This window comes from Oncorhynchus masou, chromosome 16 (genome assembly GCF_036934945.1).
Source record: "Oncorhynchus masou masou isolate Uvic2021 chromosome 16, UVic_Omas_1.1, whole genome shotgun sequence".
Classification (NCBI taxonomy): domain Eukaryota; kingdom Metazoa; phylum Chordata; class Actinopteri; order Salmoniformes; family Salmonidae; genus Oncorhynchus; species Oncorhynchus masou.
In genome coordinates this window covers 42,924,831-43,043,339 of record NC_088227.1, presented here as the reverse complement: position 1 = coordinate 43,043,339, position 118,509 = coordinate 42,924,831, and the positions used below count along the sequence as shown (strand labels likewise).

Sequence of the window (118,509 nt, the reverse complement as noted above, 5' to 3'; positions counted from 1 at the left end):
TTACCACTATTGGGATACTGGTACCACTATTGGGATACTGGTACCACTATTGGGATACTGTTACCACTATTGGGATACTGGTACCACTATTGGGATACTGTTACCACTATTGGGATACTGTTACCACTATTGGGATACTGTTACCACTATTGGGATACTGGTACCACTATTGGGATACTGTTACCACTATTGGGATACTGTTACCACTATTGGGATACTATTATTGACATTATTGGTATTTTGACTCGCCTCAGTTTGGGATACTGTTACCACTATTGGGATACTGTTACCACTATTGGGATACTGTTACCACTATTGGGATACTGGTACCACTATTGGGATACTGTTACCACTATTGGGATACTGTTACCACTATTGGGATACTGTTACCTCTATTGGGATACTATTATTGACATTATTGGTATTTTGACTCGCCTCAGTTTGGGATACTGTTACCACTATTGGGATACTGTTACCGCTATTGGGATACTGTTACCGCTATTGGGATACTGTTACCACTATTGGGATACTGTTACCACTATTGGGATACTGTTACCACTATTGGGATACTGGTACCACTATTGGGATACTATTATTGACATTATTGGTATTTTGACTCGCCTCAGTTTGGGATACTGGTCCCACTATTGGGATACTGTTACCGCTATTGGGATACTGTTACCACTATTGGGATACTGTTACCACTATTGGGATACTGTTACCACTATTGGGATACTGTTACCACTATTGGGATACTGTTACCACTATTGGGATACTGTTACCGCTATTGGGATACTGGTACCACTATTGGGATACTGTTACCACTATTGGGATACTGTTACCACTATTGGGATACTGTTACCACTATTGGGATACTGTTACCACTATTGGGATACTGTTACCACTATTGGGATACTATTATTGACATTATGGGTATTTTGACTCGCCTCAGTTTGGGATACTGTTACCACTATTGGGATACTGTTACCACTATTGGGATACTGTTACCACTATTGGGATACTGTTACCACTATTGGGATACTGTTACCACTATTGGGATACTGTTACCACTATTGGGATACTGGTACCACTATTGGGATACTATTATTGACTTTATGGGTATTTTGACTCGCCTCAGTTTGGGATACTATTACCACTATTGGGATACTGTTACCACTATTGGGATACTGGTACCACTATTGGGATACTGTTACCACTATTGGGATACTATTATTGACTTTATGGGTATTTTGACTCGCCTCAGTTTGCGCCCTCCCTTGTAAAACATCTACATACGGCTGTTTGGACCATTTGGTTACTTTTGATGTCGACGTTCACAGTATAAGTCAGTACCTGTAGTTGAGGGTGAAGACTTGAGCGTAGACCAGGGTGATTTTGGGGTTGAGGTGTCCTGTGTATGTGTCATCGAGTCCCAGTGAAGCTGAGCAGCCCACCTCTGGTCCGTCTGTTGGATGCAACACAGTGTGTCAGTCTGCTGGAAGACTGATGAGAGTGATGTTGATAGATAATGATCTGTGTATCAATATTTTCTTTCATTTCATTATGCAATGCTTGTAAATGCACCAACTAGCATCAGTGAATGTCTATGGGCCAGTTTCCCGGATATAGCTTAAGTCTAATCCTGGACTAAGAAGGTAGTTCAATGGAGATTCTTAATTGAGAATGCTTTTTAGTCTGCATCTAGGCTTAATCTGTGGCTCTCTGCCTTAGTCATCAACCTGGCTCTCTGCCTTACTCATCAACCTGGCTCTCTGCCTTACTCATCAACCTGGCTCTCTGCCTTACTCATCAACCTGGCTCTCTGCCTTAGTCATCAGCCTGGCTCTCAACCTTAGTCAATATCCTGGCTCTCTGCCTTTGTCATCAGCCTGGCTCTCTGCCTTTGTCATCAGCCTGGCTCTCTGCCTTTGTCATCAGCCTGGCTCTCTGCCTTTGTCATCAGCCTGGCTCTCTGCCTTTGTCATCAGCCTGGCTTTCAGCCTTAGTCAATATCCTGGCTCTCAGCCTTTGTCATCAGCCTGGATCTCTGCCTATCTCATCAGCCTGGCTCTCAACCTTAGTCAATATCCTGGCTCTCAGCCTTAGTCATCAGCCTGGCTCTCAGCCTTAGTCAATATCCTGGCTCTCAGCCTTAGTCAATATCCTGGCTCTCAGCCTTAGTCAATATCCTGGCTCTCAGCCTTACTCATCAACCTGGCTCTCTGCCTTACTCATCAACCTGGCTCTCTGCCTTAGTCATCAGCCTGGCTCTCTGCCTTACTCATCAACCTGGCTCTCTGCCTTAGTCATCAGCCTGGCTCTCTGCCTTACTCATCAACCTGGCTCTCTGCCTTAGTCATCAACCTGGCTCCTCAACCTGGCTCTCTGCCTTAGTCATCAACCTGGCTCTCTGCCTTAGTCATCAGCCTGGCTCTCTGCCTTACTCATCAACCTGGCTCTCTGCCTTAGTCATCAGCCTGGCTCTCTGCCTTACTCATCAACCTGGCTCTCTGCCTTACTCATCAACCTGGCTCTCTGCCTTACTCCTCAACCTGGCTTTCTGCCTTACTCCTCAACCTGGCTCTCAGCCTTACTCCTCAACCTGGCTTTCTGCCTTACTCCTCAACCTGGCTTTCTGCCTTACTCCTCAACCTGGCTCTCAGCCTTACTCCTCAACCTGGCTCTCTGCCTTACTCCTCAACCTGGCTTTCTGCCTTACTCCTCAACCTGGCTCTCTGCCTAGTCATCAGCCTGGATCTCAGCCTAGTCATCAGCCTGGCTCCTATCTCTTCCTCCTGGGCCTCACTGGCATTCAGCTTGCCTTCAAGAGCAGGCTGAGCCGGAGCTAAAGTTTCTCATGTGAGATAACAGACTGTTATAATCATAACTGGCACAGGATGTGTCCCATCCTATTCACCACATGGTGTCTGACCTGGGGGAGCCGGTGACCACCAGGTCGTCTAAGGAGGGGTGCACCGGCCCAGGTCGGAAAGGGAGCAGGCCAAAGCCCCCGTGCCGCTCAGTAGTGGGATCGCGCCCGTGAATAGACGCTGTCGTCCAGCCTGAGAAATACTGTGAGCTCATGGGTCACTGGTCAAAAGTAGTGCACTATATATAGGGAACAGGGTGCCGTTTGGGACAAGTCTAGGGTGTGCCGTTTGGGACTACAGACTCTACCTCTACGGTGCTGAAGAGGTGTGTGACCCTGTAGGATGTAAAGCATTATGAGACATAATAAAAAGCTCTACTTAAATAAACACTCTCACTTTATTATGTCAAAGTGTACAACGTGCTACAATGTTACGTTACAAACAGAATGATAAAGTCCTTCAAGTTGGTGGATTTGATACAACTAGACCTGTTCAGGCAGACGTTAGAGGGCCTTTTTACTGAAGAATGGCTTGGTTTCATATGTTCAGCCCTTTATAGACTTTATAGTCTTGAAAACCTAGGAATTTTGGCAAAGTTAACGTAATTTTTCAACCCTATGTGGAACATTACGTAATGTTTACAGGAAAAGAAGGGGACATGTTCAGACAAAACACGGAACTCTCTGCAATTAGATTCTCAGCTAGTGGTGCTCTGTAGTAAGAGAATGTGTACACATTTGGTTCAGTTGAGTGTATGTCCTGTCCTTGTAGGCTTGATTCCAGATGGATGATTCACTGCTGGGTAGGTCATTCTTTCCAATTTATCTGAATATTGCCTGAAGTGCAAACATAACAGGAGCTGAGCAAGGACACTACAGTTGAAAACAATTTATACTGAAAACGTGTTTAATCATGTAAAAGTAAACTAAACTCATGGATTTAGTGTGAACCTGTGGGCATGAGATAAGGCTATAACCACCAGATTTAGTCAGAAATCCAACATGGTAGCTATTAAAAGTCTGTCTGGCTAGGGTTATAAATCTCTGTATCATAATTATTTATTCATTTGCAGTCCATGAAATAACCAGGACATTATTTATTGACTTTTCAAGTAGGAATACAATTCAAATAACCATGAAATAAGGCATATGTGCTGTAGTCGAAATGATTGCAAACAATTTTATAATCACAGGACGGCGCCAGAGACCACACAGGAAGTCATGTGACGAAATCTGTGACGTCACGAATTTAACTCGAAATGCCCTAAAAATCCTCTGTTCTCTCGCCGGGCGCAGTGGCGTGCGCCTGTAATCCAAGTTGCTGGGAGGCTTAGGCTGGCGGATCGTTTGAGCTCAGGAGTTCTGAGCTCCAGTGGACTATGCCGATCGGGTGTCCGCACTAAGTTCGGTATCGATATGGTGCTCCTGGGGGAGCCCGGGACCACCAGGTCGTCTAAGGAGGGGTGCACCGGCCCAGGTCGGAAACGGAGCAGGCCAAAGCCCCCGTGCCGCTCAGTAGTGGGATCGCGCCTGTGAATAGACGCTGTAGTGCAGCCTGAGCAATACAGCGGGACCCAGTCTTTTTGAGATGTTAAATAGGGGGCAAAATATGTATTATTTCTTTCAAACTCGAAGAAATAATTTACTTTACGTGTGTAAAGTAAATGGAGCTGTGTGTGAAACGCTCCGTTTCGTTTCAGACCTGGTCCGGTGCAGCCCTCCTTAGACGGCCTTACGAATGTGACTAGTATAACTGTCATTGTTTTCTGTTTTTCAGCTCATTAAACTACTGAAATAAACGTTTTTAAACTACTGAAATAACGTTTTTTTAATGGAAAGACAGCGTTCACACGGACCTTTTCTACCGTATCTATATTGACTCCTACTGGAATAAAGGTTTAATAATCAGAATTACTTAACATGTCCAAAAGGGGGCGCTATTTGACCGTTGACCAGGTAAAGACTTCTATTTGTTGGTGTGGTGGATGATCGTCTTTCCTTCAAGCTCAACTCTGGACCTCGAAGCCAATTTTGCTGCTTTTCTACCCAATTGTTCCCCTCTAATCAGGGCCTGATTTAAACCTGGGACACCAGGTGGGTGCAATTAAGTATCCAAACCTCGTAGGGAGTTAAATATCACAACATGTTTTTTGATTGGTTATTGAACCATCCAAAGGTGATTTATAGCCCCTCCCCATGTGGACATTCAGATGCCCGGATGAAAGCCAGTAATTTACCGTAACGCTTTGGCGTTTGTTTGTTCTGTTATTTAAATATTTGTACCGAAATGCAAAGTAAATAAAGGTTTATTAAATAATAAGTTCCTGCCGACATTTTGAAAGGGTATGTCCCACATTAATCCACATAGTTTTTAAACAATTATTATCTCTTTGTTTAATCTTTCCACATTTGTGTACTCTGTACAAATACATTCAACATCATCGTAGTCTACCATTCGAATTGTCATAACTTCCATAAGAGTTGGGCTTATAGCTCAATAGACCATTTAATGACTTGCCTAGTTAAATCATGGTTAAATAAATAAAAAAATAATGTATTTTTATCGAAGAAATATATCACAGTATTATTATAACTGCTTTACATTGTATGGATGATAAACTCACCAAAGCAACCACCAATTACTGTTTTCACTTATGTTGAAGCTAGAGTAAAACTCATCCATAGGCCAAGAAAGGCTTAATATGCCTTAGTTAATCCTTTAGTTCCACCTCCCACACATGCGGTGACCTCACCTGCTTTAAATGATGTGTCTAGAGACAATATTTCTCTCATCGTCACTCAATGCATAGGTTTACCTCCACTGTATTCACATCCTACCATACCTTGGTCTGTACATTATGCCTTGAATATATTCTACCGTGCCCAGAAATCTGCTCCTTTGACTTTCTGTTCCGAACGCGCTAGGCGACCAGTTCTTTTAGCCGTACCCTTATCCTACTCTTCCTCTGTTCCTCTGGTGATGTAGAGGTTAACCCAGGCCCTGCAGCTCTACTCCCATTCCCCAGGCGCTCTCATTTGTTGACTTCTGTAACCGTAAAAGCCTTGGTTTCATGCATGTTAACATTAGAAGCCTCCTCCCTAAGTTTGTTTTATCCACTGCTTTAGCACACTCTGCCAACCGAATGTCCTAGCCGTGTCTGAATCCTGGTTTAGGAAGACCACCAAAAACCCTGAAATTTCCATCCCTAACTATAACATTTTCCGACAAAATAGAACTGCCAAAGGGGGAGGAGTTGCAATCTACTGCAGAGATAGCCTGCAGAGTTCTGTCTTACTATCCAAAAATGAGTTATACTCTATCTTCATTAGGAAGTTGTGTAAATGGCAGTTGTTTGGTTAAAAAAAGGCATCAGAGATTAAACAATGCCAATATGGCGATTTACAGTTAGCTGGTGTTCATGGTCCATGCTATCCGGTATACTTGGGACGTCCATACCCCACTAAAGTTGAAATTGAAAATGGTTAATTAAGGTAAAAGGTTATGGTTAGGGTTAAGTTATGGTTAGGGTAAGTTATGGTTAGGCTAAGTTATGGTTAGGGTAAGTTATGGTTAGGGTTAAGTTATGGTTAGGGTAAGTTATATTTAGGGTTAAGTTATATTTAGGGTTAAGTTATGGTTAGGGTAAGTTATGGTTAGGCTAAGTTATGGTTAGGCTAAGTTATGGTTAGGGTTAAGTTATGGTTAGGGTAAGTTATGGTTAGGGTAAGTTATGGTTAGGGTAAGTTATGGTTAGGGTAAGTTATGGTTAGGGTTAAGTTATGGTTAGGGTAAGTTATGGTTAGGGTAAGTTATGGTTAGGGTAAGTTATGGTTATGGTTAAGTTATGGTTAGGGTTAAGTTATGGTTAGGGTAAGTTATGGTTAGGGTTAAGTTATGGTTAGGGTAAGTTATGGTTAGGGTTAAGTTATGGTTAGGGTAAGTTATGTTTAGGGTTCAGTTATGGGTTAGGGTTAGCGCATACTATAACTTCAAAATGGTGGACACATTATGAAGAGCAGGTTACATGTTGCCATGTGTACTAGACTAAAGGACAGTAGAACATACAGTATTTCATGGTGTAGCTTTCTGATGAAATACACAGTACCAGCAAGCTCAAAAAAGATGAAACACACACACACACACACACACACACACACACACACACACACACATTCCAGTATTTACCAATGTAGTCTGTACTCTGATCATAGAAACGGTACATTTTGAAATGTACAAATATCTGAAATTTGCCCCCAAAAATTTCCTGACTTAAGTATCTACATGGCTTCCAGTTGGTTACCTTACACATCGCCCATTACAGTAAAGCAGAGAGGAGTTTTTTTTTGGGGGGGAAGGGATGTGGGGAGCACCACTAATTCTTCTCATACATACCTGGATGGTTTACTGGGTCTCATCTCCAAAACTGGCAACCTATTCCCTACATAGTGCACTACTTTTGACCGAGGTTCATAGGGTCCATAGGGGCACTATAAATGGAAAATAGGGTGTTGTTTGTAATGCATGCTAGGTCTCACCCCCCTTGTGACTATTCCCCTACAGCTGGTGAAGTGGCTGCTGAGATAGGAGTTGTGTAGGCCTGTGGAAACTCCAAGGTTCACCACCTTGTGACTATCACCCTACAGCTGGTGAAGTGGCTGCTGAGCTAGGAGTCGAGTCGGCTGGAGGAAACCCCAAAGCTATGTGCAAATGTGTGAAGACCCAGTCATCCATGGTAAGTGTGTGTCTAAACTACACTGTGCTCGATGCTCTGACCCAGTCATTCATGGGGAGTGTGTGTCTAAACTACACTGTACTCGATGCTCTGACCCAGTCATTCATGGGGAGTGTGTGTCTAAACTACACTGTACTCGATGCTCTGACCCAGTCATTCATGGTAAGTGTGTGTCTAAACTACACTGTGCTCGATGCTCTGACCCAGTCATTCATGGGGAGTGTGTGTCTAAACTACACTGTGCTCGATGCTCTGACCCAGTCATTCATGGGGAGTGTGTGTCTAAACTACACTGTGCTCGATGCTCTGACCCAGTCATTCATGGGGAGTGTGTGTCTAAACTACACTGTGCTCGATGCTCTGACCCAGTCATTCATGGTAAGTGTGTGTCTAAACTACACTGTGCTCGATGCTCTGACCCAGTCATTCATGGGGAGTGTGTGTCTAAACTACACTGTACTCAATGCTCTGACCCAGTCATTCATGGGGAGTGTGTGTCTAAACTACACTGTGCTCGATGCTCTGACCCAGTCATTCATGGGGAGTGTATGTCTAAACTACACTGTGCTCGATGCTCTGACCCAGTCATTCATAGGGAGTGTGTGTCTAAACTACACTGTGCTCGATGCTCTGACCCAGTCATTCATGGGGAGTGTGTGTCTAAACTACACTGTGCTCGATGCTCTGACCCAGTCATTCATGGGGAGTGTGTGTCTAAACTACACTGTGCTCGATGCTCTGACCCAGTCATTCATGGTAAGTGTGTGTCTAAACTACACTGTGCTCGATGCTCTGACCCAGTCATTCATGGGGAGTGTGTGTTTAAACTACACTGTGCTCGATGCTCTGACCCAGTCATTCATGGGGAGTGTGTGTCTAAACTACACTGTGCTCAATGCTCTGACCCAGTCATTCATGGGGAGTGTGTGTCTAAACTACACTGTACTCAATGCTCTGACCCAGTCATTCATGGGGAGTGTGTGTCTAAACTACACTGTGCTCGATGCTCTGACCCAGTCATTCATGGGGAGTGTGTGTCTAAACTACACTGTGCTCGATGCTCTGACCCAGTCATTCATGGGGAGTGTGAGTCTAAACTACACTGTGCTCGATGCTCTGACCCAGTCATTCATGGGGAGTGTGTGTCTAAACTACACTGTGCTCGATGCTCTGACCCAGTCATTCATGGGGAGTGTGTGTCTAAACTACACTGTGCTCGATGCTCTAACCCAGTCATTCATGGGGAGTGTGTGTCTTAACTACACTGTGCTCGATGCTCTGACCCAGTCATTCATGGTAAGTGTGTGTCTAAACTACACTGTGCTCGATGCTCTGACCAAGTCATTCATGGGGAGTGTGTGTCTAAACTACACTGTGCTCGATGCTCTGACCCAGTCATTCATGGGGAGTGTGTGTCTAAACTACACTGTGCTCGATGCTCTGTTAGCAGGAAAACAAATGCCCATCCTCCTCCTTCTTAAAGCCAGTATGTGTTTGGCTGCTGTCAGATCTGTGTTTGGCTTGAAACGCCCACGGTGGAGTGTACAAAACAGATCTGGGACCAGGATAAATATTTGTATCTAATATGGAACAATTAGATTTCCTCAAATTCCTGGTCAATTTAATTGCTGTTATTGCCATTTCATATGAAACTGTGTTTGAATGTCACAGGAGGTTGGTGGCACCAATAATTGGGGAGGATGGGGCTCGTGGTAATGGCTGGAGTGGAATCTGTGGAATGGTATCAAACAACATGGTTTCCATGGTTTCCGTGTGTTTGATGCCGTTCCATTCGCTCCGTTCCAGCCATTATTATGAGCCGTCCTCCCCTCAGCAGCCTCCACTGGTAAGTGTCTCATTCTAGCGTTCTACCTTCTAATATTCCAGACAGGCTAATATCAGTCCATTTACTGATAATATGATGTATCCCCCTTGTAAACAGAAGAATGGACTTCCTGTGGTGGTTTGCTTGGTAGTAGATATGCCCCTATAGGTGCAAACTTTCCAAGGGTCATGTGACTTCCAGTCTGGCATCAATAACCCAGTTTATTTTTATATATATATATATATTTTTTTTTTTATACCAGAAACCACAACAGACGCTGGCTGATAATTAGGCAGACACAGTGTGTGTGTGTGTGTGTGTGTGTGTGTGTGTGTGTGTGTGTGTGTGTGTGTGTGTGTGTGTGTGTGTGTGTGTGTGTGTGTGTGAGAGACAGAGAGAGAGAGAGAGGAGGAAGGAAGGAAGGAAGGAAGAGAGAGAGAGAGGTATAGCGAGAGAGAGAGAGAGGTATAGCGAGAGAGAGGTATAGCGAGAGAGAGAGGTATAGCGAGAGAGAGAGAGAGAGAGGTATAGCGAGAGAGAGAGAGAGAGAGAAAGAGAGAGGTATAGCGAGAGAGAGAGAGAGGTGCATATATATATAGAGAGGTAGAGAGAGAGGTATATAGAGAGAGAGGTATATATATATAGAGAGAGAGGTAGAGTGAGAGAGAGAGAGAGAGGTATATATAGAGAGAGGTAGAGAGAGGGCGTGAGAATAGAGAGAGTGAGAGAGAGAAGTTCTTTCTCATTAAGCGACCAACCAGGTTCAGCTTAGCACACACTGTCTGAACGCACACACAGAGCGACAGCTTAGCACACTCTGTCTGAACACACACACACACACACAAATAAAAAGCAGAAGTGGTGAGAGGCACAGGGTTTGGGGCAACGTGGTTGGCTATGGCTCACGGCTCTGACAGCGATGACTCCAGTTACACCAAGTCTCCTTCGCCAGCGGGCAGCAGGCGGGTAAGGACATCTCTTTTGACTATTTATTACCTTCTCTCTCTCTCTTTCTAGCCTTTATTTAGTTATGAAGTGTTGTCATCGGGACGTGGGGTATTATAGTCAGGTATAGTCAGTAACGTATTGTTGAAGAGTAGTAAATCATCACAATCGTACTCTGTCGTTATGCTCTGTATGCGGTCATCACTCGTCTTGTCTTTACTCTGGCCACTTTCAACTGTCATCTCTCAATGGCTCGTTGAGTGACATGCTTCGCGGGTCTGGATGATCAGTTTACGACTGGGCATTCAGGACGTCTTTCTTCCGTTAGTATTTTGCTTTCGGTGGAAATGTAGAATTACACAGAAAATTTAGAATCATGTACAAACGTAGAATCATGCTGAAATGTAGATACGTGCATGACAACAATGAGGAGTTTCCTTGACGACAGTTGTTTGAAAATTCCGGTGTGTTCTGGGAATCAAGGCCGTTCGATGAAAGGATGAGCTGATAGACTTAACATTGCAATATTGCATCGTTGGGTTGGGTCGGGTCGGGGTGGTCTCAGATCACGCCTGGTTTCATGTCCTGAATACTTCAGTTGTCATGGTATCAGAATAACTCAGCTATGTAGAAATGCCGCGTCAGTCAAGTCATGCACCAAAGAGATGTCTCATCCTCGAACTGTCTAAACATTGTTATACATGTTCAATCTACAAGATCTACTGTATACTAGAATGAAACCTAATATTCCACCCATTAGTGTTAGTTAGTTAGTTAGTTAGTTAGTTAGTTAGTTAGTTAGTTAGGGTGAGCAACAGTTAGTGTTCTGTCAGGAAGATGACTTGCCCCGTGTCTCTCCCCAGGGCTCCTCAGACAACATAAAGAAAGTAATGAGAAGAGAGAAGAACCGTATCGCTGCCCAGAAGAGCAGGATGAGACAGACCCAGAAGGCAGACAGTCTACACCTGGTGAGGACGACTACCCACAATGCAATACACTGAGGCGTGCTCCATGTCTGGCTATGAGTTAGGACGACCACCCACAATGCAATACACTGAGGCGTGCACCATGTCTGGCTATGAGTTAGGACGACTACCCACAATGCAATACACTGAGGCGTGCACCATGTCTGGCTATGAGTTAGGACGACTACCCACAATGCAATACACTGAGGTGTGCACCATGTCTGGCTATGAGTTAGGACGACTACCCACAATGCAATACACTGAGGCGTGCACCATGTCTGGCTATGAGTTAGGACGACTACCCACAATGCAATACACTGAGGCGTGCACCATGTCTGGCTATGAGTTAGGACGACTACCCACAATGCAATACACTGAGGCGTGCACCATGTCTGGCTATGAGTTAGGACGACTACCCACAATGCAATACACTGAGGCGTGCACCATGTCTGGTTATGAGTTAGGACGACTACCCACAATGCAATACACTGAGGCGTGCACCATGTCTGGCTATGAGTTAGGATGATTATCCACAATGCAATCCACCAGGCCAAATGTGTGGCACCATATCCAAGTACGACTGGACTTGTCAAACTAGCAGTGAGTTGGTTTTGTGGCCTGAATGAAATAAATACAGACTCCACACATGCAGTGTTCCCAAATCCGGCATGGTGAAGTTGCAAACTTTGGCAGGTCACCCCAAAAGCCGATTTATAACCTCTAAAAGTCTAGCCTGGTCCCAGATCTGTTGTCTCCTCCTATAGCCTGGTCCCAGATCTGTTGTCTCATTCTATAGCCTGGTCCCAGATCTGTTGTCTCCTCCTATAGCCTGGTCCCAGATCTGTTGTCTCCTTCTATAGCCTGGTCCCAGATCTGTTGTCTCATTCTATAGCCTGGTCCCAGATCTGTTGTCTCCTCCTATAGCCTGGTCCCAGATCTGTTGTCTCCTTCTATAGCCTGGTCCCAGATCTGTTGTCTCCTTCTATAGCCTGGTCCCAGATCTGTTGTCTCCTCCTATAGCCTGGTCCCAGATCTGTTGTCTCATTCTATAGCCTGGTCCCAGATCTGTTGTCTCCTTCTATAGCCTGGTCCCAGATCTGTTGTCTCCTCCTATAGCCTGGTCCCAGATCTGTTGTCTCCTTCTATAGCCTGGTCCCAGATCTGTTGTCTCCTTCTATAGCCTGGTCCCAGATCTATTGTCTCCTTCTATAGCCTGGTCCCTGATCTGTTGTCTCCTTCTATAGCCTGGTCCCAGATCAGTTGTCTCCTCCTATAGCCTGGTCCCAGATCTGTTGTCTCCTTCTATAGCCTGGTCCCTGATCTGTTGTCTCCTTCTATAGCCTGGTCCCAGATCTGTTGTCTCCTTCTATAGCCTGGTCCCAGATCTGTTGCCAACTCCATTGCTCATTGTCAAGCCAAGCAAGGACTGGGCGTGATAGCACAAACAGACTGGCATTCAGGCTACTACGGGCCTTATAGCACAAACAGACTGGCACTCAGGCTACTACGGGCCTTATAGCACAAACAGACTGGCACTCAGGCTACTAAGGGCATGATAGCACAAACAGACTGGCACTCAGGCTACCACAAGTCAGTAACAGGCTGGTTATGTAGTAATCAGACACCCAGACTGATGATTGATTTACTGATGATTGATTTATTAGGTCAGGGGGAACTCAGCAAAGCTTTATTTTCAAGTCCTTCAAATCCCAGGGACCATTTCCCCAGTGATCCACTATGATAAGGTTATAAAGAAAAGGCTGTGTTGTTTCAAATCTGTGTTGGTCTGTGTTGGTCGGTGTTGGTCGGTGTTGGTCGGTGTTGGTCTGTGTTGGTTGGTGTTGGTCGGTGTTGGTCTGTGTTGGTCGGTGTTGGTCTGTGTTGGTCGGTGTTGGTCAGTGTTGGTCGGTGTTAGTCTGTGTTGGTCGATGCTGGTCTGTGTTGGTCAGTGTTGGTCGGTGTTGGTCGGTGTTGGTCAGTGTTGGTCTGTGTTGGTCTGTGTTGGTTGGTGTTGGTCGGTGTTGGTCTGTGTTGGTCGGTGTTGGTCTGTGTTGGTTGGTGTTGGTCTGTGTTGGTCGGTGTTGGTCTGTGTTGGTCGGTGTTGGTCTGTGTTGGTTGTTGTTGGTCAGTGTTGGTCGGTGTTGGTCTGTGTTGGTCGATGCTGGTCTGTGTTGGTTGATGTTGGTCGGTGTTGGTCTGTGTTTGTCAGTGTTGGTCGATGCTGGTCTGTATTGGTTGATGTTGGTCAGTGTTGGTCGATGCTGGTCTGTGTTGGTCAGTGTTGGTCTGTGTTGGTTGTTGTTGGTCAGTGTTGGTCGGTGTTGGTCTGTGTTGGTCGATGCTGGTCTGTGTTGGTTGATGTTGGTCGGTGTTGGTCTGTGTTTGTCAGTGTTGGTCGATGCTGGTCTGTATTGGTTGATGTTGGTCAGTGTTGGTCGGTGTTGGTCGGTGTTGGTCTGTGTTGGTTGGTGTTGGTCAGTGTTGGTCTGTGTTGGTTGATGTTGGTCTGTGTTGGTCTGTGTTGGTCGGTATTGGTCAGTGTTGGTCTGTGTTGGTTGATGTTGGTCGGTGTTGGTCTGTGTTTGTCAGTGTTGGTCGATGCTGGTCTGTATTGGTTGATGTTGGTCAGTGTTGGTCGGTGTTGGTCGGTGTTGGTCTGTGTTGGTTGGTGTTGGTCAGTGTTGGTCTGTGTTGGTTGATGTTGGTCTGTGTTGGTCTGTGTTGGTCGGTATTGGTCAGTGTTGGTCTGTGTTGGTTGGTGTTGGTCAGTGTTGGTCTGTGTTGGTTGATGTTGGTCTGTGCTGGTCTGTGTTGGTTGGTGTTGGTCAGTGTTGGTCTGTGTTGGTCAATGCTGGTCTGTGTTGGTTGATGTTGGTCGGTATTGGTCTGTGTTTGTCAGTGTTGGTCGATGCTGGTCTGTGTTGGTTGATGTTGGTCTGTGTTGGTCAGTGTTGGTCGATGCTGGTCTGTGTTGGTTGATGTTGGTCAGTGTTGGTCGGTGTTGGTCTGTGTTGGTTGGTGTTGGTCGGTGTTGGTCTGTGTTTGTCAGTGTTGGTCGATGCTGGTCTGTGTTGGTTGATGTTGGTCTGTGTTGGTCAGTGTTGGTCGATGCTGGTCTGTGTTGGTTGGTGTTGGTCAGTGTTGGTCTGTGTTGGTCAATGCTGGTCTGTGTTGGTTGATGTTGGTCGGTATTGGTCTGTGTTTGTCAGTGTTGGTCGATGCTGGTCTGTGTTGGTTGATGTTGGTCTGTGTTGGTCAGTGTTGGTCGGTGTTGGTCTGTGTTGGTTGGTGTTGGTCGGTGTTGGTCTGTGTTGGTCGGTGTTGGTCGGTGTTGGTCTGTGTTGGTTGGTGTTGGTCAGTGTTGGTCTGTGTTGGTTGATGTTGGTCTGTGTTGGTCGGTGTTGGTCTGTGTTGGTCGGTGTTGATCTGTGTTGGTCGGTGTTGGTCGCTGTTGGTCTGTGTTGGTCGGTGTTGGTCTGTATTGGTCTGTGTTGGTCGGTGTTGGTTGGTGTTGGTCTGTGTTGGTCGGTGTTGGTCTGTGTTGGTCGGTGTTGGTCTGTGTTGGTTGGTGTTGGTCTGTGTTGATCTGTGTTCGTTGGTGTTGGTTGATGTTGGTCTGTATTGGTTGGTGTTGTTTAATGTTGGTCTGTGTTGGTCGGTGTTGGTTGATGTTGGTCTGTGTTGATCTGTGTTGGTTGATGTTGATCTGTGTTGGTTGATGTTGATCTGCATTGGTTGGTGTTGGTCAGTGTTGGTCGGTGTTGGTTGGTGTTGGTCAGTGTTGGTCTGTGTTGGTTGGTGTTGGTCAGTGTTGGTTGATGTTAATCTGTGTTGGTCAATGTTGGTCAGTATGAGATGATATTGCCAAAGCGCTGATGGACCATGTGGTGATGTGTCATCATGGCTTCTGTTGGGCTCATCACTTAGGGTTCATCCCAAATGGCACCATATTCCCTATATAGTGACCTACTTCTAACTGTGATACCTATGAGCCCTGGTGCACTAAATAGAGAATAGGGTGCATTTGGGATACAAACGTGGCCATATCTCTGCCTGTGTGGGATTGCTGCTGTACTGAGTATTCATTATCACCCGTGGGCGTCAGAAACCCACTGACCAGCACTAATGATCATTACACTGAATGTTAATATCAGTTGGTAATAAATAGCACCCTATTCCCTACAGAGTGCACTACTTTATACCAGGGCTCTGGTCAAAAATAGTGCACTTCATAGAGGAATACTGTGTTATTTGGGATGCACGGTAGCAGCAGTAATACAGCAACACGTGACTGGAGATATTTCAGGTAATAGTCAAAGTGAAAAGCACACAATCACTTTCATTTCAACGTCTCTATCTGTTCATTGACTGGCGAGCTTTTAGTCATTGACTTTCACTTCTGTTGCTTGGCAGAGTCTAGTAAAGAACACCTATTTCCTGTTTGTAGAAGCTACAAATACATTTTAGTCTTAGCGGTTAGTGTTGCTGAAGAGAGTAGAGTTTATTAATGGGGACACCATGCAGTTCTGCTGAGGATGCTATCTTCATAAGGTCTGTGGTGTCAAAATGAAAATCAATGTATTTAGAGCTGCTAGAAGACATCTCAAACTCTAGAGAAAATATATTTATTTAAATATTTAATAGAATGCCGGTAGGACATTGTTTTTGTTTTTCTCCAGTTGTTTTAGAAAGACAATTTTGTTCATCTACAACAATGCAACATTGTATTTTTGTTCTCTGTTGTCTTTTTCCTCTGAGGTCCTCAGGTACATGTGGAGATGTTCCATTACAGTGTGGGCCTGCACAGGGCCAGATGATCAGGCTGTCAGACATGAGCTCTGCGTGTTCGTGGGATGATGATGGCCTTTTAGAGATGTCGGGAAACAAAACAAGTTAGACAGAAAAGGCCAGGGTTAGAGGAGGGAAGATAGAGAGTGTTGCGCAGTGTGGCCTTCCTGTCAGAGACAGGCCGGGGTAAACCCCAGAGCTCACGTCACTTAAGGCCAACAACCCACTGACACGGGTCCTTTACCAGAAATGACAGCCGTTCTCTCCCCTCCTACCCACGGTTTACTACTAAACCTCATTTACACAGGAGAGAGAGAGAGCGAGAGAGACTACTACTCAGGAAACAGGAAACGTGTCACAGTCAGGGAAAATTCAACTTCCTGTTTGTCAAACGAGTTGACAAAACCGATAAAACCACAAAATATGCTTAGCCTAACACGCTCTGCAAGGAGGCCTCTGCTGAGCCATCATTGGTCCATCCTCCCTAATATGCTCTGTGAGGAAGCCTGTGCTGAGCCATCATTGGTCCATCCTCCCTAATATGCTCTGTGAGGAAGCCTGTGCTGAGCCATCATTGGTCCATCCTCCCCAATATGCTCTGTGAGGAAGCCTGTGCTGAGCCATCATTGGTCCATCCTCCCTAATATGCTCTGTGAGGAAGCCTGTGCTGAGCCATCATTGGTCCATCCTCCCTAATATGCTCTGTGAGGAAGCCTGTGCTGAGCCATCATTCGTCCATCCTCCCTAATATGCTCTGTGAGGAAGACTGAGCTGAGCCATCATTGGTCCATCCTCCCCAATACGCTCTGTGAGGAAGCCTGTGCTGAGCCCTCATTGGTCCATCCTCCCTAATACGCTCTGTGAGGAAGCCTGTGCTGAGCCATCATTGGTCCATCTTCCCCAATACGCTCTGTGAGGAAGCCTGTGCTGAGCCATCATTGGTCCATCCTCCCTAATATGCTCTGTGAGGAAGCCTGTGCTGAGCCATTCATTGGTCCATCCTCCGTAATACGCTCTGTGAGGAAGCCTGAGCTGAGCCATCATTGGTCCATCCTCCCTAATACGCTTTGTGAGGAAGCCTGTGCTGAGCCATTCATTGGTCCATCCTCCGTAATACGCTCTGTGAGGAAGCCTGAGCTGAGCCATCATTGGTCCATCCTCTCTAATACGCTCTGTGAGGAAGCCTGTGCTGAGCCATCATTGGTCCATCCTCCCTAATACGCTCTGTGAGGAAGCCTGTGCTGAGCCATCATTGGTCCATCCTCCCCAATACGCTCTGTGAGGAAGCCTGTGCTGAGCCCTCATTGGTCCATCCTCCCCAATATGCTCTGTGAGGAAGCCTGAGCTGAGCCATCATTGGTCCATCCTCCCCAATACGCTCTGTGAGGAAGCCTGTGCTGAGCCATCATTGGTCCATCCTCCCCAATACGCTCTGTGAGGAAGCCTGTGCTGAGCCATCATTGGTCCATCCTCCCCAATACGCTCTGTGAGGAAGCCTGTGCTGAGCCCTCATTGGTCCATCCTCCCTAATACGCTCTGCGAGGAAGCCTGTGCTGAGCCATTCATTGGTCCATCCTCCCCAATACGCTCTGTGAGGAAGCCTGTGCTGAGCCCTCATTGGTCCATCCTCCCTAATACGCTCTGCGAGGAAGCCTGTGCTGAGCCATTCATTGGTCCATCCTCCCTAATACGCTTTGTGATGAAGCCTGTGCTGAGCCCTCATTGGTCCATCCTCCCCAATACGCTCTGTGAGGAAGCCTGTGCTGAGCCATCATTGGTCCATCCTCCCCAATACGCTCTGTGAGGAAGCCTGTGCTGAGCCATTCATTGGTCCATCCTCCCCAATACGCTCTGCGAGGAAGCCTGTGCTGAGCCATCATTGGTCCATCCTCCCCAATATGCTCTGTGAGGAAGCCTGAGCTGAGCCCTCATTGGTCCATCCTCCCCAATACGCTCTGTGAGGAAGCCTGTGCTGAGCCATTCATTGGTCCATCCTCCCCAATATGCTCTGTGAGGAAGCCTGTGCTGAGCCCTCATTGGTCCATCCTCCCCAATACGCTCTGTGAGGAAGCCTGTGCTGAGCCATCATTGGTCCATCCTCCCTAATACGCTCTGTGAGGAAGCCTGTGCTGAGCCCTCATTGGTCCATCCTCCCTAATACGCTCTGTGAGGAAGCCTGAGCTGGTGAATAAGCCGTCTCTCAGAACTAGACCAGGTGGTTTACATAGAATAATGACTGGATCTAACAGCCACCACCACAGCACCACCCACATACTGGGTTTTCACAAAGGTCATTGACTCTGAAACCTGATCTGATAATGGAGTTCAGAAGAACGTCTTTCTGCACAAAAAAAAAAAAAGATGTGAAGATTATTTGAACGAACAAATGAACGACAGCAGCAGGGGGGGGGGTGGATTTTTCTTTTGAATTATTTTTCCCACCAAAGCTGAAGTTAGAGAGACGGATGATGACTTGTTGGCCTGAGTTGTAACCCGGGTAACCCATGGTCGAACCATACAGGTCATTGGTATTCAGCATAGCAGAGCCACAAAACAGTTGCATTGTGTACTTTCACTGTACAGAGAAGTATTCATACTGCAATTTCAGTTGCGGCCATTTGATTATGAGGTCATTAGCTTCATTCATTTATTGATTCAAGTTTGACTGATTCCAAAGAAGAAATGGGCCTTCACTGAGTCTAGTTCCTGCTGCAGCTTGCTCTTTGGGGTCTAGGCTGGGTTACTGTAAAGCAGGCTGAGTTACTGTAAAGCAGGCTGTGTTACTGTAAATCAGGTGAGTTACTGTAAAGCAGGCTGAGTTACTGTAAAGCAGGCTGAGTTACTGTAAAGCAGGCTGTGTTACTGTAAATCAGGCTGAGTTACTGTAAAGCAAGCTGAGTTACTGTAAAACAGGCTGGGTTACTGTAAAGCAGGCTGAGTTACTGTAAAGCAAGCTGAGTTACTGTAAATCAGTCTGGGTTACTGTAAATCAGGCTGTGTTACTGTAAAACAGGCTGGGTTACTGTAAATCAGGCTGTGTTACTGTAAATCAGGCTGAGTTACTGTTAAGCAAGCTGAGTTACTGTAAAACAGGCTGGGTTACTGTAAAGCAGGCTGAGTTACTGTAAAGCAGGCTGTGTTACTGTAAATCAGGCTGAGTTACTGTAAAGCAAGCTGAGTTACTGTAAAGCAGGCTGTGTTACTGTAAATCAGGCTGAGTTACTGTAAAGCAAGCTGAGTTACTGTTAAGCAAGCTGAGTTACTGTAAAACAGGCTGGGTTACTGTAAAACAGGCTGGGTTACTGTAAAGCACTTTGTAATATCTAGTGATGTAAAAGGGCCTTTATTCATACATTTCATTGACTGATTGGTTCCTGTTGCTTCAGGAGAGTGAGAACCTGGAGAAGGAGAACGCGGCTCTGAGGAAGGAGGTGAAGAAACTCAAAGAAGAGGCCAAGTATCTCTCCTCTGTCCTGTCTACCCATGAGCCTCTCTGCACTGGCCTGCCCCCCCAGATGACCCCTGACCTCATCTACTCCCCCCATCATCACTCCGTCTCCCCCCACCATCACGGGAGCAATGTCTTCCACCACCAGCACAGCATCGCTGTGTCGCACTTCCAGCACTGATCACCACTAACCACCAGGGGGTGCTGAAGAGAAGCGGGAGAGGTTTACTGACCTTGGTATAGTGGGTGAAGAGAGCCACTTGAACTAGCCTCGCTAAACCAGGTCAGTCTGGTTTCAAGAGGCTACACTTGAACAGGATGAAGTTAATGAATGGTTTCTTTGTTTCAACGGGAACAAGCAGCACTCATGAATGATGTCTTTGCATCAGATCAACAATTTTCTGATATTAAAAGATGACAAAGGCTGCGTTTACACAGGCAGCCAAATTCTGATCTTTTGCCCAATTATTGGTCAAAATGTCTGATTGGTCAAAAAAAGAATAAATGACAAAAGATCAGAATTGTGTAAAGGCACATAGATGGTAATTTCAAATGTATGACTCGACCATAGAATCAATACCTTGACTATACCAATAGTCAACATCTACAGGACATAAAACCAGCATGATTGAATGATTTTTTATTGTACTATTGACATTTATACAACATTGAAATGATTCCGTGTTTACTTTTCAAGTAATTTATATAGGCCTATTACAACGCTTTGCCGCTAGGACTGGGATGATACTAGTATCGCGATACTTGTTAGAAGGTTTAGTACCAGGCTATATCACAACATATGTTCCATACAGAAAGTTTAGTACCAGGCTATATCACAACATATGTTCCATACAGCAGGTTTAATACCAGGCTATATCACAACATAAATTCCATACAGAAGGTTTAGTACCAGGCTATATCACAACATATATTCCATACAGAAGGTTTAGTACCAGGCTATATCACAACATATGTTCCATACAGAAGGTTTAGTACCAGGCTATATCACAACATATATTCCATACAGCAGGTTTAGGACCAGGCTATATCACAACATATATTCCATACAGCAGGTTTAGTACCAGGCTATATCACAACATATATTCCATACAGCAGGTTTAATACCAGGCTATATCACAACATATATTCCATACAGCAGGTTTAGGACCAGGCTATATCACAACATATATTCCATACAGCAGGTTTAGTACCAGGCTATATCACAACATATATTCCATACAGCAGGTTTAGTACCAGGCTATATCACAACATATATTCCATACAGCAGGTTTAGTACCAGGCTATATCACACAATATTTTACATACAGCAGATTTAGTACCAGGCTATATCACAACATATGTTCCATACAGAAGGTTTAGTACCAGGCTATATCACAACATATATTCCATACAGCAGGTTTAGGACCAGGCTATATCACAACATATATTCCATACAGCAGGTTTAGTACCAGGCTATATCACAACATATATTCCATACAGCAGGTTTAGTACCAGGCTATATCACAACATATATTCCATACAGCAGGTTTAGGACCAGGCTATATCACACAATATTTTACATACAGCAGATTTTCAAAGGACCAAAGAATCTGATCTGGTTCGTGTTTTCCTTTTTTTGCCATAGAAACAAATATCGCAATACTGGTATCATCCCAGCCTTTAGTTGTTTTGTGTGTATTTCTCATGTTCACGACTACCACTATTGCATATGACTGATTGGAGCATTGAAAAATAGCTTGGATTACTCAATATTGTGTACATTATTTTACTATTTTCTCACAAAACAGCTGCTTTTCTAGTCTGATTTGAATACATGTACATTCTGCCTAAAGTGAAACAGTTTGAAAATAACTTTGTTAACTCAAGAGTCTACGTTCGAATCATCTTGAATTTGTTTTTTTTTAAACTATTATTTAATGGTCACAAGGTGGAGTCATGTACCTATAAGTAATTAAGGGTAAGCCTTGTTACGGAACAGTATGCATTGTATGCTCTGATATAAGTGATTATCTTATAGACTGGTACTGAGACAGGACATAATAAAGGTGAAATAAATAAATCAAATACAGGTTTAGTTTACCATCAGTAGTATAGTGCTTGTACTTTTTAAATGAATTTCTTTGAATGTTGTATTGAATTTTTTTTTAATGCTGTCTTACTGTACATTTAAAAATAAAGATTGTTTTGAAATGCAAAATAGTGAATTTTTGGGTGGAAGCAGTTTTTTCCGACCCTGAGCAAACATCAGGTCTGCGAAGGGCAAACATGAACATTGTGAAAATTCTGTGCAACTTCCAGCGTGCCTTTATTGTGAACACTGAGGATGTACCTGCTTTAAGTTAGTTTTACTGTGAACACTGAGGCTGTACCTGCTTTAAGTTACAGTTTTACTGTGAACACTGAGGCTGTACCCGCTTTAAGTTACAGTTTTACTGTGAACACTGAGGCTGTACCTGCTTTAAGTTACAGTTTGACTGTGAACACTGAGGCTGTACCCGCTTTAAGTTACAGTTTTACTGTGAACACTGAGGCTGTACCTGCTTTAAGTTACAGTTTGACTGTGAACACTGAGGCTGTACCCGCTTTAAGTTACAGTTTTACTGTGAACACTGAGGCTGGACCTGCTTTAAGTTACAGTTTTACTGTGAACACTGAGGCTCTACCTGCTTTAAGTTACAGTTTTACTGTGAACACTGAGGCTGGACCTGCTTTAAGTTACAGTTTTACTGTGAACACTGAGGCTGTACCCACTTTAAGTTACAGTTTTACTGTGAACACTGAGGCTGTCCCCACTTTAAGTTACAGTTTTACTGTGAACACTGAGGCTGTACCCACTTTAAGTTACAGTTTTACTGTGAACACTGAGGCTGTACCTGCTTTAAGTTACAGTTTTACTGTGAACACTGAGGCTGTACCTGCTTTAAGTTACAGTTTGACTGTGAACACTGAGGCTGTACCTGCTTTAAGTTACAGTTTGACTGTGAACACTGAGGCTGTACCCGCTTTAAGTTACAGTTTTACTGTGAACACTGAGGCTGTACCTGCTTTAAGTTACAGTTTGACTGTGAACACTGAGGCTGTACCCGCTTTAAGTTACAGTTTTACTGTGAACACTGAGGCTGTACCTGCTTTAAGTTACAGTTTGACTGTGAACACTGAGGCTGTACCCACTTTAAGTTACAGTTTGACTGTGAACACTGAGGCTGTACCCACTTTAAGTTACAGTTTTACTGTGAACACTGAGGCTGTACCTGCTTTAAGCTACAGTTTTACTGTGAACACTGAGGCTGTACCTGCTTTAAGCTACAGTTTTACTGTGAACACTGAGGCTGTACCCGCTTTAAGTTACAGTTTTACTGTGAACACTGAGGCTGTACCTGCTTTAAGTTACAGTTTGACTGTGAACACTGAGGCTGTACCCGCTTTAAGTTACAGTTTTACTGTGAACACTGAGGCTGTACCTGCTTTAAGTTACAGTTTGACTGTGAACACTGAGGCTGTACCCACTTTAAGTTACAGTTTGACTGTGAACACTGAGGCTGTACCCACTTTAAGTTACAGTTTTACTGTGAACACTGAGGCTGTACCCGCTTTAAGTTACAGTTTTACTGTGAACACTGAGGCTGTACCCACTTTAAGTTACAGTTTTAACAGTGGCCAAGTAGGCTACTGTGTCTGTTTGATCCTAATGTAGTCCTATCAGAGTGGCCTACCATCAAAACCAATGGAGAAAATGCATCCCATAACATTTTAACATGGAAACAGCTGTTCTATCATTCAGACTATAGTAGCTGCCAATGTGTGGTGTTCAATGTAGGACTACATTCCATGAGACTTTTGAGGGGGAAAAAATCCATGCAGAGTTTGACATTAACCTGTTCATCCACTTGTCCTTCAGACAAGGAGGTGACCGAAAATGTTGTGTTGTTTGATGCAAGACACCTCTTTACAAAATAAAATGCATTATTTTTCCCATAGCATTATTACAGAGAATCAGACAAATTATACTACCCCTCTGCCTATTGGCTACTGAGCTTATTCAAGCCTGTCTTAAAATACAACACTGTCCCTTTAAGACAAAAAAAAAAAAGTCTGTTTATCTGACTTACTTTTCAAAGATGTCTAGAAATGTGCACGTAATGTACACGTAATGTGCTCTTGTAGGAAGCAATCCCTCTCCTATTGCTGACTACAAATGACATATTACCGGGCTAATAACTCACCAGCTAGCAAAGATTATGAACACAATGTGCACACGTAGCTGTATGCAGCTCTCACTTCGATCTCAAAACAAATGCATCATAAGGCTCCCGAGCGGCACAGTGGTAGAGGCATCACTACAGACCCTGGTTCGATCCCGGGCTGTGTCACAAACGGCTGTGATCGGGAGTCCCGTAGGGCGGTGTAGAATTGGCCCAGTGTCGTCCGAGTTAGGGGATGGTTCTGACCGGGGTAGACCGTCATTGTAAAATAAGAATTTGTTCTTAACTGACTTGCCTTAGTTAAATAAAGGTTAAATTAAAAATAAATAAAACAAATCTACTTATGACCACAGCTGTAAACACAATCCAGTTCAATGTATATGACACAGATCCATAAATGGCATTAGTTTATTTTCATATAGGACTACTGCAGCTCTGATTGGCTATGCCCAGTGGTGGAAAAATACCCCGATTGTCATATTTGAGTAAAAGTAAAGATACTGTAATAACAATGACTCAAGTAAAAGGGAAAGTCACCCAGTAAAATACTACTTGAGTAAAAATCCAAAAGTATTTGGTTTAAAATCTACTTAAGTACCAAAAGTAAATGTCATTGTTAAAATATACTTAAGTATCAAAAGTAAAAGTATAAATCATTTCAAATTCATAATCAAACCATATGGCACCATTTTCTAGTTTTTTATTTATTTACGGATAGCCTGGGGAACACTCCAACACTCATACATCATTTACAGACAGCCAGGGGAACACTCCAACACTCAGACATAATTTACAGATAGCCAGGGGAACACTCCAACACTCAGACATCATTTACAGACAGCCAGGGGAACACTCCAACACCCAGACATAATTTACAGATAGCTCGGGGAACACTCCAACACTCAGACATCATTTACAGATAGCTAGGGGCACACTCCAACACTCAGACATCATTACAGATAGCTAGGGGCACACTCCAACACTCAGATATCATTTACAGATAGCTAGGGGCACACTCCAACACTCAGATATCATTTACAGATAGCTCGGGGAACACTCCAACACTCAGACATCATTTACAGATAGCCAGGGGAACACTCCAACACTCAGACATAATTTACAGATAGCCAGGGGAACACTCCAACACTCAGACATCATTTACAGATAGCTAGGGGCACACTCCAACACTCAGACATCATTTACAGATAGCTAGGGGCACACTCCAACACTCAGACATCATTTACAGACAGCCAGGGGAACACTCCAACACTCAGACATCATTTACAGATAGCTAGGGGAACACTCCAACACTCAGACATAATTTACAGATAGCTAGGGGCACACTCCAACACTCAGACATCATTTACAGATAGGTAGGAGTACACTCCAACACTCCAACACTCAGACATCATTTACAGATAGCCAGGGGTACAATCCAACACTCAGACATTACTTACAGATAGCCAGGGGAACACTCCAACACTCAGACATCATTTACAGATAGCCAGGGGAACACTCAGACATCATTACAGATAGCTAGGGGCACACTCCAACACTCAGACATCATTACAGATAGCTAGGGGCACACTCCAACACTCAGACATCATTTACAGATAGCTAGGGGCACACTCCAACACTCAGACATCATTTACAGATAGCTAGGGGCATACTCCAACACTCAGACATAATTTACAGATAGCTAGGGGAACACTCCAACACTCAGACATCATTTACAGATAGCTAGGGGCATACTCCAACACCCAGACATCATTTACAGATAGCTAGGAGTACACTCCAACACTCCAACACTCAGACATCATTTACAGATAGCTAGGGGCACACTCCAACCCCTCAGACATAATTTACAAATGAGGCCAGTGTTTAGTGAGTCCGCCAGATCAGGGGTAGTAGGGTTGACTAGGAATGTTCTCTTGATAAGTGAGTGAATTAGACCATTTTCCTGTCCTGCTAAGCATTCAAAATATAACGAGTACATTTTTGTGTCAGGGAAAATGTAAAAAGTACATACATTTCTTTAGGAATGTAAAGTGAAGTAAAAGTACAATGAGTCAAAAAATATAAATAGTAAAGTACTTAAGTAGTACTTTCAAGTATTTTTACTTAAGTACTTTACACCACTGCCTATGCCTCACCGGTCTGGAGAATGTGGTGAGTCATTCACAATATAATTATATTCCTATGCATTCTGCTTACAACAAAATATCTTTCATGTTTCAGAATGTTGCATCGAAGTGGTTAATATTGGCGTTTGATTCGATCACAATTGCCACAGTAAAAGGAAAACGTTGATAGTGTTAATTAAAAGGGGAAAACTCAAGAACAGTTGAATGAAGTTCAATCTCCTGCTTCTCTTTGTGGGCAGATATTTCTTCAGCACTCTATATGGCAGTCTCGTGGGAGCTGTATGGCAGTCTCGTGGGAGCTGTGTGTCAGTCTCGTGGGAGCTGTGTGTCAGTCTCGTGGGAGCTGTGCAGCAGTCTCGTGGGAGCTGTGTATCAGTCTCGTGGGAGCTGTATGGCAGTCTCATGGGAGCTGTATGGCAGTCTCGTGGGAGCTGTGCATCAGTCTTGTGGGAGCTGTATGGCAGTCTCGTGGGAGCTGTGCAGCAGTCTCATGGGAGCTGTATGGCAGTCTCGTGGGAGCTGTATGTCAGTCTTGTGGGAGCTGTATGGCAGTCTTGTGGGAGCTGTATGGCAGTCTCGTGGGAGCTGTATGGCAGTCTCATGGTAGCTTTGCGGCAGTCTCGTGGGAGTTGTATGGCAGTCTCATGGTAGCTTTGCGGCAGTCTCGTGGGAGCTGTATAGCAGTCTCATGGGAGCTGTGCGGCAGTCTCATGGTAGCTTTGCGGCACTCTAGTGGGAGCTGTATGGCAGTCTCGTGGTAGCTTTGCGGCAGTCTCGTGGGAGCTGTATGGCAGTCTTGTGGGAGCTATGCGTCAGTCTCGTGGGAGCTGTGCGTCAGTCTCATGGTAGCTTTGCGTCAGTCTCGTGGGAGCTGTATGTCAGTCTCATGGGAGCTGTGTGTCAGTCTCGTGGGAGCTGTATGGCAGTCTCATGTGAGCTGTGTGTCAGTCTCGTGGGAGCTGTGCATCAGTCTCGTGGGAGCTGTGCATCAGTCTCGTGGGAGCTGTATGGCAGTCTCATGGGAGCTGTATGTCAGTCTCGTGGGAGCTGTATGTCAGTCTCGTGGGAGCTGTATGGCAGTCTCGTGGGAGCTGTGAAGTCAGTCTCGTGGGAGCTGTATGGCAGTCTCGTGGGAGCTGTATGGCAGTCTCGTGGGAGCTATGCGTCAGTCTCATGGGAGCTGTATGGCAGTCTCATGGGAGCTGTGTGTCAGTCTCATGGGAGCTGTGTGTCAGTCTCGTGGGAGCTGTATGGCAGTCTCATGGGAGCTGTATGGCAGTCTCGTGGGAGCTGTATGGCAGTCTCATGGTAGCTGTGTGTCAGTCTCGTGGGAGCTGTGCAGCAGTCTCGTGGGAGCTGTGTATCAGTCTCGTGGGAGGTGTATGGCAGTCTCATGGGAGCTGTATGGCAGTCTCGTGGGAGCTGTGCATCAGTCTTGTGGGAGCTGTATGGCAGTCTCGTGGGAGCTGTGCAGCAGTCTCATGGGAGCTGTATGGCAGTCTCGTGGGAGCTGTATGTCAGTCTTGTGGGAGCTGTATGGCAGTCTTGTGGGAGCTGTATGGCAGTCTCGTGGGAGTTGTATGGCAGTCTCATGGTAGCTTTGCGGCAGTCTCGTGGGAGCTGTATGGCAGTCTCATGGGAGCTGTATGGCAGTCTCGTGGGAGCTGTATGGCAGTCTCATGGTAGCTTTGCGGCATTCTCATGGGAGCTGTGTGTCAGTCTCATGGGAGCTGTGTGTCAGTCTCGTGGGAGCTGTATGGCAGTCTCATGGGAGCTGTATGGCAGTCTCGTGGGAGCTGTATGGCAGTCTCATGGTAGCTTTGCGGCATTCTCGTGGGAGCTGTATGGCAGTCTCATGGGAGCTGTGCGGCAGTCTCATGGTAGCTTTGCGGCAGTCTCGTGGGAGCTGTATGGCAGTCTCATGGGAGCTTTGCGGCAGTCTCATGGTAGCTTTGCGGCAGTCTCGTGGGAGCTGTATGGCAGTCTCATGGGAGCTTTGCGGCAGTCTCATGGTAGCTTTGCGGCAGTCTCGTGGGAGCTGTATGGCAGTCTCATGGGAGCTTTGCGGCAGTCTCATGGGAGCTGTGCGGCAGTCTCGGGGCTGCAGCACGTCTGCTAAAACATGCAAGTTTAGAGGGAACATTGGGTGGAAGCCTCATGTTTTCAGACCAATGGTCGCTTTACATTTTATGAACATGTAACATAACATGATCTATTCCAATTCCAGTGCCATTTTCAATGTTATTCTATTATATGCTATTATATTCCATTCTATTCTATTATATTCCAGCTCCATATTATATTATATTGTAATATACTCTATTGTATTGTATTCCATTTTATCTTGGGTCAGTGGATGGTGCTTTGTGGAAGTGTGTTGTATAGCCTATGTCACCAACAGCAGAAATAGCATTTTGTCATTGATAGTAGAATAATTTTAGTCGGCAACCAAAGTCGGATGTTCGGTTGCAAAATGTAGCTCCTCCTCCTCGGTCGTGCCCAATTTCAACACAGACGGCAGTGAGGGTTCATTGGGTAGTGGGTTGGTTGGCCCTACGTGGTGACGTAAACGGGCGTTTACATTGGAAAAGTTCGTTTTGCATGGCCCTGTGGCCCGTCTCAGCGGAGTTTAAATGTTTTAAAACAAAGGTGTCAAACTCATTCCACGGAGGGCCGAGTGTCGGTGGGTTTGCGTTCTTCCCTTGTACTTGAGTGATAAATTAAGTTCAGTAATTTGTAAGGAATTCCTCACACCTGGTGGTCTTGGGCTGGAATTGAAAGGGAAAAACAAAACCTTGCAGCCCACAGGCCATCCATGGAATGACTTTGTCACGCCTGTTTTAGACCATCCCATTATTGGTCCTTCAAGGAAATCTCCACCCACCCGAGACAGCTGGCCATGCAAAACGAACTGGCCCATTGATACTTCGCTCGACGCTGAACAGAATGACATCTCCCTACATTATTTAAAAACAAATGTTTGGCTATATTTGTTGAGTTTGAACTCCTTGTGAAAGTAGGCTACTGTTTTGTCAACTTCAGCACAACGGGAACAGGAAAAAGTGCGCCTATGCAGGCTACTTGTAATGTAGTCTATGCGTGACTTGTCGAGTTTACCCTTTGCAAAGCGAATTATTTAATGGTTGTTTAGCGAACCGAAACGTCACATTTTCATCTCGGGGAATGCCTTTACTTAAAACTACTTTATTTGCTAACGTGGCATCAAATAGAGAGTGGTGTCGGTTGTAGTTTCTGATTGGTGAGTGGTGGTGTAGCTGGTTTGGCTTGTGTCCCAAAACTAGAGAACTGTCAAAAGATCTGGGAGCTGTCGCATAGTTCAAGCTGGTCCGAACTCTCACTAAAATGTAAGAGCGAGGCATACGTGTCTGTATTGTATTCACTTGCCCGTCTTAATTAGTAAACTTCAACATGAGCGGCGAAAATGAAAAACCCTCCTTGGTTTATGGCGAAATCAAAGACAATCAAAATGTGTTAGATCTGGAAAAAAATACAATTATGAAGTCTGCCGTTGACAGCGAGGACGTGTGCATGGAGCACAAGATACGACTCAACCAGAACGGGGACGATACAAACCAAACCATCAAACTATACAAGCGGCGATGGTTCATCGTGTTGCTATTCAGCTCGTATTCTCTCTGCAACTCGTTCCAATGGATCCAGTACGGAATTATCAACAACATTTTCATGAAGTTCTACGGTGTAGAGTCTTTCACTATAGATTGGATGTCTATGATATACATGTTGACTTACATCCCCTTCATATTCCCGGTCACCTGGCTACTGGATAAGAAGGGGCTCCGTGTCATTGCGCTGGTGGCTACAGCCATGAATTGCGCGGGGACTTGGATCAAAGTGACCAGTGTGAGACCCAACCTGTTCGCAGTCACCATGCTCGGACAGTTCTGTTGCTCCCTTGCGCAGGTGTTTATCCTTGGGATGCCGTCGAAGATCGCCTCGGTGTGGTTTGGATCGGAGGAGGTGTCCACCGCTTGCTCCATCGGGGTCTTCGGAAACCAGGTATGTTATGTAGTCTAAGGTCAGATACATTCAAAAGTAATTGCAGATGTAGCTATTTGTTTATGTAGTCGGTCATTTTGCACTTTAAAAAAATGAGTAGTCACTTATCGGAATGTTAAAGATTACTCCACCGTGTGTCCATTTGGCCCAGTTGGGAATTGCGCAATTACGCAATACTCAAGCCACCGCTGGCCTATATCATCCTCTGCCCTCAAAGGTGTAAGGTCAATGTCATCACATGCATATTAATTTGTCCCATTGACGAGACTCCGAGAGAACAGTGTACAGTGTGAGTCTAGTCACAAATTTAAGCCACCATTAATTTTCTCTGAGCCTCAAAGGTGAACGTCACAGGTACAGATTTATTTGTCCCACTGACCAAATGACCTGGCTTGAGAGCTCAATGTATAGGGTTATCTATACCATAGCATAATCACAGGACATAAGCCCTCAGGGCACCATAACAATTTCAATGGAAACCTACTCTATTGATGGTTGAAGTGGGGAAACTAAACATTTCCATTTACTCCTCGAGACCTATGACCATTTGCCATGTAAGGTTCCTGTGTTGTTGAGATTCTAAGTTTGGACGCCATGCTTGCTGCTTCATTCAGTGCTGTGTTTAAGATCCATAGGTGCTGAACAAGGGAATCTCATATTGAGTGGCAGGGTAGCCTAGTGGTTAGAACGTTGGACTAGTATTTGCAAGTTCAAATCCCCGAGCTGACAAGGTACAAATCTGTCGTTCTGCCCCTGAACAGGCAGTTAACCCACTGTTCCTAGGACGTCATTGAAAATAAGAATTTGTTCTTAACTGACTTGCCTATTTTAAATAGGCACAGGCTCTGTGTGTAGTTAGATAGATAGATAGATAGATAGATATATATATATACATCTCTTTATATCACACGTGGGGGTACACTCAGTGGCACTGGAGTGAGAGAATCACCAGCTGTGTGAGGAAGATGAGACATTTCTCAGAGGACCCATCAAAAAAAACAAACATGGGCCTTAGAGACAATCCATAGGCCTAACCTTCTTGTAACAGGGAAGTCGACATCTCCGCGTAACACTTCTAAAGGATGTGTGTAACCGTATAACTTTAGACCGTCCCCTCGCCCATACCCGGCCGCGAACCAGGGACCCTCTGCACACATCAACAACAGTCACCCACGAAGCATCGTTACCCATCGCTCCACAAAAGCCGCGGCCCTTGCTGAGCAAGGGGAACCACTACTTCAAGGTCTCAGAGCAAGTGACGTCACCGATAGAAACGCTATTTAGCGCGCACCGCTAACTAGCTAGCCGTTTCACATCCGTTACATATGCATCTGATGAATCCACCGTAGGCCTATTTTACATGTTTTAAAAAAACATATCACCTGACATTGTTATGTTACAGGGAAGTTGACATTTCATATTTCAGCCTATCGCTACACAAGGCCCCCATATAGAGGCTATACACAGCGCCTTCGGAAAGTATTCGTACCACTTGACTTTTTCCTCATTGTTACGTTACACCTTTATTCTAATATTGCTGGGGATTCGTAAAAAAAAAAATCAGTCTATGCACAATACCCCATAATGACATCACAATACCCCATAATGACATCACAATACCCCATAATGACATCACAATACCCCCTAACTAACTAACTGCTACCTTGTTCAGCCCCGGCCTAATAACTGTTAGCTTGTTAGCACAGGCCTGCTAACCGTCTGAATCGCCGCGTCCCAACCACTCACCCATATCTACTTTCAATCTCTTTTCGATTTTTAATTCGATTATACCTTCCGGTAACCTGCCTCACCCAATGTGATACGGAATCGCTATTATTTTTAATTTTTAGAACACATTCAAGAACCTCCAGAAGCTAACTAGCTACAAGCTATTTAGTCATTGTTAGCCACTGCTAACGGCCTTTACCTTCTGCACAGCCAGCCAGTTTTCTTAACCTGGATAATACTCGCCAGTCTAGCTTCCCTGCTCCACCCACTGCTGCCCCCTGGACACTGATCACTTGGCTACATAGCTGATGCATGCTGGACTGTCCATTAATCACGGTACTCCACTCTGCTTGTTTATGTTTTTCAGTCGGCCCCAGCCGCACTCAGGCTCTGTGTGTAGTTAATCCGACCCTCCCAGCCTAGTCTACGCCATTTTACCTGCTGTTGTTGTGCTAGCTGATTAGCTGTTGTCTCACCTACTGTTTTAGCTACTGTTTTAGCTAGCTCTCCCAATTCAACACCTGTGATTACTGTATGCCTTGCTGTATGTCTCTCTCAAATGTCAATATGCCTTGTATACTGTTGTTCAGGTTAGTTATCATTGTTTTAGTTACAATGGAGCCCCTAGTTCCACTCTTCATACCCCTGATACCTCCTTTGTCCCACCTCCCACACATGCGGTGACCTCACCCATTACAACCAGCATGTCCAGAGATACAACCTCTCTCATCATCACCCAGTGCCTGGGCTTACCTCCGCTCTACCCGCACCCCACCATACCCCTGTCTGCGCATTATGCCTGAATATATTCCACCATGCCCAGAAATCTGCTCCTTTTATTCTCTGTCCCCAATGCTCTAGGCGACCAGTTTTGATAGCCTTTAGCCACACCCTCATACTACTACTCCTCTGTTCTGCGGGTGATGTGGAAGTAAACCCAGGCCCTGCATGTCCCCAGGCACCCTCATTTGTTGACTTCTGTGATCGAAAAAGCCTTGGTTTCATGCATGTCAACATCAGAAGCCTCCTCCCTAAGTTTGTTTTACTCACTGCTTTAGCACACTCTGCTAACCCTGATGTCCTTGCCGTGTCTGAATCCTGGCTCAGGAAGGCCACCCAAAATTTGGAGATTTCCATACCCAACTATAACATTTTCCGTCAAGATAGAACTGCCAAAGGGGGAGGAGTTAGCCTGCAAAGTAATGTCATACTTTCCAGGTCCATACCCAAACAGTTCGACCTACTAATTTTGAAAATGACTCTCTCCAGAAATAAGTCTCTCACTGTTGCCGCCTGCTACCGACCCCCCTCAGCTCCCAGCTGTGCCCTGGACACCATTTGTGAATTGATCGCCCCCCATCTAACTTCAGAGTTTGTTCTGTTAGGTGACCTAAATTGGGATATGCTTAACACCCCGGCAGTCCTACAATCTAAGCTAGATGCCCTCAATCTCACACAAATCATCAAGGAACCCACCAGGTACAACCCTAAATCAGTAAACAAGGGCACCCACATAGACGTCATCCTGACCAACTGGCCCTCCAAATACACCTCCGCTGTCTTCAACCAGGATCTCAGCGATCACTGCCTCATTGCCTGTATCCGCAATGGAGCCGCAGTCAAACGACCACCCCTCATCACTGTCAAACGCTCCCTAAAACACTTCTGTGAGCAGGCCTTTCTAATCGACCTGGCCCGGGTATCCTGGAAGGACATTGACCTCATCCCGTCAGTTGAGGATGCCTGGTCATTCTTTAAAAGTAACTTCCTCACCATTTTAGATAAGCATGCTCCGTTCAAAAAATGCAGAACTAAGAACAGATATAGCCCTTGGTTCACTCCAGACCTGACTGCCCTCGACCAGCACAAAAACATCCTGTGGCGGACTGCAATAGCATCGAATAGTCCCCGCGATATGCAACTGTTCAGGGAAGTCAGGAACCAATACACACAGTCAGTCAGGAAAGCTAAGGCCAGCTTCTTCAGGCAGAAATTTGCATCCTGTAGCTCCAACTCCAAAAAGTTCTGGGACACTGTGAAGTCCATGGAGAACAAGAGCACCTCCTCCCAGCTGCTCACTGCACTGAGGCTAGGTAACACGGTCACCACCGATAAATCCATGATTATCGAAAACTTCAACAAGCATTTCTCAACGGCTGGCCATGCCTTCCGCCTGGCTACTCCAACCTCGGCCAACAGCTCCGCCCCCCCCGCAGCTACTCGCCCAAGCCTCTCCAGGTTCTCCTTTACCCAAATCCAGATAGCAGATGTTCTGAAAGAGCTGCAAAACCTGGACCCGTACAAATCAGCTGGGCTTGACCTTCTGGACCCTCTATTTCTGAAACTATCTGCCGCCATTGTCGCAACCCCTATTACCAGCCTGTTCAACCTCTCTTTCATATCGTCTGAGATCCCCAAGGATTGGAAAGCTGCCGCAGTCATCCCCCTCTTCAAAGGGGGAGACACCCTGGACCCAAACTGCTACAGACCTATATCCATCCTGCCCTGCCTATCTAAGGTCTTCGAAAGCTAAGTCAATAAACAGGCCACTGACCATCTCGAATCCCACCGTACCTTCTCCGCTGTGCAATCTGGTTTCCGAGCCGGTCACGGGTGCACCTCAGCCACGCTCAAGGTCCTAAACGATATCATAACCGCCATCGATAAAAGACAGTACTGTGCAGCCGTCTTCATCGACCTTGCTAATGCTTTCGACTCTGTCAATCACCATATTCTTATCGGCAGACTCAGTAGCCTCGGTTTTTCTGATGACTGCCTTGCCTGGTTCACCAACTACTTTGCAGACAGAGTGCAGTGTGTCAAATCGGAGGGCATGCTGTCCGGTCCTCTGGCAGTCTCTATGGGGGTGCCACAGGGTTCAATCTCGGGCCGACTCTTTTCTCTGTATATATCAATGATGTTGCTCTTGCTGCGGGCGATTCCCTGATCCACCTCTACGCAGACGACACCATTCTATATACTTCCGGCCCGTCCTTGGACACTGTGCCATCTAACCTCCAAACGAGCTTCAATGCCATACAACACTCCTTCCGTGGCCTCCAACTGCTCTTAAACGCTAGTAAAACCAAATGCTTTTCAACCGTTCGCTGCCTGCACCCGCACGCCTGACCAGCATCACCACCCTGGATGGTTCCGACCTTGAATATGTGGACATCTATAAGTACCTAGGTGTCTGTCTAGACTGTAAACTCTCCTTCTAGACTCATATCAAACATCTCCAATCGAAAATCAAATCAAGAGTCTGCTTTCTATTCTGCAACAAAGCCTCCTTCACTCACTCCGCCAAACTTACCCTAGTAAAACGGACTATTCTACCGATCCTCGACTTCGGCGATGTCATCTACAAAATTGCTTCCAACACTCTACTCAGCAAACTGGATGCAGTTTATCACAGTGCCATCCGTTTTGTCACTAAAGCACCTTATACCACCCACCACTGCGACCTGTATGCTGTAGTCGGCTGGCCCTCGCTACATATTCGTCGCCAGACCCACTGGCTCCAGGTCATCTACAAGTCCATGCTAGGTAAAGCTCCGCCTTATCTCAGTTCACTGGTCACGATCGCAACGCCCACCTGTAGCATGCGCTCCAGCAGGTGTATCTCACTGATCATCCCTAAAGCCAAGACCTCATTTGGCCGCCTTTCGTTCCAGTTCTCTGCTGCCTGTGACTGGAACGAATTGCAAAAATCGCTGAAGTTGGAGACTTATCTCCCTCACCAACTTTAAACATTGCTATCTGAGCAGCTAACCGATCGCTGCAGCTGTACATAGTCTATCGGTAAATAGCCCACCCATTTTTACCTACCTCATCCCCATACTGTTTTTATTTATTTACCTTTCTGCTCTTTTGCACACCAATATCTCTACCTGTACATGACCATCTGATAATTTATCACTCCAGTGATAATCTGCAAAACTGTAATTATTCGCCTACCTCCTCATGCCTTTTGCACACAATGTATATAGACTCCCTTTTGTTTTTTACTGTGTTATTGACTTGTTAATCGTTTACTCCATGTGTAACTCTTTGTTGTTTGTTTACACTGCTATGCTTTATCTTGGCCAGGTTGCAGTTGCAAATGAGAACTTGTTCTCAACTAGCCTACCTGGTTAAATAAAGGTGAAATAAAAAAATGACAAAGCGAAAACAGTAAAAATATAATCACATTTCTAAAAAAACAACCAAGTATTCAGACCCTTTGCTATGAGACTTGAAATTGAGACTTGAAATTGAGCTCAGGTGCATCCTGTCTCTATTGATCATCCTTGAGATGTTTCTACAACTTGAATGGTGGTAAATTCAATTGATTGGACATGATTTGGAAAGGCACACACCTGTCCATGTAAGGTCCTACAGTTGACAGTACATGTCAGAGCAAAGATCAAGCCATGAGGTCGAAGGAACTGTCCATAGAGCTCCAAGACAGGATTGTGTCGAGGCACCGATCTGGGGAAGGGTACCAAAAACTGTCTGCAGCATTGAAGATCCCCAAGAACACCGTGGAATCCCAATCCATAATTCTTAAATGGAAGAAGTTTGGAACCACCAAGACTTCCTAGAGCTGGCTGCCCAGCCAAACTGAGCAATCTGGGGAGAAGGGCCTTGGTCAGGGATGTGACCAAGAACCTGATGGTCACTCTTACAGAGCTCCAGAGTTCCTCTGTAGAGATGGTTGCCCTTCTGGAAGGTTCTCCACCAATCAGGCCTTTATGGTAGTGGCCAGACAGAAGCCACTCCCTCCACAACCACCCGAACTCAACCCGATTGAGATGGTTTTGGGAGGAGTTGGAGTGAAGGAAAATCAGCCAACAAGTGCTCAGCATTCGTGGGAACTTCTTCAAGGCTATTGGAAAAGCATTCCAGGTGAAGCTGGTTGAGAGAATGCAAAGCTGTCATCAAGGCAAAGAGTGGCTACTTTGAAGAATCTCAAATATAAAATATATTTTGATATAACACTTGGTTGCTACATGATTCCTTATGTGTTATTTCATAGTTTTGATGTCTTCACTATAAATGTAAGGAAAAACCCTTGAATGAGTAGGTGACTCAACTTTTGTGTGTGTATTTTATAATACAATATAATCTACAATATAATCACAATCTGATTATCCCAGATAGTACTTATTCACAGTTGTGTACACTTCCTTAGCCTACACTGATGTGTCTCTTCTAAGTTATACAGCTAATATGGAAATATGTTAGGTAGAGCTGGTGTTCCAGTCCATTTGCCTAACTACTGAGTTGTTGCACATTAACAGAGTTGTCTTAATTCATCACATGTTGATTTGAAACGGACGGTGTAATTTAACCTCTGACCTCCTAGCTGGTGTTTTATGGAGTCTTTATCTTCTCGCATCAGATTTGTTATTTTCACAAATATTGTTTTTTATTTTTCTATCTTTTCTTATTCCTAGTTAGTTGAACTCTCATTTGCAGGCCCACAAATTAACTTTGAGATTCTGGTAATTAAAGAATGAGCCGGTTTTCTCTCTTTCTTATTTCACGTTCTCATTGTTACCTCATTGTTACCATGCAACGAGGTATCTCCGATGTGCTGGTGCCTTTTCCAAATAAGGAGGTGTAAAAAGAAAAGAACCAGCACGCTGCTTTCTCTAAAGTTATCATGAAGTAATTCACCGTAACCTCAGATAGTTTTCCCTTTTTTACATTTTTTTTTTAAAGAGAAGTTTACACATCCTATGAAGGCAATGATCTAACAATGAGAACGTGAAATGAGGGAAAACCGGCTCATTCTTTAATTACCAGCCTCAAAGTTGTTGACCGGGGTAGCCAGGTGGAATGCATGGCCAGTTGTAAAACATTTTTTTGTTGAAATTCTCTCGTGGATTTATCAGTGGTGAGTGTTTCCCAGCCTCAGTGCAGTAGCCAGCTGAGAGGAGGTGCTCTTATTCGCCATGGACTTTACAGTGTTCTGGAACTTTTTTGAGTTTGTGCTACAGGATGCAAATATGTTTGAAAAAGCTAGCCTTTGCTTTCCTAACTGCCTGTGTATATATATTATATATATATATTTCTTTTTTTTGGGGGGGGGGGTTACATCCTAACTACTTTTGAAACACATGCTGTGCCCTAAAGAAATGAATATGTAATGTTGTAATTATACTGACCAAAATATAAACAATTTCAAAAGATTTTACTGAGATACTGTTAATGTAAAGAAATCCGTCAATTGAAATCTATTCGTCTGGCCCTTGTCATGTGGTATCTATAGATTGGGCAGGGGCAACAGCCATGAGTGGGCCTGGGAGGGAATACCCAGAACATCAGAATTAGTTTATTTATTTATTGATTTCCCCCCCCCCAGACAGAAATTTAGTCAGCTGTCTGGGTGGCTGGTCACAGATGGGCCCCGCAGGTGAAGAAGCCAGATGTGGAGGTTCTGGGCTGGCATACGTGGTCTGCGGTTGTGATGCTGGGTGGAGGTACTGCCAAATTCACTGAAACAACGTTGATAAAGAAATTAACATTCAATTATCTGGCAACAGCTCTGGTGGACATTCCTGCAGTCAGCATGTTAATTGCACGCCCCTTCCGTGCAATGTGGTGTTGTGTGATACAACTGCACATTTGAGCCTTTTATTGTCCCCCAACACAAGGTCCACCTGATGCTAATTAGCATTTTCGAAATCAGTAAGTAAAGCCATAAATAGATAAGTCAACTTGTCCATGAGAGATTTACATGGTTCTCAACATCACACCAAGGTGAGCCGGCACACAACACAGCCTTTATTTGTAGTGTTTCTAAAATCCCCCATGGGGAAACATTTATGGTGGAAAAACGATTGGAGCCATTTCCCTGTTTTGACCGCTAGGTGTTATGGGTATTATGACTCGTACTGTGCTTCTCTATTGCAGCCAGCATTTATAGGTCAAAGTAACAACTCAAACGAACACGTCCCCCAGAAAAACGAATCATAACTCAAACTGCACATCGCTAATCTATGATCATTGATCTCCTTAAGAAGCTATCTTCCTTTCTTTCTGTGCCCCCAAAATGTTTGGATATACTGGTGAAGTTACCAGGTTATTAGCTAGCCAAGGAGGTAACATGCCCTGACAAAGAAGAAGGAAAAAAAAAGGTTAACAACGTTTATGTGCGAGTAGTTTTAGAACTGCCCACAACATGGTTTATGGATGGAAAAAAGCGTTCTCGGCGATCCTCTATTGGAAGATATAAAGTCTTGTGCCGGTAATATGGGATCTTTTGAGCTTGAAGCAAGCTGTTTTCACTGTAGTAATGGGCACTTTGAAACAACGGTACAGCAAGCCCTTTATCATTACAACAATTTTATTTTCATAGTCGCACAGTGCTCCCAAAATAAAACTCCTTGTCGCACTGCTAAATATTTTTTGCCCCCGTCATCCCCCTCAATTAGAGCCTTGACAACATATCCAAATGATTGATCAACACGGAGGTACTTTTTATGCTGTATGGTCCTCCCACTGCGACTTGGCGGCTACATGGTGGTGAATGTGCACGGTGATGAGCCGGATTTTTATTTATTTTTTCTCCTTTCCGGTAAATATCAAGGGTCTTCATTTTTTGACATGATGAGCGGTGTTTAGCTGCCAGTTAACAAATAGAAAAATAATCCTACTCTTAATCCATGTAAACCTAACGTGTCCACTTTATCAGCCAACTGCAAGTAGTCTACTAGAGTCTTTTTTTTTTTTTTTTTTTTTTTTTTTTTTAAATACCTAGCTATAGGCTTAGAGTTGGGTTGAATAGGTCACAGTGGCAAGAACTCTGTGACATCATCCGCTTTCTGAGTAGAATGGGTTTTTACTCTTTGGACCAAGGGGTCACATCTATGCATCTATTTTTTTTAATACTGCACTCAACACAGGTCTCCGTGAGAAAAGTCTTGTCATCGTTGTATCATATCGGTATTGAGCTCAATCGTCTAGGAAGCTCCAAGACCACTAGTGAGAGTGGATATTTGATCCCCTAAACGGGGTCACTGTCCCAAAGCATAAAGATGTATGATTTTGATCCTATTCTACCACATTATAATAAAGTTTCCAACTGTCTTTACACCGTTGGCTGGGAAAGTGTCCGATGTCAGTTTTTTTAAATGACTATCAGGTAAAATCAATTCAAATCACATGCTTGGTAAACAACCGGGGTAGATTAATAGTGTTGCTTAATGAAATGCTTCAAGCACACAAATTGGATCACGAGTCCAAATCAAGTATTCCAAACGGAGGGCACTTCTTGCATCTCTGTTTGTACATATTTTGAGAGTCAATGGAAGCTTCAAAGGAAAGTATGCAAAGAAATATGATGCATATCCATGTAAAAAAAATAACTAAATTGTATGCAACGTTTCTTGAAATCGATGTTGAGCTGAAGTGAGATAAAATAAACTTAGACGACGTTGCCTTTTCACATCTCATTTGTTGCCTGACTACAATATTTTATTTTGATACGTTAGTAAATGCTGTGTTAATTTTGGCATGTTTACCTGCCTACGTACCGTAGATCGTAAGCCCATAAGTCAATCGTGCTAACTGTCTAGCTACTACAGTCGTGGCCAAAAGTTGAGTGACACAATATATAACATTTCACAAATTCTGCTGCCTCAGTTTGTATGATGGCAATTTGCATATACTCCAGAATGTTATGACGAGTGATCAGATGAACTGTTCAATATCCAGTCGTATCTACTACATGGCCAAAAGTATGTGGGCACCCCTTCAAATTAGTGGATTCAGCTATTTCAGCCCACCCGTTGCTGACGGGTATAAAATCGAACACAGCCACGCAATCTCCATAGACAAACATTGGCAGTAGAATGGCCTTACTGAAGAGCTCAGTGACTTTCAATGTGGCACCGTCGTAGGATGCCACCTTTTCATATTTCTGCCCTGCTAGATCTGCCCCCGGTCAACTGTAAGTGCTGTTATTGTAAAGTGGAAACGTCTAGGAGCAACAACGGTTCAGCCGTGAAGTGGTAGGCCACACAAGATCATAGAATGGGACCACCGATAGTGCAGAAGCGAGTAAAAATGGTCTGTCCTCAGTTGCAACATTTACTACTGAGTTCCAAACTGCCTCTGGAAGCATAATCAGCACATTAACTGTTCGTGGGGAGCTTCATGAAATGGGTTTCCATGGCTGTAAAGTTTGGTGGAGGAGGAATAATGGGAGCTTGACCGAGCAGCTGCAAGGATCACCGTGCGTAATGCCAGGCGTTGGCTGGGGTGGTGTAAAGCTCTCCGCCATTGGACTCTGGCGCAGTGGAAATGCATTCTCTGGAGTGATGACTCACGCTTTACCATCTGTCAGTTCGCTGGACGAATCCGGGTTTGGCGGATGCCAGGAGAACACTACCTGCTTGAATGCATAGTGCCAACTGTAAAGTTTGGTGGAGGAGACCATTCTCTTCCAATGGTCTTGGGCTGTTTTTTTCATGGTTTGGGCTCGGCCCCTTAGTTCCAGTGAAGGGAAATCTTAATGCTACAGCATACAGTGACATTCTAGATTATTCTGTGCTTCCGACTTTGTGGCAACAGTTTGGGGAAGGCCCTTTCCTGTTTCAGCATGACACATTGTCGAGATCGGTGTAGAAGAACTTGACTGGCCTGCACAGAGGCCTGACCTCAACCCCATTGAACATCTTTGGGATGAATTGGAACGTAGACTACGAGCCAGGCCTAATCGCTCAACGTGTACAGTATGTCGTGGTCATATAGAGTCTCTATGGTTACATGACTTTGTGGTTTTCAAAAACTAGACTACACTTCTGGACATCTTTTTTTTGTTTTTTGAAGGGATGGACCAACATGCACTGAAGTATCAAGTTTGAGCCAGGTTCATTTTACACGGGTGTAGTGCTACTGTAACTTTAGAGTGAATGAAGAGCTGTCTGTCTGCCACACTTTGGCTGTCTCCAACATGCATCTCCACTATACATGTTTGTGTTTAGCTGTTTTTTAAAAGCTGTACTACTGTCTCTGTCTGTCTTCTCTTCCAGCTGGGTATAGCCATTGGGTTCCTGGTCCCTCCCATCCTGGTGCCTAACGTTGACGACATGGATCAGCTGGCCTATCACATCAGTATCATGTTCTACATCACAGCAGGAGTTGCTACACTGCTCTTCCTACTGGTTGTCATGGGTAACTATTATACACTTCTTATAATAATGCACTATGTAGCCTACAGTTTTACATATAGTGACAGGCATGGGTCTACACTCACTTCCTGTAGGCCCTATTCCAATAATGCACTGTAGCTTATCAATAGATCTGTATCTGCATTTTAAGGGCAAGATCAGGAACTTTATGTGAACATGTAGAGACTGATCTGGTTCTGGAGATGAATATGAAGGGTGGTGGAAATTCCACTTTAATCTGATGTGGGGGAGATCTGCTCTCCTAGATGCAGACGTTGGATAACCAGCTACTTGAACTAACAGCGACCCTGTAACCTACAGTAGTGCAGCACTGTGACGCTACTAAACCACTATCTAGAACTGGGAATTGCCAGGGGACCTCACAATATTATTGCGACTCTCACGATTCTATATGTATTGTGATCTGCTACTGCGATTTGATGTTCCAAATTGCTCACAGCATGTCTGCTGCAGAGACGAGAGCGATGGAAAATTAGTTTTGATCCGTAATGGGTGTAAAAAGTGCTGAAAACATGTCTCTCAATTTCAAAAGAAGATAGACAAATTCCCAGAGTTTTGGCGCAGGTACCACTGTAACCTACAGCCAACTAGCGTTAGCTAACGCTACCTAGCAAAACATTGAACGAATCAAAAATATATACATTTTTTTTACTAGTCGATACTTGGTGTCAACATATCTATATGATATAGCCCCCCCCATCACAAACCATTACCACTGTAGCCTACAGCTGACTAGCACTAGCTAACGCTACCTAGCAAACCATTACCACTGTAGCCTACATACAGGTTGCACCATGAGCTGTTCAGCTAACGCTGTGCAATCAAGCCTACTCATTCAGAGGTTTATTTTCATATGACCTGATTTCACTCTATAGCTGCTACTGCCTTTTGTCCCAAATTACACCCTATTCCGTGCCTAGTTCACTATGGGCCTGTGGGCCCTGGTCCAATGTAGTGCACTATATAGAGAATAGGGTGCAGATTGGGACTTGGACACTGTCTTGTTGGTGAAGTGCTATATAAAGGATCTGATGATAAAGGAAGATGTAGCCTGCAGGTAGTCTGCACAGGAAGATCTATTGGGTAGAGGGTTAATGCTGTCTGGCTCTTCTGCCTTTTTGGGGGTTCTTGTTTTGTGCTACCTAGCGAATATTAACTGGTCACTGGAGCCTGTCTGTCTGGTTGCTAGATGCCCTGTCTGTCTGCCTCTGTCTGTCAGTCTGGGGGCCTGAGTCCTGCAAAAAGTGTGTGTGTGCCTGGTGTGGAATGTTGTCTAACAGCAGAGACGGTTGTCTAGCTGGAGAATGTTGTGCAGCAGAGACGGTTGTCTAGCTGGAGAATGTTGTCTAACAGCAGAGACGGTTGTCTAGCTGGAGAATGTTGTCTGACAGCAGAGACTGTCCCCTAGCTGGAGAATGTTGTCTGACAGCAGAGACTGTCCCCTAGCTGGAGAATGTTGTGCGACAGCAGAGACTGTCCCCTAGCTGGAGAATGTTGTGCGACAGCAGAGACTGTCCCCTAGCTGGAGAATGTTGTGCGACAGCAGAGACTGTCCCCTAGCTGGAGAATGTTGTGCGACAGCAGAGACTGTCCCCTAGCTGGAGAATGTTGTGCGACAGCAGAGACTGTCCCCTAGCTGGAGAATGTTGTGCGACAGCAGAGACTGTCCCCTAGCTGGAGAATGTTGTCTAACAGCAGAGACTGTCCCCTAGCTGGAGAATGTTGTCTAACAGCAGAGACGGTTGTCTAGCTGGAGAATGTTGTGCGACAGCAGAGACTGTCCCCTAGCTGGACAATGTTGTGCGACAGCAGAGACTGTCCCCTAGCTGGAGAATGTTGTCTAACAGCAGAGACTGTCCCCTAGCTGGAGAATGTTGTGCGACAGCAGAGACTGTCCTCTAGCTGGAGAATGTTGTGCGACAGCAGAGACTGTCCCCTAGCTGGAGAATGTTGTGCGACAGCAGAGACTGTCCCCTAGCTGGAGAATGTTGTGCGACAGCAGAGACTGTCCTCTAGCTGGAGAATGTTGTCTAACAGCAGAGACTGTCCCCTAGCTGGAGAATGTTGTGCGACAGCAGAGACTGTCCCCTAGCTGGAGAATGTTGTGCGACAGCAGAGACTGTCCTCTAGCTGGAGAATGTTGTCTAACAGCAGAGACTGTCCCCTAGCTGGAGAATGTTGTGCGACAGCAGAGGCTGTCCTCTAGGTTCATGTCTCTCAATGGATGGAGGAGGACAGAAATCGTTGACGGGCATGTTTCAGGTGTTTTTATATGGATGTGTGTGTGAATCTGGAAGAGTACAACAATGATTTTTAAGATGTAAATATTAGCCTGAATGTGGCATTTGCCTTGCCATGGTTTTCAGTACATTTGACTTTCACAGTGCTTTACATGCGTACTACAGTAGCTGAGTACTAAGGTACTGTGTATATCTAGAACAGCTTCATTACACTCCAACGAGTTTCAGTGTTTTGTAAGTATCCTTGTACAAGCCGGAATGGTACATAAGGCAGGAGCCGATCTCTTATAGCGTGTACAAGTACACTCCCTGGACGCTAGTCTATCGCAGGGCCTTCAGTGTCTTGAGTCTGAGTGTACCTCGGGGTGCCTGTTCAGTGAGGACAGTTAAAATGTTTTTTTTTTTTTTTTTAAGTTGGCTGTACTTAGCAAAGAGTACACTCCTGCTGGTTGAGACACCCCAGGGAAGACTGTAGCTTAGAGATAAGAACCGAGACATCTGCACACAAAGATATCTGTAGCAGCTCTCTGCCTACTAACTCCAGTCTGAAAGCTGGCTCTCCCGGGAGAAAGTCCGCTTTAAGCAAGTCGTGTCACAATTCCACAGTTGACATTCCTTTGGGTCTGACATTTTTTTGTTTATGACCTCGTTTTAATCCTTGAAAAACTTATTATTATTTAAAAAAAAAATCTAAAATAATTGTCAGCTAGCTGAAGCCTAAAAGCTCGTTGACAGGAATGGTGAGCTGTACTTGTTTGACCTATGTCTCATACGTTTTGAAAGAACAAGACTGAGGCAAAACCCATTTTTAAACACCTTCCAATATTTGCTTGTTCAGACAATAGCCTCTAGGTCTGTAAGAGACTCTCTCTAAATGGCTGAAGGCCCGTTCTTATGTTTATCTGGAAGAGTAATAATGGGTTGCGGATGCGAATGATACAACACGTTATCCAGGCTTTGCCAGGGTTTTAAATGCATTGAATCATACAGTACTGTGTATGCTTGCTGGCTGAGTACTTAGTCATTTATTATTAATTTAATAATAATAATGACAGTGCTTTTTAAAAATACAAACAAATGTAAGGAAAAATTAAATATAGAAATATCTAATTTACATAAGTATTTACACCCCTGAGTCAATACATGTTAGAATTACAGCTCTGTATTTCTGGGTAAGTCTTTATTTTAATTTAACAAGGAAGGTCAGTTAAGAACAAATTCTTCATTTATAATGACGGCCTACACCGGCCAAACGCGGATGACGCTGGGCCAATTGTGCTCCACCCTATGGGTCTCCCAATAGCGTCCGGTTGTGATACAACCTGAATTCGAACCAGGGTGTCTGTAGTGACACCTCAAGCAGTGAGATGCAGTGCCTTAGACCGCTTGCGCCACCCGGGAGCCCATTTTTAAGATGGTTTGATTCCTCTCCAACAAGCCTTTAGTTTCAATGTCTTGTAAAGAAGTAAGTAGCCTTGTCCAAGTTAGAACTGATCTTCTGTTTGATGTACAAGAACACTGGACACTAGTCTTTCACAGGGCCTTTAATAAAGTCTTGGGTCTGAGGTAAAGCTGAGGGTGTTATTGACTTGTGTTCTTCACCCATATTCCCAGAGAGACGAAGCCAAGACTTTCAACATTCTGATTATCCTGTAGACCGCTGTCTCTGCTGCTCTCTCCAGGCCTGTTCCACGGATGGTGTACACAGACAGGTCTCAGCAGCCAATATGTTTCATTAAGAGTTTGTTGTCTTGGGTCTGTGTAGCTGTGGGTTCCAGTTCAGTCAGGACAGTCTAGGTTAGAGTACTTAGTTGGAGTAGACTCGTGCTGGGGACGAGACGCCCCAGGGAGGGGCTAGTTCACTAATAACCCCTGCTGGTTGAGACGCCCCAGGGAGGGCTGGCTCTGAGATAAGAACCACAAAGACATCTGCAGCATTTCTTCACCCCCAGACTCCTCTTTGAAAGCCTGCTCTGTCAAGAGAAAGTCTGCTTGAGGCACGTCATGTCACAGTCAGGATTCCACAGTTGACGTTCCTTTGGGTCGGCGACAAGGGCCGAGTCCGACATGGCTCATTATTCACTGTATAGTGCACTTCGTGTGCACTTCTTTTGCCCTGGGCCCATGGGTAATAGGGGGCCATTCTAGACAGAGGCTTTCAGTATTTGTTACTGTTGCTCTGTGTCTTTTAGCCCTTGAAAGCCATGATTTATATTTATTTATTTATTTATTTATTCTGTAAATGTTTTGGACCTGGAAAACTCACCAGTCCTTAACAATTACAAGCATACCCATAACATGATTCAGCTACCATTATGCTTGACAATATGGAGAGTGGTACTCAGTAAAGTGTGTAATGGATTTGCCCCAAACATAATGCTTTGTATTCAGGACAAGAAGTTAATTGTTTTGATGACTTTAGTGCCTTGTTGCAAACAGGATGAATGTTTTGGAATATTTGTACAGACTTCCTCCTTTTCACTGTCGATTTGGTCCCGAACTGTTTTAAAGTCATGTTTCCACTTTGACATTTTGGGGTATTGTATGTGGGCCAGTGACACGTTTTAAATTCAGGCTAACACAACAATTTGGAAAAAGTTGGTGGTGGTAGTAGTAAATACTTGTATGTATGTATGTATCCTATGGAAGAAGTGGTGATTTCAGCATGCACAGTTGAAGTCGGAGGTTTACATACACCTTTGCCAAATACATTTAAACTCCGTTTTTCACAATTGCTGACATTTTTATCCTAGTAAAAATTCCCTGTCTTAGGTCAGTTAGGATTGCCACTTTATTTTAAGAATGTGAAATGTCAGAATAATAGTGATTTTTATTTCTTTCATCACATTCCCAGTGGGTCATATGTTTACATACACTCAAATAGTATTTGGTAGCATTGCCTTTAAATTGTTTAACTTGGATCAAACGTTTCGGGTAGCCTTCCACAAGCTTCCCACAATAAGTTGGGTGAATTTTGGCCCATTTCTCCTGACAGAGCTGGTGTAACTGAGTCAGGTTTGTAGGCCTCCTTGCTCGCACATGCTTTTTCACTTCTGCCCACACATTTTCTATAGGATTGAGGTGAGGGCTTTGTGATGGCCCCTCCAATACCTTGACTTTGTCTTTAAGCCATTTTGCCACAACTTTGAAAGTATGCTTGGGGTCATTGTCCATTTGGAAGACCCATCTGTCACCAAGCTTTAACTTCCTGACTGATGTCTTGATGTTGCTTCAATATATCCACATAATTTTCCCTCCCCATGGTGCCATCTATTTTGGGAAGTGCACCAGTCCCTACTGCAGCAAAGCACCCCCACAACATGATGCTGCCACCCCCACAACATGATGATGCCACCCCCGTGCTTCACGGTTGGGATGGTGTTGTTTTGCTTGCAAGCCTCCCCCTTTTTCCTCCAAGCATAACGATGGTCATTATGGCTAAATAGTAATATTTTTGTTTCATCAGACCAGAGGACATATCTCCAAAAAGTACGATCTTTGTCCCCATGTGTCCCCTGGCTTTTTTATGGCGGTTTTAGAGCAGTGGCTTCTTCCTTGCTGAGCGGCCTTTCTTTTTCTAATAGGACTCGTTTTACTGTGGATATAGATACTTTTGTATCTGTTTCCTCCAGCATCTTCACAAGGTCCTCTGCTGTTGTTCTGGGATTGAATTGCACTTTTCGTATCAAAGTATGTTCATCTCTAGGAGACTGAACGCGTCTCTTCCTGAGCGGTATGACGGCTGCGTGGTCCCATGGTGTTTATACTTGCGTATTATTGTTTGTACAGATGAACGTGGTACCTTCAGGCGATTGGTTCATCCTTGGGAGAAATTTCCAGACTTGTGGAGGTCTACATTTTTTTTTTGAGGTCTTGACTGATTTCTTTTGATTTTCCCTCGATGGCAAGCAAAGAGGCACTGAGTTTGAAGGTATGCCTTGAATTACATCAACAGGTACACCTCCAATTGACTCAAGTGATGTCAGTTAGCCTATCAGAAGCTTCTAAACTGATTAAGCTAATCAGGTAGATAATTATCAGAAAGTCGGGGCACCACGAAATGATGTTTATAGAGCTGTTGTCTTCTGAATAAACTCTTAAAGACCTGGTCATCTTTTACATCAATAGCAGTCGATATTTAATTGTCATCTTGTTTTGTCTCATCTGAAAGTTGTAAAATCTTGGATATCTTCACGAACCCTGGCTAACAAGTTGAATCAGCAATACAATTTTTAATTTTTTTAAAATTTACTAAATACCTAATTCACACAATGGATCATACATCGATTACAAATGATGTCATAAAGAAAACGTCCCCGGTGGACGGAACAGCTACGATGGCTGGTTACAGAAAAAGGGGGGTTGGGTTCGCGTGAAAGAGCGGGAAGACTGAGTAACAAAGGGAGAAGCTATGCTATCGTAAATACAGAATCTTATGCAGTCTAAATAACCGCCCATTTGCAAAAGGAGAATGCAATAAATGTTTACTCTGAGCTGCGCTTCGGTAGATTGGTCGTCGATGGAACGCCGTTTTGTCCGTTATGGATCTCTGGTCCTCTGAAGAATGTCTAGTGGTGAACTGGAACGTGGTAGAATGGATACTCTGTCCATCCTCTCCTAGCCCACGTTCAGCGACTGCTGTTACCTCCTAGCCATTGAGTTATCACTTCTGGAGTGAATAAGAGTTCAAAGTTTATACCAAGTTGCCATACTTTTAAACTCATGCTATATTCTGGCTGGTATAGTCGAAATGCATCCCTCACCCACAGGCCAACGTCATGACACTTCTGACCCACTGGAATTGTGATACTTATTCACTGAAATAATCTGTCTGTAAACAATTGTTGGATTCATTACTTGTCACGCACAGAGTTGATGTTCTAACCGACTTGCCAAAACTATAGTTTGTTTGCAAGGAATTTGTGGAGTGGTTGAAAAACAGGTTTTAATGACTAAACTAAGTACGTAAACTTCCCACTTCAACTGTCTATCTTGGTGGGGCAAACAACCTGTTTTTTTTTAGATTCATGCCAGTTTCCAAATTTTTAAGTTTCAGCTTTATTCTAAAATTGATTTCATTGTTTTTCTTATCAATCTACACCCCATAATGACAAAGCAAAAACATTTTTTTTTTATGTTTGCAAATTTATACAAAATGAAATATCACGTTTACGTAAGTATTCAGGCCCTTTTACTCAGCTCTTTGTTGAAGCACCTTTGGCAGCGATTACAGCTTAAATTCTTCTTGGGTATGAAGCTATATGTTTGGCACACCTGTACTTGGAGTTTCTCCCTTTTTTCTTCTCTGCAGCTCCTCAAACTCTGTCAGGTTGTATGGGGAGCATCACTGCACAGCTATTTTCAGGTGTCTCCAGAGATGTTCGATCAGGTTCATGTCTGCGCTCTGGCTGGGCCACTCAAGAACAATTGGAGACTTGTCCCGAAGCCAGTCTAGTGTTGTCTTGGCTGTGTACTTAGGTTCGTTGTCCTGTTGGAAGGTGAATGTTCGCCCCAGTCTGAAGTCCTGAGTGCTCTGGAGCAGGTTTTCATCAAGGATCTTCCTGTGTTTTGCTCTGTTCATCTTTTCCTCGATCCTGAATAGTCACCCAGTCCCTGCTGCTGAAAAACATCCCACCACCATGATGCTGCCACCACCATGCTTCACTGTAGGGATGGTGCCAGGTTTCCTCCAGATGTGACGCTTGTCATTCGGGCCAAAGAGTTCAATCTTGGTTTCATCAGACCAGAGAATCTTGTTTCTCATGGTCTGAGAGTCCTTTAGGTGCCTTTTAGGAAAACTCCAAGCGGGCTGTCATGTGCCTTTTACTGAGGAGTGGCTTCCGTTTGGCCACTCTACCATGAAAGCCTGATTGGTGGAGTGCTACAGAGATGGTTGTCCTTCTGGAAGATTTTCCCATCTCCACAGTAACTCTGGAGCTTTTGTCAGAGTGACCATTGGGTTCTTGGTCACCTCCCTGACCAAGGCCCTTTTCCCCTGATTGCTCAGTTTGGTCGGACGGCCAGCTCTAAGAAGAGTCTTGGTGGTTCCAAACTTTTTCCTTTTAAGAATGGAGGCCACTGTATTCTTGGACATTCAATGCTGCAGACATTTGGGACCCTTCCCCAGATCCTGTCTCGGAGTTCTACAGACAATTCCTTCAACCTCAGTTATTGCTCTGACATACAGTGTTAAGAGTTCTGTTCTCCTGTTCATTAACCAATTCAATTATATTACTGTCTGTTATATCAGGATTTGTAAGATACTGATAGAAATGAGAACAGACAGAGGCCCAGTCTACCAAAGTTAAATGTTTATTCCCGGAAGGTTCTGACGTGCACAGTACAAAGATCTTCAATTTTATAGTGACACACATACATCCACACAAATCACCAAATCCGCCCGCCAATCGAGACTAGGGGCGTCCTTGAATAGCGTCTTCCTGCCCTCCCCTAAGATAGGGAGAGACCTGGGACTGGGCAGTACTCAGTGTCCCAGCCAAGGTCAGCCTCTAATCTGGCTCAGACAGAGACCGTCTGTTATCAAAATACTAGACACATTGTTCCCAAAACGTTGATTCTGACTAAGAACTACACTCCAGTGTATATATTATTATTCCACTGACTAAAACCACACACAGTATTATAAAAATCAAAATGATTCTAACACTTACATACATGCATTATAATAATCCAATTGTTCAAATTAATTTCATACAATCACATGGTTTCAGACTTATGGTTTCAAGAGTGTAATATTCGAATCATTTATTAAAACACATTTCCGTATCAAGTGTCAACTGTAAGATCTTATATAGACAGGTGTGTGCCTTTCCAACTCATGTCCAATCAATTGAATTTTCCACAGGTGGGCTCCAATCAAGTTGATCAATGGAAACATGATGCACCTGAGCTCAATTTTGAGTCTCATAGCAAAAGGGTCTAAATAAATTAGCAAAAATGGCTAAAAAAGTTTTTTGCTTTGTCATTGTGTATTGAGAAAAAAAATAATTTAATCATTTTAGAAAAAGGCTGTAACAAAATGTGGAAAAGTCAAGGGGTCTGAATACTTTCTGAATGCACTGTACATATCTCCCTGGCATATTACATAATTTATATATATTTTTTTGGACTCCCCCATTGTTGTGCGTTGCTCACTTGAACAGAAGGTGGTACAGCGGTCTTTTGTGGGCAAACTTGGTCATCAAAGTCTGGAATTGTCTGGATAAATTCATGCTGGATTGACAGAATGGCCTTTGTATTCAACTTTTTCTGGCCCAAGGTGGGTGGGTGTTTATCCTGTTTAGCTTGGAAAAGAGACAAGGATTGAGAAAGATTTGACAGTAGATTGTTGACCTGATTTGATGATGCAGACTGTGGCGATTGTAGTGTGCCCATGAGTGACAGAACACTGAGCCAATCACGGCGCAACTAGAGAAGATTACCAACACCTGTGCTATGTGCTTTCGCTGGCTGCACCTCCACCACAGAAAGCACTGAGAGAGGCTGAAACACCTGCATTTTGGAGCTGCCTCACTCAGAGGCCATGTTTGCAGCTTTAATAACTCAAGGATTTTTTTCCTTCCACATTGTTTGCACACTGATATGTGACATGAATTAAGGCCAAAAGGACATGTGAAACAGGCCAACTATTTTATTTTAGCTCAACATCTGGGGCTCAAAACAGGCTCTGAATGACAGGTCGACACTGTATCGGAGTGTGGAAAGCACCAATTACAACACTGAGGGAAAACCTGTTAAACACCTTACAATATTTGTATGTTCAGACAATAGCCTCTAGGCCAGGGCTGCCCATCCCTCTTCCTGGAGATCTACTGTCCTGTGGGTTTTCAGTCCAGCCCTCTTCTTGGAGATCTACTGTCCTGTGGGTTCAGTCCAGCCCTCTTCTTGGAGATCTACTGTCCTGTGGGTTTTCAGTCCAACTCTCTTCCTGGAGATCTACTGTCCTGTAGGTTTTCAGTCCAACCCTCTTCCTGGAGATCTACTGTCCTCAAGATCTCCAGGAAGAGGGTTGGACTGAAAACCCCCAGGACAGTAGATCTCCAGGAAGAGGGTTGGACAGCCCTTGTTTAAAGGCTATGTGAAGCTGCGCTGAATCCCTTACTCTGATGGGAATTGGCCTGTATGGATAAGGCTAAATCTGAAAGTTTTCTTGAAGGACAAATGATGGAAATACATAAACATGATACAGGACACAAAGGTGACGACTAAGTCACCTGACGAGACTGAAAACAAACATTACACTGTTTTCTACCTGCATCTTACATTTACTGAAAGAAAATCTGAAAATACTCTTCGTACATGATAAGAAATATCCATGGGGCATTTGGAGGAGGTGCAACATCATACCAGTAAATGACATGGGTTTGAGTGAGAGGTCGAACTGGTGTTTCCCAAGTGGCCACACCTCTTCAAAGTGTGCACAGTTCCTAAGTAATTTCAATGCACTTTTATGACTCGAAGAATATCCTTCAAGGTGTTTAAAAATTATTTATTTTTATTTTTTATATCCTCTCTGTGCCGTTGAGGAACTAGAACAAGCACACTTGTACACTTGTAGTTGTTTTGTTTGGAACACAACCCTGCATCCCCACTTTTACACAGTTAATGTTTATGAAATCCAAAAGCTGTCAATTTTTTTTTTTTTTTTATAAATCTTCATCTGGGTTTGGCGGGCATAATTCTAAAGCCTGTTCTGTAGCCGACATGACTAGCTAAACCTGAGAAGGACAGATCCTGAGCTTTGACAGCATGTTTAGCATGTTGTACAGCCGCTGCGTTCCAATTTAGGCACTTATCAGTGTCCCAGTCTGCCATTTTCAACCTGTATATAGGCACAAGTGTATAGGCTCTCTCTCTCTCTAAATCAATGCTCTCTGCATCTTCTCTGTATAACCCACTCTGATTCATTCATAAATGTCCCGTTCTTTTGACTCTGTTACTGATGTCTCCTAACTCTCTCTCTCTCAGTGTTCCAGGAGCGTCCGGAGCTCCCTCCCACCCAGGCCCAGGCCACAGCTCGCTGTATCTCTCCAGAACAGTACTCCTACACCGCCTCCATCCTCAGGCTGCTCCGAAACAAACCCTTCCTCCTCCTCATCCTCACATATGGTCAGTACTTAACCCCTTGTGTCACTACTGATCTGAGCTGAGCTGTCCAGGGCTGTCCTGGTTATGCATTCATCATAGCCAGGAAGGATAACGTGAAAACATAACTGTCATGTCTCGGGTATTATGTTTCAAGTAGGCAGGCTAGTTGTGAACTGTCTGCCAGTGTTACCTGTTCCACCTGACCTACAGTTACCCAGCAAACTACATTTTTGTCATTTGGCAGACACTTATCCAGAGCAATTTGGATTAAGTGCCTTGCTCAAGGGCACATCCATAGATTTTTCCACCAAGTTGGCTCAGAGATTCGAACCAACAACCTTTTGGTTACTGGCCCAACGCTAGGCTACCTGCACCTCAGCAATGTGCCCATATATCCCACACTGCATCACAGGTGCACCATTAATGTGTTGTCCTATAGGAAAGGACTCTATGCCTGCTAGGATGTCATTGGCTGTCCCCAGATCCACAAGGAAATGTTACGGTCGCATGTCAATGAGTAAAACAATGTATTTATGTTTCTCTTTGTTTAAAACAACAACTTATTGGTCTCATATATATTAATGGAAGCACTGTAGTTTACATCTGGAAAGTACCGGGAGAACTGAAATAAGATGGCAACAACCAGTTAAGAATGAACTGCTGTGGGTGAAGTCCACAGTAGTAGAATACACTGCTGTGGGTGAAGTCCACAGTAGTAGTATAACTGTTGCTGTGGGTGGAGTCCACAGTAGTAGTATAACTGTTGCTGTGGGTGGAGTCCACAGTAGTAGTATAACTGCTGCTGTGGGTGAAGTCCACAGTAGTAGTATAACTGTTGCTGTGGGTGAAGTCCACAGTAGTAGTATAACTGTTGCTGTGGGTGATGTCCACAGTAGTAGAATACACTGCTGTGGGTGGAGTCCACAGTAGTAGTATAACTGTTGCTGTGGGTGGAGTCCACAGTAGTAGTATGACTGCTGCTGTGGGTGAAGTCCACAGTAGTAGTATAACTGTTGCTGTGGGTGGAGTCCACAGTAGTAGTATAACTGCTGTGGGTGGAGTCCACAGTAGTAGTATAACTGCTGCTGTGGGTGGAGTCCACAGTAGTAGTATAACTGCTGCTGTGGGTGGAGTCCACAGTAGTAGTATAACTGTTGCTGTGGGTGGAGTCCACAGTAGTAGTATAACTGTTGCTGTGGGTGCTCTCAGAAAGCTCCCTGAAAGTCCCTGTTGACTCTGCCTCACTTACTTTTTCTCTCACCAACAGGACTGAATGTGGGCTGCTTCTATGCTGTGGGCACGCTACTGAACCGCATGATCATCGAGCATTACCCTGTAAGTCCTACATTACCCTGTAAGTCCTACATTACCCTGTACACTACCCTGTAAGTCCTACACTACCCTGTACATTACCCTGTAAGTCCTACACTACCCTGTACATTACCCTGTAAGTCCTACATTACCCTGTAAGTCCTACACTACCCTGTACATTACCCTGTAAGTCCTACATTACCCTGTACACTACCCTGTAAGTCCTACACTACCCTGTACATTACCCTGTAAGTCCTACACTACCCTGTAAGTCCTACATTACCCTGTACACTACCCTGTAAGTCCTACACTACCCTGTACATTACCCTGTAAGTCCTACACTACCCTGTACATTACCCTGTAAGTCCTACACTACCCTGTAAGTCCTACATTACCCTGTAAGTCCTACACTACCCTGTAAGTCCTACACTACCCTGTAAGTCCTACACTACCCTGTAAGTCCTACACTACCCTGTAAGTCCTACATTACCCTGTAAGTCCTACACTACCCTGTAAGTCCTACACTACCCTGTAAGTCCTACACTACCCTGTAAGTCCTACACTACCCTGTAAGTCCTACATTACCCTGTAAGTCCTACACTACCCTGTAAGTCCTACACTACCCTGTAAGTCCTACACTACCCTGTAAGTCCTACACTACCCTGTACACTACCCTGTAAGTCCTACACTACCCTGTAAGTCCTACATTACCCTGTACACTACCCTGTAAGTCCTACACTACCCTGTAAGTCCTACACTACCCTGTACACTACCCTGTAAGTCCTACACTACCCTGTAAGTCCTACATTACCCTGTACATTACTCTGTAAGTCCTACACTACCCTGTAAGTCCTACACTACCCTGTAAGTCCTACACTACCCTGTAAGTCCTACACTACCCTGTAAGTCCTACACTACCCTGTAAGTCCTACACTACCCTGTACATTACCCTGTAAGTCCTACACTACCCTGTACATTACCCTGTAAGTCCTACACTACCCTGTACATTACCCTGTAAGTCCTACACTACCCTGTACATTACCCTGTAAGTCCTACACTGCAGTATGTGGGCACTGAAACACATTGACAACACTACAACATTGGCCGTGTTATTTGGTTAACAATCCAAACATTCTAGAATACAACAATGGGCGTGTTATTTGGTTAACAATCCAAACATTCTAGAATGCAACAATGGGCGTGTTATTTGGTTAACAATACAAACATTCTAGAATACAACAATGGGCGTGTTATTTGGTTAACAATCCAAACATTCTAGAATACAACAATGGGCGTGTTATTCACCCTTACCTAAAGAGTGTTGTGGCTGGGGTTTAGGGGGTTGTCGCCAGGTGGCTGGGGCTTAAACATGAACTTATAAAAACATCAGCTCTTTGCTATATTTGTTGAGTCTCTCTCTAGTCATGGTTTTAAATGTTTTCAACTTTGCTGTGAGTTTTTATTTGACGTGCGCCTGGCTCGAGGAAAATGTGCAGACACGATCTGATCGGCCAGCGGTAGGCCTATAGGTGCACTTGATTTGCTCTCTGGGCCTGCTGGGTAGGTGGAGTTCTACCTTCAGACACATGGTTCAAAATGGGAACACTTTACCTTCCCGGCACTAGGCCTGTTGAATCAAGTGCACCTACTGCCAACGGTGCAAAATGTTTAAAAAATAAAATAAAATATGAGCCAACACACACACACTAACCCTGGTCTCCCCTGTCTGTCCTGACCCACAGGGTGAAGAGTTGAATGCAGGGAGGATAGGTCTCACCATCATTATCGCTGGCATGGTGGGTTCACTGATCTGTGGCATCTGGTTGGACAGAACCAAAACATACAAGTAAGTCCAGGAAATTTTAAATTATAATTTTACATGGGTCACAACACATCAAAATCATTCAGAATGAAGGTGGAATGAAGGTGGAATGAAGGTGGAATGAAGGTGGAATGAAGGTGGAATGAAGGTGGAATGAAGGATAAGTAATCCTTCTCACCCCCCCCCCCCCCTTAAATGATTTAGATGCACTATTGTAAGTGGCTGTTCCACTGGATGTCAGAAGGTGAATTCACCAATTTGTAAGTCGCTCTGGATAACAGCGTCTGCTAAATTACTTAAATGTAATGTAAAAGGTGGAATGAAGGTGGAACGGAGATACACGAAGTTGGTCGAGTTGCTTTGAGCCAATCCAGTGAAAGAATCCGGTTATGATGTCATCACAGCTAGTGTTGCCCACTGGGAAAGAAACTCACTGCATCTTTTTCCACCAATGACTTGTGTGAGACGCTTTTGTCTCCAGTTCTTGTACTGTTCGTGTTTTATCCTTTCAAGTTGGTTGGCTGGCTGTGTTGAAGACTTCTGTATCCCTTGACTGTAGGATGTTGGTTTGTATTGTCAGACTGGCTCCTTGACTGTGTAGGATGTTGGTTTGTATTGTCAGACTGGCTCCCTGACTGTGTAGGATGTTGGTTTGTATTGTCAGACTGGCTCCCTGACTGTAGGATGTTGGTTTGTATTGTCAGACTGGCTCCTTGACTGTGTAGGATGTTGATTTGTATTGTCAGACTGGCTCCTTGACTGTGTAGGATGTTGATTTGTATTGTCAGACTGGCTCCCTGACTGTAGGATGTTGGTTTGTATTGTCAGACTGGCTCCCTGACTGTAGGATGTTGGTTTGTATTGTCAGACAGGCTCCTTGACTGTGTAGGATGTTGGTTTGTATTGTCAGACTGGCTCCCTGACTGTAGGATGTTGTTTTGTATTGTCAGACTGGCTCCTTGACTGTGTAGGATGTTGGTTTGTATTGTCAGACTGGCTCCTTGACTGTGTAGGATGTTTGTTTGTATTGTCAGTCTGGCTCCCTGACTGTAGGATGTTGGTTTGTATTGTCAGACTGGCTCCCTGACTGTAGGATGTTGGTTTGTATTGTCAGACTGGCTCCCTGACTGTAGGATGTTGGTTTGTATTGTCAGTCTGGCTCCCTGACTGTGTAGGATGTTGGTTTGTATTGTCAGTCTGGCTCCCTGACTGTGTAGGATGTTGGTTTGTATTGTCAGTCTGGCTCCCTGACTGTGTAGGATGTTGGTTTGTATTGTCAGTCTGGCTCCCTGACTGTGTAGGATGTTGGTTTGTATTGTCAGTCTGGCTCCCTGACTGTGTAGGATGTTGGTTTGTATTGTCAGACTGGCTCCCTGACTGTGTAAGATGTTGGTTTGTATTGTCAGACTGGCTCCCTGACTGTGTAAGATGTTGGTTTGTATTGTCAGTCTGGCTCCCTGACTGTGTAGGATGTTGGTTTGTATTGTCAGACAGGCTCCCTGACTGTGTAGGATGTTGGTTTGTATTGTCAGACTGGCTCCCTGACTGTGTAGGATGTTGGTTTGTATTGTCAGTCTGGCTCCCTGACTGTAGGATGTTGGTTTGTATTGTCAGACTGGCTCCCTGACTGTGTAGGATGTTGGTTTGTATTGTTAGATTTTTGTATTCTTCTTGGCTGGTGTAGTTTCATGTTTTTTCATGTTGATGTTTGTCCCTCTGTTTCCTGCTGTGTGCTTGGGACAGAACAGGGCCCAGCTCTGTTTGTCCAGGTGCAGCCTGTTTATCTCTCTGAAACCCCTGACCCCTAACCTCTGATTCCATGGGGTCACTGGCCATGAGTTCAGAGAACCCCCTCAGGGGTCCAAGGTCTTATTTTTTTTTTACGTTAGTTTATTTAGTGAAAATGTTACTTAACACTTAAACTTGCTTTGTTGTGTTAAGGGATTGTATGTAAGCATTTCACCTGTTGCATGTGACAAATAAAATGTGATTTGAGGTTTTGTCGTCCAGTCCCTTGCTACTCCTGTGAACCCATTCAGCACATGGTCGCTAGTTCAGGAAGAATGTTTACCATGTAACACGTGTCGTCACGTCCTTACATTGTACAGTGACGTGTACTATTCAAATCTCCTTAAGCTGGCCATTTTCATAATAACCAGCAATAGTTACAAGTCTTTGCCCGTTCTTAAACCGTGATGCATGAGAACCTTTGCCCAGTATAGTGATGATAGTAAGTGAAGTGGTGGATTCCACACTGGTGCTGTAAAGGATACCTGCAGAAGAGGAAGAACCGTGAGAGATGAGTACGTAGTTACAGACGTACGAGATATGAGAACACAAGGTGCAGTAATAGTTTCTACTACAGTACAGATGTCACCTGTATTCTGGCTGTAAGCGTTGACGAGCTTTCTGTAGACTGCAGGGATCTGTATCGAGGGCTCCGTAATTCCCGTTTAGCGCCGTGGTTCGGCTGAGAATGCGACTTAAAAAAAAGTATATTTATTTATTTAATTATGTCTATGATGGATAGAGGGAGAATGTTTTATACTTGCTTGATGTCCTCATCTGAACCTGGCCATCGTGACAACAGATTCAGTTTATTAGGACAATGTTACCGGCATTCTCCTTTTTTTTAAGTTCCTGTCTCTGTCTGGCCTCCAGCTGGGATGTTAAAGCTGGAGACATATGAATACCAAGCTTTACGACCCTAGTTTCAGAACAAATGTAAACCACATATACTGTAAGTAGGGTTGCAAAATGCCAGTAACTTTCCCCAAATTCATTTTTCCCCCCCTCATAAATCCTGGTTGGAGGAATCCCGTTTTCCTGAATATTCCTTCATTATTCCGTAAATCTACCAACTGCAATTTCAGCTAATTTTGAGAGTTACCGCGATTTTGCAACCCTAAAAATGTCATCCAATTTGACATTTTCTATGTGTAGGGTAGCCCGAAATATATTAATAAAATTAAAATAAGTCTCACCAACATAGTTGGTTTACTTGACCTTGTTCCTGCCCCACTCCCGCTTTATCCTCTCAGCAAATAGACATCCCTAGGTGTTGTTCACTCCCGCTTTATCCTCTCAGCAAATAGACATCCCTAGGTGTTGTTCACTCCCGCTTTATCCTCTCAGCAAATAGAGACATCCCTAGGTGTTGTTCACTCCCACTTGATCCTCTCAGCAAATAGAGACATCCCTAGGTGTTGTCCACTCCCACTTTATCCTCTCAGCAAATAGAGACATCCCTAGGTGTTGTCCACTTGATCCTCTCAGCAAATAGAGACATCCCTAGGTGTTGTTCACTCCCACTTGATCCTCTCAGCAAATAGAGACATCCCTAGGTGTTGTTCACTCCCACTTTATCCTCTCAGCAAATAGAGACATCCCTAGGTGTTGTTCACTCCCACTTGATCCTCTCAGCAAATAGAGACATCCCTAGGTGTTGTTCACTCCCACTTCATTGGTTGGTGGTGTAAAGACATACATGTGTATATTCAGGAAAGTGGAACTCTCTCTCTCTCTGGACGTTGCAGATGGAAATAGAATGCATGGAGCTAACAGGATCTATTTTATTCAGTTGTTCATCGCGACTCTGTAACTGACATGGTATTAATCCACAACTGTCATGTGATTTGGATCACATCGATGTGTATTGGATTTGTCTCTAGGATATGTCTGAGCAGCTCACCGATCGCTGCAGCTGTACATTGCCCATCTGTAAATAGCCCACCCAGTCTACCTACCTCATCCCCATATTGTTTTTATTTACTTTTCAGCTCTTTTGCACACCAGTATTTCTACTTGCACATCACCATCTGCTCATCTATCACTCCAGTGTTAATTTGCTAAATTGTAATTACTTCGCTACTATGGCCTATTTTATTACCTTCCCTCCTCACGCCATTTGTACACACTGTATATAGACATTTTTTTTCTATTGTGTTATTGACTGTACGCTTGTTTATTCCATGTGTCACACTGCTTTGCTTTATCTTGGCCAGATTGCAGTTGTAAATGACAACTTGTTCTCAACTAGCCTACCTGGTTAAATAAAGGTGAAATAAAAAAAGTCAGCATGGATTTGATTTGTCTCTAGGATATCTGTGAATTGTGTGTAATGTCTCTGTGTTTCCCAGACCATGACTGAATTGATTGTGTCTTTCAGACAGACTACCCTGACGGTCTACCTCATGTCCTTCGTAGGGATGTTGGTCTACGCCTTCACCCTCAGTCTGGGTCATCTCTGGGTAGTCTTCCTCACCGCTGGAGCTCTGGGGTAAGACCTCTCTCTCTCTCTGTGTCTCGCCAGTATCAGAGACTCAAATATATATTTGTATTGAGCTAAATTTAACTCGACTGATAACTAAACCAAGCTGCCCCAACTTAACCTCTTGGAACTCTAGGGGCAGTATTTAATTTTTGGATAAAAAAACGTTCCCGTTTTAAACCAGATATTTTGTCACAAAAAGATGCTCGACTATGCATATAATTGACAGCTTTGGAAAGAACTCTGACGTTTCCAAAACTGCAAAGATATTATCTGTGAGTGCCACAGAACTGATGCTTCAGGCGAAACCAAGATGAAACTTCAAACAGGAAATGAGCGAAATTTTTGAAGCGCTGTTTTCCAATGTCTCCTTATATGGCTATGAATGCTCCCTGAACGAGTCTACAATTTCTGCCGTTTCCCCAAGGTGTCTGCAGCATTGTGAAGTATTTGTAGGCATATCATTGGAAGACCATATCATATCATTGACCATAAGAGACCACATTTACCAGGTGTCCGCCCGGTGTCCTGTGTCGAAATTGGTGCGTAAACTTCAGCTGCAAGTGTTTTTACATGTGATTCAGAGGAGAAAGCAGACTTCCACAAACGATATATCAATGAAGAGATATGTGAAAAACACCTTGAGGATTGATTCTAAACAACGTTTGCCATGTTTCAATCGATATTATGGAGTTAATTTGGAAAAAAGTTTGCTGTTTTGGTGACTGAATTTTCGTATTCTTTTTGGTAGCCAAACGTGATGTACAAAACGGAGTGATTTGTCCTACACAAATAATATTTTTTGAAAAACTGAACATTTGCTATCTGAGTCTCCTCATTGAAAACATCTGAAGTTCTTCAAAGGTAAATGATTTTATTTGAATGCTTTTCTTGTTTTTGTGAAAATGTTGCTGGCTGAATTCTAGGCTTATAGCTATGTTATCTATCAATACTCTTACACAAATGCTTGTGTAGCTATGGTTGAAAAGCATATTTTGAAAATCTGAGATGACAGTGTTGTTAACAAAAGTCTAAGCTTGAGAGCAAATATATTTATTTCATTTCATTTGCGATTTTCATTAATAGTTAACGTTGCGTTATGCTAATGAGCTTGAGGCTATAAATAGGATCCCGGATACGGGATTGCTCGTCGCATGAAACACCATGAGACATCTACTCTTTTTGCATATCACTCTAACACCCCCCCCCTCCATAAGTACACAGTCAACGGACTCTTTGCTAATGAGCTCAGGGACCGTTGTCCCATTGCCTGCATTAGAGATACTAAGCTACCGAAATTGTGTCGTTATTGCGAAGAGAAATTTCTAAACTTTCAATGAACATTTCCTGTGGTTGTATAATTGGGAGGTTGTGTCCCTCGATCTTTGATTCGGATCAGGCCCTTAAATGTTTTACCTTTCTGTTTTGTTTTACCAACTCTGTTGTAGATAAGCCCCATTTTAAAATATTAAGGGCAAAGGACATGTATAGCCTGTGGTTCATGCATGAATTGTCCGAATGAGTTCATGGAAACTTAGCTTGGGCTAGATGAACTGATTCTACCTCTGACGGGCAGTCCTTCAGACATTTGAGAAATAGATGTCTTACTGTCTCTCAGACAGGACGCAATGTGTGCTTTCTGATGGTGTGAAGTTACCTCTATTACTAAAGGTATCCCAAAGGGGTCGATTTTGGGACCTGTACTCTTTTACTATTTATTTTGACAAATTTATTTATCTGCAAAAACCTATAACATTCATCTGTATGCTTTTTGCCCCTATGGCTGACCAGGCGATGCCATTTGTTGCTGCAATCAGATTTTGTCCACTTGCAGAAAGTCCTTAACTCTTTAACTCTTTTTCCCATTTTGTTTTAGTATAAATATTTCAGATTAAATATTACACATTTATGTATTGGATGTTTCTTTCATTGAGCAGGTTCCCACCTATACATATCTGGACTTTTGGATTGCCAATAATTAGACTTTTTAAAAAATATACGAATGAACTAGTTAAGAAGCTGAGATTTAAACGAGGCTTATTTTATAGAAAGAGATTATGCTTCTCCCTAAACAGCAGGAGGCAGACTTGACTATGGTGACACCGTTTACCAGAATGCAACAGCCACTACTCTTAAACCATTGGATGTCGTCTACCATAGCGCCCTTCACTTTATCCCAGGTGACCGTTTCAATACGCATCACTGCATCTTTTATCAAAAGGTTGGCTGGTCCTCACTTAAAGTCCCGTAGATCACTTCATTACTCACTCTACTACTCACTCAAAACTCTACTACACAAGCTTCTGACCTACCTCACTTTGCTGTTTTTTTTTATTTTTAAATGAGACGCCAAAACCGTTCACAGGGATGGTTAACTCTGGAGGTTCCATGAGTATCTTCCCATCTAGGTAAATCCAACTTCAGTTTTAGTGCAACACATTTTTGGAATAGCCTACAAAACTCCTTGACTCTCAGGTGCATGTAGGGCAGTTTAGGACTTTAATGTTGAATTAATTTTTAATGAGAATTTCAACTGTTTGGATTGAATGCAAATAATTGTATTTGTGGGGTTTGAAGCTGTAGTGTTGATTCTGTCATTTTTAGTTACCTTTTTTTTATTGATCATTTTGAATTTGTGTTCTCAGGGTACCATTTTTAAAATATTTGTTTTTTTTTTGTGTTTTTTTTTTTAACGAGGCAAGTCGGTTAAGAACAAATTCTTATTTACAATGACGGCCTAGGAACAGTGGGTTAACTGCCTTCATGGGCAGAACAACAGATTTTTAACTTGTCAGCTCGGATTCGAACTAGCTGAAAGACATGGCCCAACGCTCTAACCTCTAGGCTCCCTTGAACCCCTGGTCTCTGGTTTCCTCTGAATAAATATAAAATCTCTTAACCCCCCCCTCTCTTTCTCTCTCTCTTGCTCTCTCTCTCTCTCAACACCTAAGATGCAACCCCTGTTCTATAAATTATGCAGGAGGGGCAAGACTTGTCATTATGATATTTAGCTATGAATGTACAGCGACTTGCGACAGAGTAGAAAGTATTAATTTATGAAGTCCTAAAGCTGTCTGTCAACCCAGGCTATTCTGATAATGATTGAGGTGTTCCCCAGTCATTATGTCCCGTTCTATTGCATTTTTGTGACGTGTGTCTCCTTGTTGAATCTGTGTGACAACCACTGAATGAAATAGAACACGAGTGGACATTAGCATCCTAGCAACAGGACTGAAACAGCTGACATCTTGGTCAGGAAAATATTAATTCTAAATACCAAAAAAACAGGATACATAAATTGCCAGTCAAACGTTTCTTTATGTTCTACATTGTAGAGTAAGAGTGAAGACATCAACACTATGGAATCACGTAGTAACCAATAAAGTGTTAAACAAATCCAAATATATTTGAGATTCTTTAAAGTAGCCACCCTTTGCCTTGATGACAGCTTTTCACACTCTTGGCATTCTCTCAACCAGCTTCATGAGGTAGTCACCTGGAATGCATTTCAATTAACAGGTGTGCCTTGTCGAAAGTTAATTTGTGTAATCTCTTTCCTTCTCAATGTGTTTGAGCCAATCAGTTGTGATGTGACAAGGTAGGGTTGGTATACAGAAGATAACCCTCTTTGGTGAATGACCAAGTCCATATTAAAGCAAGAACAGTCCATTACTTTTGACTGACTTTCATGTCTTAATCTGGAAAATTTCATTAACTTTGCAGTGCAGTTGCAAAAATCATCAAGCGCTATGATGAAACTAGCTCTCATGAGGACCGCCACAGGAAAGGAAGACCCAGAGTTAACTGCACCTCAGATTGCAGCCCAAATAAATGCTTCAAGTAACAGACTCATCAGCATAAACTGTTCAGAATCGGGCCTTCATGGTTGAATTTCTGCAAAGAAACCACAACTAAAGGACACCAGTAAGAAGAGACTTGCTTGGACCAAGAAACACGAGCAATGGACTGGTGGAAAACTTTCCTTTTGGTCTGGAGTACAAATTGGAGATTTGTTTCTTTTCTTCCAACTGCCGTGTCTTAGTGGGATGCAGAGTAGGTGACCCAAAACACACCTCCAGGTTCATAAGGGCTATTTGACCAAGAAGGAGAGTGATTGAGTGCTGCATCAGATGACCTGCCCTCCACAATCACCACCCTACCTCAACCCAATTCAGATAGTTTGGGATGAGTTGGACCGTGAAGTGACGGAAAAGCACCCTCAAGTGCTCAGCATATGTGGGAACTCCTTCAAGACTGTTGGAAAAGCATTCCAGGTGAAGATGGTTGAGAGAATGCCAAGAGTGTGCAAAGCTGTCATCAAGGCAAAGGGTGGCTACTTTGAAGAATCTCAAATAAAATATATTTTGAGTTTATTTTATTTTTAGAGTGACTGTGTGCACATTAATCAACGTTTCAGTAATTGCCGGTTTTAGCCAGCCGGCTAATTTTCAACCGCAGGCCCTGGGAAGGTCATTAAAAACAATTACAAAATAGACAATCATTGAGCAGTGAGCACACGCAGAGCAACATGGGACAAGCAAGACAGAGTAACACAGAACAAAAAGCAGCAAGACAAAATTCATGAAAGTGTTTCCACACCTCACAAGCTACAGACAACATGGAAAGTGGCAACACACAGCTAGGGATTATGATCACAAATCTGATTGACCTTTAGCCATGTCTTCATACATTTTGTGAAAGTGTGATATGTGGTGCAGTTGTGTGTGTCTGATAGCAGTGTATTCTAGACATGGGAAGCTCTCACAGATAAAGTGGATTTACTTAAGGGAACTATACAGTCACCTCTCATGACAGACCTTGTGGATCTGCTGCCATATGTTTGGGTTTCCTGTTTAACACAGAGTGGAGGGGGAGGAGCCAGGCCATTTAGGATCTTGAACACAAGACATGCGTTGGTGTATTGCACAAGATTTTCCCAACTCAGGAGCTCACGCATTCTTGAGGATGTAACAGTGATGATGGCTATAGGGCTTCCTGTCAAGCACTTTGAGAGCCTGTTTGTAGACAGACTGAATAGGTTTTAATTTTGTACAGCAAGCTTGGGCCCAACTAGTCAAGCAGTATGTTAAGTGGGGGAATATCCTAGATTTGAAGTACTGTTTTGCTACCTCTGTAGTCAAACAATTTTCGTATAAATTGGCAATTTGCTAGGTCGAATTTGGTTATCTGAATGACCTTTTTCACATGCTTTTTAAGAGGTTGGAATCAATTATGATGCCAAGGTACTTAAAAATCAGGTACCACCTGGAGCTTCTCCCCTGACACAGACATCTGGCTCAGTAGCATCTGTTGCCCTCTTTGTGAAGAACATGCAAACAGTTTTTTTTCTTCCACATTGAGATGCAAACACGAGTCACTTGAGCCACTTTGTAACCTGGACCATTACAGTAGTGAGTCACTGAGCCACTTTGTAACCTGGACCATTACAGTAGTGAGTTCTTGTGCAGCTTATTTGCTCTTTGCATGCACATATATCACTATCATCTGCATACATTTGAACTATACATCCAGTAAACTCAATATATTTTGATTCGTTTAACACTTTTTTTTGGTTACATGATTCCATATGTGTTATTTCATGGCATTGATGTCTTCACTATTATTCTACAATGTAGAAAATAGTACAAATTAAGAAAAACCCTTGAATGAGTAGGTGTGTCCAAACTTTTGACTGGTACTGTACATAAAGCTCTAATAAGTGTTATAATATTTACATCTGTCTATATAGCGCTTCATTATACATTGTGTGTGTGTGTGTGTGTGTAGGTTCTTCATGACAGGCTACCTGCCCCTGGGCTTTGAGTTTGGAGTGGAGCTGACCTACCCCGAGTGTGAAGGAACCTCTTCTGGCCTGCTCAACTGCTCTGCACAGGTGAACACACACACACACACACACACACACACACACAGCTGCTGTGGGCAGATCAAAGCTTTTGGTATCCATGGAAATGCATTGCATTCTGAGAATATTCAGACCTTGACTTTTTCCTTATTTTGTTACTGTAGTCTTATTCTAAAATGGATTAAATTACTCTTTTTTTTTTCCTTCACCAATCTACAAACAATATCCCATAATGACAAAGCACATGTTTTTATTTTTTTTTAATGTTCGATAATTTATATTTTAAAGTGAAATACCACATTTACATAAGTATTCACACCCTTTACTCAGTACGTTGTTGAAGCACCTTTTGGCAGCGATTACAGCCTGGAGTCGTCTTGGGTGTGACGCTACAAGCTTGGCACACCTGTATTTGGTGAGTTTCTCCCATTTGTTCTCTGCAGATCCTCTCAAGCTCTGTCAGGTTGGATGGGGAGTGTCGCTGCACAGCTATTTTCAGGTCTCTCCAGAGATGTTTGATCGGGTTCAAGTCTGCTCTTGCTGGGCCGCTCAAGGACGTTGAGACCTTTCCCGAAGCCACTCTTGCGTTGTCTTGGCTGTGTGCTTAGGGTCGTTGTCCTGTTGGAAGTGAACCTTCGCCCCAGTCTGAGGTCTTGAGTGCTCTGGAGAAGGTTTTCATCAAGGATATCTCTGTATTTGGCTCTGTTCCTCTTTCCCTCAATCCTGACTAGTCTCCCAGTCTCCTAGACATCCCCAATGCATGATGCTGCCACCACCATGCTTCACTGTAGGGATGGTGCCAGGTTTCCTCCAGATGTGACGCTTGGCATTCAGGCCAAAGAGTTCAGTCTTGGTTTCATCAGACCAGAGAATCTTGTTTCTTATGGTCAGAGTCTTTAGGTACTGTTTGGCAGACTCCAAGTAGGCTGCCTTGTGCCTTTTTTACTGAGGAGTGGCATTCGTCTGGCCAGTCTACCATAAATGCCTGATTGGTGGAGTGCTGCAGAGGTTGTTGTCCTTCTGGAAGATTCTCCCATCACCACAGAGGAACTCTAGAGCTCTGTCAGAGTAACCATTGGTTTCTCAGTCACCTCCCTGACCAAGGCCCTTCTCCCTCGATTGCTCAGTTTGGCCGGGTGGCCAGCTCTAGGGAGAGTCTTAGTGGTTCCAAACTTCTTCCATTTAAGAATGATGGAGGCCACTGTGTTCTTGGGGACCTTCAATGCTGCAAGCTTTTTTTTGTACCCTTCCCCAGATCTGTGCCTCGACACAATCCTGTCTCGGAGCTCTACGGACAATTCCTTCGACCTCATGGCTTGGTTTTTGCTCTGATATGCACAGTCAACTGTGGGACTTTATATGGACAGGTGTGTGCCTTTCCAAATCATGTCCAGTCAATTGAATTTACTCGAGGTGGACTCCAAGTTGTAGAAACATCTCAAGGATGATCAATGGTAGCAGGATTCACCTGAGCTCAATTTCGAGTGTCATAGCAAAGGGTCTAAATACTAATGTGAATAAGGTATTTTTTGTTTTATTTTTAATAAATTAGCAAACATTTTTAAAACCTGTTTTCACTTTGTCATAATGGGGTATTGTGTGTAGATTGACGGAAATATTTAATTTATCAATTTTTGAAAAAGGCTTTAACATAACAACATGTGGAAAAAGGGAAGGGGTATGAATACATTCTGAATTATGTATGACAAACATACTGTTGACTGGTAGGCTATGGTGTAATTGAATGTTTTGCTTTGTGTGGTAGGTTTTCTGGGTTTTGACACTTTTATGTAGGTGTCGTAACCAGAAATAAGCTACATTTCAGTAATAGTTAACCTCCTAAACTAACTTGAACATATTTGTCTGAAAATGAACTAGTTGCCTGTGGTGTAATCATGTCTAACCAGTTGGCTAATGTAGCCTGTGAGCCCATGAGCTCCCAAGTCTCGATAGCTGGGTCTTTTGGCGTCCACGGTTAGCTAGTTGGATTGGATACTGCATGGCCAGTGTGAGCCGCCATACTAGCTAGCTACATTTCATCCTTCTAAATACGGTGGCCACTGGATGAACTAGCTATGTTCCACTCAACTCATATCTGACAATTCTGTCAAGTTCGCTGCATCTGCCCAATTTGAAGGAGGCACAAATTGGTGAGATTCTGCGAGCAGTTGACAGAATTGGTGTTGTCTTTGTTACTCAATGGTGTCTTTGACTACCATTCTTTTCAAATTGCTGTATAAAGTTTCCAATTTGAAAAAGTGGTACCCTTGATAATGTGAAGAGCATGTGACTGACCGTAGCAACATTTGAAATTGTGTTTTTTACATTGGATAAAAGTAGACTCAGAGCTACAAAATGTTATCATACACTTCAGTTGAGGGAAAGTAATTTTGCTTTCAAAGTTGATAAAAATGGCCTTTGATTGTTTTGGTACTGCTATTTGAGAGCCCTTTGTCTACTACACCCATTCAGCATCGTTCACACCCTCTTAAGCGTTAGCCCCACCCATTCAGCATCGTTCACACCCTTCCAGAGCTGGTTAGGCTGTTTATGTTATCCAGGGCATTGGTGACTGCAACTGTGCTGTCAGTTTGTAAATTCAGAGCAGTTCGTGTTCAGTTTACTGACACCGGCCATATTCAACGGATGTTGCATGTTCGTAAATTCATGAGTTATTCTGCGCTTTTGTTAAGACATGTAGCTAGGTAAACGTGAACCATAATCCCAACTCATGATGTTACTACGCTGCATGAATCTGCATGTTTCTAACCATCCAGGTTCAATGCTAACGTAAGCTAGCTAGCTAACAGTACTCTTTAACTTGAAATTAAAATACTTTGTCAAAATTAGAAACGTGTCATATCTGAAAATGTAGCTAGCTCGACTTATCTTACCCGTGGTCTGAAATTGGAGTAGATGGCCAGAGCGAATTTACCAGCTAGTAAGTCTATCAACAGTTGTTGTAGCGGTGATGTTCTATTGAAATGGATACTTGCATAGTGGAGTCTTTTGTTAAGACATGTAGCTAACTAGCTAGTTAAACAATGAACCACAATACCAACTCATGACGTTACTACCCTGCATGAATCTGCAGGTAGCTAACCAACCAGTTTCAATGTTGGCAAGCGAACAACAATCGGTTATAACTTGTCAAGCAATGTGTCTGAGATAAGAGGAATAAGATTTTACACAATTTTTAGCTAGCGAGCCAGCCAGCTAACGTTAGCTAGGTAACAGTACTTTTACTTGAAATGACACCACTTTCTGTCAAAATTAGAAACATGTAACATCTGAAAATGTAGCTAGCTAGCTAGCTAGACTCTTACCCATATACATCATGGTTGAATGCATCTCCTGTCGGATGCCATGGTTGCCCTTAGTTTGAAGATGTAATCCAGAGAAAGGTGTTTTCTCTATTTCCTTAGCTATCATACTCAAATTCCAATGATTTCAAAACTCAGTCCTCCAGAGAGTGGAGAGCATAAACATAATGTTAGCTAACGGGCCAGCCAGCTTTTACACTTTAACTTGACATTAGGTTTATGCAGTTTTAATACATGAAACATCTTCTTTAAAAAAAGCTGCACTAGACAGGATTACACACAGACCAGCTCAAATAGGTAGAAGCGTGCTATATGGCAGACAAATCAAAACTCATCTCTCAGCATGTCCAGCCCACTCATTATCTTAGCCAATCATGGCTAGCGGGAAGGTTGCTGACTTTTTCTCTGGCTAAACCAACTTGTCTCGTAATTTAACAATTTATTTCTATTTACAGATTTACATACAAGTTTGTTATTAAGGCACATAAAAGTTGACATGAAAAAAGAACCTCCTTGGCGACCAATATTATTGAGGCGACGGATTGTCAGTTTAATTTTGAGCTTTAGTGCAAGAACTGAAAGTGAATATTGCCACTGGGAGGCGCCTCGCCTCCGCTGGAACTGAAAGGTTTCTCACAACTTTGATAGCTTTGTTATTGAGATCAGGACAACATATTAAGTTAAACTGTATACACTTTTTTTGGTAATTAGTCTTTTCCCCCCCTGATTTTACAAGATCAGTACATTTCAGACTCATAAGCAGAGTAGACAGTAAGCCAAAACGAGGCAAGGTAACGTTAGTTAGCAACTTGATTTAGCTCTTTTCTATGTAAATGTTTACCTTGATAACTGTACAAAATGAAATTGTCAATTTGAAGAGCATTTGTCATTTGTATTAGCGAAGAGCTAAAATGAATTGGCTAGTGTCTGAATCGATTTGTAGCTAGCTACAGTAGCTAGCTAGCTAGCCAGCCACAAGACAGGGCTGCTGCAGGATTGCTATTTTACCAGTAAAATGTATGTATGATACCCATATAATTAGCTAGATAAGCCTGCTGGCTGTTGATTTGAAAGAATGAATGTAGGCTAAGACTGAAGCCTAACCCTTAAGGCGTCCCTTAAAAGACCTTCGCTTGAAAAATGAGATGCTTTTTGAGACGCTGTTGTGGTACTCCAGTGAGGTGAGTGTGACTTACTGCAGACACCGGTGTAACGGATGTGAAACGGCTAGCTTAGTTAGCGGTGTTCGCGCTAAATAGCGTTTCAATCGGTGACGTCACTTGCTCTGAGACCTTGAAGTAGTAGTTCCCCTTGCTCTGCAAGGGCCGCGGCTTTTGTGGAGCGATGGGTAACGATGTTTCGTGGGTGACTGTTGTTGACGTGTGCAGAGGGTCCCTGGTTCGCGACCGGGTATGGGCGAGGGAACGGTCTAAATGGCCGAGGGGACAGGCACTAAAGGGACTCCTAGTCTCCACCCAGTAGCTCAGATTGTCACTGGTCATTTAGCCTCCCCTGCAAGCTTTTCATCTGTTCCCATTATGACTCTTCCTGTATTAGGCTGCAGGCCCAGTGGAATGTATGTACAGAAGTAATTTAAATTTTAAAAGCCAATTATTGTTAATGTCTTATGTGAATGTTTACTTTGATAACTGTACAAAAATGTGTTTTCTTATTGCCTTATTGTGATCATATTTAGTCGTTCCAATTTTCGATGTAACTTGCACTTACTATGTATCCCCCCTCAAAGTTCTTTATTTATTAGTACACGCCTTGTGTACGTCTTGCCTTACATGTAAGACGAAGTGTCATTTGTAATTTGTTTTGATGCAGATAAAGTGGAACTGACTGTGTTTTAGCAACATGAAATCTAATTACGATCTGGGTACCCCAGTGTCAACTTTTTTTATGACAGTCAAAACCATGTCATAAGCATTGACATAACTTGTCATATATTTAATGACATATATTAAATTTATTTAAATCTGTTGTGACGGATATTGTATTTAATGGCTGGCTATGACACCTACATATTGCCTTTCAAAAACCTAAATGTTTTTCAAAACAGTTTTTTCCTGACGAGAAGTTTGGTTTCTTAAATCCTTTGTTGTAATTAATTCTTTAGTCATGTTTTTTTCCCCCTTCATTTTAAATAGCTAAGTAGTTATTTATATATATATATATAACGCTATGACACCGTCATGAAGCATTATGACTATACCGTGTCACTTTACTTGGACAAGCTAGCTAGTTAGCTGGGTCTTCTTGTTAGCTTGTGTATAACTAAGGGACACTTCAAGTTTTATGGATAATATTTACAGAGTTGGGTGAACTCCATTTCTGACAGGCTTGATCAGATTCAACAACTGCCTCAGAGGCTGGTATGTTAGGGTGAGACCTTTTTATAGGCCGTCTGCAAGGAGCCTTTCTATATGAAACGGCATACAAGGCAGCATCCTGGCATCTATTGAATCTGAATCAGTCTGTCAGTAGTAGAGCTCACCCCCTGGATCTGATATGAATCTGTCTATAAAGCACTTTGACATCAAATTTTATCGGTCACTTAAACATATTTTGCAGATGCTATCAGAGGTGCAGGGAAATGCATATGTTTCCTTATAGCTCCAACAGTGCAGTAGTACCAAACAATACAAAACGATACACACAAATCCCCCAAATAAAGATGGCGAGCTTGGTTCGGGTAGTTCCTATTGAGTTAACTCAATATTAGACAAATATTATATTATTAAACATATTTAATCACAATCTCTCCTGTTGCTCTGAATTCCGAAACTTCTCTCTCTCGGTCTGTCGCTTTCTCTCGTCTCTCGCTCTGTCGCTTTCTCTCGCTCTGTCGCTTTCTCTCGCTCTGCCGCTTTCTCTCGCTCTGTCGCTTTCTCGCTCTCGCTCTGTCGCTTTCTCGCTCTGTCGCTTTCTCGCTCTGTCGCTTTCTCGCTCTCGCTCTGTCGCTTTCTCGCTCTCGCTCTGTCGCTTTCTCGCTCTCGGTCTCGCTCTCGGTCTCGTGCGCTCTGTCTCGCTCTCTGTACCTCCTTGCCATTCAAATTCAAAAGGCTTTATTGACATGGATAGTGTTACCACATAAGACATGCATGAGGACAATGATGAAATGGACACGGGTAGCATTGGTCTGGTTGGTTGTTCCACTGGCTGTCCCAACGGGTGTGGTAGGAAGCTACATATTTTGCACCAAGGTGTTTTTCTCCAAATACATATATTTTTTTTTTCCTTTTCTGTTTTTAGTTTCAACATTTTTGTATTTGAACATTTTAGCAAAGAAAATTGCCTGTAAGTCTGCATCGTTCTGTCATTGTAGGAGAAAGTACACCTCTGTCAGGACCTCTCTGAGGGTTAGAGTGAGCACAACCTGATCTGTCTGTGATGGATGGTGTCTATGGCCAGGCTGTCCTCTCTGGGTTGCCAGATCTGTCTGTGATGGATGGTTTCTATGGCCAGCCTGTCCTCTCTGGGTTGCCAGATCTGTCTGTGATGGATGGTTTCTATGGCTAGGCTGTCCTCTCTGGGTTGCCAGATCTGTCTGTAACGGACGGTGTCTATGGCCAGGCTGTCCTCTCTGGGTTGCCAGATCTGTCTGTGATGGATGGTTTCTATGGCCAGCCTGTCCTCTCTGGGTTGCCAGATCTGTCTGTGATGGATGGTTTCTATGGCCAGGCTGTCCTCTCTGGGTTGCCAGATCTGTCTGTGATGGATGGTTTCTATGGCCAGGTTGTCTTCTCTGGGTTGCCAGATCTGTCTGTGATGGATGGTTTCTATGGCCATGCTGTCTTCTCTGGGTTGCCAGATCTGTCTGTGATGGATGGTGTCTATGGCCAGGCTGTCTTCTCTGGGTTGCCAGATTTGTCTGTGATGGATGGTGTCTATGGCCAGGCTGTCCTCTCTGGGTTGCCAGATCTGTCTGTGATGGATGGTTTCTATGGCCAGGTTGTGCTCAATGAGTCTACATTTTGTTGTTGTTTCTCTGTTTTCTATCAGCCACGGTGGTCAGATAGTCTGCCACCATGTACTGTCTGTTTAGAGACTAATAGCATTGACGTTGACTTGTTGTTTTGTTTTTGTCTTTCCAATAGGTGATATTTTATGATTTGAGTGCTGTTCTGTGACTTTGTTGGATTGGTAGCGGTTAGTGAACCGAGCCTCGGAGCCAGATGACTCTTCTCTATGGTCACCTCTTGACATTTTGAGGACTGAGTTTCAATGGTAGGAGTGGGGGTCAGTAGTTTAAAAATTATACAATTTGGTGGCTCTTTTTTTGGGATATTAAGGGAATTGTCATTCCACTCTGCATACGTTGTTTGGAGTTTTTCTCTGCCATATAGTGGACCCCACACTGCCATATAGTGGACCCCACACTGCCATATAGTGGACCCCACACTGCCATATAGTGGACCCCACACTGCCATATAGTGGACCCCACACTGCCATATAGTGGACCCCACACTGCCATATAGTGGACCCCACACTGCCATATAGTGGACCCCACACTGCCATATAGTGGACCCCACACTGCCATATAGTGGACCCCACACTGCCATATAGTGGACCCCACACTCCCCTGCCGTATAGTGGACCCCACACTCCACTGCCGTATAGTGGACCCCACACTGCACTGCCGTATAGTGGACCCCACACTGCACTGCCGTATAGTGGACCCCACACTGCACTGCCGTATAGTGGACCCCACACTGCACTGCCGTATAGTGGACCCCACACTGCACTGCCGTATAGTGGACCCCACACTGCACTGCCGTATAGTGGACCCCACACTGCACTGCCGTATAGTGGACCCCACACTCCACTGCCGTATAGTGGACCCCACACTGCACTGCCGTATAGTGGACCCCACACTGCACTGCCGTATAGTGGACCCCACACTGCACTGCCGTATAGTGGACCCCACACTGCACTGCCGTATAGTGGACCCCACACTGCACTGCCGTATAGTGGACCCCACACTGCACTGCCGTATAGTGGACCCCACACTGCACTGCCGTATAGTGGACCCCACACTGCACTGCCGTATAGTGGACCCCACACTGCACTGCCGTATAGTGGACCCCACACTGCACTGCCGTATAGTGGACCCCACACTGCACTGCCGTATAGTGGACCCCACACTGCACTGCCGTATAGTGGACCCCACACTGCACTGCCGTATAGTGGACCCCACACTGCACTGCCGTATAGTGGACCCCACACTGCACTGCCGTATAGTGGACCCCACACTGCACTGCCGTATAGTGGACCCCACACTGCACTGCCGTATAGTGGACCCCACACTGCACTGCCGTATAGTGGACCCCACACTGCACTGCCGTATAGTGGACCCCACACTGCACTGCCGTATAGTGGACCCCACACTGCACTGCCGTATAGTGGACCCCACACTGCACTGCCGTATAGTGGACCCCACACTGCACTGCCGTATAGTGGACCCCACACTGCACTGCCGTATAGTGGACCCCACACTGCACTGCCGTATAGTGGACCCCACACTGCACTGCCGTATAGTGGACCCCACACTGCACTGCCGTATAGTGGACCCCACACTGCACTGCCGTATAGTGGACCCCACACTGCACTGCCGTATAGTGGACCCCACACTGCACTGCCGTATAGTGGACCCCACACTGCACTGCCGTATAGTGGACCCCACACTCCACTGCCGTATAGTGGACCCCACACTCCACTGCCGTATAGTGGACCCCACACTTCACTGCCGTATAGTGGACCCCATACTTCACTGCCACAGAGTGGACCCCACACTGCCACAGAGTGGACCCCACACTGCCACAGAGTGGACCCCACACTGCCACAGAGTGGACCCCACACTGCCACAGAGTGGACCCCACACTGCCACAGAGTGGACCCCACACTGCCACAGAGTGGACCCCACACTGCCACAGAGTGGACCCCACACTGCCACAGAGTGGACCCCACACTGCCACAGAGTGGACCCCACACTGCACTGCCATATAGTGGACCCCACACTGCACTGCCATATAGTGGACCCCACACTGCACTGCCACATAGTGGACCCCACACTCCACTGCCACATAGTGGACCCCACACTCCACTGCCACATAGTGGACCCCACACTTCACTGCCACATAGTGGACCCCACACTCCACTGCCACATAGTGGACCCCACACTGCCATATAGTGGACCCCACACTCCACTGCCATATAGTGGACCCATATAGTGGACCCCACACTCCACTGCCACATAGTGGACCCCACACTGCCATATAGTGGACCCCACACTCCACTGCCATATAGTGGACCCCACACTGCCATATAGTGGACCCCACACTGCCATATAGTGGACCCCACACTGCCATATAGTGGACCCCACACTGCCATATAGTGGACCCCACACTGCCATATAGTGGACCCCACACTCCACTGCCATATAGTGGACCCCACTCTCCACTGCCATATAGTGGACCCCACACTCCACTGCCATATAGTGGACCCCACACTGCACTGCCATATAGTGGACCCCACACTGCACTGCCATATAGTGGACCCCACACTGCACTGCCATATAGTGGACCCCACACTGCACTGCCATATAGTGGACCCCACAATGCACTGCCATATAGTGGACCCCACACTGCCATATAGTGGACCCCACACTGCCATATAGTGGACCCCACACTCCACTGCCATATAGTGGACCCCACACTCCACTGCCATATAGTGGACCCCACACTCCACTGCCATATAGTGGACCCCACTCTCCACTGCCATATAGTGGACCCCACTCTCCACTGCCATATAGTGGACCCCACACTCCACTGCCATATAGTGGACCCCACACTCCACTGCCATATAGTGGACCCCACACTCCACTGCCATATAGTGGACCCCACACTCCACTGCCATATAGTGGACCCCACACTGCACTGCCATATAGTGGACCCCACACTGCACTGCCATATAGTGGACCCCACACTGCACTGCCATATAGTGGACCCCACACTGCACTGCCATATAGTGGACCCCACACTGCACTGCCATATAGTGGACCCCACACTGCACTGCCATATAGTGGACCCCACACTGCACTGCCATATAGTGGACCCCACACTGCACTGCCATATAGTGGACCCCACACTGCACTGCCATATAGTGGACCCCACACTGCACTGCCATATAGTGGACCCCACACTGCACTGCCATATGGACCCCACACTGTGGACCCCACACTGCACTGCCATATAGTGGACCCCACACTGCACTGCCATATAGTGGACCCATACTGCCATATAGTGGACCCCACACTGCCGTATAGTGGACCCATATAGTGGACCCCACACTGCACTGCCATATAGTGGACCCCACACTGCACTGCCATATAGTGGACCCCACACTGCACTGCCATATAGTGGACCCCACACTGCACTGCCATATAGTGGACCCCACACTGCACTGCCATATAGTGGACCCCACACTGCACTGCCATATAGTGGACCCCTCACTGCACTGCCATATAGTGGACCCATATAGTGGACCCCACACTGCACTGCCATATAGTGGACCCCACACTGCACTGCCATATAGTGGACCCCACACTGCACTGCCATATAGTGGACCCCACACTGCACTGCCATATAGTGGACCCATATAGTGGACCCCACACTGCCGTATAGTGGACCCATATAGTGGACCCCACACTGCACTGCCATATAGTGGACCCCACACTGCACTGCCATATAGTGGACCCCACACTGCACTGCCATATAGTGGACCCCACACTGCACTGCCATATAGTGGACCCCACACTGCACTGCCATATAGTGGACCCCACACTGCACTGCCATATAGTGGACCCCACACTGCACTGCCATATAGTGGACCCCACACTGCACTGCCATATAGTGGACCCCACACTGCACTGCCATATAGTGGACCCATATAGTGGACCCCACACTGCCGTATAGTGGACCCATATAGTGGACCCCACACTGCACTGCCACAGAGTGGACCCCACACTGCACTGCCACATAGTGGACCCCACACTGCACTGCCACATAGTGGACCCATATAGTGGACCCCACACTGCCGTATAGTGGACCCATATAGTGGACCCCACACTGCACTGCCACAGAGTGGACCCCACACTGCACTGCCACATAGTGGACCCCACACTGCACTGCCACATAGTGGACCCCACACTGCACTGCCACATAGTGGACCCCACACTCCACTGCCACATAGTGGACCCCACACTCCACTGCCACATAGTGGACCCCACACTCCACTGCCACATAGTGGACCCCACACTCCACTGCCACATAGTGGACCCCACACTCCACTGCCACATAGTGGACCCCACACTCCACTGCCACATAGTGGACCCCACACTCCACTGCCACATAGTGGACCCCACACTCCACTGCCACATAGTGGACCCCACACTCCACTGCCACATAGTGGACCCCACACTCCACTGCCACATAGTGGACCCCACACTCCACTGCCACATAGTGGACCCCACACTCCACTGCCACATAGTGGACCCCACACTGCACTGCCGTATAGTGGACCCCACACTGCACTGCCGTATAGTGGACCCCACACTGCACTGCCACAGAGTGGACCCCACACTGCACTGCCACAGAGTGGACCCCACACTGCACTGCCACAGAGTGGACCCCACACTGCACTGCCACATAGTGGACCCCACACTGCACTGCCACATAGTGGACCCCACACTGCACTGCCACATAGTGGACCCCACACTGCCGTATAGTGGACCCATATAGTGGACCCCACACTGCACTGCCACAGAGTGGACCCCACACTGCACTGCCACAGAGTGGACCCCACACTGCACTGCCACATAGTGGACCCCACACTGCACTGCCACATAGTGGACCCCACACTGCACTGCCACATAGTGGACCCCACACTGCCGTATAGTGGACCCATATAGTGGACCCCACACTGCACTGCCACAGAGTGGACCCCACACTGCACTGCCACATAGTGGACCCCACACTGCACTGCCACATAGTGGACCCCACACTGCACTGCCACATAGTGGACCCCACACTGCACTGCCACATAGTGGACCCCACACTCCACTGCCACATAGTGGACCCCACACTCCACTGCCACATAGTGGACCCCACACTCCACTGCCACATAGTGGACCCCACACTCCACTGCCACATAGTGGACCCCACACTCCACTGCCACATAGTGGACCCCACACTCCACTGCCACATAGTGGACCCCACACTCCACTGCCACATAGTGGACCCCACACTCCACTGCCACATAGTGGACCCCACACTCCACTGCCACATAGTGGACCCCACACTCCACTGCCACATAGTGGACCCCACACTCCACTGCCACATAGTGGACCCCACACTGCACTGCCACAGAGTGGACCCCACACTGCACTGCCACAGAGTGGACCCCACACTGCACTGCCACATAGTGGACCCCACACTGCACTGCCACATAGTGGACCCCACACTGCACTGCCACATAGTGGACCCCACACTGCACTGCCACATAGTGGACCCCACACTGCACTGCCACATAGTGGACCCCACACTGCACTGCCACATAGTGGACCCCACACTGCACTGCCACATAGTGGACCCCACACTGCACTGCCACATAGTGGACCCCACACTGCACTGCCACATAGTGGACCCCACACTCCACTGCCACATAGTGGACCCCACACTCCACTGCCACATAGTGGACCCCACACTCCACTGCCACATAGTGGACCCCACACTCCACTGCCACACAGTGGACCCTGCACTGCCACATAGTGGACCCCACATATAGTGCTATTGGTTCTATTATTGATTTGGAATATTATGAGCCAGATCCTAATTTGTGTCGAGTTTAATACATTTTGTTTAATGGCAAAGAAAGCCCTGCTTGCTTTGTCTTTCAGTTCATTCACGGCTCGGTTGACGTTCCCTGTGGCGCTGCAGGTTGACGTTCCCTGTGGCCCGGCTCGGTTGACGTTCCCTGTGGCCCGGCTCGGTTGACGTTCCCTGTGGCGCGGCTCGGTTGACGTTCCCTGTGGCGCGGCTCGGTTGACGTTCCCTGTGGCGCGGCTCGGTTGACGTTCCCTGTGGCGCGGCTCGGTTGACGTTCCCTGTGGCGCGGCTCGGTTGACGTTCCCTGTGGCGCGGCTCGGTTGACGTTCCCTGTGGCGCGGCTCGGTTGACGTTCCCTGTGGCGCGGCTCGGTTGACGTTCCCTGTGGCGCGGCTCGGTTGACGTTCCCTGTGGCGCGGCTCGGTTGACGTTCCCTGTGGCGCGGCTCGGTTGACGTTCCCTGTGGCGCGGCTCGGTTGACGTTCCCTGTGGCGCGGCTCGGTTGACGTTCCCTGTGGCGCGGCTCGGTTGACGTTCCCTGTGGCGCGGCTCGGTTGACGTTCCCTGTGGCGCGGCTCGGTTGACGTTCCCTGTGGCGCGGCTCGGTTGGCGTTCCCTGTGGCGCGGCTCGGTTGACGTTCCCCTGTGGCGCGGCTCGGTTGACGTTCCCTGTGGCGCGGCTCGGTTGACGTTCCCTGTGGCGCGGCTCGGTTGACGTTCCCTGTGGCGCGGCTCGGTTGACGTTCCCTGTGGCGCTGCAGGTTGACGTCCCCTGTGGCGCTGCAGGTTGACGTTCCCTGTGGCGCGGCTCGGTTGACGTTCCCTGTGGCGCTGCAGGTTGACGTTCCCTGTGGCGCTGAAGGTTGACGTTCCCTGCGGCGCGGCTCGGTTGACGTTCCCTGCGGCGCTGCAGGTTGACGTTCCCTGCGGCGCTGCAGGTTGACGTTCCCTGCGGCGCTGCAGGTTGACGTTCCCTGCGGCGCTGCAGGTTGACGTCCCCTGCGGCGCTGCAGGTTGACGTCCCCTGCGGCGCTGCAGGTTGACGTCCCCTGCGGCGCGGCTCGGTTGACGTTCCCTGTGGCGCTGCAGGTTGACGTTCCCTGTGGCGCGGCTCGGTTGACGTTCCCTGTGGCGCGGCTCGGTTGACGTCCCCTGTGGCGCGGCTCGGTTGACGTCCCCTGTGGCGCTGCAGGTTGACGTTCCCTGTGGCGCTGAAGGTTGACGTTCCCTGTGGCGCTGAAGGTTGACGTTCCCTGTGGCGCTGAAGGTTGACGTTCCCTGTGGCGCTGAAGGTTGACGTTCCCTGTGGCGCGGCTCGGTTGACGTTCCCTGTGGCGCGGCTCGGTTGACGTTCCCTGTGGCGCTGCAGGTTGACGTTCCCTGTGGCGCTGCAGGTTGACGTTCCCTGTGGCGCTGCAGGTTGACGTTCCCTGTGGCGCTGCAGGTTGACGTTCCCTGTGGCGCTGCAGGTTGACGTTCCCTGTGGCGCTGCAGGTTGACGTTCCCTGTGGCGCTGCAGGTTGACGTTCCCTGTGGCGCTGCAGGTTGACGTTCCCTGTGGCGCAGCAGGTTGACGTACCCTGTGGCGCTGCAGGTTGACGTTCCCGGTGGCGCTGCAGGTTGACGTTCCCGGTGGCGCTGCAGGTTGACGTTCCCGGTGGCGCTGCAGGTTGACGTTCCCTGTGGCGCAGCAGGTTGACGTTCCCTGTGGCGCTGCAGGTTGACGTTCCCTGTGGCGCGGCTCGGTTGACGTCCCCTGTGGCGCTGCAGGTTGACGTTCCCTGTGGCGCGGCTCGGTTGACGTTCCCTGTGGCGCTGCAGGTTGACGTTCCCTGTGGCGCTGAAGGTTGACGTTCCCTGTGGCGCTGAAGGTTGACGTTCCCTGTGGCGCTGAAGGTTGACGTTCCCTGTGGCGCGGCTCGGTTGACGTTCCCTGTGGCGCTGCAGGTTGACGTTCCCTGTGGCGCGGCTCGGTTGACGTTCCCTGTGGCGCTGCAGGTTGACGTTCCCTGTGGCGCTGCAGGTTGACGTTCCCTGTGGCGCTGCAGGTTGACGTTCCCTGTGGCGCTGCAGGTTGACGTTCCCTGTGGCGCAGCAGGTTGACGTTCCCTGTGGCGCAGCAGGTTGACGTTCCCTGTGGCGCAGCAGGTTGACGTTCCCTGTGGCGCTGCAGGTTGACGTTCCCTGTGGCGCGGCTCGGTTGACGTTCCCTGTGGCGCTGCAGGTTGACGTTCCCGGTGGCGCTGCAGGTTGACGTTCCCGGTGGCGCTGCAGGTTGACGTTCCCGGTGGCGCTGCAGGTTGACGTTCCCGGTGGCGCTGCAGGTTGACGTTCCCGGTGGCGCTGCAGGTTGACGTTCCCGGTGGCGCTGCAGGTTGACGTTCCCGGTGGCGCTGCAGGTTGACGTTCCCGGTGGCGCTGCAGGTTGACGTTCCCGGTGGCGCTGCAGGTTGACGTTCCCGGTGGCGTGGCTAGGTTGACGTTCTCTGTGGCGCTGCAGGTTGACGTTCCCTGTGGCGCCTCAGGGTTTGTCCCGTTATGCGTACGTGTGTTCTATATCAGTAGAGCCCAGTATATCCGTTTCCCTGACATCTGGACCTTGTTCTGGGACGTCAGAATGTTTGTCTCGTTGAGATTTGACCGTCCGGGTCCAGGTCTGACAGAACTATTAGCAGATGATCTAATGGTTGTTGTAACCGTCAGCGGCACCAGGTCATCTGACAGCAGGAAGCGGGTGTGTCGTTAAGAAGGAGATCGGGCGCTGTTGATTGCTCAGGCGTTGTCTTTCCATTTCATTCATCTAGATATTAAATAGACTTGAGCTGAATTTGTTCCTGCTGTTTTACTCCTCACCCTTGGGAAAATCAATCTTATGTTTGTCATGTTGACCTCCATTTGTTATTAGTGTACATCGATTTGATTACATGTTTCCTCCCACAACACTTTTTAAATTTTAATTTCAGTAAAAAGAGTTCATGTCAAATTTAATCATAAGCTTTTTTGGAAGTCTACAAAGCATGAGAATGTTGTTTTTTTGATTTACGTGTTTATCAATTAGGGTGTGTAAGATGTAAATATGGTTTGATAATTTGGTATACCATTTGACTTTTGCTCAGGATGTTGTGTTCACTCAGAACATGCAGTGATCTGCTGTTCATGATGGTGCTTAATATTTCCCCCCCAGGTTGCTGTTGACACAAATGCATTACATTACATTTACATTACATTTAAGTCATTTAGCAGACGCTCTTATCCAGAGCGACTTACAAATTGGTGAATTCACCTTCTGACATCCAGTGGAACAGCCACTTTACAATAGTGCATCTAAATCATTAAGGGGGGGGGGGTGAGAAGGATTACTTATCCTATCATAGGTATTCCTTGAAGAGGTGGGGTTTCAGGTGTCTCCGGAAGGTGGTGATTGACTCCGCTGTCCTGGCGTCGTGAGGGAGTTTGTTCCACCATTGGGGGGCCAGAGCAGCGAACAGTTTTGACTGGGCTGAGCGGGAACTGTACTTCCTCAATGGTAGGGAGGCGAGCAGGCCAGAGGTGGATGAACGCAGTGCCCTTGCTTGGGTGTAGGGCCTGATCAGAGCCTGGAGGTACTGCGGTGCCGTTCCCCTCACAGCTCCGTAGGCAAGCACCATGGTCTTGTAGCGGATGCGAGCTTCAACTGGAAGCCAGTGGAGAGAGCGGAGGAGCGGGGTGACGTGAGAGAACTTGGGAAGGTTGAACACCAGACGGGCTGCGGCGTTCTGGATGAGTTGTAGGGGTTTAATGGCACAGGCAGCGAGCCCAGCCAACAGCGAGTTGCAGTAATCCAGACGGGAGATGACAAGTGCCTGGATTAGGACCTGCGCCGCTTCCTGTGTGAGGCAGGGTCGTACTCTGCGGATGTTGTAGAGCATGAACCTACAGGAACGGGCCACCGCCATGATGTTGGTTGAGAACGACAGGGTGTTGTCCAGGATCACGCCAAGGTTCTTAGCGCTCTGGGAGGAGGACACAATGGAGTTGTCAACCGTGATGGCGAGATCATGGAACGGGCAGTCCTTCCCCGGGAGGAAGAGCAGCTCCGTCTTGCCGAGGTTCAGCTTGAGGTGGTGATCCGTCATCCACACTGATATGTCTGCCAGACATGCAGAGATGCGATTCGCCACCTGGTCATCAGAAGGGGAAAGGAGAAGATTAATTGTGTGTCGTCTGCATAGCAATGATAGGAGAGACCATGTGAGGTTATGACAGAGCCAAGTGACTTGGTGTATAGCGAGAATAGGAGAGGGCCTAGAACAGAGCCCTGGGGGACACCAGTGGTGAGAGCGCGTGGCGAGGAGACAGATTCTCACCACGCCACCTGGTAGGAGCGACCTGTCAGGTAGGACGCAATCCAAGCGTGGGCCGCGCCGGAGATGCCCAACTCGGAGAGGGTGGAGAGGAGGATCTGATGGTTCACAGTATCGAAGGCAGCCGATAGGTCTAGAAGGATGAGAGCAGAGGAGAGAGAGTTAGCTTTAGCAGTGCGGAGCGCCTCCGTGATACAGAGAAGAGCAGTCTCAGTTGAATGACTAGTCTTGAAACCTGACTGATTTGGATCAAGAAGGTCATTCTGAGAGAGATAGCGGGAGAGCTGGCCAAGGACGGCACGTTCAAGAGTTTTGGAGAGAAAAGAAAGAAGGGATACTGGTCTGTAGTTGTTGACATCGGAGGGATCGAGTGTAGGTTTTTTCAGAAGGGGTGCAACTCTCGCTCTCTTGAAGACGGAAGGGACGTAGCCAGCGGTCAGGGATGAGTTGATGAGCGAGGTGAGGTAAGGGAGAAGGTCTCCGGAAATGGTCTGGAGAAGAGAGGAGGGGATAGGGTCAAGCGGGCAGGTTGTTGGGCGGCCGGCCGTCACAAGAAGCGAGATTTCATCTGGAGAGAGAGGGGAGAAAGAGGTCAGAGCACAGGGTAGGGCAGTGTGAGCAGAACCAGCGGTGTCGTTTGACTTAGCAAACGAGGATCGGATGTCGTCGACCTTCTTTTCAAAATGGTTGACGAAATCATCTGCAGAGAGGGAGGAGGGGGGGGGGGGAGGAGGATTCAGGAGGGAGGAGAAGGTGGCAAAGAGCTTCCTAGGGTTAGAGGCAGATGCTTGGAATTTAGAGTGGTAGAAAGTGGCTTTAGCAGCAGAGAGAGGAGGAAAATGTAGAGAGGAGGGAGTGAAAGGATGCCAGGTCCGCAGGGAGGCGAGTTTTCCTCCATTTCCGCTCGGCTGCCCGGAGCTCTGTTCTGTGAGCTCGCAATGAGTCATCGAGCCACGGAGCGGGAGGGGAGGACCGAGCCGGCCTGGAGGATAGGGGACATAGAGAGTCAAAGGATGCAGAAAGGGAAGAGAGGAGGGTTGAGGAGGCAGAATCAGGAGATAGGTTGGAGAAGGTATGAGCAGAGGGAAGAGATGATAGGATGGAAGAGGAGAGAGTGGCGGGGGAGAGAGAGCGAAGGTTGGGACGGCGCGATACCATCCGAGTAGGGGCAGTGTGGGAAGTGTTGGATGAGAGGGAGAGGGAAAAGGATACAAGGTGGTGGTCGGAGACTTGGAGGGGAGTTGCAATGAGGTTAGTGGAAGAACAGCATCTAGTAAAGATGAGGTCGAGCGTATTGCCTGCCTTGTGAGTAGGGGGGGAAGGTGAGAGGGTGAGGTCAAAAGAGGAGAGGAGTGGAAAGAAGGAGGCAGAGAGGAATGAGTCAAAGGTAGACGTGGGGAGGTTAAAGTCGCCCAGGACTGTGAGAGGTGAGCCGTCCTCAGGAAAGGAGCTTATCAAGGCATCAAGCTCGTTGATGAACTCTCCGAGGGAACCTGGAGGGCGATAAATGATAAGGATGTTAAGCTTGAAAGGGCTGGTAACTGTGACAGCATGGAATTCAAAGGAGGCGATAGACAGATGGGTAAGGGGAGAGAGAGAGAATGACCACTTGGGAGAGATGAGGATCCCGGTGCCACCACCCCGCTGACCAGAAGCTCTCGGGGTGTGCGAGAACACGTGGGCGGACGAAGAGAGAGCAGTAGGAGTAGCAGTGTTATCTGTGGTGATCCATGTTTCCGTCAGTGCCAAGAAGTCGAGGGACTGGAGGGAGGCATAGGCTGAGATGAACTCTGCCTTGTTGGCCGCAGATCGGCAGTTCCAGAGGCTACCGGAGACCTGGAACTCCACGTGGGTCGTGCGCGCTGGGACCACCAGATTAGGGTGGCGCGGCCACGCGGTGTGGAGCGTTTGTATGGTCTGTGCAGAGAGGAGAGAACAGGGATAGATAGACACATAGTTGACAGGCTACAGAAGAGGCTACGCTAATGCAAAGGAGATTGGAATGACAAGTGGACTACACGTCTCGAATGTTCAGAAAGTTAAGCTAACGTAGCAAGAATCTTATTGACTAAAATGATTGAAATGATACAGTACTGCTGGAGTAGGCTAGCTGGTAGTGGCTGCGATGTTGACACTACACTAATCAAGTCGTTCCGTCGAGTGTAATAGTTTCTACAGTGCTGCTATTCGGGGGCTAGCTGGCTAGCTAGCAGGTTGATTGCGTTACGTTACCTTAAAAGAACGACAATAGCTGGCTAGCTAACCTAGAAAATCGCTCTAGGCTACACAATTGTCTTAGATACAAAGACGGCTATGTAGCTAGCTAGCTACGATCAAACAAATCAAACCGTTGTACTGTAATAGTATCTACAGTGCTGCTATTCGGGGGCTAGCTGGCTAGCTACGTTAAAAGAACGACAATAGCTGGCCAGCTAACCTAGAAAATCGCTCTAGGCTACACAATTGTCTTAGATACAAAGACGGCTATGTAGCTGGCTAGCTACGATCAAACAAATCAAACCGTTGTACTGTAATGAAGTGAAATGAAAATGTGATACTACCTGTGGAGCGACGCGGAATGTTGACCGGGTAGTTGAAGTTCAATTCGGTAGAGGTTGGCTAGCTGTTGGCTAGCTAGCTAGCAGCATCTCCTACGTTAAGGACGACAAATAGCTGGCTAGCTAACCTCGGTAAATTAAGATAATCACTCTAAGTCTACACACTCTAAACTACACAATTATCTTGGATACGAAGACAGCGAAGACAACTATGTAGCTAGCTGACACTACGCTAATCGAGTCGTTCAGTTGAGTGTAATAGTTTCTACAGTGCTGGTGGACAGTGGATGTTAGCTAGCTGCTTAGCTAGCTGCTGGGCAGATACGTTAGGACGACGAAATACGATAATTATGCAATTATCTTTGATACAAAGACGGCTATGTAGCTAGCTAAGAAGAAATTGCTAAGATTAGACAAATCAAACCGTTGTACTATAATGAAATGTAATGAAAAGTTATACTACCTGCGGACCGAAGTGTAGATGCGACCGCTCGCTCCAACCCGGAACCGGAAACTGCCACGAAAATGCCACGATAATTGTGAAGTGTGGGGTCCACACGATAAAATTGTCTTTTTAAATTTTTTTAATATCCATGTAAAATTGGTATTATTAGTCCCTGTTTCCTGATGTCAGGGAAATACCCTATACCCTATACCCTATAGCCTATACCCTATACCCTATACCCTATACCCTATACCCTATACCCTATAGCCTGTACCCTGTACCCTGTACCCTGTACCCTGAACCCTGTACCCTGTACCCTGTACCCTATAGCCTATAGCCTATACCCTGTACCCTGTACCCTGTAGCCTATACCCAACACTGTTAAACAGTTTAAGTAGGGCAGTGATACATTTTGGTGCGCTCCACAGTTTGGGATCTACTGGTGTAGAGGGCCACTTCCCCCGACAGGTGTTTGGTATCATGTTCACTATCTGTCAAGGAAAGATAATTGATAATTCACTCTCACTTTCTCTCTGTCTCTCTCTCTCTATATATGTACACGCACAGGTGTTTGGTATCATGTTCACTATCTGCCAGGGGAAGATCATAGATAACTACGGGACGCTGGCAGGAAACATCTTCCTCTGCGTCTTCCTCTTCATCGGATCGGTCCTCACAGGTAAGGACCTTTTTCTGATGATGGTGGTGGTCTAAAGTAGTGCACTACATAGGGAATAGGGTGCCATTGGCTACTGTAGTCCAAGTCCACATTCACCCACATGAGAGGAAAGTGAGGCTATTGATTGGCCCTTGAAGGGTTAACTCCAGAGAGCTGCTGTGTAATTCCTTAAATACATCCATACAGACTACTGGAGAACATCAGGGCTGAAGAGAACTATAAATCAATTGAAGTAATAAATCAATGAGCCCTAAACTCCTCTTGAAAGTACATACTGGTTGTTGTTGGCCAGGGCTAAAGTCCCAAGTTAATTTATGTTAATGATTTATTGTATGACTAGAAGGGTCAAGGGTCAGCAACAGAGGGTTACTGCTTGGGCAGTATTTATGGTAAACTATAGTTAAATTAAACATTGACAACTCATGACCACCAATTATTTACAATCTTAGACATAGTATAGATGATGAACTAGGTCATGTTGTAATATTAACAAAGTTATAAACCTCTGTTATGAATTAGTCCTTCCAGCTGTTTTATTGAAGGATTTATGTATTGTGCGCATGGTAGTATGGTGTACATTTTGTATTGAGTGCCCTCTAGTGGAAGCTGTACCTTACTGTCTTTGCTGTAGGGAATATTCTTTCATGCTATTTGACAAGCAACACAGTGAAACAAATGATGTATTTACCTGATCCACTTATCAAACTCCCCTCGAGAGCAGAGTCTGCGGGTTTTCACTCCAGAGATTGTCTAGGTCTTAATTGATTTAGTTAGGAACTCCCACCCTCACCTGGTTGTCTAGGTCTTAATTGATTTAGTTAGGAACTCCCACCCTCACCTGGTTGTCTGGGTCTTAATTGATTTAGTTAGGAACTCCCACCCTCACCTGGTTGTCTAGGTCTTAATTGATTTAGTTAGGAACTCCCACCCTCACCTGGTTGTCTGGGTCTTAATTGATTTAGTTAGGAACTCCCACCCTCACCTGGTTGTCTAGGTCTTAATTGATTTAGTTAGGAACTCCCACCCTCACCTGGTTGTCTGGGTCTTAATTGATTTAGTTAGGAACTCCCACCCTCACCTGGTTGTCTGGGTCTTAATTGATTTAGTTAGGAACTCCCACCCTCACCTGGTTGTCTAGGTCTTAATTGATTTAGTTAGGAACTCCCACCCTCACCTGGTTGTCTAGGTCTTAATTGATTTAGTTAGGAACTCCCACCCTCACCTGGTTGTCTGGGTCTTAATTGATTTAGTTAGGAACTCCCACCCTCACCTGGTTGTCTAGGTCTTAATTGATTTAGTTAGGAACTCCCACCCTCACCTGGTTGTCTAGGTCTTCATTGATTTAGTTAGGAACTCCCACCCTCACCTGGTTGCCTGGGTCTTAATTGATTTAGTTAGGAACTCCCACCCTCACCTGGTTGTCTAGGTCTTCATTGATTTAGTTAGGAACTCCCACCCTCACCTGGTTGCCTGGGTCTTCATTGATTTAGTTAGGAACTCCCACCCTCACCTGGTTGCCTGGGTCTTAATTGATTTAGTTAGGAACTCCCACCCTCACCTGGTTGTCTGGGTCTTAATTGATTTGGTTAGGAACTCCCACCCTCACCTGGTTGCCTGGGTCTTAATTGATTTAGTTAGGAACTCCCACCCTCACCTGGTTGCCTGGGTCTTAATTGATTTAGTTAGGAACTCCCCTCACCTGGTTGTCTGGGTCTTAATTGGACACCACTGACCTGAACCGTCAAAAACCTGATCATGGAATTGTATAGAGGGATCTACTGAAAGGTCAGGCATCAAAATGGCTGGCACACACCTCACACGTCTTACGGAAACCCTAAACATGCATGTCTGCTTTTTAAGAAATGTTTTTCTCTCTCCAGGCTTCATCAAGTCAGACCTGCAGAGACAGAAGGCCAACCAGTTAGCCAAGGCAGCTGTAAGTGTGGGGGGCTGGCTGAGGGGGGCAGTGTGTGTGTTAAATCCGTTTCTGTGTAGCTATGCATGTCTGGTGCAGTCTGCTCCGAAAGTCACCTTACAGTATTTTGCTGTTGTTCCTAGAATTACTTGTCTCATGCTGAGTTGCATGTCTGTCTGTTTAATGTTCTGTGTGTCTGTGTTTAATGTTCTCTGTGTGTGTGTGTGTGTCTGTTTAATGTGTTCTCTCTGTGTATGTGTGTCTAATGTGTTCTGTTTGTGTGTGTTCTCTGTGTGTGTGTCTAATGTGTTCTCTGTGTGTGTGTCTAATGTGTTCTCTCTGTGTGTCTAATGTGTTCTCTCTGTGTGTCTAATGTGTTCTCTCTGTGTGTCTAATGTGTTCTGTGTGTGTGTGTTCTCTCTCTGTGTGTCTAATGTGTTCTGTTTGTGTATGTCTGTCTAATGTGTTCTCTCTGTGTGTCTGTGTTCTCTCTGTGTGTTCTCTCTCTATGTGTGTGTTAATAACCCCTTACTATCTCTATCGGGCATGTTTTTTTCCAGTAAGTCAGAAGTAGTCAAATTTGACCACTTTGATAGATGTTGTGTTGTCAATAGGACAACCTGATCAGGTCGCTCTCGGACAACTTAGTAACTACATTTTCCATTTGTTGAGAGCAGTAAGTCCCCTCAATTCAAAATAACTTCTGAAGTTTTGTAAATGTATGTTTTGTTTTGGTAACACTTGACAAAAGGTTATAACACGGTTATAACAGCTGACCCAACTGTCCTAACACTGTCATGACATATATTTAAACCTATTGTGACACAGTTCATTCCAAAAGTATTCAAACCCCCTAATTTTTTTCTTCACATTTTGTTACTTTAAATCGTTATTCTAAAATTGATGAAATAGTCATTTTTTTCATCAATCTACCCATAATGAGAAAGCAATAACAGGTTTGCAGAATTTTCTTTACAAAAAACGGAGTTTTCTTGGGTTGTGACGCTACAAGCTTGGCACACCTGTATTTGGGGAGTTTGGGGAGTTTCTCCCATTCTTCTCTTCAGATTCTCTCAAGATCTGTCAGGTTGGATTAGGAGCGTTGCTGCAAATCTTTTTTCAGGTCTCTCCAGAGATGTTGATTGGGTTCAAGTCCGGGCTCTGGCTGGGCCACTCAAGGACATTCAGAGACTTGTCCCGAAGCCACTCCTGGGTTGTCTTGGCTGTGTGCTTGGCATTGTTGTCCTGTTCGAAGGTGAACCTTTGCCCCAGTCTGAGGTCCTGAGAGCTCTGGAGCAGGTTTTCATCAAAGATCTCTCTCTCTCTACTTTGCTCTGTTCATTTTTCAATCGATCCTGAGTCGTCTCCATGCATGATGCTGCCACCCATGTTTCACTGTAGGAATGGTGCCTGGTTTCCTCCCAGATGTGACGTGTGGCATTCAGACAATCTTGGTTTCATCAGACCAGAGAATCTTATTTTTCATGGTCTGAGTCCTTTAAGTGCCGTTTGGCAAACTACAAATGGGCTGTCATGTGACTTTTACTGAGGAGTGGCTTCTGGCCAGTCTACCATAAAGGCCTGATTGGTGGAGCACTGCAGAGATGGTTGACCCATCTCCACAGAGGAACTCTGGGGCTCTGTCAGTGACCATCGGGTTCTTGGTCACCTCCCTGACCAAAGCCCTTCTCTCCCGATTCCTCAGTTTGGCCGGGCGGCCAGCTCTAGGAAGTTTTGGCGGTTCCAAACTTCTTCCATTTAAGAATGATGGAGGCCACTGTGTTCTTGGGGACCGTCAATGCTGCAGACATTTTTTGATAACCTTTCCCAGATCTGTGCCTCGACACAATCCTGTCTCGGATCTCTACGGACCATTCCTTCGACCTTAAGGCTTGATTTTTACTCTGACATGCACTGTCAACTGTGGTACCTTATATAGACAGGTGTGTGTCTTTCCAAATCATGTCCAATCAATTGAAATGACCACAAGTTGTAGAAACATCAAGGACGATCAATGGAAACAGGATGTACCTGAGCTCAATTTCAAATCTCAGCACAGATTCTGAATACTTATGTAATTTAAGTTATTTCTGTTTTTTGCTTTGTCATTAATTGGTATTGTGTGTAGATTTATGAGGGGGAAAAAAATAAAGTTATCAATTTTAGAATAAGGCTGTAAGAAAATGTAGAAAAAGAGAAGGGGCCTGAATGCTTTCAGAATGTATATTGCTTTATTTTGTCTGGTTATGACACTGACAAAAGTGTCGAAACCCACAAAACCTTCCACACAAGGCAGAACATTCCGTTACACCGTAGTCTACTCGTCAACAGCATGTCTACGTTACATGACATTTTCCGAGATTGACCTTATTAAATGATCATTATTGAGCACACATTGATGTCAGACATACATCTATCCCAATGCTCTGTTGCTGATGAATGCAGGAGCAGGTCCAAGACATCTTCTTTGTGACTCATGACTGACATAAGGACATGAACATGATAGGCCAATCTGGCTTATATGATTATAATGGTATAATTTTTGTTTACAACGTGGTTGTATGAATGAATGCTCGTTATTGTCATTGTTTTGTTTTTTTCCCCCCCTGAGAAGTAACATTTTTTTGGGGTGGCGACGCAAAGTTTTCTTCCCGACAGCGATGATAACATGATAGTACTTCCATTAACCCCTGATGTGAATTTTAAAAACCAGACTCTGTTCCAGGCGGATGGAGAGCTCTCTGGTCAGCAGCAGGACTACGGGGCCACGGCTCTAATCAACAAGCCAGACTGCCCTGCTTCTCTTCAGGCTTGATCACTAACCCATATACCCTATAACCCCTACCCTCTTAGCTGGAACATCAGATGGGCCAAGGTAGGGGCACAGCCAACCAATAATCACCACACGCTTCCCTGTCATTCTTCTCTTAGGAGTGAATCCTAACTTACCGCTTTTCCCATTCGACATCAGTGCATGATGCAAGTTTTAAGTTAGGATTCACTCTCCTGAACACCTTTCGCTTTTGACCAGGAACTTCCTGGAAACTTTGTAGTGCAAATTAAAAAAAATCTTTAATTTTTTTCTCCCATTGGCTAAAAATGGACTTTAGATGATCTAAGTGCTAGGAAGTTTTTGGGGAAATTAAAAACGTAACCCTCAACCCCTCATCTCAACCCTGCTGTTCCATGTTCACTTCCCTCTAAACTCTCCACGCTCCAGATTACATGATTAGACACGGGCTATTTTCACCTGTAGTATGTTGAATAAGATGTATGGGATAATCTTTTAACCTTGTGTTGTGCCTAGTACCTGTATGTATGTAGAGTGTTGTGTTTTTGTTCTTTTAGTTATCTGTTGTGTTGCTATGGATACTCACAGTTGGTCTGCTTGTATTTCAGACTAATACTGTTTTGCATCGGGATTTTTAAAAATTCTAGTAACTTCTTCAAATTTCCAGAAATCCTGGTTGTAAGATGCTTAGGAATCAGAAGGGAATAAGCAGATAATCCTCCAGCTGAGATCTCTGGAAAACCTGGGGATTCTGGGAAAGTTTTTAGAACAGTCTTTAGTTGGACTGTGATTGGTGGATTGTTTTTGATTGACAGGTCCCGTCAGAACCAGAGGATGGGAACATCCCTGCCCCCGCAGTCCTCGACGAAACCAGGCTTTAGAGACGGACAATCTGCTGGACACACACACACACACACACACACACACACACACACACACAGTAAATCACCAGTTTATGACCACTTCCCTTTAACACTGGCAGCCCATCTTTTTTTTCACTAATTGGTCTTTTGACCAATCAGATCAGCTCTGAAAAAGATCTGACATGATTGGTCAAAAGACCAATTAGTGAAATAAAAAATCAATTGGGCTGCCTGTGGAAACACAGCCTACGTCTTCCACACAGCCTACGTCTTCCACACAGCCTACGTCTTCCACACAGCCTACGTCTTCCACACAGCCTAATTGTACAAATACCATTTCTTTATTATTTATAGAGAAATGTGTGTATGTTATGTATGTACGCACACACACAGTGGCTTGGCTGAATGTAGTCAGACCCCTTTGTCCACATTTTGTTGCGTTACAGCCTGCATTTAAAATGGATTACATTTAGATTTTTGGTCATGTCAAAGTTGAAATGCAGTGCCAGTCAAAAGTTTGGACATTCAAAAGGTTTTTCTTTTATTTTTACTATTTTCTACATTGTAGAATAATAGTGAAGACATCAAAATGAAGAAATAACATATATGGAATCATGTAGTAACCAAAGAAGTGTTAAACAAATCTAAATATATTTGAGATTCTTCAAAGCAGCCACGCTTTGCCTTGATGACTGCTTTGCACACTCTTGGCGTTCTCTCAACCAGCTTCACCTGGAATACTGTTCCAACAGTCTTGAAGGAGTTCCCACATATGCTGAGCACTTGTTTACAGCAATTCCTTCACTCTGAGGACCAACTCATCCAAACCACCTCAATTGGGTTGAGGTTGGGTGATTTGTGGAGGCCAGGTCATCTGATGCAGCACTCCATCACTCTGAAATAGCTCTTACACAGGCTGGAGGTGTGTTTTGGATCATTGTCCTGTTGAAAAACAAATGATAGTCCCACAAAGTGCAGACCAGATGGAATGATGTATCGCTGCAGAATGCTGTGGTAGCCATGCTGGTTAAGTGTGCCTTTTTAATTTTCAATCTATCACTGACAGTGTCACCAGCAAAGTACCCCCTCACCATCACACCACCTCCTCCATGCTTCACGTGGGAAATACACATGCGGAGATCATCCGTTCACCTACTCTGCGTCTCACAAAGACACGGTGGTTGGAATTAAAAATCAGACCAAAGGACAGCTTTCCACCGGTCTAATGTCCGTTGCTCGTGTTTCTTGGTCCAAGCAAGTCTCTTCTTATTGGTGTCCTTTAGTTGTGGTTTCTTTGCATGAATCAGGCCTTCATGGTCGAATTGCTGCAGTCTCCTCTGAACAGTTGATGGTGAGATGTCAAACTCTAAAGCATTTATTTGGGCTGCAATTTCTGAGGCTGGTAACTCTAATGAACACTTATCCTTTGCAGCAGAGGTAACTCTGGGTGTCCCTTTCCTGTGGCGGTCCTCATGAGAACCAGTTTATCATAGCGCTTGATGGTTTTTCCAACTGCTCTTGAAACTGTCAACATTTATAAAATAATTCCGTATTGACTTACCTTCAAAGGAATGGACTGTCGATTTTCTTTGCTTTTTTGAGATGTTCTTGCCATAATATGGACTTGGTCTTTTACCAAATAGGGCTATCTTCAGTATACCTCCCTCCCTTGTCACAGCACAACTGATTGGTTCAAATGCAATAAGAAGGAAAGAAATTCCACATATTAACTTAAAAATTCACACCTGTTAATTGAAATGCATTCCAGATGACTACCTCAATAAAACTGGTTGAGAGAATGTCAAGAGTGTGCAAAGCTGTCATCAAGGCAAAGGGTGGCTACTTTGAAGAATCTCAAATTTAAAATATATTTTGATTTAACACTTTTGTTTTGGTTACTACATGCTTCCATGTGTGTTATTTCTTAGTTTTGATGTTTTCTATTATTCTACAATGGAGACCATAGCAAAAAATAAAGAAAACCCCTGAAATGAGTAAGTGTTTCCAAACTTCTGACTGGTTTCTTTTTAGCGACATAAAGTATATATTTTTCTCTTTTCAAGGTTTCAGTTGCATTGAAGTATTACTAAAACTATCCTAAAGACATGGAACACTTTTCAAAATGTCCATTGAGCTTTTTGTTTTTGCTGTTCTTAGTCTTAAAAAAAAATGCTCATATCTCCTTGGAGAAATGTTTTTACAAATGCTGATTGCATGTAAAAATATAAATTTATATATATATATGACATAATAAAAGTATTTTTCTAAGGTGCATTATTGTTAACTTAATGAATGGTAGCATTGAGTTTTTTTTTAATCAAATCTGTTATAGTAACACAAATAACTGATTTATAGTTGTGTATAACAGTTGTTGTTCAGTAAACATGCAGTATTTATTTACCTGTTGAGTAGATGTGACATGTCTGACCCTTTTTATGTTGTCATAAAGATTGGTTTCCTAAAGTATTTGAGAGCCTTCAATGTTAAATCTGTAAGATACGTCTTTATCATCACTGCTAGAGTAACATGCCTGCTGCCAGACAGGCCGTTTACAGACCGCATATGTACCTCATGAACACTAGGTGGCGACATTGTAATTCTGTGATCTAATAGTTTAAAAAAAAATCACCAAGGACTGATGATGGTGAAATCGCATCACTAACATTCTATATTAGGTTAGGCAAGGAGGGTTGTGAGACATCTTCCTCCACAGAACTGTGACGGTAGACATGCAGTAGGTAGACATGCAGTAGGTAGACATGCAGTAGGTAGACATGCAGTAGGTTTGGATTCAGGTGTTGCTAAGAACACATCTGATTGTGTCTTTCTGTGCAGTGGTGTATTATGGGAGGGGGGAGGAGAGGGGGGAAGAGGGGAGCATTACAGTGGTGTATTATGGTTGAGTCCAGCTGCCTCAGGACTGATTCACACACACCCCTCCCCTATCCAGCCCCCTCTGATCCACCCCCCTCTGATCCACCTCCTCCCTCCCGAATCCACCCCTCTCCCTCCCCGATCCACCCCTCTCCCTCCCTGATCCACCCCTCTCCCTCCCTGATCCACCCCCCTCTGATCCACCCCTCCCTCCCTGAACCACCCGCTCCCTCCCTGATCCACCCGCTCCCTCCCTGATCCACCCCTCTCCCTCCCTGATCCACCCCTCTCCCTCCCTGATCCACCCCCCTCTGATCCACCCCTCCCTCCCTGATCCACCCCTCTCCCTACCTGATCCTCCCTCCCTGATCCAGCCCCATCCCACACCCCTCCCCCCTTGATCCAGCCCCATCCCACACCCCTCCCTCCTTGATCAAGCACCTCCCTGATCCAGCCCCATCCCACACCCCTCCCTCCATGATCCAGCCCCATCCCACACCCCTCCCTCCCAGATCCAGCCCCATCCCACACCCCTCCCTCCCTGATCCAGCCCCCTCCCTCCCTTTTATTTATTTATTTATTTTATTTCACCTTTTATTTAACCAGGTAGGCAAGTTGAGAACAAGTTCTCATTTACAACTGCGACCTGGCCAAGATAAAGCAAAGCAGTTCAACACATACAACAACACTGAGTTACACATGGAGTAAAGCAAACATACAGTCAATAATACAGTATCAACAAGTCTAAAGGCAAAAAGGTAAAGGCAAAAAAAGGCCATGGTGGCAAAGTAAATACAATATAGCAAGTAAAACACTGGAATGGTAGATTTGCAGTGGAAGAATGTGCAAAGTAGAAATAAAAATAATGGGGTGCAAAGGAGCAAAATAAATACATTTAAATACAGTAGGGTAAGAGGTAGTTGTTTGGGCTAAAATATAGGTGGGCTATGTATAGGTGCAGTAATCTGTGAGCTGCTCTTCTAGATTTAACTTTGGATTGGAGATGTTTGATAAGGGTCTGGAAGGAGAGTTTACAGTCTAACCAGACACCTAAGTATTTGTAGTTGTCCACGTATTCTAAGTCAGAGCCGTCCAGAGTAGTGATGTTGGACAGACGGGCAGGTGCGGGTAGCGATCGGTTGAAGAGCATGCATTTAGTTTTACTTGTATTTAAGAGCAATTGGAGGCCACGGAAGGAGAGTTGTATGGCATTGAAGCTTGCCTGGAGGGTTGTTAACACAGTGTCCAAAGAAGGGACAGAAGTATACAGAATGGTGTCGTCTGCGTAGTGGTGGATCAGAGACTCACCAGCAGCAAGAGCGACATCATTGATGTATACAGAGAAGAGAGTCGGTCCAAGAATTGAACCCTGTGGTACCCCCATAGAGACTGCCAGAGGTCCGGACAGCAGACCCTCCGATTTGACACACTGAACTCTATCAGAGAAGTAGTTGGTGAACCAGGCGAGGCAATCATTTGAGAAACCAAGGCTGTCGAGTCTGCCGATGGGGATGTGGTGATTGACAGAGTCGAAAGCCTTGGCCAGATCAATGAACACTGCTGCACAGTAATGTTTCTTATCGATGGCGGTTAAGATATCGTTTAGGACCTTGAGCGTGGCTGAGGTGCACCCATGACCAGCTCTGAAACCAGATTGCATAGCAGAGAAGGTATGGTGAGATTCGAAATGGTTGTTAATCTGTTTGTTGACTTGGCTTTCGAAGACCTTAGAAAGGCATGGTAGGATAGATATAGGTCTGTAGCAGTTTGGGTCAAGAGTGTCCCCCCCTTTTGAAGAGGGGGATGACCGCAGCTGCTTTCCAATCTTTGGGAATCTCAGACGACACGAGAGGTTGAACAGGCTAGTAATAGGGGTGGCAACAATTTTGGCAGATAATTTTAGAAAGAAAGGGTCCAGATTGTCTAGCCCGGCTGATTTGTTGTCCAGATTTTGCAGCTCTTTCAGAACACCAGCTGAACGGATTTGGGAGAAGGAGAAATGGTGAAGGCTTGGGCGAGTTGCTGTGGGGGGTGCAGTGCTGTTGACCGGGGTAGGAGTAGCCAGGTGGAAAGCATGGCCAGCCGTAGAAAAATGTTTATTGAAATTCTCAATTATGGTGGATTTATCAGTGGTGACAGTGTTTCCTATCTTCAGTGCAGTGGGCAGCTGGGAGGAGGTGTTCTTATTCTCCATGGACTTTACAGTGTCCCAGAACTTTTTTGAGTTAGTGTTGCAGGAAGCAAATTTCTGCTTGAAAAGCTAGCCTTGGCTTTTCTAACTGCCTGTGTATAATGGTTTCTAGCTTCCCTGAACAACTGCATATCACGGGGGCTGTTCGATGCTAATGCAGAACGCTATAGGATGTTTTTGTGTTGGTTAAGGGCAGTCAGGTCTGGGGAGAACCAAGGGCTATATCTGTTCCTGGTTCTAAATTTCTTGAATGGGGCATGTTTATTTAGGAAGGCATTTAAAAAAAATATCCAGGTATCCTCTACTGACGGGATGAGATCAATATCCTTCCAGGATACCCCGGCCAGGTCGATTAGAAAGGCCTGCTCGCTGAAGTGTTTCAGGGAGCGTTTTACAGTGATGAGTGGAGGTCGTTTGACCGCTGACACATTACGGATGCAGGCAATGAGGCAGTGATCGCTGAGATCTTGGTTGAAGACAGCAGAGGTGTATTTAGAGGGCAAGTTAGATATCATCCTAACCATGAGGGTGCCTGTGTTTAAGGCTTTGGGGAGGTACCTGGTAGGTTCATTGATAATTTGTGTGAGATTGAGGGCATCAAGTTTAGATTGTAGGATGGCTTGGGTGTTAAGCATGTTCCAGTTTAGGTCGCCTAGCAGCACGAGCTCTGAAGATAGATGGGGGGCAATCAGTTCACATATGGTGTCCAGAGCACAGCTGGGGGCAGAGGGTGGTCTATAGCAGGCAGCAACGGTGAGAGACTTGTTTTTAGAGAGGTGGATTTTTAAAAGTAGAAGTTCAAATTGTTTGGCTACAGACCTGGATAGTCGGACAGAACTCTGCAGGCTATCTTTGCAGTAGATTGCAACACCGCCCCCTTTGGCAGTTCTATCTTGTCTGAAAATGTTGTAGTTTGGAATTAAAATGTCAGGATTTTTGGTAGTCTTCCTAAGCCAGGATTCAGACACAGCTAGAACATTCAGGTTGGCAGAGTGTGCTAACGCAGTGAATAGAACAAACTTAGGGAGGAGGCTTCTAATGTTAATCTTGAAACTCTGGGGGCGCAATTTCATTTTTGGATGAAAAAGGTTCCCGATTTAAACAAGATATTTTGTCACAAAAAGATGCTCGACTATGCATATAATTGATAGCTTTGGAAAGAAAACACTGAATTTTCCAGAACTGCAAAGATATTGTCTGTGGGTGCCCTAGAACGGGAGCTACAGGCAAAACCAAGATGAAACGGCAACCAGGAAATCAGCAGGATTTTTGAGGCTCCGTTTTCCATTGTCTCCTTATATGGCTGTGAATGCGAGAGGAATGAGCCTGCCCTTTCTGTCGTTTCCCCAAGGTGTCTGCAGCATTGTGACGTATTTGTAGGCATATCATTGGAAGATTGACCATAAGAGACTACATTTTCCAGGTGTCCGCCCGGTGTCCTCCGTCGAAATTGGTGCGTCTTTTTCAGCTGCTGGTATTTTTCCATGCGATTCTGAGGGGAAAGCAGGCTTCCACGACCTGCATATCAATGAAGAGATATGGGAAAAAACACCTTGAGGATTGATTCTAAACAACGTTTGCCATGTTTCGGTCGATATTATGGAGTTAATTCGAAAAAAGTTTGACGTTTTGGTGACTGAATTTTCGGTTAGTTTCGGTAGCCAAATGTGATGTACAAAATGGAGCGGTTTCTCCTACACAAAGATTCTTTCAGGAAAAACTGAACATTTGCTATGTAACTGAGTCTCCTCATTGAAAACATCCGAAGCTCTTCAAAGGTAAATGATGTTATTTATTTGGTTATCTGGTTTTTGTGAAAATGCTGCATGCTAAATGCTACTCAAAATGCTAAGCTAGCTTAGCATACTCTTACACAAATGATTGATTTGCTATGGTTCAAAAGCATATTTTGAAAATCTGAGATGACAGTGTTGTTAAGAAAAGGCTAAGCTTGAGAGCAGGCGCATTATTTTCATTTTATTTGCGATTTTCAGAAATCGTTAACGTTGCGTTATGCTAATGAGCCTGAGGCTTTATTCACGATCCCGGATCCGGGATGGGGAGTATCAAAAGGTTTTAACATGCATGAAAACAAGGCTATTACGGTTACAGATGTCGTCAAAAGAGAGAGCCTGGGGAATAGGAGTGGAGCTAGGCACCGTAGGGCCTGGATTCACCTTTACATCGCCAGAGGAACAGAGGAGGAGTTGAATAAGGGTGCGGCTAAAAGCAATAAGAATTGGTCGTCTAGAACATCTGGAACAGAGAGTAAAAGGAGGTTTCTGGGGGCGATAAAATAGCATCAAGGTATAATGCACAGACAAAGGTATGGTAGGATGTGAATACAGTGGAGGTAAACCTAGGTATTGAGTGATGAAGAGAGAGATATTGTCTCTAGAAACATCATTGAAACCAATAGATGTCATTGCAAGTGTGGGTGGTGGAACTAATAGGTTGGATAAGGTACAGTGAGCAGGACTAGAGGTTCTACAGTGAAATAAGCCAATAAACACTAACCAGAAGAGCAATGGACAAGGCATATTGATATTAAGGAGAGGCATGCTTAGTCGAGTGATCAAAAGGGTCCGGTGAGTGGAGAGGTTGTTTGGGGGTCACGGCGATTTAGACAGCTAGCCAGGCCATCGGTAGCAAGCTAGCATAGGATGGATGTCTGTTATTAGCCACCTCTTGCGTTCCGTCAGTAGATTAGTGGGGTGCCGTGTGGTAGAGGGGACCAATCCAAATCACACAACAACAAAAATAAAAACAATAGATATAGTTAGAGGCCCAAGAAGAAGAAAAAATAAATAAATAAAAAAATAAATAAAAAAAGATCTGATCCAGCCCCATCCCTCCCGGATCCAGCCCCAGCCCACACCCCTCCCTCCGTGATCCAGCCCCATCCCACACCCCTCCCTCCATGATCCAGCCCCAGTCCACACCCCTCCCTCCGTGATCCAGCCCCATCCCTCCCGGATCCAGCCCCATCCCACACCCCTCCCTCCGTGATCCAGCCCCATCCCACACCCCTCGCTCCCGGATCCAGCCCCATCCCACACCCCTCCCTCCGTGATCCAGCCCCTCCCTCCCGGATCCAGCCAAATCCCACACCCCTCCCTTTGTGATCCAGGCCCTCCCTCCCGGATCCAGCCACATCCCACACCCCTCCCTCCATGATCCAGCCCCATCTCCAGTCATAACATTGACCGGTCAGGGGCCTGTTTATGTCTATTGGAGACAGTAAAAGCACAGGGTGTGTGTGTGTTTCCCCCCCCATCAACAGCGCTGTTAGATGCAGGTGCCTTGTATTTGAGAACAAAGCCATGTCAGCTGGTTACATCAAAGCCTGGTAGCAATGAGGCAGTTATCCCCAGGTTCGGGGGGAGACCGTGAGAGGATATACTCAGGGAGAGGAGCTCTGTGGTAGGGTAGAGGAGCTGGGCTGAACCGGCATATCATGGAGCCCGGAGGGAGCTTTGTTAGCGTTGCCTGGTCAAACAGCGGCAGGGATTTGATGGTGCCGGCTGAGCGCTGTACTGTACACGCCTGGCCTAGTGCTGGTGTGACAGTATAACTTTAGACCGTCCCCTCGCCCATACCCGGGCTCAAACCAGGGCTCCTCTGCACACATCAACAACAGTCACCCACGAAGCATCGTTACCCATCGCTCCACAAAAGCCGCGGCCCTTGCAGAGCAAAGGGGAACCACTACTTCAAGGTCTCAGAGCAAGTGACGTCACCGATTGAAACGCTATTTAGCGCGAACACCGCTAACTAAGCTAGCCGTTTCACATCCGTGACACTGGGCTGGACATAAACATGACAGAGAGGGGGGAGGGGGTGACAAGAGTTTGAACGGGGGATAAGGAATTTGAGAAAATGTAGGTGAAAAGAGTGACCGAAAGGAGGAATTAAATAAGACATTTTAACTCTCAAGTGATTGGTCATTTCGGCCTTCACACTGAGCGGTGTGTAACTGAGAAGTGACAGTGAGTGGTGGTCTGGCTCTGTGCAAGAGGGATGTGGTTGGTAACAGTAAGTCCCTGCTCCTGGTTGCCTCCCTAATGGTACCCTATTCCCTAGATGGTGCACTACTTTAGACCAGAGCCCTATTCCCTAGATGGTGCACTACTTTAGACCAGAGCCCTATTCCCTAGATGGTTCACTACTATTAGACCAGAGCCCTATTCCCTAGATGGTGCACGACTTTAGACCTGAGTCCAATTCCCTAGATGGTGCACTACTTTAGACCTGAGCCCAATTCCCTAGATGGTGCACTACTTTAGACGAGAGCCCTATTCCCTAGATGGTGCACTACTTTAGACCAGAGCCCTATTCCCTATATTTTGCACTACTTTAGACCAGAGCCCTCTTCCCTATATTGTGCACTACTTTAGACCAGAGCCCTATGCCCTATATTGTGCACTACTTTAGACCAGAGCCCTATTCCCTATATTGTGCACTACTTTAGACCAGAGCCCTATTCCTTAGATGGTGCACTACTTTAGATCAGAGCCCTATTCCCTAGATGGTGCGCTACTTTAGACCAGAGCCCTATTCCTTAGATGGTGCACTACTTTAGACCAGAGCCCTATATTGTGCACTACTTTAGATCAGAGCCCTATTCCCTAGATGGTGTGCTACTTTAGACCAGAGCCCTATTCCCTATATAGTGTACTACTTTAGATCAGAGCCCTATTCCCTAGATGGCAGAGGAGGCTGGTGGGAGGAGCTATGGGAGAATGGGTTCATTGTAATGACTGGAACGGAATGAATGGAACAGTTTTAAACCAATGGAAACCATTTCTTCATTCTATTGATTGCATTCCAGCCATTAAAACGAACCCATATTCCTATAGCTCCTCCCACCAGCCTCTTCTGATACCATGAGTATTCAAATCTTACTGAGGTCTGGACTACTGGGGCGGCAGGGTAGCCTAGTGGTTAGAGCGTTGGACTAGTAACAGGAAGGTTGCAACTTCAAATCCCCGAGCTGACAAGATACAAATCTGTCGTTCTGCACCTGACCAGGCAGTTAACCCACTGTTCCTAGCCCGCCAATGAAAATAAGAATTTGTTCTTAACTGACTTGCCTAGTTAAATAAAGGTAAAAAAAATATTGGTGCTTTTCTGTTCTACCTGATCATTAATTGCACCAACATGGTATCCCAGGTCGAAATCAGTCCCCGACTAGAGAGGGAGTGGAACTGGCTCGTCCGCCACTAGAGAGGGAGTGGAACTGGCTCGTCCGCCACTAGAGAGGGAGTGGAACTGGCTCGTCCCCCACTAGAGAGGGAGTGGAACTGGCTCGTCCCCCACTAGAGAGGGAGTGGAACTGGGTCGTCCCTCACGAGAGAGGAAGTGGAACTGGCTCGTCCCCGACTAGAGAGGAAGTGGCTTCAAGGTCCAGATTTTAATTTGATGGTAATATACCATAGTAGCATATCCTACCTACCACTCTGTTCTGTTGGAACGAGCAGAGCCAGTGCCATCTTGAAGGAAATCCTCCCTTGTCCTTAGCTTTCATAATCCCCTTCGATCTATACAGTGCCTTGCAAAAATATTCGGCCCGCTTGAACTTTGCGACCTTTTGCCACATTTCAGGCTTCAAACATAAAGATATAAAACTGTATTTTTTTGTGAAGAATCAACAACAAGTGGGACACAATCATGAAGTTGAACGACATTTATTGGATATTTCAAACTTTAACAAAAAAAAAAACTGAAAAATTGGGCGTGCAAAATTATTCAGCCCCTTTACTTTCAGTGCAGCAAACTCTCTCCAGAAGTTCAGTGAGGATCTCTGAATGATCCAATGTTGACCTAAATGACTAATGATGATAAATACAATCCACCTGTGTGTAATCAAGTCTCCGTATAAATGCACCTGCACTGTGATAGTCTCAGAGGTCCGTTAAAAGCGCAGAGAGCATCATGAAGAACAAGGAACACACCAGGCAGGTCCGAGATACTGTTGTGAAGAAGTTTAAAGCCGGATTTGGATACAAAAAGATTTCCCAAGCTTTAAACATCCCAAGGAGCACTGTGCAAGCGATAATATTGAAATGGAAGGAGTATCAGACCACTGCAAATCTACCAAGACCTGGCCGACCCTCTAAACTTTCAGCTCATACAAGGAGAAGACTGATCAGAGATGCAGCCAAGAGGCCCATGATCACTCTGGATGAACTGCAGAGATCTACAGCTGAGGTGGGAGCCTCTGTCCATAGGACAACAATCAGTCGTATATTGCACAAATCTGGCCTTTATGGAAGAGTGGCAAGAAAGCCATTTCTTAAAGATATCTATAAAAAGTGTTGTTTAAAGTTTTCCACAAGCCATCTGGGAGTCACACCAAACATGTGGAAGAAGGTGCTCTGGTCAGATGAAACCAAAATTGAACTTTTTGGCAACAATGCAAAACGTTATGTTTGGCGTAAAAGCAACACAGCTCATCACCCTGAACACACCATACCCACTGTCAAACATGGTGGTGGCAGCATCATGGTTTGGGCCTGCTTTTCTTCAGCAGGGACAAGGAAGATGGTTAAAATTGATGGGAAGATGGAGCCAAATACAGGATCATTCTGGAAGAAAACCTGATGGAGTCTGCAAAAGACCTGAGACTGGGACAGAGATTTGTCTTCCAACAAGACAATGATCCAAAACATAAAGCAAAATCTACAATGGAATGGTTCAAAAATAAACATTTCCAGGTGTTAGAATGGCCAAGTCAAAGTCCAGACCTGAATCCAATCGAGAATCTGTGGAAAGAACTGAAAACTGCTGTTCACAAATGCTCTCCAAATCAAATCAAATCTTATTTGTCACATACACATGGTTAGCAGATGTTAATGCGAGTGTAGCGAAATGCTTGTGCTTCCAGTTCCGACAATGCAGTAATAACCAACAAGTACTCTAACAATTCCAAAACTAATTTCTTATACACAGTGTAAGGGGATAAAGAATATGTACATAAAGATATGAATGAGTGATGGTGCAGAGCAGCATAGGCAAGATACAGTAGATGGTATTGAGTACAGTATATACATATGAGATGAGTATGTAAACCTCACTGAGCTCGAGCTGTTTTGCAAGGAGGAATGGGAAAAAATGTCATTCTCTCGATGTGCAAAACTGATAGAGACATACCCCAAGCGACTTACAGCTGTAATTGCAGCAGAAGGTGGCGCTACAAAGTATTAACTCAAGGGGGCTGAATAATTTTGCACGCCCAATTTTTCAGTTTTTGATTTGTTAAAAAAGTTTGAAATATCCAATAAATGTCGTTCCACTTCATGATTGTGTCCCACTTGTTGTTGATTCTTCACAAAAAAATACAGTTTTATATCTTAATGTTTGAAGCCTGAAATGTGGCAAAAGGTCGCAAAGTTCAAGGGGGCCGAATACTTTCGCAAAGCACTGTAGCAGTCCTGGGCAACTCCAGTCCTCTGGGGTCATCATTGGTGTCACACACCTCCCCCACCATCCCTAGCAAACACACCTTTTATTTAAACTAATTGCATTCTAAACTGAAGATCATGATTGTTGGGAGTCAGGTGTGTCAACTGGGACTGGGGGGGTAAAAGTATGACAACAATCAGGCCCCCCAGAGGACTGGAGTTGCCCAGGCCTGATCTATAGTGTTGTTGGTCTGCTTTCCAGTGTGACAAGTTTGTTGCTAAGCTACACGGTGCCTCGCTTATAATGCACTACTTCAGACCAGGATCCATGGGGTTCTGGTCAAAAGTAGAGCATTATGTAGAGGAAACCATTTAGGACTCCGCACGGTCTGTTCATGTGGTGTGTTTGTCCAGTATGACAGCGCTTCGTCACACTCGACTACACGGTGTCTGTCTCCCAGCAGCCTGTGAGTGTAATACTGTAGTACCAACAGCTCTTCACCGTAAAAACAAAACAAACTCATAAAACAACTCAGTGGCTTTAAAGGTACAATCTGGGATATTTTTTTTAAATTTTTTTTAATTTGAGAGTGGTTCCATTTCTCAAGCCCAAAATCACTTAAGTTGAGACACCGGGCCGGTGAAATGTACCCACACTCTCAAATAAAATATCCCAGATCGGGTCTTTCTAAAGCCATCAGGTCGTCTCGTGTGTTGAGATTGAGAGCCGTTGGTTTGGAACACAAACTACAGATTGTGGCTTCAAGTGTCTCTCTTTCTCCTGTAAATTGTGGCCGCGTTGATTAGCTACTGCAGTTGGGGCCTAATTTGTTCCAGCGTTGTGGCAAGGTTTACCACGTGTTTTTTTCTGGGGGTTTCTTTTATGGTGAGAAAAAAAAGGGAGCCTCCCTTTTTAAAAAGGGGGAAAAAACACTTCATGTTCTGAGGCGAAGCTACTGTTTTGGCTTTTAGTTGGGCGCTAACTCCCACCCATCTAGAGACCGGTCTGTCGATCGGTCTCTCCATTAAGCGATTTCACGTTATGGAAACAGACTGTAATGCTGTTACACACACACATCTAGAGATTGATCGATTTAGTTCAGTATGTACCCTTTACAGGTGTGATGGAAACGGAGGTTATAGGATGAGGTCAGGATTAGGTTATATAAGATGTGTTCTATTGTATTTTATCCCCTGTGACCTCCACTTAACCATACTTAACACACATCACCCCATACTGAACACATATCACCCCACACTGAACACATATCACCCCACACTGAACACATATCAACCCACACTGAACACATATCACCCCACACTGAACACATATCACCCCACACTGAACACATATCACCCCACACTGAACACATATCACCCCACACTGAACACATATCACCCCACACTGAACAGGGACATGGATATCACCCCACACTGAACACATATCACCCCATACTGAACACATATCACCCCACACTGAACACATAGACATCACCCCACACTGAACACATATCACCCCATACTGAACACATATCACCCCACACTGAACACATAGACATCACCCCACACTGAACACATATCACCCCATACTGAACACATATCACCCCATACTGAACACATATCACCCCACACTGAACACATATCACCCCATACTGAACACATATCACCCCATACTGAACACATAGACATCACCCCACACTGAACACATATCACCCCATACTGAACACATATCACCCCATACTGAACACATATCACCCCATACTGAACACATATCACCCCATACTGAACACATATCACCCCATACTGAACACATATCACCACATACTGAACACATATCACCACATACTGAACACATATCACCACATACTGAACACATATCACCCCATACTGAACACATATCACCCCACACTGAACACATAGACATCACCCCACACTGAACACATATCACCCCACACTGAACACATATCACCCCACACTGAACACATAGACATCACCCCACACTGAACACATATTACCCCACACTGAACACATATTACCCCATACTGAACACATATCACCCCACACTGAACACATCACCCCACACTGAACACATAGACATCACCCCACACTGAACACATATTACCCCATACTGAACACATATCACCCCACACTGAACACATAGACATCACCCCACACTGAACACATCACCCCACACTGAACACATCACCCCACACTGAACACATAGACATCACCCCACACTGAACACATATCACCCCACACTGAACACATATTACCCCATACTGAACACATATCACCCCACACTGAACACATAGACATCACCCCACACTGAACACATATCACCCCACACTGAACACATATCACCCCACACTGAACACATAGACATCACCCCACACTGAACACATCACCCCACACTGAACACATCACCCCACACTGAACACATAGACATCACCCCACACTGAACACATAGACATCACCCCACACTGAACACACATCACCCCACACTGAACACATAGACATCACCCCACACTGAACACATAGACATCACCCCACACTGAACACATAGACATCACCCCACACTGAACACATAGACATCACCCCACACTGAACACATAGACATCACCCCACACTGAACACATAGACATCACCCCACACTGAACACATAGACATCACCCCACACTGAACACATAGACATCACCCCACACTGAACACATAGACATCACCCCACACTGAACACATAGACATCACCCCACACTGAACACATAGACATCACCCCACACTGAACACATATTACCCCACACTGAACACATATCACCCCACACTGAACACATATCACCCCATACTGAACACATCACCCCACACTGAACACATATCACCCCATACTGAACACACATCACCCCACACTGAACAGGGACATGGATATCACCCCACACTGAACACACATCACCCCACACTGAACACACATCACCCCATACTGAACACATATCACCCCATACTGAACACACATCACCCCACACTGAACACACATCACCCCACACTGAACAGGGACATGGATATCACCCCACACTGAACACACATCACCCCACACTGAACACATATCACCCCAAACTGAACACACATCACCCCATACTGGACAGGGACATGGATATCACCCCACACTGAACACACATCACCCCACACTGAACACATATCACCCCACACTGAACACATAGACATCACCCCACACTGAACACATAGACATCACCCCACACTGAACACATAGACATCACCCCACACTGAACACATAGACATCACCCCACACTGAACACATAGACATCACCCCACACTGAACACATAGACATCACCCCACACTGAACACATAGACATCACCCCACACTGAACACATAGACATCACCCCACACTGAACACATAGACATCACCCCACACTGAACACATAGACATCACCCCACACTGAACACATAGACATCACCCCACACTGAACACATAGACATCACCCCACACTGAACACATAGACATCACCCCACACTGAACACATAGACATCACCCCACACTGAACACATAGACATCACCCCACACTGAACACATATCACCCCATACTGAACATATATCACCCCACACTGAACACATAGACATCACCCCACACTGAACACATCACCCCACACTGAACACATCACCCCACACTGAACACATATCACCCCACACTGAACACATATTACCCCATACTGAACACATATCACCCCATACTGAACACATATCACCCCACACTGAACACACATCACCCCACACTGAACAGGGACATGGATATCACCCCACACTGAACACACATCACCCCACACTGAACACACATCACCCCATACTGAACACACATCACCCCACACTGAACACACATCACCCCACACTGAACAGGGACATGGATATCACCCCACACTGAACACACATCACCCCACACTGAACACATATCACCCCAAACTGAACACACATCACCCCATACTGAACAGGGACATGGATATCACCCCACACTGAACACACATCACCCCACACTGAACACATAGACATCACCCCACACTGAACACATAGACATCACCCCACACTGAACACATAGACATCACCCCACACTGAACACATAGACATCACCCCACACTGAACACATAGACATCACCTCACACTGAACACATAGACATCACCCCACACTGAACACATAGACATCACCCCACACTGAACACATAGACATCACCCCACACTGAACACATAGACATCACCCCACACTGAACACATAGACATCACCCCACACTGAACACATAGACATCACCCCACACTGAACACATAGACATCACCCCACACTGAACACATAGACATCACCCCACACTGAACACATAGACATCACCCCACACTGAACACATAGACATCACCCCACACTGAACACATAGACATCACCCCACACTGAACACATAGACATCACCCCACACTGAACACATAGACATCACCCCACACTGAACACATAGACATCACCCCACACTGAACACATAGACATCACCCCACACTGAACACATAGACATCACCCCACACTGAACACATATCACCCCACACTGAACACATATCACCCCACACTGAACACATATCACCCCACACTGAACAGGGACAAGGATATCACCCCATACTGAACAGGGACAAGGATATCACCCAATACTGAACACACATCACCCACACTGAACACACATCACCCACACTGAACAGGGACATGGATATCACCCCATACTGAACACACATCACCCCACACTGAACACACATCACCCCACACTGAACACACATCACCCCACACTGAACACATATCACCCCACACTGAACACACATCACCCACACTGAACAGGGACATGGATATCACCCCATACTGAACACACATCACCCCACACTGAACACACATCACCCCACACTGAACACACATCACCCCACACTGAACACATATCACCCCACACTGAACACACATCACCCACACTGAACAGGGACATGGATATCACCCCATACTGAACACACATCACCCCACACTGAACACACATCACCCCACACTGAACACACATCACCCCACACTGAACACATATCACCCCATACTGAACACACATCACCCCACACTGAACACATAGACATCACCCCACACTGAACACATATCACCCCACACTGAACACATAGACATCACCCCACACTGAACACATAGACATCACCCCACACTGAACACATAGACATCACCCCACACTGAACACATAGACATCACCCCACACTGAACACATAGACATCACCCCACACTGAACACATAGACATCACCCCACACTGAACACATATCACCCCACACTGAACACATATCACCCCACACTGAACACATAGACATTACCCCACACTGAACACATAGACATCACCCCGTACTGAACACATAGACATCACCCCACACTGAACACATATCACCCCACACTGAACACATAGACATCACCCCACACTGAACACATAGACATCACCCCACACTGAACACATAGACATCACCCCACACTGAACACATATTACCCCACACTGAACACATAGACATCACCCCACACTGAACACATAGACATCACCCCACACTGAACACATAGACATCACCCCACACTGAACACATATCACCCCACACTGAACACATAGACATCACCCCACACTGTACACATAGACATCACCCCATACTGAACACATAGACATCACCCCACACTGAACACATATCACCCCATACTGAACACATATCACCCCACACTGAACACATAGACATCACCCCACACTGAACACATATCACCACATACTGAACAGGGACATGGATATCACCCCATACTGAACACACATCACCCCATGCTGAACACATATCACCCCATGCTGAACACATATCACCCCATACTGAACACATATCACCCCATACTGAACACATATCACCCCACACTGAACACACATATCATCCCCACACTGAACACATATCATCCCCACACTGAACACATAGACATCACCCCACACTGAACACATATCATCCCCACACTGAACACATATCACCCCACACTGAACACATATTACCCCACACTGAACACATAGACATCACCCCACACTGAACACATAGACATCACCCCACACTGAACACATATCACCCCCCACTGAACACATATCACCCCACACTGAACACACATCACCCCACACTGAACAGGGACAAGGATATCACCCCATACTGAACAGGGACAAGGATATCACCCCATACTGAACACACATCACCCCACACTGAACACATATCACCCACACTGAACACACATCACCCACACTGAACACACATCACCCACACTGAACAGGGACATGGATATCACCCCATACTGAACACACATCACCCCACACTGAACACACATCACCCCACACTGAACACACATCACCCCACACTGAACACATATCACCCCACACTGAACACACATCACCCACACTGAACAGGGACATGGATATCACCCCATACTGAACACACATCACCCCACACTGAACACACATCACCCCACACTGAACACACATCACCCCACACTGAACACATATCACCCCATACTGAACACACATCACCCCACACTGAACACATAGACATCACCCCACACTGAACACATATCACCCCACACTGAACACATAGACATCACCCCACACTGAACACATAGACATCACCCCACACTGAACACATAGACATCACCCCACACTGAACACATAGACATCACCCCACACTGAACACATAGACATCACCCCACACTGAACACATAGACATCACCCCACACTGAACACATAGACATCACCCCACACTGAACACATATCACCCCACACTGAACACATAGACATTACCCCACACTGAACACATAGACATCACCCCGTACTGAACAGGGACATGGATATCACCCCATACTGAACACATATCACCCCACACTGAACACATAGACATCACCCCACACTGAACACATATCATCCCCACACTGAACACATAGACATCACCCCACACTGAACACATATCATCCCCACACTGAACACATATCACCCCACACTGAACACATATTACCCCACACTGAACACATAGACATCACCCCACACTGAACACATAGACATCACCCCACACTGAACACATAGACATCACCCCACACTGAACACATATCACCCCACACTGAACACATATCACCCCACACTGAACACATAGACATCACCCCATACTGAACACATATCACCCCACACTGAACACATATCACCCCATACTGAACACATATCACCCCACACTGAACACATAGACATCACCCCACACTGAACACATAGTCATCACCCCACACTGAACACATAGACATCACCCCACACTGAACACATATCACCACATACTGAACAGGGACATGGACATCACCCCATACTGAACAGGGACATGGACATCACCCCATACTGAACACACATCACCCCACACTGAACACATAGACATCACCCCACACTGAACACATATCACCCCATACTGAACACATATCACCCCACACTGAACACATAGACATCACCCCACACTGAACACATATCACCACATACTGAACAGGGACATGGATATCACCCCATACTGAACACACATCACCCCATGCTGAACACATATCACCCCATGCTGAACACATATCACCCCATACTGAACACATATCACCCCATACTGAACACATATCACCCCACACTGAACACACATATCATCCCCACACTGAACACATATCATCCCCACACTGAACACATATCATCCCCACACTGAACACATATCACCCCACACTGAACACATATCACCCCACACTGAACACATAGACATCACCCCACACTGAACACAGAGACATCACCCCACACTGAACACATAGACATCACCCCACACTGAACACATAGACATCACCCCACACTGACAACATAGACATCACCCCACACTGAACACATAGACATCACCCCACACTGAACACATAGACATCACCCCACACTGAACACATAGACATCACCCCACACTGAACACATAGACATCACCCCACACTGAACACATAGACATCACCCCACACTGAACACATAGACATCACCCCACACTGAACACATAGACATCACCCCACACTGAACACATAGACATCACCCCACACTGAACACATAGACATCACCCCACACTGAACACATAGACATCACCCCACACTGAACACATAGACATCACCCCACACTGAACACATAGACATCACCCCACACTGAACACATAGACATCACCCCACACTGAACACATAGACATCACCCCACACTGAACACATAGACATCACCCCACACTGAACACATAGATATCACCCCACACTGAACACATAGACATCACCCCACACTGAACACATAGACATCACCCCACACTGAACACATAGACATCACCCCACACTGTACACATAGACATCACCCCATACTGAACACATATCACCCCACACTGTACACATAGACATCACCCCATACTGAACACATATCACCCCACACTGAACACGTATCACCCCATACTGAACACATATCACCCCACACTGAACACATAGACATCACCCCACACTGAACACATATCACCACATACTGAACAGGGACATGGACATCACCCCATACTGAACACACATCACCCCATGCTGAACACATATCACCCCACGCTGAACACATAGACATCACCCCACACTGAACACATATCACCACATACTGAACAGGGACATGGATATCACCCCATACTGAACACACATCACCCCATACTGAACACACATCACCCCATGCTGAACACATATCACCCCATACTGAACACACATCACCCCATGCTGAACACATATCACCCCATACTGAACACATATCACCCCATACTGAACACACATCACCCCATGCTGAACACATATCACCCCATACTGAACACATATCACCCCACACTGAACACATAGACATCACCCCACACTGAACACACATCACCCCACACTGAACACATATCACCACATACTGAACACATATCACCACATACTGAACAGGGACATGGATATCACCCCATACTGAACACACATCACCCCATGCTGAACACATATCACCCCATACTGAACACACATCACCCCATGCTGAACACATATCACCCCATACTGAACACACATCACCCCACACTGAACACATATCACCACATACTGAACACATATCACCACATACTGAACAGGGACATGGATATCACCCCATACTGAACACACATCACCCCATACTGAACACACATCACCCCACACTGAACACATATCACCCCACACTGAACACATAAACATCACCCCACACTGAACACATAAACATCACCCCACACTGAACACATAGACATCACCCCATACTGAACACACATCACCCCATACTGAACACATATCACCCCATACTGAACACATATCACCCCATACTGAACACATATCACCCCACACTGAACACATATCACCCCATACTGAACAGGGACAAGGATATCACCCCACACTGAACACATAGACATCACCCCACACTGAACACATAAACATCACCCCACACTGAACACATAAACATCACCCCACACTGAACACATAGACATCACCCCATACTGAACACACATCACCCCATACTGAACACATATCACCCCACACTGAACACATATCACCCCATACTGAACAGGGACAAGGATATCACCCCACACTGAACACATAGACATCACCCCACACTGAACACATAGACATCACCCCACACTGAACACATAGACATCACCCCACACTGAACACATATCACCCCACACTGAACACATATCACCCCACACTGAACAGGGACATGGATATCACCCCATACTGAACACATATCACCCCACACTGAACACATATCACCCCATACTGAACACACATCACCCCACACTGAACACATATCACCCCACACTGAACACACATCACCCCACACTGAACACACATCACCCCACACTGAACACACATCACCCCACACTGAACACACATCACCCCACACTGAACACACATCACCCCACACTGAACACACATCACCCCACACTGAACACACATCAACCCACACTGAACACACATCACCCCATACTGAACACACATCACCCCACACTGAACACATATCACCCCACACTGAACACATATCACCCCATACTGAACACACATCACCCCACACTGAACACACATCACCCCACACTGAACACACATCACCCCATACTGAACACACATCACCCCACACTGAACACATATCACCCCACACTGAACACATATCACCCCATACTGAACACACATCACCCCACACTGAACACACATCACCCCACACTGAACACACATCACCCCACACTGAACACATATCACCCCACACTGAACACATATCACCCCATACTGAACACACATCACCCCACACTGAACACATATCACCCCACACTGAACACATATCACCCCACACTGAACAGGGACATGGATATCACCCCACACTGAACACATATCACCCCATACTGAACACATATCACCCCATACTGAACACATATCACCCCAAACTGAACACATAGACATCACCCCACACTGAACACATATCACCCCACACTGAACACATATCACCACATACTGAACACATATCACCCCATACTGAACACATCACCCCACACTGAACACACATCACCCCACACTGAACACATAAACATCACCCCACACTGAACACACATCACCCCACACTGAACACACATCACCCCACACTGAACACACATCACCCCACACTGAACACATAGACATCACCCCACACTGAACACACATCACCCCACACTGAACACACATCACCCCACACTGAACACACATCACCCCACACTGAACACATAAACATCACCCCATACTGAACACATAGACATCACCCCACACTGAACACACATCACCCCACACTGAACACACATCACCCCACACTGAACACACATCACCCCACACTGAACACATATCACCCCACACTGAACACACATCACCCCACACTGAACAGGGACATGGATATCACCCCATACTGAACACATATCACCCCACACTGAACACATAGACATCACCCCATACTGAACACATATCACCCCACACTGAACACATAGACATCACCCCACACTGAACACATATCATCCCCACACTGAACACATATCACCCCACACTGAACACATAGACATCACCCCACACTGAACACATATCACCCCACACTGAACACATAGACATCACCCCACACTGAACACATAGACATCACCCCATACTGAACACATATCACCCCACACTGAACACATATCACCCCACACTGAACACATATCACCCCACACTGAACACATATCACCCCATACTGAACACATATCACCCAATGCTGAACAGGGACATGGACATCACCACATGCTGAACACACGTCACCCCACACTGAACGCACATCACCCCACACTGAACGCACATCACCCCACACTGAACGCACATCACCCCACACTGAACGCACATCACCCCACACTGAACGCACATCACCCCACACTGAACGCACATCACCCCACACTGAACGCACATCACCCCACACTGAACGCACATCACCCCACACTGAACGCACATCACCCCACACTGAACGCACATCACCCCACACTGAACGCACATCACCCCATACTGAACGCACATCACCCCACACTGAACACATATCACCCCATACTGAACAGGGACATGGATATCACCCCAAACTTGACTTGTGCAACATGCCTTGCTAACTTGCCGACCCTATGATGAAGACAGACAGTGAATATTTTGAAGAATACCAGCTAGCTATAGAATTACTTGCACAATCACTATCAGATTTTCACACAGCCAGAATTACCCAGCGTTAGCTAGTTAGAAAAAAAAACCCTGACACAGCTACTAATGACTAAAGTGTGAATGTAAAGCTAACTAGTTACTAGCCAGGAGAAAGCATATAGTTGCTCACATTTTTTTTACAGCATATCAGAGTTTATTCACATTCATACATTTTTTTTAAATGAAACGTACTTTGTTGTTGCCAACAACAATGACTTTCCTCCGGTGTGGTGAGTAGTGATGGTGGTGTTGCACACAACTTCTTATCTTACCCACACACAATGCCACACCGCTTGAAACAACCCAGAGGGAGAAGGAAGAGGTCTGTCAGTGGGGGCTGGGAAGTGTCTCTCCTTCCAGCATCAGAGGCCTTTTCAAAATCAAAGTCCCTCAACAAATCCGGGGAGATGTTTTTCAAAATAAAAGTCCCTCAACAAATCCGGGGAGATGTTTTTCAAAATAAAAGTCCCTCAACAAATCCGGGGAGATTTTTTTCAAAATAAAAGTCATCGTTTTTTTTCTTCTGTTTTTTGGGGGGGAGGGGGGGGGACACGTGTCATAGGCCAGGCGCTCACTTTCACAAGAAAAGATGGTTGTTAAATCAAAGGCTTTTTCTGCTTCAACCTCTTTCAAAAAGTTTGGACACGGCCCATAACTTCAGAGTTGGTTTGTCCATGATTCTCAGGTTTCAAAGCTGGCTGTGCGATCAGAGCCTCAGAGCTGAGAGAGAGAGTGGGGTGCGAGCAAGAGAAGGTCTGTGGGACTTGGCAGTGAGTGGTGCAGCGGTCCTGAAGCCCCAGACTGAAGACCCTTTGAGGCACTAGAGGAGCGTGCTTCGTAGTTTAAATAAACACACACACAGCCAAATGTACAGCCTGCCGCATGAATGCACATTTCATCCTTCATCCCAC

General features: G+C 45.6%; 2 protein-coding genes across 6 annotated transcripts; both read left to right on the top strand.

The window, feature by feature from the left end:
- Window positions 1-3,564: 3,564 nt before the first annotated feature.
- LOC135557974 (basic leucine zipper transcriptional factor ATF-like) lies at window positions 3,565-21,792 on the top strand. Of its 3 annotated transcripts, XM_064991721.1 has the most exons (5): window positions 3,585-3,672; window positions 7,431-7,602; window positions 9,690-10,393; window positions 11,236-11,340; window positions 19,512-21,792. In XM_064991721.1, exons 3-5 carry the CDS (start codon window positions 10,325-10,327, stop codon window positions 19,752-19,754), a joined length of 417 nt encoding a protein of 138 aa, XP_064847793.1. In that variant the 5' UTR covers window positions 3,585-3,672; window positions 7,431-7,602; window positions 9,690-10,324; the 3' UTR covers window positions 19,755-21,792. The 3 variants fall into 3 exon arrangements, with proteins under 3 accessions (XP_064847792.1, XP_064847793.1, XP_064847794.1); XM_064991720.1 differs by lacking the exon at window positions 9,690-10,393 and having other exon boundaries at window positions 3,565-3,672; window positions 7,514-7,602; XM_064991722.1 differs by lacking the exons at window positions 3,585-3,672; window positions 7,431-7,602 and having other exon boundaries at window positions 8,844-10,393.
- A 7,023-nt stretch (window positions 21,793-28,815) lies between these two features.
- LOC135557973 (heme transporter FLVCR2-like) lies at window positions 28,816-95,580 on the top strand. Of its 3 annotated transcripts, XR_010458290.1 has the most exons (11): window positions 28,817-29,978; window positions 41,729-41,870; window positions 53,116-53,256; window positions 54,503-54,570; window positions 56,289-56,392; window positions 60,537-60,647; window positions 66,426-66,531; window positions 87,628-87,739; window positions 89,620-89,675; window positions 92,380-92,529; window positions 93,261-95,580. XR_010458290.1 is itself a non-coding variant. In XM_064991719.1 (10 exons), exons 1-10 carry the CDS (start codon window positions 29,370-29,372, stop codon window positions 93,324-93,326), a joined length of 1,515 nt encoding a protein of 504 aa, XP_064847791.1. In that variant the 5' UTR covers window positions 28,816-29,369; the 3' UTR covers window positions 93,327-95,580. The 3 variants fall into 3 exon arrangements, 2 of the variants coding, with proteins under 2 accessions (XP_064847791.1, XP_064847790.1); XM_064991719.1 differs by lacking the exon at window positions 92,380-92,529 and having other exon boundaries at window positions 28,816-29,978; XM_064991718.1 differs by having other exon boundaries at window positions 28,816-29,978; window positions 92,380-95,580.
- Window positions 95,581-118,509: the final 22,929 nt, after the last annotated feature.

Coding starts and splice junctions, on each gene's coding strand:
- LOC135557973 (XM_064991718.1), top strand. CDS start 29,370: ATGAGCGGCGAAAATGAAAAACCCTCCTTGGTTTATGGCGAAATCAAA. Junction 41,871..53,115: donor CTTCCTACTGGTTGTCATGG/GTAACTATTATA, acceptor TCTCTCTCTCAG/TGTTCCAGGAGCGTCCGGAG. Junction 53,257..54,502: donor CCTCCTCATCCTCACATATG/GTCAGTACTTAA, acceptor TCTCACCAACAG/GACTGAATGTGGGCTGCTTC.
- LOC135557974 (XM_064991720.1), top strand. Junction 7,603..11,235: donor TGAAGACCCAGTCATCCATG/GTAAGTGTGTGT, acceptor GTCTCTCCCCAG/GGCTCCTCAGACAACATAAA. Junction 11,341..19,511: donor AGGCAGACAGTCTACACCTG/GTGAGGACGACT, acceptor CTGTTGCTTCAG/GAGAGTGAGAACCTGGAGAA.